Source organism: Rhododendron vialii, chromosome 4a (genome assembly GCF_030253575.1).
Source record: "Rhododendron vialii isolate Sample 1 chromosome 4a, ASM3025357v1".
NCBI lineage: Eukaryota > Viridiplantae > Streptophyta > Magnoliopsida > Ericales > Ericaceae > Rhododendron > Rhododendron vialii.
Genome location: NC_080560.1, coordinates 8,543,603 through 8,686,492, shown reverse-complemented (window position 1 = coordinate 8,686,492; position 142,890 = coordinate 8,543,603). Strand labels below are relative to the sequence as shown.

The 142,890-nt window shown below is 38.3% G+C and overlaps 9 protein-coding genes, 2 long non-coding RNA genes, 1 other non-coding gene and 1 pseudogene across 13 annotated transcripts; 8 read left to right on the top strand and 5 right to left on the bottom strand.

Moving 5' to 3' along the window:
- Positions 1 to 9,781: 9,781 nt before the first annotated feature.
- LOC131323060 (uncharacterized) lies at positions 9,782 to 17,588 on the top strand. The gene is made up of 9 exons (XM_058354680.1): positions 9,782 to 10,483; positions 11,920 to 11,967; positions 12,111 to 12,170; positions 13,545 to 13,628; positions 13,784 to 13,888; positions 15,716 to 15,829; positions 15,948 to 16,048; positions 16,934 to 17,045; positions 17,373 to 17,588. Exons 1-9 carry the CDS (start codon positions 9,950 to 9,952, stop codon positions 17,499 to 17,501), a joined length of 1,287 nt encoding a protein of 428 aa, XP_058210663.1. The 5' UTR covers positions 9,782 to 9,949; the 3' UTR covers positions 17,502 to 17,588.
- Positions 17,589 to 22,057: 4,469 nt separating this feature from the next.
- On the top strand, positions 22,058 to 28,889 carry LOC131323062 (uncharacterized). The gene is made up of 9 exons (XM_058354682.1): positions 22,058 to 22,450; positions 23,502 to 23,549; positions 23,674 to 23,733; positions 25,201 to 25,284; positions 25,438 to 25,548; positions 26,586 to 26,699; positions 26,828 to 26,928; positions 27,865 to 27,976; positions 28,336 to 28,889. The coding sequence occupies exons 1-9, from the start codon at positions 22,076 to 22,078 to the stop codon at positions 28,468 to 28,470; spliced, it is 1,140 nt and encodes a 379-aa protein (XP_058210665.1). The 5' UTR covers positions 22,058 to 22,075; the 3' UTR covers positions 28,471 to 28,889.
- Positions 28,890 to 30,679: 1,790 nt separating this feature from the next.
- LOC131323072 (uncharacterized) lies at positions 30,680 to 33,569 on the bottom strand. Its single transcript, XR_009199071.1, has 3 exons — positions 33,470 to 33,569; positions 32,049 to 32,113; positions 30,680 to 31,240 (listed from the first exon to the last, which is right to left on the bottom strand). It is a non-coding gene; the product is annotated as an uncharacterized LOC131323072 (long non-coding RNA).
- A 10,363-nt stretch (positions 33,570 to 43,932) lies between these two features.
- Positions 43,933 to 45,772, bottom strand: LOC131323058 (protein FAR-RED IMPAIRED RESPONSE 1-like). Of its 2 annotated transcripts, none has more exons than XM_058354677.1 (3): positions 44,563 to 45,772; positions 44,416 to 44,478; positions 43,933 to 44,335 (listed from the first exon to the last, which is right to left on the bottom strand). In XM_058354677.1, the coding sequence occupies exons 1-3, from the start codon at positions 45,658 to 45,660 to the stop codon at positions 43,997 to 43,999; spliced, it is 1,500 nt and encodes a 499-aa protein (XP_058210660.1). In that variant the 5' UTR covers positions 45,661 to 45,772; the 3' UTR covers positions 43,933 to 43,996. The 2 variants fall into 2 exon arrangements, with proteins under 2 accessions (XP_058210660.1, XP_058210661.1); XM_058354678.1 differs by having other exon boundaries at positions 44,416 to 44,475.
- Positions 45,706 to 47,797, bottom strand: LOC131323066 (protein FAR-RED IMPAIRED RESPONSE 1-like). The gene is made up of 3 exons (XM_058354687.1): positions 47,560 to 47,797; positions 46,914 to 47,002; positions 45,706 to 46,799 (listed from the first exon to the last, which is right to left on the bottom strand). The coding sequence occupies exons 2-3, from the start codon at positions 47,000 to 47,002 to the stop codon at positions 45,839 to 45,841; spliced, it is 1,050 nt and encodes a 349-aa protein (XP_058210670.1). The 5' UTR covers positions 47,560 to 47,797; the 3' UTR covers positions 45,706 to 45,838.
- Positions 47,798 to 53,071: 5,274 nt separating this feature from the next.
- LOC131323064 (uncharacterized) lies at positions 53,072 to 59,707 on the top strand. Its single transcript, XM_058354683.1, has 9 exons — positions 53,072 to 53,553; positions 54,503 to 54,550; positions 54,691 to 54,750; positions 56,146 to 56,229; positions 56,384 to 56,494; positions 57,472 to 57,585; positions 57,718 to 57,818; positions 58,729 to 58,840; positions 59,188 to 59,707. Exons 1-9 carry the CDS (start codon positions 53,245 to 53,247, stop codon positions 59,320 to 59,322), a joined length of 1,074 nt encoding a protein of 357 aa, XP_058210666.1. The 5' UTR covers positions 53,072 to 53,244; the 3' UTR covers positions 59,323 to 59,707.
- A 6,548-nt stretch (positions 59,708 to 66,255) lies between these two features.
- On the top strand, positions 66,256 to 76,548 carry LOC131323061 (uncharacterized). The gene is made up of 9 exons (XM_058354681.1): positions 66,256 to 66,655; positions 67,726 to 67,773; positions 67,928 to 67,987; positions 71,695 to 71,778; positions 71,934 to 72,044; positions 73,375 to 73,488; positions 73,622 to 73,722; positions 74,824 to 74,935; positions 75,296 to 76,548. Exons 1-9 carry the CDS (start codon positions 66,257 to 66,259, stop codon positions 75,428 to 75,430), a joined length of 1,164 nt encoding a protein of 387 aa, XP_058210664.1. The 5' UTR covers position 66,256; the 3' UTR covers positions 75,431 to 76,548.
- On the bottom strand, positions 68,435 to 69,973 carry LOC131323073 (uncharacterized). Its single transcript, XR_009199072.1, has 3 exons — positions 69,762 to 69,973; positions 69,034 to 69,096; positions 68,435 to 68,673 (listed from the first exon to the last, which is right to left on the bottom strand). It is a non-coding gene; the product is annotated as an uncharacterized LOC131323073 (long non-coding RNA).
- On the top strand, positions 72,596 to 72,703 carry LOC131324936 (small nucleolar RNA snoR100). The gene has a single exon (XR_009199519.1). It is a non-coding gene; the product is annotated as a small nucleolar RNA snoR100 (small nucleolar RNA).
- A 2,221-nt stretch (positions 76,549 to 78,769) lies between the features above and the next one.
- Positions 78,770 to 91,621, top strand: LOC131323059 (uncharacterized). The gene is made up of 9 exons (XM_058354679.1): positions 78,770 to 79,345; positions 81,222 to 81,269; positions 81,418 to 81,477; positions 87,937 to 88,020; positions 88,165 to 88,269; positions 88,914 to 89,027; positions 89,161 to 89,261; positions 90,962 to 91,073; positions 91,346 to 91,621. The coding sequence occupies exons 1-9, from the start codon at positions 78,806 to 78,808 to the stop codon at positions 91,478 to 91,480; spliced, it is 1,299 nt and encodes a 432-aa protein (XP_058210662.1). The 5' UTR covers positions 78,770 to 78,805; the 3' UTR covers positions 91,481 to 91,621.
- Positions 91,622 to 93,929: 2,308 nt separating this feature from the next.
- On the bottom strand, positions 93,930 to 95,961 carry LOC131323067 (peroxidase 3-like). The gene is made up of 4 exons (XM_058354688.1): positions 95,699 to 95,961; positions 95,236 to 95,433; positions 94,963 to 95,125; positions 93,930 to 94,504 (listed from the first exon to the last, which is right to left on the bottom strand). The coding sequence occupies exons 1-4, from the start codon at positions 95,948 to 95,950 to the stop codon at positions 94,089 to 94,091; spliced, it is 1,029 nt and encodes a 342-aa protein (XP_058210671.1). The 5' UTR covers positions 95,951 to 95,961; the 3' UTR covers positions 93,930 to 94,088.
- Positions 95,962 to 115,187: 19,226 nt separating this feature from the next.
- LOC131323071 (uncharacterized) lies at positions 115,188 to 116,278 on the top strand. Its single transcript, XM_058354691.1, has 2 exons — positions 115,188 to 115,670; positions 116,213 to 116,278. The coding sequence occupies exons 1-2, from the start codon at positions 115,224 to 115,226 to the stop codon at positions 116,228 to 116,230; spliced, it is 465 nt and encodes a 154-aa protein (XP_058210674.1). The 5' UTR covers positions 115,188 to 115,223; the 3' UTR covers positions 116,231 to 116,278.
- Positions 116,279 to 131,104: 14,826 nt separating this feature from the next.
- LOC131323625 (uncharacterized) lies at positions 131,105 to 142,618 on the top strand (annotated as a pseudogene).
- Positions 142,619 to 142,890: the final 272 nt, after the last annotated feature.

Below are 142,890 nucleotides of genomic sequence, written 5' to 3'. Positions count from 1 at the left end.
AACACCTGCAATTCCGCACAAATATCCATTTCACAGCCTCCCAATGTGCCTTTCCTGGACGCCCCATATAACGATTAACGACACTAACTGCATGTGAAATATCAGGACGAGTACATACCATGGCGTACATAAGGCTCCCAACTGCGCACGAATATGGAACCTGAGACATATACTTCTCCTCATCCTCCGACTGTGGTGACAACTCAGCTGAAAGTCGAAAGTGTGCTGCCAAAGGAGTACTGACTGGCTTCGAGTTCTGCATGGCAAAGCGCTCAAGCACTTTAAGAACATAAGACTTCTGATTCAAAAATAGTTTGCCAGCTACTCGATCTCTACAAATCTCCATACCCAAAATACGTTTTGCCGCACCCAAATCTTTCATCTCAAATTCACCACCTAACTGTTGTTTCAACCTGTTGATTTCTGACACACTCTTGGCAGCAATAAGCATATCATCAACATACAACAGTAGATAAACAAATGAACCATCTGGAAGTTTTCGAAAATATACACAACTGTCATACTCACTTCTTGAATATGACTGGCTTATCATAAAAGTATCAAACCGCTTATACCACTGCCTAGGGGATTGCTTGAGGCCATACAAAGATTTACGAAGTAAACAAACGTGATCCTTCTAACCAGAAACAACAAATCCCTCAGGCTGACGCATATAAATCTGTTCCTTAAGCTCGCCATGCAAAAACGCAGTTTTGACATCAAGTTGCTCTAACTCAAGATCATAACATGCAACAATAGTAAGTAAAGTGCGAATGAAACTATGTTTTACAACTGGTGAAAATACCTCATTGTAGTCAACACCCTCCTTTTGGCTGTATCCTTTCGCCACTAGCCGAGCTTTGAACCGAGCATCTTCTACCTCTGGAATACCTGGTTTGCGCTTAAAGACCCACTTGCATCCAACAACCCTCTTCCCTTTCAGCGGTTCTACTAACTCCCATGTCTGATTCTTCTGAAGAGACTCAATCTCCTCATTCATAGCAACAAACCACTGTGCAGACTCAACACTCAAAACAGCTTCCGTATAGCTTGAAGGCTCCTCATACTCAACTGTTTCAGCAACTGATAAAGCATAGGCCACCATCTCAGAATAAGCCGAATATCTTTCAGGAGGCCGAATCTCCCTCATTGGCCTATCTTTAGCAATAGTGCGTGGTTGCTCAACTAACGCATCAACCTCTGTGTCTGAACTCTTGAACTCCTCTTCAATTGGCTGTTCAATATGCTTCTTCCCTGAGTCGGAAGAGTCACTCAAAAACACCACCTGCTTTGGAACACTATGTTCCTGAACTGTATCATCAACCTGCTTAGACCCTTTAATCAGATAATTTTCATCAAAAGTCACATCCCTACTGATCAAAAACTTCAAATCATCAGAGCACCATAACCTGTACCCTTTGACACCTGCTGCATAACCCAAGAAAATACACTTCTTGGCCCGTGGCTCCAATTTACCCTCATTCACATGAGCGTAAGCTGGACACCCAAAAACACGCAACACAGAATAATCAGCCGGATGACCTGACCATACCTCAAACGGAGTCTTACACTCAATAGCAGTCGACGGAGACCTGTTCACCAAATAGCATGTTGTGGAAACGGCTTCAGCCCAAAATTCTTTGCCCAATCCGGAATTGGACAACATACAACGTGCCTTCTCCAAAAGAGTCATGTTCATTCGTTTAGCCACACCATTTTGCTGAGGGGTTTTTCTCACTGTGTGATGCTTCACAATGCTCTCATCACTGCAAAATCTATCAAACTCGCCAAGACAAAACTCCATACCATTATCAGTTCTCAAACGTTTTATTTTCTTACCAGTCTGATTCTCAATCAAAGTTTTAAACTGTTTGAATGTATTAAAGGCGTCACTCTTATGTTTCAACATATACACCCAAACTTTACGAGAGAAATCATCGATAATACTCATAAAATATCGAAAACCACCTTTAGAAGTTACCTCTGCGGGACCCCAAAGATCCGAGTGAATAATCCACCGTGCCTTTGGTGCGATGAACAGCTGTACTGAATTTTACCCTGCACTGCTTGCCGTAGACACAATGCTCACAGAAATCCAGCTTCTCAATTTTCTGGCCGCATAGCAAACCCTGTTTGCTCAAAACTGTCATCCCCCTCTCGCTCATATGCCCAAGGCGCATATGCCACAAACGAGTCAAGTCTGAATCTGAAACTTTGGATGAAACAACCGTTGCTGCAGCACCTATAACTGTACTGCCCTGTTACCACGCTTCTGACCCTTCATCAGTACTAATGCACCCCTTGAGACTTTCAAAACTCCACCTTCACCGAGGAATTTGCAACCATGAGAATCAAGAGCACCCAGGGATATAAGATTTTTCTTCAAATCTGGAACATGTCGAACCTCAGATAAAGTCCTAACAATACCGTCATGCATCCTAAGCTGAATCGTTCCTGAACCAACAGTCTTACAGGCCATGTTGTTGCCCATCAAAACTGTACCACCCTTGACCGCCTCATAAGTAGAAAACCACTCTCTATGCGGACACATATGGTATGAACATCCAGAATCTAGAACCCACACGGTATTAGAGCGAGAATCGCCCTCTGTAACTGATAACACATTATCTGACTCGTCTGAACTTTCAGCAATTCCAGCAATTACTTTACCCCCTTTCTGGTCTTCTTTTTCCTTCTCCTTGAGTTTTAAACAGTCACTTTTCCAATGCCCAGGTTTCTTGCAATAATTGCACTTTCCCTTCTTCTTACCTGATGATCTGGATCTTCCCCTATTACTCGACTCCACCATTTCTGTTGTTCTTCCCCTAATAAACAAACCCTCCGCATGTGCATCACCCTCACCTGACACTTTTTTCCTCAATTCTCTCGAATATAGGCTGGCCTTAACATCTTCCATAGATATCGTGTCTTTGCCATACAATAGGATTGTAACAAAGTGCTCATACGAAAGTGGTAAAGAACATAGCAAAATTAGAGCTTGGTCCTCATCCTCAATTTTACTATCAATATTTTTCAGATCCATAATAATACGATTGAACTCGTCTAAATGATCTTTAACAGGTATACCTTCTCGCATACGAAACGTATAAAGACGTTGTTTGAGATATAACCTGTTGGTGAGCGACTTCGTCATATATATGCCTTCCAACTTCTGCCAAATTCCTGCTGCTGAAGTTTCTTCTTCCACCTCGCGAAGAACATCATCTGTCAGACTCAACTGAATAGAACTCAGAGCTTTGGCATCCGTATCATCCCAATCTTCCTTTTTAATTCCAGAACTAGTCTTGCCTGACAAAACCTTGTGCAATCCTTGTTGGGTTAACAGCGCTTTCATCTTTACTCTCCAAAGACTGAAACTGCTGCTTTGTCCATCAAACTTCGCAATCTCGAATTTAGCCGCCATAGCCACAATCGGAAACGAAACCCTAGTTTTTGCAACCTAAGGCTCTGATACCAGTTTGTTGTAACAAACGCTATGAATGCAAGCTAAGAACGAGAAATTGAAAGCTAAACAAGAAATCACAAAGACACAAGATATACGTGGTTCCCCAAGATGGGTACGTCCACGGGCGAGGAGAGAGATGATTCACTAACCAACGTGAAGAAGAGATATAAAGAGCCGGCCATAATCCGTAACTCTAGAAAGGCCACAATATGAAAGCCCAAAAGATCATTTCTAGAAGTCCCCCAAAAGCCCTATTTATAATAGGCTACAAAAACGGGAACAACATAATTAATTAATGTGGGACTAAAGAATACAAGGCATTCCTAACAACACTGATGCTTTATCTCAAGTCATTTGCCTCCCAAATGCAGGCAACGGTTCAGCCCCTCAATGAGTGATTTCACTGTTTGCCTTGCAACAAACATTCATATGATTCCCCATATAGTCCTGTGTCCCTTCACCTACACCTACTTGATTTTACATGTGCACACAACTATGTGCATCAATTTGTGAGCATGGCTGCATGCAAGTTATGGTTGTGAAGATTGGTGTTACGGGTTACACTCCATTAGCTTTGTGCTGATGGACGCTTAATATATATATCTTAACACTGCAGTTACATAAATGTGTGTTGAAAAAGGGTACTGGGACACTTGCGTAGTTACGTGACAATGTCTGAAGACCATGGGATAGTATTTTCTTCGTTTTAGGAGGAGTATTTCTAGAACAGAAAGAGAAGAGGAGGAAAGTGGACAAGAACATCATCACGTGGGAATGGGGGGACCCACCGTAATTTCGAAGTCCAAATTATGGGCTTTGGACAAAACAAAAGATGTGGCTGATTGCGAAAAAAGATCAATTTGTTCTAAAGTTTTAGTGATTGAATTTGCACTTTTGCACAGACCACCGCGTATTAAAGTATTAGCCTTTCATTTCCCCTTTTCTTCCTCTCACGGCACCTCATCTCCCAGATAGATAAAAAAACGACCCAAGTCTACTGGCCCCACAAAAAGATTCTCTCTCTCTCTCTCTCTCTCTCTCTCAACTCCTTTTGTCGAGATCAATAACCATTGAAAAAGAGTCAAAAGACTTTTGTACTAAATTAATGTGGTCACGAATCTCATCGTGTCCCAGAAGCTAGAGATAGAGGGCTGCTTTTCCCCCCCCTGACACCCCACCCCCCCGGCCCCACACCCCATTTTCCATATTACCCCCTCCCCTCCCCCCATTTTACTTCTCCTGCCCCTCCCTCCTCCCATTTACTTTTTTTTTCTCTCTTCTTCTCCTGCTTCCCCCCTCCGTCCATTTACTTTTCTTTTTCTTTTTCCCTCTTTATTTTCTTTTTGTTTCTTTTCGGCTGGATTTTTTTTTGTCGTTTTTTTTCTCTTTATTTCCTTTTATTCCTTCCACTTTGAATCTTTTTTTTTTTCAATTATTTTCTTTATTTGTTTCTTTTCCCATTTACCTCCCTTCTTTTTTTTTTTTGGTTAACTCAAATTCTATTTTCAATTAAGATTACAATTAGTGTTCGGGAACTAATTACGAAATGTATTTTGCAAACGACATACTAATCCAAAATACAAATGTTATATTTAGGATTACTTTTTTTTAACTATAGTACAATTTAATAAATTTGTTAACTATTATTTAGCATAAATCCTCTTAACTGATTCAGTAGTATGTTGCTTCAAATCACGTCTCTACTCCATAGGATTGCAAATGGCTGGTTTCTATTTTTTTTATAACTAAAACAGAAACGTTTTAGGGGCTTCGTAGGGGCTACTGTGCCAATGAGGGCAGTTGAGCCCCCCGGGTCCCACCTATTTTTTCATTTATTTTTTTATTTAATTACTTATACCTTATTTATTTAATTTCTATAAATACACCATTTGTATATTTAAAAATATAATTCAAGAATTAAGTGTTTTAATTTTCAATTCAGTTAAATCAGAGCAAAGATCGTTTTTATTATTATTTTATTTTAAATGGTCATAATGAATTTTTTGGTTTAAGGCCTTTCAACAAATACCCTAAGACTCATTATTTAGTTTCAAAACTCTCTTAGGGTGTCCATTGAAAGGCCTTGGAGCCAAAAATTTACTAGATCCATTTAGGATGAAATGATCAGAAAAATAACAACTTTGCACCGGTTCAAACGGATTGAAAATTGAAACACTTATTTTAGTAACTATATTTTTTAATCTATAAAGGTCAAAAAAATAAAAATAAAACAGTCGGATAAACATGATCAATTAAAACACTTTTTTTTTCTCTCAATTACTTTACAAAGCCTAGAATTAGACTTGAACCTATTATTAAAGAGAGAAAAAAATTCAAACTGGAAAGAACGAAAAGGAAATAAAATGAAAAAAAAAACGAAACTGAAAATAAAATGAAAAAAAAAAACGAAACTGAAACTGAAAAGAAAAAGAAAAAAAAAAACCAAACGGTAAAGAAAAAAAGAAAGAAAGAAAGAAAAGAGAGAGAGAGAGAGAGAGAGAAGAGAGGGGGGTAGAATGGGAAAAGGGAGGTGGGGCCGGGGGGGGGGGGGTGTGTCAGGGGGGGGGGAATAGCAATTTTCCTAGAGATATTAACATATGTTTATGTTTATGAAACCATGCCGTCACCACGATTGAAAAATACTAGTAGTACAAATTTCCAGACTCAAAATAGTCACAAATCTCATGCCAACCGGATTTGGAAAGATGAAATGTGCTATTCAGAAGTTCAATTAAACTAATAATCTATCCTCGGAATTCTGCTTGATTGGCATGAGCATGGTAATTTTAATGATTCTTGTACACAAAAGCTTTGACTCTAAGGCTTCCATTCTTCTAAACTTTCTGTCTATGACTTATTTGGATAATTTTTTTCTTTTTTTCTTTTTATAAGGGATTAATCATTCGTCTCAACGAGAGGAATTAGAAAAGTATAAAAATATGGGTAGATGTTGAAAAAAGTTCACATAAGACGACACTTCAGACAAAAAAAGTAGTCGTTTGGTTTTTTTCTTCTTTAGTGAACTTCCAATTTAGGGCTGGCCTTGAGATTCTCGGGGCTTAATGTACGAATTTATGAGGGGAAAAAAATATTTATATGAGGAAGAAAAAGAGAGGCTCCTAAGACTTGAATTATATACCTCTTAGGTAGAGGAACTAAGTTTTTCCATTAGGCTAGCTAGCTTATTTGATATATAAGTATCTTGCTATACCTATCTGGGGCCCTAATTTTGATCCAAAATTCGGGGGCTTAAGTCTGCCGCCTCGCTCGTATCGGCTAAGAGCCGGCCCTGGTCCGATTGATTTATGTGATAGATGTGATGTCTGTGTGTTAATGTAAAAACTATAGTTACGGAGGCCAGTTCTATTTGTAAATAGGTGAGCTGGACATTCAAAAATAAACTCTAACGTAGTGGGAGTAATATTTATCTCTCTAAGTCTCTAACTATATCTTATTTAATTTAAGAGGAATATTTATTATTCAATAATTAGCCTGGCCAACTGCTAACTTTAGAAAAATTTTAGTTTTGGTTATGCCTTTGGGAACACCCTAAGAGAAGAACAACCATACAAATGTGGTGAGATTTGAATTTCTGATCTCCTAATGAGATGTATCAATCATGACCAACTGAGTTAGTCCTAAATGGTTCACTTGACAACATTTCATTGACCAATCTCATGATACATATTGTTTTCGTAGGCCTTTTATTTATTTAAGTATAACCGAATGTCCAGGCCAGCTTTGCGCTCACCTCGACTAATTTTGGGGTCCTGAAGGTAACAAATGAGTATAACTCTTAGTGGCCCCAAGGTTTGGAATGTTTGGCTTTTGTGAGAATGGTATGTGTGATCTCATGGAGGAGCACTTATTACTTTCGCACAACCACTTGATGAAATCTTTTGGGATTTTCGTAGACCTATTTTTTTGGTACTTAATTTGAACAGTACGTTATGTCATGCAGTTTCCTAAAATATAAAAAAAGCAAAAATGTTACGCGCATAACCGTTATGTTGGTTGTGTGCGTAATTTTGGCTGTCTAGATGTGTTTGGACGATCTAAATTTTTAAAAAACTCTTCCAGGAAAAAGTTAACTTTTCTGGGGAAAATTTTGAGAAAATTCTGACAATTTATTACAACAATGGACGGATAGAGATTAATTGTGTATTGTGCTTATGCAACGGTTGTGTGTAGCACTTTGGGCCAAATAAATGTTATGCAGCTTCTTACAAATTTTTGTTTCCTAAAATGCTCTGACAAACAACGATTCGATTCGTTTTGACCTTTCTAAAGCCCCGTTTCGAATTTTGTGTTTTTTGTTTTTTGTACACTTTCCCATTTTGTGTTAAGAGGGGCACTACGGACTGGGAGGGGCACTTTCCCAGTTTGTGCTTAATGAATTTAGTTTTGATTATTTTGAGTTTATAGGAACTTTCATTAATTATGTATGATTTTCTTAAATTTATTTATTTTATTGTGACAAGAGAAATTATTATGAAAACATATAAAATCAAGCTTAAAAAATTCAGAAAAAGACAAATTTAATCTAAAAATCTGCCTATTAGGAATTGTGTTTGTCTTTTCTAAATTTTTCATTATAATTTAAAACACTTGATGCAAAATTAATAAGCATTCTAAAAAATAAATGTGAGGTAAAAACAATCTGTAAACATTGGATGACAAATAAATCCAAGACAAAGGGTACTATATTTATTATAAAAAATTTCTACTTCATCCGTCCTACAGAGTAATTTGTTTGTCTATTTTTAACGTTTGTGTCCGTTTTTAATTGTTTATATCTTTCAATATGAATTTCAAAAAATATACGATATGAATCTTGTTTGATTATTCTCGATGAGTTCCGCCATACAAAATTTTTAAAATCATGAGAAAATATTAAGCAATTGAAAAATAACACAAATATCGAAACTGAATAAATAAATTAAGACAGAGTGAGTATTTATTATTGTTTTAAGGCCCCGTTCCAGAAACCTTCTTAAAAAATAAGCAGCTTATTTTACATTTTCAAACTCAAAAATAAAGTAAATGAAAAATAATTTTTCAATTTTTTTTTGCATCGTATAAAAGATCTCATCAAGATCTTTCAAACAAGATCCATATTGCATATTTTTAGATTTTAATAAATTCATAATTTTTGTACTTAAAATTACCTTTTGAAAAAATAATGACTTATTTTTTGTTTGGGAACGGAGCTTAAAGGAATTTCCAAGAAAGTGGAGGATCGGTCTGGACTTTGGACAGACAAGGAGAGGAGGTGGTCCCAGAAAGTAGGACCTGTTTTATTGATTGAATTTTTTTGACAAAAATGTGCGATAAAGAATCTAGGCAAGACAAAGTAGTCATGACAAAACACGCAGTCACGGCAGTGTTGTGACTTTTGAGAGTTTCTTTTTTCAAACGCTGACCGACCGAAATTACGAGTACCTCAATCATTCTCTTCTCCGTTTGCGGTTAAAAGCAAGCTATCGATGTCAGAATTCAGAAACTCGTAAGAGATTTCTATTTTTGGGCTTGATCCGAAGAAGCAAGTCATACTGTTCATTCTGATTGACAATCGAGGGTTGTGTTTTGAGAGTTTCAAGGGATGGGTAACATGTTTATTTTTTTAAACAATATATACTCACATCCAAACAGAATGAGATTATTCTATCTAGGGTCGAATACTAAGAATCAAAACCCAAATAAAATAGTTAGAAATACTTAGGAGGGAGGACCAATAGATGCGTTCTACATAGACTTTCACCTCCTGATTGGCCTATCCGCGAGAATTGAACTCACAACTTCTAAGATGGGAGCAAACCCCTTGCCAGTGGAGACAATCCTCAATTTGGTGGGTAACATGAGTTTGGGGAATAAGTAATCTGGGTTTGGAGAGGGGATTTGGATTGAAATTTTTGGGTGTAAATTGGATATCACGTGGGGTACCCAGTGTCTATCCGAGCGGTCTAAACGTGTTTTGGACGGTCGAGTTTCAAACACCTTCTCTTCTACTCAACCAACTACTCTTTCTCTTCTGAATGGCTTGAATGTGTTGCTGGTATCACGTGTACAACACTATTTGCATCCAAAAATTCCACGGAATTTGGATGCCGAAAAAAGAATGCTGGATCCGCTTTATTGATTGATTTTTTTGGGGAAATTACCAAAAAAGTTCGAAGCAATAAAGAAAGAAAGAAAGAGAGAATCTAGGCCGACAAACGTTGTCAAGTTGATAATAATAGTCGTTGTTTCGCCACGTGTCCCAAACCGAAGCCCAGAGTAGGTTCGCTCTTACTTGCATGCAACCGCTCTGCTCGCAACCCACCAAACACTTTTGAAGAAAAAACACACGCCTTCGCCCCACTCACCACCACCAGTCCACATCTCTCGCCGCCGCCGTCTCATTCCCCTCGATCCAAACAAAACCCCAATTCCGCCGCCGCCTCTCATTCACCACCGTCTCTGCCCGCCGCGTACCGGACGGCCATGGAAGCCCTCTGCGTAACTCTGCCGGAATCCGCCTCTCCCGCCACGGCAGAGCACCTTATCGTCATCGACGACTGCCCTTCCTCTCCTCCGGTGCCCGAAAACACTGGCACCGAAACTCAGAGCATTTCCTCTGCTGCCGATGAAGGCAAAGGCGGAGACGCGGCGGTTGCCGGAGATCGGAGGAAGGTGCTGCTGGAGGAGCTTTGTCGAAACGTGGTGAAGCTTCCGTTCGAGTCGATCGCGGATGGTGGAATTTGCGAGGTATCCGCCTCTCCCGCCATGGCAGAGCACTTTATCAGCATCGACGGCCCTGCCTCTCCTCTGCTACCCGAAAACACTAGCACCAAAATTCAGAGCATTTCTTCTGCTGCGAATGAAGACAGAGGCGGCGACATGGTGGCGGATGCCGGAGATCGGAGGAAGGTGCCGCCGGAGGGGCTTTTTCCAAACGTGGTGAAGCTTTCGTGCGCGTCGACTGCGGAAGGGGGGATTTGCGAGGTTTATTTGATTGGAACGGCTCATGTTTCTGAGGTAAGACTTTTACGTGCTGACTGTCAGCTAAGACTCTAAGCACAAGACGGACGGAGTTAAACCGACTCTGAATGCCGTGATATGGAAGGATTTGGGTTTACTAAATCTAGGTGAACAAGTAGCCTGGATTGAGCTCGATGGAAAAATAGGATTCATATAGCCGATCCCAATTGATTTTGACACAAGCCTCGGTTTGGTTTGGTTATTTTCCAACTCAGAACTAAGCAATTCTAAGTAAGAGGGGGGTGTCTGAAAATTTTATAGAGTCTATTTGCTTTAATTTTCACGAAGGCATCCATATAGACTCTTGTAAATTTAATGTGTTGACTTTTTCAAGCCTTTTCTTATTTTGGTAAAAAAAAAAAAAAAGGCTTGGGAAAGTCAAAACAGTAAATCTACAAGACTTTGTTAAGATAAATTAAGGCACCTTCCATTAGCTTGAGGAGTGGTAGGGGCCTAATTAAAGCAAGAGTTTCACCTGTTTTGGGCATGAGCTGACCCTGGTCTTGTTGTTTGGCTGCCAAGAAAGTTAAGGAAAGTGCAAGCTATGGTTTCAATTTCATTCTTCTCTCTTACTGTTTAGTTTTCCTTTCGGTTTTGATTCTTTTGACACAGTTTTCTTGCTGAGAAAAAGAACAGTTTGCTTCAAGAGTGAGTAGATTCACTTGTATTGCGTATGTATTTTTGGTCTCCTTGTTTGGCTGCCTAGAAAATTGAGGAAAATTTAAGTGGCGGTTTCTTTTTTTGAATCTAATATTGTTTGTGGTTACTTTTCTGTTTCTTATCATTTGACGCGGGTTTCTTGTTGAACAGTTGAGTAGTTTGCATATGATTGTCAAAAGACAAAATGAATGGAGTAATTGTTTGAGTGCATAGTAGCATTTCATGAGCGTTAATTTTTTGATGAGCGTTAATTTTTTGCACTATAAGAAACATGTCCTTGGACTAGGAGGCAACAAAAATTGAAATTGTTGATATATTCATGTGTTGTGGACTGCAATACTGGCGTGCCTTGAAGAGAATCTGTTTGAGGCTTCTTTGTTTCATATTGTTTTTTTTGTTGAGTCTCTGTTTCATATTGTTAGTGGTAGGTGCCTCATTAAAGCAAGAGGTTCCCCTGCAGTTTGTTTTGTTTAGCTGTCAGATGTCCAGAAATTTCACTTTCGCCCATTTCAAAGTTTCCAGATGCTGCTGGCATCTTAGGATCTCAATTCATGCAGGCGTGTTCCTTATCGAGTTACTAACTCCTTTCTTGTTTTAATATTTAACCACCACACACACCCAAACACCCCCTCCTCCCAACAAAAGTCACCTCTTGGTGATTTATCCTGACATTACATTGATTTAGTTCTATTTTGGTCACCAAGTAATGAGAAAGAAAAGGAATAGCAGAGGTAAGTAATTGACCATATGATATTTGTCCCCTGTGGTTGCAGGAATCATGCCGAGAAGTTCAAGCTGTAATCAGGTTTTTACAACCACAGGTGCTTCTATTTTAGGAACTTTGTACCACTTGATTAATGGTCAGACCATTTAACAGGTTGATTGTCTGCTTCATATGGTTTCATGATAGCAGCAATCTTCAATCTGTTTATGAATTTATTAATTACTTGTGCTTTGACTACAGGTTGTTTTCCTGGAACTATGCCGCAGTCGTGAGGCTCTACTTTTTCCTCAGAATTTAAAGGTAAATATTACTTCGTAGTTCATTCCTCGTTTTTCTTGGCTTGCTATTGAATGGATAGTTTGCAGTCTACTTTTGCAGACTTCACCGTATTGCAGTCTACTTTTGTAGGCCTTGTGTGTTAGGATATACTTTTAAAAATTTGATCTTTCCAACAATTATGATAATGTTATGGCATTTGTCTTGAAGAAAACGTACAAGTACATTTTTGAGATTTGATCATCCATTTAGTCGAAGGCAGACGTGATGAACTCTGTGTTACCTCTCTTCGATATGTATGAAGTATTCGTACCGGATACTCGACCTTGAGCAGGGATATGAGAAAAGTTTTCGATATGAAAAAAATAGAAGACACTGTCTCAAGTCCTTTGACATTAAAAATAGTTGATATGATGTCATTGACATGAAAATTAGACGGATATGACATGTAGACGCGTATGACATATCTGTACCCAAGTCCATGAAACATAGGATCCTTTTCTATTTGATCAGATTCTGATCGTCTTGCTACGAGATCAAACTGGACTTTTTGGTAAGTAAGGGATCGGACTGATGTTTTATATGTGATCTACAGAATGGGCCTACAAAAGGAAAGGATCGGATTACCAAAGTGGGACCCCTAGTGGGCCCATGAGACTAAACTACTAGTAGTCTGTCTCTGTCATTTTTCGACGGTACTGGAATAAAATGTTATCTTGAGCAACTCATTGTAGGAAGTTTTGGGAGCTATTCCATTAATAATTTGTAGGCTTATCAGCTTGTTAATTTGTTTGTATTGTTACATCATTCATGAAAGGTAGGTTTTATATGTCTTTTCAAATACCAATCAGTAGATTCCATTACATCTACGTCAGCGGGCAAATGCTTTCCTAGCTTATTGATCTTCTCTGAAACATCCCATTATTGTCTTAGAAGTCCGTATTGCTGCTGATTTCATATATATTTATTACTTGAAGCTCCTGTAACTCTGCAGCCAGCATGGTCCTGTATATTAAATGTGTTTAAGCCTTTAAGGAACTTGTTTCCTCTAGCTTTGTTGTTGTGTCTCTCCTTTGAATGTCTTGAACCTATAGGATCAACCTAGTGGAGTGAGAGACATGATCTGATACTCTTATTGTTACTAGTGAGGGATATGTGGTGGTGGCGTGGTGCCTTCGGGCACGTTAGTAAAACTGCCCAGACTATACCTTGCATTTTCCAAGTAGTTCTTCCCCCAAAGAAGAATGCTCAAGTTAAACATAATCCGGTTGTTTATGTGTAAGTCATGGAGTGTATTGCATCATTTCTTTTTTATTCTTTCTATGGACATGATACTGATTCCCTTTAGTAGCAATTCCCCACATTTCACTTGCCCAAGTAATCGTTTCAGTTTCCCAGGTACCAACCAGGAGAGATATGGTCGATATGTGGAAGGCACAGCACAATATATTTGAAATCCTGTACAGCTGGTTTCTGGCCAAGGCATGAACATTGTTATTTTCCAGATTCTTTGTCAATTGATACAAAAGTGTTACGTTCTCACATATCAAATTCTGCTACAGAGAGTATTTTTTTTGTCCTTGTACTTTTCTCATGCATCTTAATCTTTTCAACGAGTCTATATGTTCTTTTGTTAGGTTGCCAGCAAGCTTGAGGTTTTCCCTGGTTCTGAGTTTCGGGTGGCATATGAAGAAGCATGCAACTATGGTGGCATGGTGAAATTTGGTGATCGCCCGGTACAAGTAAGATACTTTTACCATTAATTTTGTTTGATTGTTGTAACTGGAAGCACTTCTTCCCCAAGAACCTTCAACTCCCACCGACCTATTGCTTCTCCCAATCTTGTCCACCAGTAAGCGAGTTGCTGAGGTACATTTGCAAGTACAACAGTTCTGTGGTTTTACTGACCAAGCATGACTTGCACCTTCTTTTTTAAGAGCATTCCGCTTGAAAGAGATTAAGAGGAAAGGGTTCTGGGCTATGAAACACAGATATTCTATTTTAGCCTACGTATCACGTACCGTACGCATATCGGACACGGATATGCTTGGATACGCTCCAGATACGTGTCCGATATATTTTTTTAGAGTATCCAGATTTTAACATAAATTTTTGGTACCTTGATACGTTTCGGATACATTCGGATACGTTTTGAAGGTTTTGGATACGCACGGGTTAAATTGTTATTACTTAAAATTAAAGGGTGAAAACTGCAATAAGGTGTATATATATTTTTTGACCGTACTGTACGTATTCAAACAAATGGATTACAAAGAAGGAAAAGCAGGAGTCGATCCGCTCACTCGTCTCTCAACTGTAACTGTAAGCTCCTTCTCGCCTGATCCGACGAGCCGATGGCCCAAAACCAACATCAACAGTCTCGCGGCCGAACTCGTCGAAAGTCCATTTGCTAGAGTACCTCGTCACCACAGGCGCCCTCTCTCTCTCTCTCTCTCTCCCTCTCTCACAGTGTCGGCTTCGTTGTTGTCGCCGTCGTTGGCTCCGGCGAGCGGTCGGATTCTGGTGGGGTTTGTTTCAGCAATCCTTGGGGTCGGATCCGGCGAGCTATGGTTGGTAGGATTCCGGCGAGCTGTGATATGTCGGATTTCGGCGAGCTGCGGTTGGTCAGATTCAGATTCCGGTGGGCTGGGGTTGGGATTTTCCGGCGAGGCTGAAATTTGGTCAGAATCGTGTACCTCTGTTGCCTGCGTTGTGTGTGTATATATTGTATATATCATATTGTGTATATATGTGTGTATATTTAATTGATTGAATAGCCTAAAAGCTAGGCTGTTGGGGAGTGAAAAAATTTAGGGGCTGGTTAAAGTAGAAAATGGCACTTTTTCTAGACAAATTGACTAGGATGTGCTTGAGGCTATTGGAGATGCTCTAAGTCTCTCTCTTCCCTCTCTCTCTGGTCTCTCTGTTCTCTCTCGTCTCTGAGTTGAGGTTTGTTTTTTTACCTATACAGTTCTGTGAGTTAGGGTTTTTTTTTATGTCTCTGATCTCTCTCTGGTCTAATTTAGGTTTTTTTTTTTTTTTTTTAACAGTAAAATCTGATGGATTCTGCTAGGGTTTTTTTTTGGGTATATATTCTATTTTTATTTATTTTTGTATTCAACTTATCGTATCCTACTTTTTGAAAAAATCACGTATCCGTATCCCGTATCGTATCCATATCTGTATCCGTGCTTCTTAGGACTTCTGGGGTATGAAACTTGGTCCCTGCTTGGTTCTTGTGTTATCCTGTGTGGCATTGCAAAATTCGAAGGATGAACATCAATAATGTATGCTAACCATATCTTTCAGTCCTCCTCCAGAATTACGCTCTCTTTTTCATTGCCTTCTCTGGGATATGGACCCTTTATGACTATATCTTAAACATACAGAAGTACTCCTTTTCTGCTTTTGAGTGTTCATCAGAGTATAGCTTTCTTTACGTGTACTAAGTATTAGTCTTCCCCATCTCTGCCATCTGATAATCCCTCTCTTCACCATTGCCTATGAATTGCTGTAACTAATTTCTTTGTAACCTAACTTATTCTCGATATTTGGTTTTTACTGAATAGATAACTCTACGAAGGACATGGGAAAAAATGCCACTTTGGCATAAGGCAAAATTGCTTTATTTTTTGGTTTTCCACACATTCTTTTTACCAAGCTCTGAAGTTCTCAATAAAAAGGTATGTTTGCCTTTCTTCACAACTTATTGGCTCCAAATGGCAGTTTTTAACAATTTAAACAAGGGAACCATGATTATGATACTGAATTTCAGTGGTTCTAATTTGGCTTTTGCTTCAGCTGAAGGAAATGGATGATATTGATATGATGACTCTTGAGAATCAAGAAATGAGCAAGCAATTCCCCACCCTGATGGAAACTCTTGTACATGAGCGAGATCAGTAAGTACATATTGCTTTCATATACTGTATTGTAGAACTAGCTATCGCATACTTTTGGGCTACATTTTATTTTAGTATGCTTCTTGAGTTCTGTTCTCTCATTTAGTTTTTTATGCTTTTGTTTTAAGACGAAGTATTCTGTTAAGGTCCCTCTGTAGTCTATTTCGAACGACTTTCCATGGTCAACTTCTCATTCAAATTTGTATGAGAAAGAATAGGATAACACCAATGCAATTATATGTGGTTCCCCTAGATATTTTCCTATCGCATCATTTATTCGAACACTTGTACGAAGGAGAAATTCAACAGAGTTCCATGTGAGCACATCCTTGTCCTGATTTGTGTAGTTTTAGGTGAGTTTTTCTGAGCAATATTCGACAGTATAGCTTGTTTATATAGTGTTCCCAGTGTGAAGGAGAAGTTAGTTTTTATACGCAATATCAGGCCAAAGACAGCGTAGCTTCTTTGATATAAGCTTCCAATTTGCATGAGAGAAAGGGATGCACTTCTATTTTATAGTAAAATCTGTACTCTCGAATGTGGCACCTTATGTAAGGGGTACCAAACACAAATCTAATGGGCTCTGAACAGAAACTCATCTCTCTTCGCCGCTCATCATCCACGTGTTTCATTCTTTTCTGGTCCTTATATTTCTTCTTAAAAAAAGGAAGACACATGAAAGACTTGTAATTGAAAGTGATGCTACTAGCTTTAGAACTTTCTTGAAGAATGATTGCTCTGATACTTATCGCAATATCCATCGCAGCCCTACTGCACGCAAGTATACTGACTTTTTCATTTATATGTGATGCTCCACTACTTTTCTGTAAGTTTCTTAAGATTTTGATTACTATACTCATCTTGAATCCTTGTTTGCATGTTCAGGTACATGTCAGCCACTTTATTAAGAGTTGCTGGTAAGTACAATTCAGTTGTTGCAGTCGTCGGAAAGGGGCACCTGCAGGGGATTAAGAAATACTGGAAGCAACCTGTCGAGGTCACGCCATTTTTGCATGTTTTTTTTTTCATTAGTAAAAGTATGTTTGGAGTGATTTGAATTATGCCGATCCACACCATTATTTAGATTCCAAGACCACTGGATGGTTACTTCTCTTAAAATGTCAAGTTCCTCTTAATTATCTTCAAAGGAAAGGTCGCCTTCCTTTTCTGATTGCTCTTTTTTTGGCCAATACCAAACAAGTTTTTACTGGTCTCATGTTCTTTTCTATCTCGTTCTTTCGAGTCTGGAAGTTATGGAATAGACTTTCTGTATGAACATCTTTTAATATCTGTGTTCCTGAATTCCTTACTGATCATGTTGCAGTTGAAGCACCTTCTGCATGTAGATATGTGTTCACGGAAGCCTGTAATTTCAGCTGTGAAGCTCCTCGCAACTGTTGGAGTTGCAGTTGCTGGCATTTATATATCAACCAAGAAATACTCCTCGGAATGAGGAAGGTGGTAACTCGATTTTGTTTCTGAATGAAAACTGTGCTGATATAAATCTAAGTTTTACAATGGAAAACATCTTAGTGGCCTCCTCGAGATAGTTTACTTACTGTTAACATTCCCTTTATTTCAACTCTCTCTTTGCCATCCGTATTGATAAACAGAGCCGCAACTAAGTACTCCGTACTCATGATATCTGCACAGTTTGGAAGTAACAAAAACCCCATAGATTTGACGAACACAAGTTTTTTCGGAACATTTACCTGACAACACTTAAAACAAATTACTTAAACCAAAAATGAAACCCCGAGAACAAACAACCCCAACACCCGACATCGAAGAAATGTATCCACCGACCCCCTCTCCCTCTCCTAACAGTCTCGTCCCTCAATTTATATTTCCATGTTTTTCAATTTTTGTCCTCCACACCCCAACTGTTTCCTCATCCTCAAGCTGGTGTCCCTTCACAAAACCTGCTCTAAGTGCTGCTGATCAATACCGGCTTCACAGGATAGAGCTTTCTTGTGCTGCTGATACATACCATCTTCACATATACACTTCCCTTGCGCTGCGAGTGATATACCAAAACCAGTTGTTTTCCATTTGCTCTACTGGAGTAGCTTGATTCATGGAAAATGCATGACCACTGTCTAAGAGTTTAACGTGATTTCACCTTGTTGTGTGTAGAAACTGTGTCCATCTCAAAGCCAATTGACAATGAGTGGAGATGTCCTAAATATTATTAAATGATCACTCATTCCACTGACAAGTAATGTGGGATTCTATTCTCTTGACGTTGTGGCTTTTCATAAGTCGAGGCAACTAGTATTGGCTGTAGTGGTTGTGCAAAGATGATAGTCCAACAAGGTCTGGGGTTTGTGACACAATCCATGTTTTTACTTGTGCTGTTTGGCGATAGTAACCACCCGTTTTGGCTTGAGAAGAAAAAATCACGCTCGTCTATCATCTTAATGAACACCAAAAATCCACGTATCTATACATACGTGGATACAAATAGACGTGATTCAACCAAGTAATAGAATGTAGTTATTCTGTGTGGTGAGAAGAATATACACCTTTGATGGTATACTATAGCGTTGTTATATGCAAAATTGTTTGCCATCCTATATTTGCCTCACCAGATATGAATTTTGGGGGCGTACATTTACCGTCACTTCTTTTTTCTTTTTCGCCGACAAACTAGACTAGGGGCAACTTTTACTAGCATAGTACTTGAGGAATACGAAAATGAATGTGAGACGGTACATAAGTCGCTTACTTTCATTCTTAGGACGATTAAGCATGTCCTGCATAATTCATCATGCACCGGTGACAGGATGTGCATTTAACTAGGTAAATTAACAGCGCCTTTCTCTCATATGCTTAGTTTTCCATCTATCCATCGAAATTGCATTCTATCTTCTTTCTTGGACGAGTTTTGAAGATGGCCTCGAAGAAAGGCTTGAGAGAAAAACATATTGGCTAGTGATTGTGAGGCCCCAATTCTTGACTGGAGGGGACACAAAGGCCTTTGCCCTTCCATACCTTGGAGAGAGAGGGAGGGAGGCCAGAGCTTTTGGTTTTTTCATGTTGTCAAGAACAATGGTTTTTTCGTGTTGTCGAAAACTCTGTAAATGAACAGAAAGGTTTAAGGTAGTCTCACTAGGCCCTAATATATTCTGAAGCCATGGTTTAAGGTTAAAGTAGAAGTATCAACTTGAAATATTCCGACCAGTCTCGTGAACTTTGATTCCACGTGTATCTGCATATGTGTATGTATACACGCGCACTTATGAGCTGTGCTATGTGCACAGCAAGCTGTGCACAGATCCCGTTTTCTTCTGCCTCGGGTCGCTCAAAGATGATCGGAGCCGCTCATTTTGTTCAAAATATGTTGTTTAAGGTCTTTGTAAAAAATGAGCTTCGTTCGATATCGTTAGAGGCGTTAACAAAACACCCAAAATCACTTCAGAATTTAGGCCACAAAACACCCAAAATCACTTCAGAAAAATCACTTCAAAATTTAGGCCTAAATTCTGAAGTGATTTTGGGTGTTTTGTTAGCACCTCTAACGATATCGAACGAAACTCATTTTTTACAAAGACCTTAAACAACATATTTTGAACAAAATGAGCGGTTCTGATCATCTTTGTGCAACCCGAGGTGGAAGAAAACGGGATCTGTGCACAGCTTGCTGTGCACGTATCTTTTCTGCGCACTTATCAGAAAGTTTGTTTACATAGACTATTAGTGAACAGATTGTGTACAGATTTTGATGTGGGACCCATTGTGGGTTCCACACATAATCTGAGCCGTTTATTAAATGTAAAATATTTTTTCAAAGGTCTCCGCAAAAAATCAGCATAATCTGATACTTATAGAAGCTTGATTCAATCGTCTAATTTTTCATTATCTTGAAATCATAATGAAAAGTTAGACAATTGAATCGAGCATCAATAGGTATCGAATTGAACTGATTTTTTTGTAGAGACCCCCTGAAAAAATATTTTACATTTAATGAATGACTCAGATTATTTATGTGGGATCCGTGGTAGACTCCACAACGAAATTTGTGTATAATCTGTTCACAGATTATTTGTGTGTAGCAGGGTTCTGCATTTATAGGTAATTGATTTGCACTCATGAATGACTCGGATTATTTATGTGGGATCCGTGGTAGACCCCACAACGAAATCTGTGTACAATCTATGCACAGATTATCTGTGTGTGTAGCAGGGTTCCACATTTATAGGTAATTGATTTGCACTCCCTTCTTTTTTTAGGAGGATTGATTTTCATACTCCCCCTTTATTTAAATGCACTCTTTTTTTTTTTTGTAGTAATGTGAAATTACATGATTACTCTTTTTTCGTGTGAAGGAAAAAATGTACGAAGGGTAGTTTTATAATTCTAAATGAATGAAGACAAAAAATGGAGTGCACTTGGACAAAATAGGAGTGTGAAAATCAATTTCTTTTCGGAAATACAGTTCATTTTTTGTCCTCTTTGAATGTGAATTTACAATGTTGTCCTTCCAAGTGGTCGTAAAACAATCTCCAACCTCTTCATATTTATCTCTCTAATTATTACTTTATTCAATTCTTTTTATTATTATTTAAGGAGTGAGTATGCGTGAAACACACATATAATTTTCATACATTGCCAAGTGCCATATTTTGATGTCCGAACTTGACAAATTAGAACTGAGCCACTTTTATAAGGCTTTGGCTTTTAACTTACGGGCGCTTGACGCTATTTGATTGATCAATTAATTATTGTACCATATTTGTTAGGCCTTGCAACACGTGTCTATTTGCAATAGGCTAGGAATTAAAATGCCTAAAATTCATGCTAATGCTGCACATTGTGTTCGTAGACCTATTTTTGGTGATTATTCTGAACAGTACATTATTAACTTCATATTCTCCTTAAATAGAAAAGATCCGCCCAAAGAAATGTTTACAATCTCTTCCTAAAATGTCCTGACAAACAATGATTAGATTGGTTTTGGCCTGACCCTTTTCTATTTTTTGTGTTTTTCTTTTTGTACATTCACTTTCCCAATTTGTGTTAAGTGGGGGCACTACAGAGTGTGAGAAATTTTGCTTAAAGCATTTATTTTGGATTATTCTTACTTTCTAGGAACTTTGATTAATTGTGGGTTATTTATTAATAATACTCATTTTTTTAGAAGAGATAAATCAGGAAAAAAAATATTAAATCAAACTTAAGATTTTCAAAAAACACAAAATTAATCCGAAATTCTGCCTATTTGGATTTTTTTTTTGGTCTTCTACAGTTCTTATTACGATATCAAACATTTGATGCAAAATTAATAATCATTCTGAAATAAATAAAGTATAAAAATAATTTTAAAATGAATTTGGCAAAAATAAATCTTCTTTCTTATACAGGATATATGGTGGAGGAGGAGGAGGGAGAAAGTTTGGCAAAGAAACTTCCAAGAAAAGAGGTGATGATATACCTCCCCGCCTTCGAATTCACACGGAATTGCCTTCCGTTGGGGGAAAAAAAAAAAAAAAGGAAAAAAAAAAATGGAAAAGAAAAGAAAAGAATTTGATAGTAACATGGGAATTGGGATGATCTCCTCTCCATACCCCATCTTTGTATATATCCTTGTACATTATTATGTTGTGGGCTCATTTTGAGCGTACAATCATGATCCAAATTGTTCATCCTATTGAACACGTAAAAGAAACCATGTATGAAAAATTTGATTCAAGATCTTTTAGACATGTGAATATGTAGCGTTTTGCAATGTAGAACGTAAAATGAACGGACAGATAGTATCTTAAACCTTGCAATTTACGAGAAAAAAATGCAATTTATCCGCATATCGATTGATATCCGGTCAAATTAATTTTCACAGTCGTGTTCTGTTTCGGTTGTTTTTAGGTGAGATGAACGGTTCGGATTGTTATCGTGAGGCTAGAATGAACTTACGAAATGAAGGCCAGTGGACCTCAGTGTGCTCCTAGAGCACTGAATTGGCTCCAAGACCTTTGAGTCGTCACCGGGCCAGCCTTGAATTTGATAGCTCCCACAGAGTTGCCATGCATGAGTTATCTCGCTCTCCGTCTCTACAGTAACCCCCCCGCAGCCGACCAGATCTCTCGCCGCCGCCGATCCCAACGAAACCCCCCAAAACCAGCTCCCGGCGGCCACATGGAAGCCCTCTTCATAATTCCGCTGGGCTCCGACTCTCCCGCCAAGGCGGAGCACTTCGTGATCAGCATCGACGGCCCTGCCTCTCCGGTGCTCGGAGATCCTAGCACCGGCATTGACGCCTCCGCTGTGGCAGATCGGAGGGAGGTGCAGGCTGTGCAGCTGCCCGAGGAGCTTCGGCGAAAGGTGGTGAAGCTCTCGTGCGAGTCGACGGCGGAAGGGGGAAGTTGCGTCGTTTACTTGGTTGGAACCGCTCACGTTTCTCAGGTAACTTGAATTGTGTTTCGTTTTTCATTGGCCTCGCTGTTTCTTTTGATAACTCAGGTGGTGTCCGGGTCGATCGCCGCCCAATACAGGGTCGATTAAACCGGGTTAAACCGGTTTTCTCTGTCTCGACCCTTTGTCAACGAGGTTTGTCCTTGGGGATTTAGTGGTCTTGTTCAAAATTAAGGAAAGCGAAAGAAATGGATTCGTTTTGGTTCTCTCTTGTTGTTTGATTTTCTGAATAAAAAAATTTAAGAAAAGCGAAAGAAATGGACTCTTTTGACGCAGTTTTCTTGAGGAATAGTAGAACAGTTTGCTTCCAGAGTGAGTGGATTTACTTGTATCGACTGTGTTGATCTCCTTGTTTGGCTGCCTAGAAAATTGAGGAAAATTTAAGAGGCGGTTTTTTAATTTTCCTTTCCCGAATCTAATTACTTTTCTGTTTCTTATCTTTTGACACAGTTTTCTTGTCAAGCAATTGATTAGTTTGAATATGATTGTCTATAGACCAAATGAATGGAGTTTTTTCTCAGACTCTCGGTGCATAGTGGCATTACATGAGCTTTAATTTTCTGAATTATATTAAAAATGTCCTTGGACTGACATGAAGAGAATCTATTTGAGGCTTCTCTGTTTCATATTCGCTTTTTGTTTTTTTAACTTTTTGGCTGTGTCTCTGTGTCATATTGATGGATTGAAGTTTTACGATGGGTAATGGAGTTCAGTTGATGTTTCTCCATACAGCGTTGTCAGTATGAGAGCATCATTTGCCAACTGTTGCAGTTTTGTTTATTTAGCTGCCAGATGTCCAGAAATTTCAGTTTCGCCCATTTCAAAGTTACCAGATGCTGCTGGCATCGTAGCATCTCAATTTTGCAGGCGTGCTCCTTATTGACTCCTTTCTTGTTTTAACATCCCCCCAAATAGTCAGCTGTTGGTGATTCATCCTGACATTACATTGATTTAGTTATGTTTTTGTCATCAAGTAATGAAAAAGAAAAGGAACAGCAAAGGTAAGTAATTGACCGTATGATCTTTGTCCCTGTGGTTGCAGGAATCATGCCAAGAAGTTAAAGCTGTAATCGGCTTTTCAAAACCACAGGTGATTCTATTTTAGGAACTTAGTACCACTTGATTAATGGACAGATCATTTAACAGGTTGATTGTAGCAGCAATCTTCAATCTGCGTATCAATTATTAAGTACTTGTGCATGTTTTGACTACAGGTTGTTTTCTTGGAACTATGCCCCAGTCGTAAGGCTGTACTTTTTCCTCAGAATTTAAAGGTAATATTACTTAATTGTTCATTGCTCGTTTGCTTTAGTTTGCTATTAATGGCTTTTATATTAGGGAATGGATAGTTTGCAGTCTACTTTAGCGGACTGCACCGTATCGTTTGGCCCCATGGGTCCACCACGGGAGTCATTCTTGTGATGTGGTCACTCATTTGTTGGCCTTCTGTGTTTATGATAAACTTGAAAATAATTTGGTTGATCCAACAATTGTGATAATGCTATGGCATTTGTCTTGAAAAAAACCAAACAAGTACGGTTGAAATTTGATCATTCATTTTTTCGAAGGCAAATATGATGAACTGTACGTTGTGGCTCTTTGAAATTTATGAAGTAAGCACCCCGGATACTTGACGCTTGTGAAGGGATATGAGAAATTTGTTCTACATAGAAAATTGCAGACACAGGTCCTAGACATTAAAGTTAGATGATGTGATATCCGTGACATGAAAATTAGTGGGGTATGACAATTAAACACACACTTGTTCCAGTGTCCATGCATGAAACATAGGATCCTTTTCTATTTGATCAGAATCATATTATCTTGCTACCGGATCGAACTGGACTTTTTGTGAGTAAGGGATCGGACTGATGCTTTATAAGCCATCTACACAATGGGCCTACAAAATGAAAGATTGGACCACTAAAGAGGGACCCCTAGTGGGCCCACGAGACTAAACTGCATGTGCATCATCTTATGTGTCCGCAAAGGATGCCATAAGCTATACGGTGGAATCCATTTTTGTATACCGGCATTGTGTGCAAGCTGTGTTGCAAAAGGATACCCCTTTCGAGGTTATTAGTCTGTCAATTTTCACTGTTTCCGTAATAAAACCTTATGTTTGGTGCAACTCATTGTAGGACGTTTCGAGAGGTATTCCATTAAGAATTGTAAGGCTTATCAGCTTGTTAATTTGTTCAAATTGTTACATCATCCATGAAAGGTAGGTTCTAATAGGTCTTTTTGAACAACACTCAGCGGATTCCATTATATGTATGTCATGGGGGATATTCTGTCCTAGCTTATTGATCTTATCTGAAGCATCCCATTATTGTCTTAGAAATCCATGTTGCTGCTGATTTTATTTTTATTTATTACTTGAAGGTCCTGTAACTCTGCAGCCAGCATGGTCCTGTATATTGAATATGCGTTTAAGGAACTGGTTTCCTCTTCTTACAATGTCTTGAACCTACAATATTCACCTTGTGGAGTGAGAGGCATGATCTTATATTCTTATGGACACTAGTGAGAGATATGTGGTGGTGGCGTGGAGCCTTCAGGCTCCAAGTATTTTTTCCCCACTGAAGAATGCTCAAGTTAATAACAATAACCTGTTTATTGTATGTGTAGTGATGGTGCATTGCATGTTGTCTTTTTATTCTTTCTATCGTCATAGTACTAGCATTTAGCAGCCATTCCCTAAATTTCACTTGCACAAGTAATAATTTTTGGTTCCCCAGGTACCAACCATGAGAGATATGGTGGAGATGTGGAAGGCACAGCACGATATATTTGGAATCCTGTACAGCTGGTTTCTGGCCAAGGCATGAACATTATTATTCACCAGATTCTTTGTTAATTGACACAGAAGTGTTTCGTTCTTGCATTTTACATATCTGCTACAGTGTGTTTTTTGGTCTTTGTACTTTTCTCATGCATCTTAATCTTTTTAATGAGTCTGTGTGTTCTTTTGTTAGGTTGCCAGCAAGCTTGAGGTATGCCCTGGTTCTGAGTTTCGGGTGGCATGTGAAGAAGCACTCAAGTATGATGACAACGTGCAAGTGAAATTTGGCGATCGCCCGGTACAAGTAAGATACTTTTTGCATTAGATTTTGTTTGATTGTTGAAACAAGAAACACTTCTTTGGCTCCAACCCACCTCCTGCTTTACCCCACCTAGTGTACCAGTAACGTTGGTGAGGTACATTTGAAAGTACATCGAAATTGTGGTTTTACAGGCCAAGCATGACTTGCGCCTTTTTCTCTGTAAGAGCATTCTGCTTGAAAGATATTAAGAGGGAAGGGTCGTGGGGTATGGAATTTGGTCCCTGCTTTATTGCTGGTTGTGGCATTATCCCATGTGTTGTTGAAAAACTCTACAGATGAACGACAATACAGTATGCTAACCTTGTTTTTCTGTCCTCCTCCAGACTTAAGTTCTCGCTTTCTTTGCTTTCTCTGGGATGCAGACCTTTTATGACTATATATCTTGAACATCCAAAAGTAGTCCTTTCTCTGAGTGTTTTAGTTTCAACAGTGGCTCTTTATCGGCAGCTTCAGAAGTTAATATCTTGACTCTTTAGAATATAGCTTCTTTGCGTGTACTAACTATTAGTCTGCAGGACTTGCTCCTTAATCTCCAAGAGCATTCTGCTTGACACAGATAAAGAGAGAGGGTTGTGGGGGGTGGAATTTGGTTCCTGCTTTATTGATGGAGGATGCATTATCCGGCATAGTATTTGCAAAACTCTACAGAGGAACATCAATAATCAATGCTAACCATATCTTTCACTAATCCTCAAAGAATTAAGCACTCTCTCTTTTTTCTCTTGCCTTATCTGGGATATGGACCTTATGTGACTGTATATCTTGAACATCCAAATGTATTCCTTTTCTGCTTGTGAGTGGTTTAGTCTGTAAAATGGCTCTTTTTGGCAGCTTCAGAAATTAATGTCTTCAGCATGCTTCTAGATCGAGAATGTAGTTTCTTAACTTGTGCTAACTACTAGTCTTCCCCCTCTCAGTCATCTTATAAGCAATTCTTCAACATTGTCTATATTTGAATTGTCTGTAACAAAAATTCATTGTAACCTAACTTATTCTTGATATTTGGTTTTAACTGATAGATTACTTTACAAAGGACATGGGCAAAGATGCCACTTTGGCATAAGATAAAATTACTTTATTCCGTGGTTTTCCAAGCATTCTTTTTACCAAGCTCTGAAGATCTCAATAAAATGGTATGTTTGCCTTTCTTCACAACTTATGGCTCCAAACGGCAGTGTTTGCAAATGATATTGATATTTAAACAAGGGTACAATAATTACATTACTGAATTTCAGTGGTTATAATTTGGCTTTTGCTTCAGCTGAAGGAAATGGATGATGTCGATATGTTGACTCGTGTGATTCAACATATGAGCGAGCAATTCCCCACTCTCATGGAAACCCTTGTATATGAGCGAGATCAGTAAGTACATGTTGCTTTCTTATACAGTATTGTACTAGTTGCCACATACTTTTGTGGCAACATTTTGTTCTAGTATTCGTCTTGTTCTCTCGCTTTGTTTTTGATGTTTTAGTATTAAGAGAAAGTATTCTGTCAAGGTCCCTCTGTAGTCCATTTTGATATGTTAGGAAGACTTTACAGGGTAAACTTTGGTAGGTAATACTTCTCATTCATGTTCGTATGAGAAAGAGAGAACAGAAAAACTGTAAGGTAAGTCTACTTGGTTCGCTTAGATATTTTCTCATGCTTCATATAGTTGGATCCCATCATGAATTCCAACACCTCTATGAAAGAGAGATCAACAGAGTTGCATTAAGCCATCCTTGCCGTGATTTGTGTAGTTTTAGTATGTTTTTCTGAGCAATATCCGACTGTATAGCTTGAATGTATAGTGTTCCCAATTTCAAGGAGAAGTTAGTTTTTATAGGCAATATCAGACCAAAGACGGATAGCTTCTTTGATACTCCATAAGTTTCCAATTTGCACTAGAGAAAGGGATGCATTTCTAGTAAAATCTTTACTCTCGGATGTGGCACCTTATGGAAGTGGTTCTAAACACAAATCCAATGGGCCCTGAATATATAGAAACCCATCTCTCTTCGCCACTCAACATCCACTTCTTTCATTATTTTCCGGTCTTTATATTTCTCCTTAAAAGGAAAAGAAATTAATGAAAGAAGAGGATACTTGTAATTGAAAGTGATGCTACTAGCTTTAGAACTTTCTTGAAGAATGATTACTCTGATACTTATTGCAATATCCATCTCAGCCCCAATGAACACAAGTACAGTGACATTTTCTACTTTATGTATTTAGTTTCTTGCTCCACTGTAAGTTTCTTAAGATTTCAAGTAGTATAGTTATCTAGTTAACCTGAATCCTTGTTTGCATGTTCAGGTACATGTCAGCAACTTTATTAGAAGTTGCTCGTACGCACAGTTCAATTGTTGCAGTTGTCGGAAAGGGGCACCTGGAGGGAATAAAGAAGTACTGGAAGCAATCTGTTGAGGTTAGACCATTTTCACATGTTTTGTTTTTTCATTAGCTATACAAGATCAGCATATAGCTCCTAAAAGTTTCTTTGGAGTGATTTAAATCTATGCCAATCCACACCATTACTTGGCTTCCAAGACCACTGGATGGTTAACTTCTCTTAAAATGTGAAGTGTTTAATTATTATCAAAGTAAAGGTCACCCTCCTTTTATGATTGGTTTTTTCTTTTTTTTTGGCTGACACAAAACAAGTTTTGATTGGTCTTCTGTTCTTTGCTATCTCGTTCTTTCGAGTCTGGAAGTTATGGAATAGATTTTTTGCAGCAATATCTTTTAATATCTATGTTCTTGAATTCCTCATTGATCATGTTGCAGCTGGAGCACCTTTGGCATGTAGATAGGACTTCACGGAGGCTGGCTATTTCAGCAGTGAAGCTCCTCACAACTGTAGGAGTGGCAGCTGCTGGTGTGGCCATAATTTCTGGCCTTCGCGTAGGCTGGTTCTTTTAGCGGCAAAGCTCCTCACTCTGTACTCCTTACTCATGATATATCTGCAGTATGGAAGTAACATGAATAGCTCACCACATAAAATGAAAGTGTATGTATGTACACACAGATTGCACAGGGTTATAGCTCCTGACAGGTCTAGCTACCAGGACTTCTGGCTCGATGCTCAAGGTTAAGGGGAGGGAGAGACAAAACTACCGGGTGTTGGTTTAATTTTTAAATACATGATTTTCTCGCTTAATATCTGGGGTTCAAGGTTCCATAGCTTGTTGGCGGGGACTAAAATTACTTTTTAGTGCCCAGAAAATGAGGAGGGGCCTATGTTTCAATGTCGTGATAAGTGCAGTCACCCCTGTAGATGAGTGTGTGTGGTGCTGATGGTAATACCCTGTGGAATCATACATCCATTTTTTCATAACAAAGAGAAGTAACTGATGAAATAGAAATTGATTTGGTATTAATGGAATGGAATGGTGCTTAGTGGAGGGAGATGCAGTTTAGGAGTGAAAAATTGACATAAAAAACGGCAAATTAAACCTTCTCTACTTTTGTGCCAAATTTAATGTCAAACTTTGGCAATCCATTTTTAGCGTCAAATTTGACACTTGCAAAGTATATGAAAAAGGTTATTGCACAGGGGAAGGGGAAGGGCATTGTTATGCTAAAATGACACACACTATAGCCAACCAGAAATTGGCTTTCGCCATACTTATTTTGGTACCAACGATTGGACTTGTTATCAAAAAATTGTAGGTACAATCTGGGCTATCCTCCTCATGGCCACTCTCAGCTTCAGCTTCACTAATTGGTAATTACCCTATAGAGGAAAACAATAATGATGTCAAAAAATGTTTTTCATTATCAGTAAAAATAAATCCAATATGACGAGTTTTTTCAATTCATTTTTCTTTGCCAGATCCCGAATGAAACATACCATTAAATTTAGATTTCTTGGTTTTCATTTGAATAACCCAAAGGTTCAGGACTACATCAATTGAATTTGGATAATTCCACTCATGCACTTATAAAACTACACATATCTGATTGAGCTGAAATTTCATGGGTCCATTCGTTTTTTTTTTTATTTTATTTTAAAATTATTCAACAGCTTGAATCGTTCGTGCGGGGTCGGGAGTGGGCCCTGCAAGCCCGTTGGTACCCCATCGGTGGGATTCCTATCAGTACGTATTATATAGAGGGGTCCTAGAAATTAAAACAACCTTCTTCCAATTCTATGTAGAGAAGCCAAATTCTCGTCACTCGAATCGGTATTTCGGTACCCACGAAGCCTGGGCTGTAAGCGAACCCAGTCCAATGAAGTACCTGTAGGGGTGATAAACAAACAGGTAGTTGATTTACTTGATTAAACTTGATTTGATAACTTAAAGAGCTTCAAAAATATATTCGAACTTAGCTTGTTTATAAGATGAGTCGATTTCAAACGAGGTTCAATAAAGCCAAACACAAACACGAGTCGATCTCAAGTAGCTTGATTTTTTTACACATATTAAGCTGAACGAGTCGAGTAGTAACTTGTCCAAACTTGGCTTGAAATCTTAACGAGCTTCAAAAAAATGTTTAAAGTTTGGTTCGTCCATGTAGCAAACCAATCTTGAACAAGCTTTTAACGAACGAACACGAGCTCAGACTCGAGTAACTGGGTTTGTTTAGCGGCCCTAAGTACTTGGTTTGTCTTACGGCAGTTTTGGAGCAAATTGCACAGTGTGCAATTCTGCACTTTCAGTGCCCTTTTTGGGTCTCGCTTGATGATCGGAATTGTTCATATGATAGAGCTCGACGACTACCTCGACCATACCAAAAATCATGTTCATTGGATTCCAATTGATATCCAATTGAAGCACATTTATCTTCAAACAGAAGGGTTGAAGATGGGTTTATTAATCTAGTGTGCCTGGTACATTTTTTCAAAGAGAAACATGTTTCAATTGGATATTGATCGGAATCCGATCAACATGGTTCACTACAACAAAAAGCACATTCGGTGATATGCAAAAATGTCACCAAAAGTCCAAATTTTGTCACCTATTATCTTTGGTGACACAAGAAGAGGTGTCATTGTATCCATGACACTGAAAGTCAAGGGTGACAAAAGTGTGTAGTTGTCACGGAATGTTGTCAACAGTGACAATAATTTGATATCACCGAAGACAAATTTTCCGTGACACAGTTGTCACCAAAAGTAACAGTGACAACAATATGGTGTCACAAAAGATAGATTTTCTGCGACAAAAGTAATTATGTCACGGAAAGTAACGATGGCAGCACCATGTTGTCACAGAAAAGAGATTTTTCTTTGACAAAGGTTGTCACTAAAAGTACGTACCATGACAACCAATTGTGTGTCACCAATAACCTATCGTAGTAATAGACACACAACAGTGACAACTTCTTTTGTCACCAAAAATAAGACTTTAGCAGCAATACACACTTTATTCCATATATTATTTTCACCTGCTTACAACGTTTCAGATTTTTTTGTATCTTATGATTCAACTTAGTAAAACTTAAATTGCGAAGAAGCAAAATATCATTCAAATCAAATATCCAATAAGTCAACATTCATTATCCAACTTCAAAACCTTTTAAAACATTCATCCTCCAACAATAACCACTTCAAACTTAACAACATTACCGAAACTACAAAACATCCATATCCAAAAAAAACTCAAAACAAGTGTTCCATTTAACTACCAAAAAGTCTTCAACTCCATCTTGGTTAACTGCCAAAAAGCAACTCCATCTCCTTACTTACCTGTACAAATTGCCAAAAAAAAAGAAGCAATTATGTAACATGTCAAACCTACGAAAGATTTTGAAAAAGAAAGAGATTTTGCTCCAAGTTGTTATATAACGAATTATAGCATGACTCATGAGTGACTAAGTGAGCTACCCAATCCAGATTTTGATGTCATTCTACATAATATCGATGATATGCAACCTACGTAGCAACAAAACTACGCTAGAATCGACACATGAACAACATTAATTCAAGCTTTATCACAATTTTAAAACTACTAGTAAAAAAGGACGTGCAGCTTGGCCAAGTAATATCATAGAATCTCAGTATCATTCAACCTTGGTGTGAGAATATAACTCACAAATGCCGACACCAAAGAATACGAAGTAAAAGAATACGAAGTAGATCCAGTCCAGCGATGAATCACAGTGTCCTTAAAGCAGATTTCGCCCTCGCCAAGGTGTCCTTAAAGTAGATCAAGTCCTGCGATGTATGTGTGCTCTCTGAATTTTGGATGCATGAAATGGCTAGATACAATCTATTTAAATAGGCAGACAAGTGACTATCCGAACAGGTATGACTTGGCTCACACCGGGTCACGCTTGAACTGTTGCACTGGTTCAGAAACCGAGTGTTGCAATGGTTCAAAACTCGCATTGGTTCGGTTTGCTTCCGAAAAACCATGTAAAAACCATGCTAGGGGTATTTGTGGAAAGCAAAAAGTAGGAAAAATCTTCATACATTTAAAAGTAGTATAGATCAAAAGATAACAGTTTACAAGAATAAGGTAGGAATAATGTAATTAAGGCATTGATATACTTACAGTGGTTGCTAAAATTTATATGCGTTTCGGCTTGCGAGTAAGCTTTCACGGCCTCAATTCAAGCCCTATGAATTTACCAACATACAAACAACTGTCAATAAGATATATCTAGTAACAAAGTGCTCTACGTGTAAGTTTAACTATCGCTGTTGAACTCAATCGCCCGCCTATATGACATTAGACCCGCTGTAAAAGGTACAACTCAGATTCAGATCTTACTAAATGAGGACTTCCTGTGCCTTCTCCGAAAAGAGTAGGATCCTTTGACTGCTGCCTAAATGACGAGAAAACTACAAAATGAAGCTAATAAGTGAGTCTCGCAGCACTACTCGAAAATCAAGCAGCCCTGTCTGCTTTATATGAAGTAATACAAGAAAAATTAAGTTTTTGAGTGCTGCAAAGCATAGGAACAAGATTTTTTTTATTTTTTTTAAGGAACTCAAACGGAACCAACTTGGCACCATTTCTTCTCAAATGGTGGTTGAATTTGAGCCTTTATGCGCATTTCAACATACCATCCTCCCACTATAATTTTCAATGTCTTTTATATTTTAAGACAAGAAAGATAAGAAATATGCCAAATTGATGCGAAGCAAGATAACTAGAAATGGGCAACACAGATATTGCACAGGTGCACTAGCGACCTTATGAACTCAACCGTATATTTAGAAGTTAGTAGACCTCGGGTTTTGGTAAATTTATGAACACTTGTTTAATTTGTTTAATGGTTGATAATCTGAGTTTGAGTCTTTCTGATCCTAAGTAAACAGTAAGGGTGAATCCCTCCTTCAAAATAGAAATTAAAAGGCATACAGTATACTTTTGTATAGGTTAAATACGGTTTGTTGTTAAGGGAATTTCCCACTAGCTTTATTTATGTTTTTGTTTCATTGTTCTGGATGATCTTGGTATGGGTTTGAGTTTCCAACTTGTATGGGAATTATGATAATTTGTGTTTGGCATTTCTAGTCATTATGATAATTTGTGTCTGGCATTTCTAGTCATCCTCCTCCAGCTGCTTCTTCCCGTTCATCAAAAGCAAACAACCAACTCTACAGCTTCCAAACAAACCCAATTTACCCCCAAAAGCATTGATGGCTGGCATCAAACTCTAACCAAGCCCTGCCTCTAAACATCAAATAAAACTCAAAAAACTGTTTGTTTGATACTTCTACTATCAGGATTCTGAAATTCTAACAAATTGCCTTTTTGGAAACAAATCCAATGGTAGCCCCTCCAACTAATCAGCCCCTCCTATTTTTCCTCTTCCAATTTTAAATGGACTCTTTGATATTTGCAAAATATCCTTTTCATGTCAGGCATTGGACACTTGAATAATTAAGGATACGATCATATGTGTCCAGCATGTCTAGCTGAAAATACGGAAATTATGTCCAACTAAGAAAAGTAACTGCCAATACCTCATACAATGTTTCACCAAGTTGTGGAGCATATGCTTCCCTGTAAGAAACAGCTTTCCTTTGGCGCTTCCCTTTACCTAGAGCAGCTTCCTCCTCAGTCGTTTTTGGTATGGTCGAAGTACTCATCGAGCTCTATTATATGAATGATTCCGATCATCGAGCGAGGCCCAAAAAGGGCACTGAAAATGCAAAACTGCACGCTGTACGTGCAGTTTGCTCCAAAACTGCAGTAAAGCCATCTTCAAAAATGGAAAAAGGAAATTGGGCTTGTGGATGGTTAGATCGATGGTGTTCATACCGAGTCCGGCTCCTCTCCTTTTTTTTTTTTTTTTTTGAAAATGTCAATCCATTACAAAATGGAGAAGCCTGAAAGCAGACAGATTACATCGCAAAATACATGATTGAACCAAAACTAACACAAGCTAGACACGAGTACATGCTAACCAAACACTACTACTCTAGGCACCCCTGCCGAACTAGGCCTGCAACTCGATTGCCGGACTAGGAGCCAATCCATAGGAAATTGGAGGATCCTCCAATTCTAATTCGATGGTCAGGATTATCCTAGTATCTCCAGCCTCAAAGCTCATATAGTATTTTACGGGCACTCAATTACTCCCAAAATATTTCTCAATTACATAAGAGTCTTCTCTCCCCGTTTTTTTTTAAACGGCAATTTTTTTTTAATCTTCAAAATTTAAAAATAATAATTAATCCTCATTAATTTTTTTTGAACGATGTCTTCTCTCCCTGTTAAACCAGTCTTTGAAAAACTTTTTTTATATAGCGCATGAGGATTTTTTTTACTAATATTATATCAATATTTTTTTTTCCTTTTAGCATGGCTTTTTTCGCTGATATTATCTTATTATTATTTTTTACTGATACTAGTGTATTTCCACGTGTGCTTCGCACTGTGTCGTGTGTTCATTGATGTACTTGTTCTTGTTTGTAAAAAGGTTGAAATTAAGATTCAGTTATGGAAATTAGAAAGAAATCGTAAGAGTAAGTAAGTGAACGTAATATAAGTTTTACAGAATTTTTTTTTATAGAAGAAATGCAAAAGGAGTTCTTTGATTAATTGTGTCAATCTGATAGTTTTTTGAACCTGCACATGTTATTAAAGTTACGATATGAAATTTTACTAATGTTTAGAATTTGGTAAATTGGTGCTAGAAATGTGATAATTGGAGAATATTTGGAGAGTAATTGGGTGTCCGTAGAATACCACATGAGCTTTAGGGTCGGAGATACTAGGATAATCCTGACCATTAAATTGGAATTGGAGGATATGAATTGGAGAGGAGCCGAACTCGTTTATACCTTTGTTAATTTGTAACAACTAACAAATGGTGGAGTCCAATATTAAGAACCAATTGAAATGGCAAGGGAATTGATATTCGCGCTTCCTTTTTTGATGTAGGCGCTCCACTTTTAACGTGAAGTTACTAGTAACTTTATGAACAAAATGGAGCATCTGCATCAAGAAAGGGAACACAAATATCAATTTCCAAAGGCAATCGTTGGAGATTCCACGTGCAAGCCTTGGTCAAGAAGTGTGTGTATGTGGATATATAGTTCATGTGCTGTGAGAAAGAGAGAGCCTCAATGGTTAATCCGGTTAATTAATGGGTTTGCTTTCCACACAATCAACCATGGTTGGATCCTCGGGAGTCAATTTAGTGTAATTCAACAAGCGTCGTTTTCGTGTTTCTCTAGAGGTGATTATTGATAGACGCGTAAATGTTCATATACGTGCCTCCTAATTTATCATTGTTAAGTCCAGTTATATTATTACACAAAATTTAATGCTTTATTTTTGTGTTCTAGGTTTTTAGATGGTTTGATGCAAATAAACGCAGAGCTAGAATATTAAACAGTATTCGAAGTTTAGCACTGGCCACGGCATGAGTACTAAGGAAAAGGAGTGAGGCCAATGGTAGGTAATTATTTTGGACTAAATGGTGGGCCATGGAAGTGAAGTCGGCTGGAAAAAAGGGTTTGGCTTGAGATTATTATATAAGCAAGGTTAAAAACATAACGAGGGAGAGGACGCATTACAGGAGCCGAAAAGGAAGAGAAACACGGCCAAAAATCGAGAGCACTGTTCCCCGCATAGTCATTCTTTTCCGATCACGGCTGGACAGAAGATCAGTGCGATGATTTCTCTTCCGATGTCCGGCTAAACTCGTTTCTAGGGCGTAGATGAAGCTCGAATCTGAGTAACGATGTTTATATTTTGATTTAGTGTTTTATTATTCGAATCGTGGTTGTATGACTTGAAGATTTATTTGTGGTATTAATTTTCTCTAGCAAATCTTGTGTATGATTTTCTAGATTTTTATGCACGTTCATACAATAGTTTTTAATTGTTTTGTGATAGCTGGATAAGATGGGTTATACTCTGTAAGACGCGCCGTGCTATTAGACGATTTGTGCTATAGAGACGGATCGTACTAGTAAGACGGTTCGTGCTAGGCGGCGATACCCCATGCTATTTGGTAATTCATAAATATCTTTAGGCGATACCGTGAGGGGTCTGCGAACCCTAACGATATCCGGATTGATTCGAATAATTAACCTTTATCATCGTATAGAAATTGTTACAACGGGTCAAGTGAATTCGAAACCCTAGATCTTTTCTCTCATAAACTCTCACTTTTTATTGCTTATTTTTATTCAGCTTTAAATATTTTAGAAATCAACAATCAAATCTCTTTTCGAATTAAGTTAGAAATCAATTAAAGCAATCGCAATTTAGCCTTCGTAATCCCTGAGGATGATACTCGGAATAGTTACCGCTATCTTTTAGGTAGTAATAATTATTCCGTTTTAATAATTATTTTTGATACGGAAACGACTCGATCAATTATCAAATTGATATAAAAACAAATCTTGAAAGGATAATTAAAAGAATGGGGGGCAAAGAAACGGTGGGAAAAACGGGGGAGGGGAATGTTGCGTTATCGATAGAGGGAAGAATAGGAGGAAAGAGAGAGGAAAATGAGAGGTGGAGGAAAGATCTCAAGTACAGTAGTATTTTGGCCCCCAAATATGAGTGTAGTTCTGGAGATTCACTTATTTACGGAACAGTGTGATCACACCCTTCTGTTTCATCAATCTATTATCACTAGCATATGCACAAAAACCCAAACAAAATATATTAGTGATGAATTTTTTCCTAATGTCCTGTACATTAGGTGGGGTGGATCACCATGAATGGCTTTTTGGAATTTACTCACTTTTCTGGCAAAATAATAAAAACTTTCACAATAATAAAAAAACAAAAGAAATGCAGACAAGAGATAGGTTTCAACGAATATTTGTTACGTTGTTAATTGAACTTAATTTAATTTTCAATCAAAATAACGTATGTATTTTATATTTTTTTAAAAGTGTAAGGTAATGAGTGAAAAAATGAGAAAATTCTATGTAAGAGAGAGAGTTAAGGAGAGAACTTCGTTTTATTTTTGGTCACTAGATTCTTATAGTATATAGTAAGTATAGATGTCAACAACTTTAGATATGAAAATCCAAAAGATTGGTAAATAATATTCTCAAAATCCCAACTTTCTCTCTCTAAACCTCATCCCAACTTTCTCTCTCTAAATAGCCCCTTTTATCGTTTCCAGATCTGGGGGAGGGGGGCCGCCGCCTCCTCCTTCCCCCCTCCCCCTCCCTCTCCCCTCCTCTTCCTTCCCCCTCCTCCTCGTCCTTTCCTCTCCGCTGGTGTATCTTTCACGGTTTGAGAGCAAGAGTTTGCTGAGTTCGTGGTGACCAAGCTTCGGGTTCTCCGACCTCCGGTCGGCGACCTGTGGGCTGTAATCATCATGTCTCCACCTTGTCTTCCCATTTCTGGCGATAAGTGGCTGTCGGCGAGGTAATAATGGTGTGTTGGGGCTAGGATTAGATGGGTTAGGTTTTTTTCCTGTTTCTTTTCTGTTTTTCTTCTTCTGCCGGTTTGTCCGGCTTACCGGCTAGATCCTTCAGTCCGGGTCTGTATTGGTCTGGTTTCCCTAGATCCGATGGCTGGTTTCCGGCTTACCGGCTGGATCCTCTAGTCCGGGTTTGTATCGATCTGGTTTCCCTAGATCCGATGGGTGTTGATGGTGGGAAAATAAGTCTTCATGGTTTGGAGTTTGGTTCGTTGGGTTTCTCGGTGGTGGTTCTCAGTTGCTGTGGTTGCTTCGTCTGTCGCGGTGCTGGTCCACGGCCGTGATGCCGTCCAAATTCCATTTGCGCCTCATCGGGTTTGAGCTAGGGTCCGTTAGGATTCTCTACTACCTGGACCTACATTGGTTGCTCATCTAGGCGTTTCGTCGGTCTTGCGCTTTTGCAAGGGGTGCCTGTGTCGAAGTCTTGGTAGTTTTGGTTCATTCTTGTATTTTTAATGGAGTCTGTATTGCCTTCGGGATTGTTATGAAATGAATTTGACATTTAAAAAAAAAAAACAGTCCATTTTCCATGAGGGGGTCTTCATTTTAAGTAAAATATGAACCTCTCTATTTCTCCCATTTTCCGATCGAATTTCAATGATCCGAGCCGCTCAATATGATCAAAACGTGATTTTAAGAGTACCGGCGAGAAATCGGCAAAAAAAATGACTGGAAAGGGTTTGATTTGAGTAGTTTTTATTTGAACCGTTCAATAAAAAACTGTTTGGATGAAACCCTTTCTGGTCTTTTTTTTTGGCCGATTTTTTCAAGGTATCCTTGAAATTACGTTCTGAACACATTGATCGGCTCGGATCATCAAAATTCGATCGAAAAAGGGAAGTCCATATTTTAATTAAAATGAGGACCTCCTTCTTCATTTGTAACAAATCTTAGATATGAATATCTATATACGATTTAGCCAGCCATTACTTTTTTTTAGACCAAGCTTCCTGTAGTTAAGGAGAGATAAGGCATGCTCCCAATAGGCGTTTCCTTACCCTCACTTGACTAAAAAAATTGAAATGCAAGACAACTGGTTTGACCAAGAGAAAAAGAAGGAATTAGGGACAGTTTCCTTTTTTTCGTTCAAATTCCAAATTATGTTTCCTTTTATCCTTCTTATTGTTATAGAATTTGAAATTCCAAAATTTCAGTAATCAGATAGATTCATTAATTGTTAGGGTGAATTATTCCCCAATTATTATTTTTCTATCTTCAAGCTAATGACAAAATTTGCTTAATTAAAAAAAAGATAATGACAATAGTCAAGTTATTTTCGATAAAAAAAAAAAACCTATCCAAAAAATCATGAAAATATGAACTTTAGTACTAGTAGCTTTAGTAAAAGGAAAACACACTCTTAATCAGAAACTTCCAAGAAAAGACGGGCACAATATCGATCTATCTACCAACCGCCCTCAACAATTTCTATACCTTCCTTTGATATCCCTCCATATTCTTATTTTGTGGGTTCAGGCAAGGCCTACAATCATAATTCAAACTGTTCATCTCATTATACACACCACACGAATGAAAAAACATGTCTCCAAAAAACTTATTTGATTAATGATCATTTGGGATGTAAACATGTAGCGTTTTATAATGTAAAATGAATGTCAAATATACATCACACTTAAACCTTACGATTTACACAAAAACATACAGCCTATTATTATATCTATCTATATCCAGTAAAACTAATTTTCCATAAGAATGTTTGATTTTCTAAACCATTCCATTTTTAATTTACAGTTTTTAACTGATTTGTTTATTTTAGAAAATCAAAACTTGAAATATATATACTTGAATGATATTTTTTAAACTTGGATGATTTTTCAGAGTTACAATAAAGCACTAATAAACGGGGAGCGACTTTTGGTATGGAGGTATGGAGTAAAAAGTGAGACTGGCTTATCTATTACTCCGTACTTTCCTAAATTGAATAAATCAAAATTTAAAAATCAATGCACTTTATCAACCCACCTAAAATCTATTCTAACTTATGAAGGGAGAACAACTTCTGGTAGGGACTCAAAAGTGAGACTGGCTCATATTTTACTTTCCTAAATGAAACAAATCAAATTTAAAAAAAATTTAAGAGATGGTTTTTTTTTTTTTTTTTTTTGAATCTGGTACGTACCTTCCGTGGTTCTTATATTTTGACCAGATTTCTTGTTGAATAATTGAGTACGTACTCCAGTTTGCATTAAGGTGTGCTAGCTAATGATTGTCTAGATATCGAATGAATGGAGTAATTGTCTTTATGCATAGTAGCCTAGTTCGTAATGTTAAATGAGCTTTAATTATTTTCTGCATAATTGTGTTCTTGGACGGGGAGGCAGCCAAAATTTGAAGTTACTGATACTTCATTCATGGGCTGTGGACTACAATACACAAACGAATTGGGGCTTATGAAGCATTTAGTTTAAGATAATTATTGCATCACACAGCAAAAAATATTTAAAAGCTGTTACTATACGAAACTTAATCACTATGGGTAATTTATTATAGAAAAATAGACATTGAATTGTCAAAAATAAAAGAGAAGCTTCTTCTTCTTCTTTTTTGTAGGTTCTTTCTTTTGCAGACTGTAGCATAATCTCATATAGTCCTATATAAAACAAGAACAAAAACAAAATACGAGTTGTAAAATGAGAGAGAGAGAGATGGGGCCGAGTAAACAGAGGATCTTGAGCTTTTTGTCCAACATTTTGTTGGCATTTTTTTTTGGGTCAAACGATGTGTGTGTGTGTGTGTATGTATATATATATATATATATATATATATATATATATATATATATATATAGAGAGAGAGAGAGAGAGAGAGAGAGAGAGAGAGAGAGAGAGAGAGTAATGCTACCCTTAGGCCATCCACAGTGGCATAATCAAAAATGGAAAATCAAAAGTTGACACATCAGCTTTTGATTATCCATTTAAGAGGTTGCTAAGCTTAACAATGTTGAGGTCCACAATAGTCATTTCTAGTCCATAACTAAAATAAGGGATACACTACAATTTCACTCTCTCTCCCTTTGTGTTTTCCACCATTGATCACTTCCCTCCATTACACATTTTTTTTGGCAAAAATATATCGATTTTCTCCTTTAATTTTGGAAAAAAAATTGGTGACTTCCTTCCCTAATATTATGAATTTGGAAAAAAAATCATGTACTCAAAAAAAAAAAAAAGCAGATGTGTTCTTGAATTTGTAAAAAAATGTAAGGTTCTTTATGTACTCAACCACTGGGAGAGAAACGAAAAAATAATAAAATAAAAATGGAAAAAAAAAGTGAAATACCTTAATGCGGCGACAAATGTTTTCCACCATTGATCACTTCCCTCCATTACGGTTTTTTTTTTTGGCAAAAATATATCAATTTTCTCCCTTAATTTTGGAGAAAAAATTGGTGATTTCCTTCCCTCATATTATGAATTTGGAAAAAAAATCATTTACTCAAAAAAAAAAAAAAAACAGATATGTTCTTGAATTTGTAAAAGAATGCAATGTTCTTCATGTACTCAACCACAAGGAGAGGAACGAAAAAGAATAAAATAAAAACGGAAAAAAAAGTAGAATACCTTAATCCGGTGACAATGAGTTGAATTGTAAATGAATGAAAGATATGAGCTTCACTTTTGGAGGGAAAGAAAAAGAAAGAGTTTGTGGTAGAAGAAAATGAGATATAGAGCAGGCGAAGAAAATAAGAAAAAAATATCATTTGAAACACGCGTGTATTTAAATTTTAGAACCAGTTAACTTATGTGGTGTGAGATCCACAAATTTTGATTATTGAAAAATGTTGCTAGTTTTGGTTATCTAAAACCCAAAATTTGATTATTTTTAAGAATGTTGTTAAGTTTGATTATACCATTGTGAGCCATTTTTTACCCCAATATTGTTAACTTTAAAAATAATTTACTTTTAATTATGCCACTGTGGATGGCCTTACAACCTTCTTTTACAACATCTTTACAACATTGCTGACATGGCAATGGAGGGGACCCACTCACCACTTAACCCAGTTAAAAAAAAGAAGAAGAGAAAAGGGACCGAAATCCCTGGAATTCAAAACATGCGATTGTTTTCCCAATTTACACCAGACTTCAACAACTAGGGAGAGAGGGAGAGTGAGGCGACCACCCACCACCGCCGACCGCCACCACTGCCTCCCCACCTCCGGTGACCACCTCCCATCAGCGAGAGACCCCTGTGCCTCCGGCGACCACCACCACCTCACCGACGAGATTCAAAATCACGCAGAGAGAGGACTACGAACCAGATCGACGACCAAGGTCTCTCTCTCTCTCTCTCTCTCTCTCTCTCTCTCCCTCTCTCTCTCTCTCTGTGTGTGTGTGTGTCTGTGGGTGTTCTATATTTGAGCCTTCAACTCAGTTTTTTGGGTTACAAAAGAACCCTAATTCGAAATTTGCCTTGTAATTGGAAAACCCCCAAATTACCCTGCACTTGCACGAGCTTCCATCTGAATTGTATGAGTTCGAAGCCCTAATTTTATTGCTTCGCTGGTATGGATGTGCAAAAAAAAAAAAATACACTAGCCCTGTATATAATATACAACTTGTAGGTTGGCACAAGCTAGGTGCGTGCACCTTATTCTATGTAATATCTATTATTTTGCGTCATTCGGTTAGTTGAGCGGTAGAAAAGTCTTACATGAGCAGTAGAAAAGCCTTACATGAAAAGCAGTTTTATGACTTGTCTGTTGTAGTAGTGAAGTTGAGTTTTCAAATGTTATTCGACAAAGTAACTCGTTCGAGTTACTTTTTCTAAACATCTACTCTATGAACTCCAGACCCCTGCTTCCTTTAACCAACTCCTTTCAACATTCCCTTAGCTGTTGAATATGATTGAACCAGTTGAAGTCCCCTGGGCCAAAAGTTCTTGATTTGTATGTGTGTCATTTTAAGGGACAGTAACGATCCAGGCAAACCAATTCTGCAGATTGACAAAAGGAAAACGGTTGCAGTTATTTGTCATCTTTTCTCACTGGAAAAACATTGCTGATTGCTTGGTAGTTTCTATTGCAGTTATTTGTCATCTTTTCTCACTGGAAAAACATTGCTGATTGCTTGGTAGTTTCTACATGTCCAACTTCAGGAAAAAAAATTCATTTGCTACTACTTTTATGGTGCAGCCTTATTTTTTTTTGTTATGGCACAGACTTGTTTTGATACAATTAATGGCTGAAAGTGGCTTTGTTTGCTACTGTTTTTTCAGCCTTGTTTTGGCTGAAAAAGCCTTCTTTTGATGGTAGTATGTTCATGCTTGTGCAACTGTTATGGCTAGTCATGCCTTGTTTTGGTACTACTTTTTTGGAACCATTCTATTTGTTGTACTGTTGTGGTTTATGGAAGCATAATGCCTTATTTTTATGCTCTTTTTTTGCTACTTTCATGGACTGTTGGTGCATAATGAAAGCATCAACTATAATAGCCACGAAGGTGATGAATAGTGCTTAGTTTTTTTCTCCCTCATGTTTAAATATCCAAGTAATCAACTGGCAGTTCATTTCTCTGCGTCACTAGCTGAAATTCAAAATGAATTTATTGATTCAGGTATCAAGCTCGGCTTCAGCAGAACTTAATCTATTTAGCGGCAATTGTCGATGCCCAACCTCAACATATACTTGTCAGGCACATCCAACAACCTAAGCCCGAAACGGCTCAGCAACAACCTAGTGTTTTATGCCCTTCAGTCTCGAGATCAACATCATCAGCTCCTCCAACAACACGAGTATGATACCCGGAGCAAACACTATCATGCATCAAGCCATGCAACTTGGAATTGGAAATTCAGGATTTTTGGGAGATGGGCGAAGCGGAAGCAAGATCTCTTTGAGACTTGTTCTAGTGAAAGTCAAGGAGGGAACTTTGCCTCTAGGCTTCTCATTGGGGAAAGGGGTTCTCATCTCTAAGATGTATACAGTAGATTTTGGAAACTCTCCAGCATTAAATAGCTAGGAAAATCAAGTTGTATGTATTTTTGGAATATCAATGTATGGCTTAATGATGATTCTCAACTTTGTACCCTCTTTTTAAATGATATTTGAAATGAGAATAGCTCTGTGTCGGCTTATGGATTATATGTGAATTTGGATTGTTGATAAGTAGGACAATAAAAGGCCCGGCGTGGGTTTGTGTGTGAATTTTGATTGTCAATGGTAATTTAGGATGAGATACGCCCGGCATGGGCTCATATAGACTGTTGTTGTTTCTGATGCTTTTTCTTGTTGTTGTTTGTTTGAGACACAAGGCGTCGGACTAAGCTATAAAGCAAGGAAACCCTGTCAATTTTTTTTTTCAATTTGTGTTTTAATTAGCACACATTCACCTGCACTACTCAATTATATTTGCGAAGCCAAAAATTAATATAATTAAACATCTAATCAAAAGTTATCTTCCACACAATATACATGCCAATACCAAGTCTTGCCAAAAAAAACCAAGAGTTTGAGATCCCATTGAGCACTAGCTAGTAAATGGCACGACACGATACAGATATGACACGATACAGACACGATACGACACGACACGATACAAATAGTCAAACACCTATAATCAACTAAACTAAATTACTCTTCAGCATTATCTGATGCATTCAGCATTTCCATAAAACTTTGCGGTGGTCCTCCAACACATTGCTCTTGAGTCTTCAAAAAACTTAATTGCCCTCCTCCCCAAACTTGTCTGCTTGTAATATTTGAGTGCCCTCTCCAATCATGACTATTGAATAAGGATGGCATGTTTGTTTGTGAACTTGGAAACATATACATGAATTGGTTGAAGCCTGTTCCAGTTGGGCATGAACTTGGAGAAAATTGGAAGATGCTTCCACCTTGTGCCATATTCGGTTGCATATTATGGGGCATCAAGTTTGGCCACATTGATTGCCCCATGTAGCTTTGATGACTCTGGCCAACAATAAAAATGAGAATTAACAATAATTTTAACATGATTCATGAAATTGTGCAATAAAACTAAAGTTTCTTACATTTAAATTGACAACACTCTCTTGTGTCCCAAACACATGGTCAACCACAATCTCCTCAACCTCCTGAAATTAGCAAATAAAATAATTATTAAGTATTCATCGAATATTATTATATGTCCATATTAACAAATCATAAAGAACTTATACCTTAGCTTTTTCCCTGGGCAATGTCGTCTTCTTCTTTTCTATTTTCTTCTTAACAGCTTTTTCCACAACACCTTGCATCCTTTTACACGGCGGTCTCCCTTTTCGACGAAGACCTTCGGGGTCAAGTATGTTCGTACTCTGTTTGGTTTTAATAACCTCATCTCCAAGTGAAAATGAATCATTAGGAGTTTTGAAACCCACATTACTTTCACAATTAACCGAAACGTCCATCAACTCTCGTTTTAGTTCGCGTACCCGTGTCATCACCATATCGTACTTCTCTTGAGATGCTTTTGCTAAATCAGCAACCTCATTAAAGAGATTGCACATATTGTCATGCCGATGCGCTTCAATTGACGTTGACAACTTATCGTAACATATCCGAACTTTAGTGTGTACCCTTTTCACATTTTTGCACCATCTTTTCAACACATACTTGTCAGGCACTTTTTGAATTCCCCTTTGAAACCACACCATCAATTGGTGTGTGCACACCATTCCTCTAAAATCAAACAATCGACAATTACAATGTGTTTCATTGGTTTCAGAATTAAAATCGACAGTAAATGACACTTGTTTCCTCTTTTTCTCTTCTTCTTCTCCAAATGTAATCCACTCTTGTACCTCATATTCGGACATAATACCACATTCTTTTGTCTTTGAACACAAACAGTCAAGTTTCCCGAAAAACTGCTTTTGAAACTCCTGAAATTTTGAATTCGTGTAAGCACTTTGAAATTGCTTCTCCAACTCATCTTCAGTTAGTAACGGGATGTAAGTGTGGAGACTTTTCGCATCTAGTTCATTTTTACTCTCTACCTTATTCGCCAAAGCATTTTCATACTTCTCCACAAACTGTTTCAAGGTCGTCTTTTTATGAATGTAACAATTGAAATATGCATTCATACTCTCGCTTCTTTGGGTGGATGACATCCCCGCCCAAAACATATCTTTCAAATAAGCAGGCATCCATCGTTTCCTTTCCAGATACAACCCCTGTAACCATGTATTACTTTGAAGCTCATACTTTTTGATGAATATATCCCAAGTATCTTCAAATTGTTTTATTGTTAGTGAATCATAAACAACCTTACGCATACACACCCTAATTTTCTCGTAGGCGTTGTACCCATTCAATTTCAGGCAACTTTTTCATAATATGCCATATGCACCACCGATGTCGGGTGTTAGGGAATATTTTTTCTATACCATTCTTCATAGCCAAACATTGGTTGGTAATAATTGCTCTCGGAGCACGACCCCACATGCATGTCTTCTAAGTTTGAAATAGCCACGAAAATGACTCTGTATCTTCATGAGAAATTAGCCCACATCCCAATAAAATAGATTGACCATGATGATTCACACCTACAAATGGAGCAAAAGGCATGTTATACCTGTTTACCAAGTACGTTGTGTCAAAGGTCACAACATCACCGAACTCCTTACAAGCTGCCCTACTCCTTGCATCAGCCCAGAAGACATTTCTTAATCGACCATTATCATCCAAATCCATTGCAAAAAAGAAGTCAGAATTGTCGGCTTTCATCTTCATGAAATAATTGTGCATTGCCTCAGCATCTCCTTCCTTAACTAGTGAACGTCGCACTTTATCCACATAATTTCGGCAATCTTTCTGACCATACAGAAGCTTACCAGGTCCCCCAGCCTCAATCTGAAGTGAGTCATAAGTCTTGTTCAGGTTGATCCCGGCTTTATCATTTAGTTCAAGCTTTCTTTTGACATGATCATCAAGTATCCTATTGCACTTGAAATACCGTACCTTTGAAGGGCTCTGTACATGATTGTGCTCCAAAACAATCCGGTTTAACCTCCACTTTCCATCCGGCAGTATAACAACAGTAACGTGAGCTGGACAATCAATTTTGGATTGCGGACGTGGTTTTGCTAGGTTGCTTGTTGTCACCTTTGCCTTTCCACCACGACTGCAAGAAAGAGTTACATAACTCAACTTCACATCTTTTCCCTTTCTCGATGTTCTTTTGCACACAGCAAACCCTTTTTCTTTAGCAAATTGACAGTAATAGAAATAAGCTTTGTCTAATGAGTCGAATGTCATTCCCACTTTTGGTTCCTCAACTCTATCTTCACAATTTTCTATTGCCTCCTTCCCATCCTCAGTAGTATTTATCCCATCACACTCTTTGTTTGAAGGACCTACCTCTTCTTCATTTTCACTATATCCACTCCATAACTCTTCTTCTTCTCCAGTGACTCTGCAAAATTGAAGAAAAAAAACCCCTCTTAATAATGCATGGAATTGACATAAAGATTGTATTATAGGGTACTATCAAAATTGATTGGATTATATTACAAGATGGGAAAAATACCTGCCAAAATCAATTTGGTCATCTTCGTTTGTCCTCCACTTCGGCGATGGAGAGGGCATTGCCGACGGAATAGACTCCGGCGACATCATCTACTTTTTTAGAAACAAAGGAAACATATTAGATACATAGCACATGAGAAGGGGTCTAATTAAAATCAAAAGTCAATTAGAGCACCTAACGACTTTTAGAATAGATTTCTTGTTTACAAATATAAACAAAAGCCATAATCAGTTGTATTGGGATGAATGACTGACCATTAATTGGGAATTCCTAAGTCTAGGTTTCAATATGAAATGAACCATGTAGGAATCAATTTACAAATGCAACAGTGAACACATACAATAGACAATAATGGTTGCACACCCAATTTTAGTAACATAGGCTGGGAAGTGTTTGCTGCAAATTGAGCCTCAAAATACAATCCGAAAAAGAAAATTTCACCATAAACAACAAACTGGATTCCAAAAGATGCTCTTCCAAAAAACATAAAACCAATTCCCTAACTTAATAGTGCTAGTAAAATTAGGGTCACCAAGAAGTTGCTGTCCATGAAGAATAAAAACTGCAGTTCAAATATAAAACGCCCACTGACATACACAGAGAGAGAGAGAGAGAGAGAGAGAGAGAGAGAGAGAGAGAGAGAGACCTTGGTCGAAGTTCGTCGATCTGGTTCGTAGTCCTCTCTCTGCGTGGTTTTGAATCTCGTCGGTGCGGTGGTGGTGGTTGACGGAGGCACAGGGGTCTCTTGCCAATAGGAGGTGGTTGCCGGAGGTGGGGAAGCAGTGGTGGTGGTCGGCAGTGGTGGGTGGTTGCCTCACTCTCCCGCTCTCCCTAGTTTGGTCGATGTTTGGTGTGATTTGGGAAAAACAACCGCGCATTTTGAATTCCAGGGATTTCGGTCCCTTTTCTCTTTCTTTCTTTCTTTTTTTTTAACTGGGTTAAGTGGTGAGTGGGTCCCCTCCATTGCCATGTCAGCAATGTTGTAAAGATGTTGTAAAAGAATGTTGTAAGGGTAGCATTACTGGAGAGAGAACTCCTTTGAACTTTCTAATTGTTTTACTTGTAAAGTAGCATGAGAGAGAGGGGAGAGAGAGGAGGGATGGGACAGGGCAAACAGAGGTCTTAATGATGTATTGTAAGAGAATATTTCGAAAAACGAAAAAAATAAAAATAAATATTTAAACCTTATCGAAACGAGGCCTTAAGAAAATTACAACTCATGCGTCGGGGAATAAAGAAATATCCATGGGCTATTTAGAACTTTCACAGCAGACAAAGACCTACTTGTAGTAACAGATATAAGGAATACCAAAAACATTATGCAGTCTACACTTTAATTGATTTTACAATGTGTACACGAATGTGTCTACATTATAACTTGAGTTTGTCAATTATTTGTGAGCATAGGAGTTATGGTTGTGAAAATTGGAGTTTTTTTTTATGGGGTTTTCAGTTCATTAGCTTTATGCAGATGAAAAAAAAAAAAAAAAAGGAACTCTTCTCCACCACAAGTGTTAGCTTTGAAATTCTGGGGGCCTAAGATAAATTTGTGATCAGGGGAAAAAAAATATTCTTATGGAGGAAGAAAAGAGAGACTCTTAGGATTTAAAGCATGAACATATTGGATGAAAAAATTAAGGTTTTCCACTAGATTAGCTAACTCATTTATTATATGAATGCTAAATTAAATATATATTACATATCTACCTATGTCTATTTAGGACCCTAGTTTCGAGCAAAAATCTGGGGGCTTAAGTTCGCCGTTTTGTCCGCCTTAGTTCAGGACCAGCCACCACATAGCCTTGTGGAGTCCATACATTTAATACTGAAATCATAGAAATATATGATAAAAAAAGATATTAGGGCACTACGTGGCAATGTCAGAAGAATATGGAATGGTTTTTCTTTGGTTTGGTGGAGGGGATGATGAATGAGATTGGTGAGGATGGTTGGAAGGTTTTAGGAGTATTCTAGATAGAAAGAGGAGTAAGGTGGAGAAGAACATATACGACCAGGGAAGAACATCATCACATGGGTGGGAATGGGGGACCCACCACGCTGTTGAAATCCACATATGGTGTGAACAAAACTACTCGTATACGACATGGCTGATGCTAATAGAGGGGATACTTTTAGATTTTTTTCCCGAAAAAGAAAAGACTAATTTGTTGATTTTGTTTTCCATTTTCTCCCCCAAACCCGGTTCAAGCATTAAGAATGGATTTCCACTTTTGCACAAGTGTTTCTTTGGAGGAAGGTCCACTTCAATTATGGACCGTTGTGGCATCTTCTTAGGCCCACGACAATGATCGAAATAATTCATTTCGTAAAACTCATCGACTATGTCGTCCGCACACACAAAAAAAGAAGAAGTTTATTTGAATATCGATAGGCACATAAACCAACAGATTAGGAAAGCCCCTCCTATCCCATTCCCATTACTTTGGAATGGAGGGAAGGTAGCCACCTACCTTCATAAGGTAGGAGCACAGTTAAGGCAGGAGGATCATTTAATTCAACAAACTAACTCACTAAAAGAAGGAAAAGGGACTATTTATTCTTGGAATTCCGCTTGATTGGCATGAGCATGGTAATTTAATGATTCTTGCACACACAACTTTTGAGTCTGAAGAGATGCATTGCTAAGAAAATATGAAATTTCAGCAGAATGCGTGTCAGGCAAAATACTTGGGTTGAGGTGAAAAATATCAACTGTTTTGAGCTTTTCACGTTTTGCATCAGTTAGACGATTAGATTAACTTTGTCTAAGATCTTTGTACAGTTCACTTTTTATAAGGGCGCCTTTATTTTAGTTAAGGTAAGGACATCCCCTTTTCTCCACTTTCCCGACCAAATTTCAATGATCTGAGCCGCTTAATGTGTTCAAAACGTGATTTTAAGGGTACTTGCTGGAAATCGACAAAAAAATGACTGGAAAGGGCTCGATCGAATCAGTTTTTGATAAAAACGCAATTATCGCGTTTTTATCAAAAACTGATTCGATCGGGCCCTTTCCGGACTGTTTTTTTTTTTGCCGATTTCTTGCAAATACCCTTAAAATCACGTTCTGAAGACATTGAGCGGCTTAAATCATCGAATTTCAATTGAGAAAGGGGAGGTCTTTACCTTAACAAGTTAAGAGCGCCCTTATAAGAAGTTTTGTGGATCTTTGTAATGAATTCTGTTTTGTAAGCGTCATTGGCTTGTATCAATATAACTTCTCTCTTGTTTAGACAAAAAAGAAGGAAGAGATATATTGCTTCTTGTGTCTGATTGAAAAAAAGAAGGAAGAGATGTATTGTTTCTTGTGTCTGATTGACTGTTAAGTCATGAGCGATTCTTAAATTTGAATATCTATTTTTGTTTTCCTATAGACGTAAGAAAATACAAATTGATATAGAACTTATCAAAATGGATTCTTTTCAATAAAAAGTCCTTCTCGGTGTGTTAAACTCCTTCTCAGTATTTTAATGTAAAATATTGCGGATTCTATCTATTTATAAAAGTGTGAGATGGACAATTAAAAACAAACTCCAACTTCTTACCGCTCCTATTTATCTCTCTCTAACTATTTTTGAAGTACATGAGACAAAGATTTATAATTTCCACACACCGCCAAGTGGCATATTTTGATGGGCCGAACGTGAGAAATTAAAATTGCATCACTTCCACATTTTTTGATACCATGTAATTGGATCATACATATGGCTTGACTTTTGACCTTATAATTGATTAACCAATTATTGTGTCTTAGTATTTGTTATTATGCCTTGCTCACACATGTCGATTCGCAATTTGCTGAAAATTAACACGCCTTCAAATCTCAATGCTACTCGTGTTCGTAGAACCTTTGTTTTTTTTGTACGTGTTTCGAACGGTGCATTATGTACCTTAACCTCTTACGTAGTATTTTCCTAAAAAAATGCCCTGGCAAGTGACAAACAATGATTTGACCTTCTATAAGCTCCTTTTCGAATCTACTACTATGTTTTTCTTTGGTACACTTTTCCTTTATTAGTGTTATTAAAAGACACTTTTCCAATTTGTGCTTAATGCGTCTATTTTGGATTATTTTGAGTTACAGTAACTTTCATTATTTATGCCATAATTTTTTTTCTAAAATTATTTTTTATTTGGAAGAGAGAAATTAGGGAAAAAATATACTCCTATGAGTCAAAACTTAAAAATTTCAGAAAAATAAAAAATTAATCTAAAAACCTGCCTATTATGAATTATGTTTGTCTTTTCTAAAACCTTCGTTATCATTTAAAGTACTTGATGCGAAATTAATAATCATTCAAAAGTAAATAAAAGATAAAAATAATTTATAAACATTGGATATGACAAATAAATCCGAGACGAGGGAGGGGCGCCATATTTATTGATCGTTCTTGTATTTAATAATAATAATTACTTACTGACTACAAGCAGAGGGAAACTTCCAAGAAAATAGTATTTTGTAATTTGAGTTTATAGGATGGTGTGGAGCTGATCCCAGAAAGTAGGACGCGCTTTAACAATTGGATGTTGGAAAAGTGAGACAGTATAAAAAACGGTCGCCGTGCGATAACAGGCATTCTTTCGAGATTTTTTTTCTTTCCCTTTTTGTTTTGGCGGTTAAAGTTTGGGCCAACTTACGCGTACCTCGGTTATTCCTCTACATGGTCCAGTTAAAAACAGACCATTCACACCACGACCGAGAAATTCATAAGAAATTTCTCTCATATGGCTTGACCAAGAAGTTGTCAAGTTTCGAAACTCAGGGTATCGGAGTTTACTATTAAAGTGTTCAAAATTCCATCCACCTTAGACGGAAAATCCCAAGTTTTCCACCACTACCAATTGTGGAACCTACCATGCGTATATTACAGTAATATAAACCGTTCATTTTATAAGGCTCGCATAGTAGTCTTTTTCAACAAAAATTAGCTTTATCGTACATGAATAGGTTTATAAAAAAATAAAGTTTGGTTTATAAAATTATTGTTAGATAAGTTTGAAGTTAAACTAGTATTTATGACCGTCTAATTTATAGCCTAAATTTAATTTTTGATGTATCTATCGATATTTGATAAACATGATTTTTTTGCGTGAATATACTAATTTGCAGGTCTTACAAGATAAACGGTTCAGATTACTAAAAAAACACACGGTAGAACCTACAATAGGTGGCATGGTTTCACCAAAGGTGAAAAAAATTTAAACTCACCCTTAAAACGATGGACACACCATTTGGTGTACGTACACCAAATTAATCCACAACTTTGTGTGAGACCTACTTAGGGGTTCCATACCAATCATATCCGCTCTTAAATAAGAGTCCATGTTACTATTTCGAACATTTCAAAAAATTATTTATATTTTTCAATTTATAATGCTAAAAATATACAATTTGAATCTTGTTCGATAAATCTTAATTAGTTTTATATGAAAAAAAATTTAAAATCATAAAAACTGTTATAAATTGAAATATTTAAGTAAGATAAAAATAATTAAAAAAATAAAAATAAATTCTCATTTTAAAACGTAAGAAGTAATTCTTTAAGGATGTCTAAAAAAATCAGCCCAGTCTAGTGACTCTAATGCCAGTAATGACTTGATCAAATTTTTTTTTCAATTCCCTGACATAAATTGAAGGAAGAAAGCCATTACTGTTTTTGCAGCCAACAGTACTGTACCCTTGGGTTGGGTGGGGATAGTTTCGAGGGATGGGATTGGAGGGGGCTTTGGATTTGGATGTTTTTTGTGAAAAGAAGGAAGGAAGTGGAACCCACTGTCGGATGAATAAAGAATCTAGACTTCAGAAAATCTTGTCCGAGGAAAAATTTCCAAACAACATTTCGTGAATAATTATTTACAGGGCTGAATTTTGAGCATTTAAAGTATTTTGGATAATTAGATTTTAATGAAATTTTTTTAAAAAAATATAACTCTTATCCGAAAATATTTTACTTAAATTTAAACCGTTTAAAGCCAAAATAAATTGTCAAGATTGTGCGACACTGTGAGGGGTCGTTTTACTCCAACTCCATGATTAAAATCACTCATATGTCATAGGAGTAACAGCCAGCGTCACAAGGGTATATATTGACCCCAGCCGCAGCCACCTTATTCCACTAATTTTTTTATTGCATGAAAACCGACCGCCTCGATACTCAACTACCTAATACTACTATAACAAACACCGTTCAAGATTAACACACGCTTGCGACACCACCGTCCAGGTCTCTCGCCGTCCCGCCAGTGTGACTGTCAGTCGTTCCCCTCGATCCAAGCAAGACCCCAATTCTCGCCGTATACTCATTCTCCGCCAGCCGCATACCCGACGGCCATGGACGCCCTCTCTGTAACTCCGCCGGAATCCGCCTCTCCCGCTTCGGCGGAGCACCTTGTGATCAGCATCCACGGCCCTCCCTCTCCTCTAGTGCCCGGAGACACTGGCACCGACATTAGGAGCATTAATTCTTCTGCTGAGAATGAAGACAGAGGCGGCAGCGCGGCGGCGGCGGAGGATGCCGGAGATCGGTGGAAGGTGCTGCCGGAGGAGCTTTGCCTGAACGTGGTGAAGCTTTTGTGCAAGTCGACCGCGGATGGGGGAATTTGCGAGGTTTATGTGATTGGAACTGCTCATGTTTCTAAGGTACTTGAATTGTGTATTGTGTTTCATTTTAATTGAAGAACAATAATGCTAGGGGACAGTTCACACTCTTATTAGTTATTACCAAAGTAAAGCTCTTGAATTGTGTTTCATTTGGATTGATTCGGGTATAGATCCGGACAGCGAGTTAAACGAAAGGGTGAGTCGACTCAGTAGAGTTTAAGTAAGTTCGAGAGCGAGTTGGGTATCGAGCCGTAGAAGTAGTTTGGAGGTAATTAAGGGAGGTTCCACGAAGAGGAACCGAGTGCCGAGGAGTAACCCGCTGAGTTGAGGGCGAGTTTGGTGACTCGGCTGACGTTGGAGATTACGGCGTCACATCGGAAGCAGGGGTCGAAATTGGAGATTACGAAGCCGCAGGTGAACTTATCGTCGGTGCAGAGGCGGTCGCAGGGATCGAAATTGGAGTCCCATGAGCTCGTATGCGAGCCGGGATTCAGTGAGTAAGCGGTGGATCTGGCTTTAGGGAGAAATTGTGTGAATGTAAAGAACAGAGTGAGACTAGGAGATGGGAATGGAGGCCGAAGGCTATGGAGGAGTAGTGAGGGACGATGGGACTGTGAGACATATGCTGATGAAGTTTTTCGATTTGTTGGTTTTGGGGTTGTGCTGCGGGGAGTGTTTGGGGAGAGAGAGAGATATGCTGGTGAGGTTTTTCGATTTGTTGGTTTTGGGGTTGTGCTGTGGGGAGTGTTTGGAGAGAGAGAGAGAGAGAGAGAGAGAGAATGGGGTAAAAGGAGTGGGCCTCACTGCTGCCAGCTTGGCTGATGTGGTTTCTGTTGTGGTATAGCTGTTGTTATAGTTTTGACCTTCCATTAGCTTGATGAGTAGTGGGAGCCTAATTAAAGCAAGTGCTTCAACTGCTTTGGGTATGAGCCGGCCCCGGTCTTGTTGTTTGGCTGCTGATGTGGTTTCTTTGTCCCTGTGGTTGCAGGAATCATGCCAAGAAGTTAAAGCTGTAATCGGATTTATAAAACCACAGGTGCTTCTATATTAGGAACTTAGTACCACTTGATTAATGGACAGATCATTGGTGATTGTCTGCTTCATATGGTTTCATGATAGCAGCAATCTTCAATCTGCTTATCAATTATTGAGTACTTGTGCATGTTTTGACTACAGGTTGTTTTCTTGGAACTATGCCCCAGTCGTAAGGCTGTACTTTTTCCTCAGAATTTAAAGGTAAATATTACTTCGTTGTTCATTGCTCGTTTGCTATTAAGGGCTTTTATGTCAGGGAATGGATAGTTTGCAGTCTACTTTTGCAGACTGCACCATATTGTTTGGCCCCATAGGTTCACAACGGGAGTCATTCTTGTCATGTGGTCACTGATTTTGTTGGCCTTCTGTGTTTATGATAAATTTCAAAACAATTTGATTGATCCAACAATTATGATAATGCTATGGCATTTGTCCTGAACAAAACGAACAGGTATGGTTGAAATTTGATCATTCATTTTTCCGAATGCATATATGATGAACTGTATGTTGTCGCTCTTTGAAATTTATGAAGCGAGCGCGCTGGATACTTGACGTTTGTGTAAAGATATGAGAAATTTGTTCGACATAGAAAATTGTAGACACAGGTCCTAGACATTAAAGTTAGAGATGATATGATATCCTTGACATGAAAATTAGAGAGGTATGACAATTAGACGCACACCTGTTCCAGTGTCCATGAAACATTGGATCCTTTTCTGTTTGATCAGATTCGGATTATCTTGCTATGGGATCAAACTGGACTTTTTTGTAAGGGATCGGACTGATGCTTTATAAGCCATCTACACAATGGGCCTATGAAATGAAAGATCGGATCACTAAAGAGGGACCCTGAGTGGGCCCACGAGACTAAACTGCATGTGCACCATCTAATTTGTCTTGCAAAGGATGCCATAAACTATGTGGTGGAATCCATTTTTGTATACCAGCATTGTGTGCAAGCTTGTTTTGCAAAAGGATACCCCGTTCGAGGTTAGTAGTCTGTCATTTTTCACTGTTACCATAATAAAACCTTATCTTCGGTGCAACAAATTACAGGACGTTTCGAGAGGTATTCCATTAAGAATTGCAAGGCTTATCAGCTTGTTAATTTGTTCAAATTGTTACATCATTCATGAAAGGTAGCTTCTAATATGTCTTTTCGAACACCACTCAGTGGATTCCATGGTATGTACGTCATGGGGGATATTCTGTCCTAGCTTATTGAACTATCTTATCTGAAGCATCCCATTGTAGTCTTAGAAATCCAAGTTGTCCTGTAACTCTGCAGCCAGCATGGTCCTGTATATTAAATTTGTGTTGAAAGGAACTTGTTTACTTTCTTACACAATGTCTTGAACCTACAAGATTCACCTTGTGTAGTGACAGGCATGATCTTATATTCTTATGGATACTAGTGAGAGATATGTGCTGGTGCGTGGAGCCTTCTGGCTCCAAGTATTCTTTTTTCCTCAAGAGAATGCTCAAGTTAATAACAATAACCAGTTTATTGTATGTGTAGTGATGATGCATTGCATGTTTTCCTTTTATTCTTTCCCTAAATTTCACTTGCACAAGTAGTCATTTTTGGTTCCCCAGGTACCAACCATGAGAGATATGGTGGAGATGTGGAAGACACAGCGCGATATATTTGGAATCCTGTACAGCTGGTTTCTGGCCAAGGCATGAACATTATTATTCACCAGATTCTTTGTCAATTAACACGGAAGTGTTACTTTCTCGCATTTTACATATCTGCTACAGAGTGTATTTTTTGGTCCTTCTACTTTCTCATGCATCACAATCATTTCAGTGAGTCTGTAAGTTCTTTTGTTAGGTTGCCAGCAAGCTTGAGGTTTGCCCTGGTTCTGAGTTTCGGGTGGCATGTGAAGAAGCGCTCAAGTATGATGACAACGTGCAAGTTAAACTTGGTGATCGCCCGGTACAAGTAAGATACTTTTTGCATTAGATTTTGTTTGATTGTTGTAACAAGAAACACTTCTTTGGCTCCAACCCACCTCCTGCTTTACCCCACCTAGTGTACCAGTAACATTGGTGAGGTACATTTGCGAGTACATCGAAATTGTGGTTTTACAGGCCAAGCATGACTTGAACCTTTTTCTCTGTAATGAGCATTCTGCTTGAAAGATATTAAGAGGGTATGGAATTTGGTCCCTGCTTTATTGCTGGTTGTGGCATTATCCCATGTGGATTTGAAAAACTCTATGGATGAATGTCAATACCGTATGCTAACCTTATCTTTCTGTCCTCCTCCAGAATTACGTTCTCTGGGATGCAGACCTTTTATGACTATATATCATGAACATCCAAAAGACTCCTTTCTCTGAGTGTTTTAGTTTCTACAACGGCTCTTTTTTGGCAGTTTCAGAAGTTCATGTCTTGACTCTATAGAATATAGCTTCTTTAAGTTTACTGACTATTAGTCTGCAGGACTTGCTCCTTCTTATCTCCAAGAGCATTCTGCTTGAAACAGATAAAGAGAGAGGTTGTGTGTGTGTGTGTGTGGGGGGGTGGGGGGGTGGGGGTGGGGTTTGCGCGTTTGAATTTGGTTCCTGCTTTATTGATGGAGGATGCATTATCCCGCATAGCATTACAGAGGAACATCTATAAACAATGCGAACCATATCTTTTGTACTCCTCCAGAATTAAGTGCTCTCTTTTATTTTTATTTATTTTTATTTCTGAGTGGTTTAGTCTGTAAAGTGGCTCTTTTTGGCAGCTTCAGAAATTAATGTCTTCAGCATATAGCTTCTAGAGAATGTAGTTTCTTTACTTTACTAACTAGTCTTCCCCATCTCAGTCATCTTATAAGCAATCTCTTCAACATTGTCTATATTTGAATTGTCTGTAACCAAATTTGATTGTAACCTAACTTATTCTTGATAATTGGTTTTAACTGAATAGATTACTTTGCAAAGGACATGGGCAAAGATGCCACTTTGGCATAAGATAAAATTACTTTATTCCGTGGTTTTCCAAGCATTCTTTTTACCAAGCTCTGAAGATCTCAATAAAATGGTATGTTTCCCTTTCTTCACAACTTATGGCTCCAAATGGCAGTTTTCATCTGCAAATGTTATTGAGATTTAAACATGGGGACCATAATTACGTTGCTGAATTTCAGTGGTTATAATTTGGCCTTTGCTTCAGCTGAAGGAAATGGATGATGCTGATATGTTGACTCGTGTGATTCAAGATATGAGCAAGCAATTCCCCACTCTCATGGAAACCCTTGTACATGAGCGAGATCAGTAAGTACATGTTGCTTTCTTATACAGTATTGTACTAGTTGCCACTTACTTTTGAGGCAACATTTTGTTCTAGTATTCGTCTTGTTCTCTCGCTTTCTTTTTGATGTTTTACTTTTAAGAGAAGGTATTCTGTCAAGGTCCCTCTGTAGTCCATTTCGATATGTTTGGAAGACTTTACAGGGTAAAATTTGGTAGGTGATACTTCTCATTCAACTTCATATGAGAAAGAGAGAACAGAAAAACAGGTAAGTTTACTTGGTTTGCTTAGATATTTTCTTATGCTTCATATAGTTGGGTACCATCATGGATTCAAACACGTCTATAAAAGAGAGATCAACAGAGTTGCATCAAGCACATCCTTGCCCTGATTTGTGTAGTTTTAGTATGTTTTTCTGAGCAATGTCCGACAGTATAGCTTGTTTGTGAAGTGTTCCCGATTTCAACGAGAAGTTAGTTTTTATAGGCAATATCAGACCACTGACAGCATAGCTTCTTTGATATAAGTTTCCAAGTCGCACTAGAGAAAGGGATACATTTCTAGTAAAATCTTTACTCTCGGATGTGGCACCTGGTTCTAAACACAAATCCAATGGGCCCTGAATATATAGAAACTCATCTCTCTTTGCCACTCATCATCCACTTCTTTCATTCTTTTCCAGTCCTTATATTTCTCCTTAAACAAGAAAAGAAATTAATGAAAGCAGAGGATACTTGTAATTGAAAGTGATGCTACTAGCTTTAGAACTTTCTTGAAGAATGATTACTCTGATACTTATCATCGCAATATCCTTCTCAGCCCCAATGCACACAAGTACAGTGACATTTTCTATTTTATCTATTCAGTTTCTTGTCTTAAGATTTCGATAAGTAGAGTTATCCAGTTATCCTGAATCCTTGTTTGCATGTTCAGGTACATGTCAGCAACTTTATTAGAAGTTGCTGGTACGCACAGTTCAATTGTTGCAGTTGTCGGAAAGGGGCACCTGGAGGGAATAAAGAAGTACTGGAATCCATCTGTTGAGGTTAGACCATTTTCACATGTTTTGTTTTTCATTAGTTATACAAGATCAGCATATAGCTCCTAAAAGTTTCTTTGGAGTGATTTAAATCTATGCCAATGCACACCATTACTTTGCTTCCAAGACCCTGGATGGTTAACTTCTCTTAAAATGTCAAGTTTTTTTAAAATTATAATCGAAGTAAAGGTCACCCTCCTTTTATGATTGGTTTTTTTTTTGGCCGACACAAAACAAGTTTTGATTGGTCGTCTGTTCTTTTCTATCTCGTTCTTTTGAGTCTGGAAGTTATGATTTGCTGCAGCAATATCTTTTAATATGTGTTCTTGAATTCCTCATTGATCATGTTGCAGCTGGAGCACCTTCAGCATGCAGATATGCCTTCACGGAGGCTGGCTATTTCAGCAGTGAAGCTCCTCACAACTGTAGGGGTGGCAGCTGCTGGTGTGGCCATGATTTCTGGCCTTTGCGTAGGCTGGCTATTTTAGCAGCGAAGCTCCTCACTCTGTACTCCTTACTCATGATATATCCGCAGTATGGAAGTAACATGAATAGCTCACCACATAAAATGAAAGTGTATATATGTACATGCAGATTGCACAAGGTTATAGCTCCCGACAGGTCTAGCTACCTGGACTTCTGGCTCGATGCTCAAAGTTAAGGGGAGGGAAATACAAAACTACCGGGTGTTGGTTTCAATAGTTAGATACTTGATTTTCTCGCTTAATATCTGGGTTCAAGGTTCCATAGCTTGTTGGTGGGACTAAACTTACTCTTTAGCTCTCAGAAAATGAGGAGGGCCCTATGTTTCAACGTCTTTGATAAGTGTAGTCACCCCTGTAGATGAGTGTGTGGTGCTGATGTAATATCCATTTTTTTTTATAGCAAAGAGAAGTAACTAAGGAAATAGAAATTGATTTGGTATTAATGGAATGGATTGGTGCTTAGTGGAAGGAGATGCAGTTTAGGAGCAAGTGAAGAGCGTTAAATGCCATGTCACAATAAAAAATTGACATCAAGAATGCCAAATTAAACCTTCTCTACTTTTTTGCCAAAATTTAATGCCAAACTTTGGCAATCCCATTTTTAGTGTCAAAAAAAGTAAGAACAATTGCCAGCTAGCACTAGTGGTAGGTTCTTGTCCCCTCTCCATGGAGGCCAGTGTTCAAGCTTTATGGGGGGCGAGAATTGAGGTTTCAGGGCTATAGATAGCCTCTGAGCCATCCGTTGACTAACATCCCACTAAACCCCCGCTAACTATACAAATGATTGGACTTGTTCTAACAAAATTGACGGTACAATCCGCGCTATCCTCCTCGTGCCCACTCTCCACTTCAGCTTCACTTCACTGATTGGTAATTACCCTTCAGAGGAAAAAAATAATAATGTCAAAAAAAAGTTTTTAATTATGTATAAAAATAAATCCAATATGACGGGTTATTTCAATTCATTTTTCTTTACCAGATCCTGAATGAAACATACCATTAAATTTAGATTTTCTTGGTTTTCATTTGAATAACCCAAAGGTCCATGGACTACACCAATTGAATTTGGATAATTCCACTCATGTACCTATAAAACTACACATATATATCGGACTGAGCTGAAATTTCACAGCCCCACTCAGTTTTTTTTTTTAAATTATTAAATGGCTCGGATTGTTCGTGTGGGACCCGGAATGGGCCCCGCAAGCCCGTCAATACCCGATCAGTAGGATTCCTAGCGGTACTTATACAGGGGTGCTATAAAATAAAACAACCTTCTTCCAATTCTATGTAGAGAAGTTAAATTCTCGTCACTCGAATCAGTATTTCCGTACCCACGAAACCTAGGCAGTAAGCGAAACCAGTCCAATGAAGTACTTGTAGGGGTGATAAACAAATCAAATGAGCCAAGCTGGTAGTTGATTAAGCTTGGTTTGATAACTTAACTAGCTTCAAAAATATGTTCGAGCTCAGCTTGTTTATGAGACAAGTTGATCTCAAACGAGCTTCAATAAAGCCAAACACAAACACGAACCGATCTCAAATAGCTTGAATTTTATATGTATTAAACTGAACACGTCGAGTAGTAGCTCGTTCAAACTTAGCTTGAAATTTTAACAAGTTTCAAAAAAACGTTCAAGTTTGGTTTATTCATGTAGCAAACCAATTTTGAACAACCTTTTAACGAACAAACACGAGCTCAGACTCGAATAGCTTCGTTCGTTTTACGGCCCTAAGTACTTGGTTTTGTGTTACTGAATGTGTTCATACGCTTGTACAGATATGAATACGAAAAAAATGGAAAGAGAAAATTCGGCTTGTGGATGGTTAGATTAGATTGTGTTTACCTTTGTTAACTTGTACTCCTAACAACTAACAACTAACAAATGGTGGGGTCCAATATACGATCCAATCTGAAAAGGCAATTGTTGGAGATTCCACAGGCAAGCTAACCTTTGGTCAAGAAAGAAGCGTGTGTATGTGGATAATTCATGTGCTGTTAGAAAGACAGAGCCTCGATGAGAATGGAAATGTGCGGTTGTAAAGTGGCTCGGAATATTTTGTAGCGGTACTTCCAAATTATTATATCATTTCACTTGTAACGACCCGAATTTTTGACCTAATTTTTTTTTCTAAATATAATAATATTAGAATTATTTTCCTTAATGCAATTTTTTTTTTAAATATAATTATGCATACAATATATACATGCATTTTTTTTTTAATTTTCCTACACATACATGCGTACATGCACACTCCTTCTCTTCCCTCACCTCAAACTCCTTCCGTCTCTCCGTCTCCTACTCAGTCTCTACTTCCTCCTTAACCCTAAAACCAAGCCAAATTCGTCCATTCCAAATTCCATGAACCCAACCCTATTAAATTCACTCTTATTCTCTTCCACCAAAATTTTCCTATAAATATCCCACCCCCTTGACCCACGAAATTTACACCACAATATTCCCCACGCTCCACCAGTCCAAAAGATAGAGAAAAACCAGAGAAAACCAAGTTTCAATCCATGGAGTTCTGGAGAGAGAAAGAAGAGAGAGAAAAGTGGGTTTCATAGCCCCGACGAACCGAGACCTGAATTGATCATTCCAATCACTTCCCTCAACCCCAAGCATCCCCAAGCATCATTCAATTCGAGCCCAAGGTCCCCCGATCGCCAAAATCGAAGTCTTCTTTCTCAAAATTCAAGATTCGTTTTTGAATCAATTCGATCCGATTAAAGGTACTATAATCATATCCAACCTCTTCTCTAAGTATATTAAGTGTTTATATGCTTAAGCCTATGTCCCGAACGAAAAAAATATAGTTAACCGCGCGTTTTCTGCCGTATTCACCAAATTGATATTAGTTTTGATCCCGACACTTTATTTGTAATTATTTGCGAAGAAGAAGACCTTTATGATATTTAATTTACAATCCGTCTGATATTATTATTATCAAAAACTACTGATCTGATATTATTTTCTTACAATGTAATATCAACTTAGTATAAAACGTATTAATAATATCAGTTTAATTTATCTGATAGATTTAGTTGTTTTTAAATGTTTCGAAACAACTTTTCGACCTTCCGAACATTGTTTTGACCCCCAAACTATTTTTCCTAGACTTTTCACACCTGAAAGATCATAACTTGTTAAAATAATATTTTTTTAATTTAATTTACTATTTATTGTTATTTCTATAGCGTTTTCAATCAAAAATTCTTTACGACCTTATACACGTTATTATAAATGCCCGAATAATTTTATTTAGACTCTTTATATTCTGAAGATGAAATCTTGTTAACAGTAGCATATTTTAATTTGCAAATTATTTATTATCTATTTACTTCACTTTCGGCCACTTTATTTAAACGTTTTTATTTAAATTACTCCCGTGACCTTCCGGACCCAACTTTTGACTCTCGACTAGTTGTATAGGACCTGTAGGACTCTTATTTAGGTCATGATGAATGTTTCAATATTTTTATCCAATTAATGTATTTAATTAGTTTTTTAATTAATCTATTATCTTAGAATTAATTAATGAAAGCCTAGAAAATTTTCCTTTTAAATTCCTTTTAAAACTCTTACTTTATTGTTGACATTATGACTATACAAGATTAAGGGCAACGGCCCGTTCATAATAAGTTGCGTGATTACATTGTTTATTAATTGTTTTAATTATTATTGATTTGTTGTATATTGCATCGATTTGAGTGATAGATTGGACCCTAGAGACATGGGATGGTATGCGAGTAGAATTCACCTAGACGATACTAGATAATGGATGAATTGGAAAGTTTTATTTCTAGATTGCCTGCAGGCGTGATGTTGAGATTTGTGATGAGATTGAAACTGGCGGGTGTCCAGTGATAAATTGATAGACTGGCGGGTGTCCAGTGATGAATTGATATACTGGCGGGTGTCCAGTGGTGATTGTGATGTGGTTTGTGAAGTGGTACATAAGATAAGCGAACCCTAGTCGTGATTCAGGCATGATAAGCTTTCCCCTTGTTGTAGTTATTGGGATGCATACTCGGTACATAACTTAGATGCATCTGCGACAGCAAAGGGAAGTGATCTCATGGGACCGAGCATGGCTAGTGGTTGGGGAGGAAAGATCCCGCGGAGGAGATCTTAGATTACACGACAAGTTAATGGATAGTAATAAACTGGTTTATGTGGAACAAACTTTGTCTTGCTTTTTCGCACTATTATTATCCTGCTGCTTGCTATCTGTAATGTAAGAGGGGTGGTTGGATTGGATTATTCTATTGGGTGATTTATCACTCACGGATACGTCTGTATCCTGGCAAATTGTTTGCTTCAGCGATCAATTTGTTAGAGGGCGCAGGATTCACTGGAGATGATTCGAAGATGTTGCAGTTCAACACGGAGAGAATATCAGGAACGAAGATCGAGTATGTTTCGGATTTGTATTAAGCTTAGAGTCAGCTCTGAAATTAATGTATTTTGAATCAACAAATTTATCTTGTGACTGTAATAGTTAAACTTTATTTTGAAAAATTATATTTATTTAGCAAATTTTTTTAAAATTTTATTTTATTTTACTTCCGAAAAGTCGGGGCGTTACATCACTTCTCAAGTAGTACTATGCTAGTAAAGGACAGTGATACACTCGCCGCGGCTTCCCCACCGCACCGTCTATCGCACGCACGCCTGGCCCACTCCGGCCATCGGACGGCCGATCCGAGCCGTCCAAAAATTCTAGAAAAAAAAACCGAGTGGGCCATCGCGAGAATAAATGGTATTTGACGTGTGTAGGTGCTCGATCTAAACTTCCAAAAATTAGATGATCTGAGACGTTAAAAATGAAAGATTGGTTTGAGCACTTACACACTTCGGATGCCATTTATTCTCGCGGAGGCCCACTCTACACACTTCGGATGCCATTTATTCTCTCTAAGGCCCACTCGGTTTTTTTTTATAGAATTTTTGGATGGCTCGGATCGGCCGTCCGGTAACCGGAGTGGACCCGGCGTGCGTGCGTGCAGTGGGTGTATCATTGTCCTGCTCGTAAAAGTTGTCGCTTTGTGATGGTGAGACTGGGTGTGCCATGGGTAATATTTATGGCCCAATTAATATTCTGGGTGTAAGGTGCACCATGGGGAATTTCTCAAAGTTTTGGAGGAGAGCAAGAAGATAATTCTACGTACCAACTCACTTAAGCAATTGTTGATTAGAGAGAGGCATAATAGACCCTTGTAAACACACACACATAATATCTAAACTACGGCCCAAGAAGCCTGCATCAGATTTCAAGCACCTAAACCACAACGGGTAGATGAGACGTAGTTGCTTTGAAGGAGGGCAAGAGGGTAATTCAAGGAATATTTCTCAAGACTCACTCTTACCCTTGGATAAAATAGAAGTTATAACCTAGTAGTATCTTATTAGGGCAAGATATTACTGCTAACGTTTAACAATTAAAGACAAGAAGAAGATTGTCATCTATAACCTAGAACTAAATTTAACGGGATTGTAAACTCCAATTCCCGACTCTATGTTCAAATTCCACCGCATAGAAACTCTTCCCGCCCCCAAAAAGAACACAGGACTAGACTTGGGGCCCTGACAAACTTTTAATTTGTTTCCAAAAGCATCACAAAAAAGAAATGCGTTTATTTTGGATTATTATTAGTTTATACTACCTTTATTCATGCATGTGATAGCAAATTTTTAAAATTATTATTCATTTCGACAAGAGAGATAAAAAATGAATCAAACTTAAAAATTATAAAAAGACAAAAATAATCAAAAAAAAAAATCTTCCTATTAGGAGTTATGTTTGTCTTTATTAAATTTTATTCAAATAATCCAAAAATCAGCCAATAATCCAAATAATTCAAAAAAGAAGAAGAAGCAAATGACAATAGTCAAATTGTTTCCGCTAAATGGTATTTTAGTTAATATTTATGAGAAGAATAACCCGCTTATAAATCCGTGAACCCACTTATACATCGGTAAAAATATAAACTTTAGTCCTTCTAGTTAAATTAAAGGAAAACCCACCCTTAATTAGAAACTTCCAAGAAGAGAGGGGCACAATATCTATGGACCAGCCACCCAAAACTTCTAAAGCAGAAATCATTGTATGAGCACCTCCTCTCTACAGAATACCCCTTCTCTCTATATCCCTCCGTAGTCTTATTTTGTGGGCTCATACAAGGTCTACAGTCATAATCCGAATTGTTCATCTTGTACAACACAGAGATACAAACATTTCTGCAGAAAATTAATTTGATTAAAAATCATTAGGCCCTTGAACATGTAGTGTTTTATAATGTAAAAATGAATGTCAAATATACATTACACCTTACAATTTACAAGAAACATACACTTTATTATCATATTTATCAATATCCGGTTAAACAAATTTTCTGTATACACATTCTGTTTTTCATTTTGTTCGAGATGACCGGTTCGGATTATTGTCATGAGCCTTGAAAGGATAAGAGTTTTGAGTAGCTTGGGGAGGAGGGAGAGAGAGAGACAGTGCAGAGGAGTTAATCTCAGAAAGCACTGTGCGACAAAGTACAACATACTAGGCGACAAAGTTTAAGGTCACGAATTGCGGCTTTCGACAACTCAGATTGCAGTAATTATTCAGTATTGCGGGAGCACGTTATGTGGTGCTTCAGATTAATCCTGAACTAGAATTAGTCCCGAAACCTAAGATAATGTGTGGTCGAGGAATGGTGGGAACACCACGTGGTGATCTTCCGGAGTACTGCATAATTTCACCCCAATTCCACACACACAAGGTATATAAACCTCCTCTGACCCCGGTCTCTCTCTCTCTCTCTCTACCTCTCTGTGCTATCAGAAAGTTCTCTCTCTGTGATTTTCCTCTCTTTCTCTCGCTCTGATCAATAAGAAAGTTTTCTCTCTCCCTAAGCAATCAGGATTTGGAGGCATAAATGGATAGGTCATTCTTGCTGCCATTTTTGGGTGAAAATGGGTGGAGAAATGGGAGGAACCATTTTTGGCTGAAGAAATGGCACACCTTTGGGCTAGGTGTTTTTGCGATTTTGGCCGTGTTTTGGGAATGGCTCAAGCCATGTTGCCCATGTCTAGCGAAACTCCGACACCTCCACTTCCGCCGCCGCGACTCGTTCTCCGGCCGCCGCAGACCTGATCCAATCCCGACGGACGTGGACGGCCCTGCCTCTCGAGTACTACTCGAAGATGGAGACGAGGTTCGGATGGAGTTTCTGCCGGAGGAGCTTCGGCAAAACGTGGTGAAGCTTTCGTGCGAGTCGACGGCGGAAGGAGGAATTTGCGACGTTTATTTGGTTGGAACGGCTCATGTGTCTCAGGTGTGTTCAATTTTTATTGGTCTTGGTTTTTTTTTTTCACAACATAGGCGTTTGGATAAGCTTACGTGCACCCCAACTAATCTGCTAAAGCTAATTCCATTGCCCACTAATTAAACCGGGTTAAAATCGTTTTTTTTTATTTGATGTCTCAGACTTTGTCCACGAGGTCAATCCTTGGGGTTTTATTGGTCTTGCTGAGGAGAAATTAAGGATAGTGGAAGAAGCGGTTTCTTTTGTGTTCTTATCTCTTGTTGTATCATGTATGGTTTTGATTCTTTTGACGCAGTTTTCTTGTTGAGTAATGGAACAATTCGTGTCAAGATTGAGTGGGAGCTACTTGCATTGCATATCAATTATTAGTTTCCTTTGTTTGGTTGCCTAGAAAATTGAGGAAAATTTAAGACATGGTTTTTTTTTTTGGAATCTCGATATCAAATGAATGGAGTAATTGTCTTTGTGCATCGTAGCCTAGTTTGTAGCATTAATTGAGCTTCAATTTTCTGCATAATTGTGTCCTTGGACGGGGAGGCAGCCAAGATTTGAAGTCACTGATACTTTTTATTCACGTGCTGTGGACAACAATATTGGCGTGCCGTGAAAAGAATCTGTTTGAGGCTTCTCTGTTTCATGTAGTTAGAATGGTGTAGACAACGATTTAACTATTACAATACCTAATGGAGATCAGTTGACGTTTCTCTGGATGCCATTGTCACTGAGAACTGTGAAGTAGTTTGTTTAGTTACATCCAATGCGGGTTGCAGAAGCATAACCCACATCATCTGAGAAAATGAGTTCCTGTTCCCTATTATCAGGTTGTAGTTTCTTTATTTAGCTGTCAAATGTCACAGAATTTCGCTTTTGCTCATTTCAAAGTTTCCAGGGTTGTGGTTAGGATTTTGATTTTTGCAGGGGCGTTCCTTATTGACTCCTTTCTTGGTTTAATGTCAGCTGTTAGTTATTTATCCCAACATTACATTGATTTAGTTCTATTTGTGTCACCCAGTAATGAGAAAGAAAAGGAATAACAGAGGCAAGTTATTGATGTATGTTCTTTGTTGCTGTGGTTGCAGGAATCATGCAAACAAGTTAAAGCAGTAATCAGGATTTCAAAACCACAGGTGCTTCTATTTTTAGGAACTTAGTACCACTTGATTAATGGACAGATCATTGAACAGGTTGATTGCCTACTTCATATGGTTTCATGATAGCAGCAATCTTCAATCTGTTTATGCATTTAATTGTTTTAAGTACTTGTGCATGTTTTGGCTACAGGTCGTTTTCTTGGAACTATGCCCAATTCGTAAGCCTGTACTTCTTACTCAGAATTTAAAGGTAAATATTCTTTCGTGGTTCTTTCATCATTTGGTTTGCTATTAATAGCTTTTATATCAGGGAATGGATAGTTTGCAGTCTACTTTTGCAGACTGCACCATATTGCTTGGCCCCAAGGGTCCACCACGGGAGTCATTCTCATGATGTGGTCTATTCATTTTGTAGGCCTTCTGTATTAATTATGATAAACTTAAAATGTGATAGACTGTACATTGTGTCTCTTCAAAACGTATGAAGTAAGCACACTGGATACTTGACACTTGAGTTGGGATATGAGAAATTTGTTCGACATTTAGAAAATTGAAGACACTGTCTGAGGTCCTAGATATTAAAGTTAGATAATGTGATAGCCTTTGTCACACCCCACCCCGGACCAGCACTCAAATGAGTCCAAACGGACGTGAGGGTGCAACATCAACCACCAACCCATTCCTATAACTCAAGTTCTAGCAACTAAATTAACCAACAACCATTTTATTGATAACGCAAAACTTAAACGTTCTTACAAACACAGTGAAAGTCTTAAGAAGCATTAAACTATACAATAAACCAAATATAAACATAGGTTGCACTACATCCCTATCTACAAAATTTCGCCAAACTAGTCCAGCCTTCCTGACATGCTACCCTAAGCGAGCGTACAACCCCACGACGATCAGCAGTGGATATCTATAACGCCTGCAAAACTGGATTCCAAAATGGAATCCAGGAGTGTTTATGAGACATAAATGCAATTCCATATTAAAGGTACAGCTAAAAGATATATCTCAACCAGTCAAACAGTGAACCAAGCAATTAAAAGCAACACCGGGCACACAGCCAATAATTTAAGGCAAAATGTCTTTTGGCATTAAGCCAATCATCGGGCACACAACCAATAGTTTAAGGCATAAAGTCATATGGCATAAAGCCAATCACCGGGCACACAGCACACAACCAATAATTTAACGCATAAAAGCCTTTTGGCATAACGCCAATCATCGGGCACTAAGCCAACATTCAAGTTTAATTCAATATAGAACAACATCTATGAATCAAACACTCACCTTGTACTCCAAAAGAAAGAACAACTTATGATTTCGGTGCTCCTTGATTCACTGATTCGTCACCTATCCATAAGCCAAACATTTTAGTATAGAAATACTTTTAAGGCTTTAACAAATGCATTAATAACGTTTTGCATCAATTCCACTATATAACGTATGCCGAACAAATGTAAATTCACCAATTCGTACCCAAAACCAAGAATTTCACAAATTCACACATTATCCAACAGAACCACTGATCGATTCCTGACTATAGTATTCTATAGGTTTAGAGTTAGGTTCCGAGACTATAACCATAAGAAAGTACACTCTCAGAACATCAATCTCAATATAAAATTTGTCCTAAACGGAGTCCGAATGACCAAGATACGCTCAAATAAAGTTACACATCTAAAACAGAAAACACAGTTCCAGCAGAACAGTCTGCGATCGAATGCTCATTAAAAATCACACACTCAATCTTTTCCAATACTTCTAATGCCAAAACAACACCAACTGATCAAGGTTTAAGACTCATGAGAACTCATAGTCATTAAACATATTTAACTATGACAAAATTGATGAACAGCACAGCTCCAAAAACTGCCCAGAATTCCAGAATCACCAAAACCTAAACTTTAATTCAAAAACTGCTATAATCTAGAAAGAACCACGACACAACCCATACATATTCAGAAAGATATACGAGTCAAGTTCCATAATCAAGAAACGGTGCTTAAAGCCGATACCCGAGCAAGAAGTTATGCCCGTTTTTCCAACACGTGTCTGTGCTGTCTGCACAGACGCGAATCAGACACCAGTTCAGTCCACGAATTTTGTAGGCCAAACCACTTCGACTTATTTTCTGAAAATTTAACACGATGCAATAGACTCACAGATGAACCTTCAGGATTTTTTTCAAGAATTTAGAAGATTTCTAAGTACCTTGAATAAATTCGTCAAAAACAGAACAGTTTCAATTTGGTTCAACACAGTTATGCATATTCATATCATACCACGAATTTTCTGAAATTAAACCCAATTCCAACCTCAAAAACCCTTCTCCCATGAATTCAATTCAGCTCTAACTAGATGCCAGGTAGGGAATTGAACAACAAAATCATAAATTCAAGTAAAGAAGATCATGAATTACCTTACAAAGTTTCCAATTCAACCTAGCTCTCACTTCCCCTTTCTCTTCTCCTTCTTCCACCGCTTCTCCACGCTGCTCTCTCTCTCTCTCTCTCTAACGTAGAAATCAGAACTTCCTTTGGGTTTGTTCTCTTCTTTTATTTATTTATTAATGAAACACACTCACACACACCTCACAAACAACACACGGCACACATGCACAACTTTTAAAAAAAAAATTGCACTTTAGTCCTTTAAGTTATTAAATATAACTTTAAAGCACCTCAAAGATAAAAGGATGTTACAGCCTTGACATGGAAGTTAGACAGATATGACAATTAGACATATCGCCGTACAAGAGTCCATGAAGCATAGGATTCTATTCTATTTGATCATGTTAGATCTTGTCCCACATTGGTTAAATATAACCTCAAAACCTAGTATATGAGCTTGGGCGGCCTCTTCACTCATTGTCAATTGATTTTGAGTTGGATGCCTTAACATGGTATCAGAGTTAGGTTTTCAGAGGCTTTTGTACAAGACTCTATGTCGTTGATGGTTTGGTCCCCCTTTCTTGTCCCACATCGGTTAAATATAACCTCCAAACCTAATATATGAATCTGGACGGCCTCTCCACTCATTGCCAATTGGTTTTGAGTTGGATGCTTTAACGGATCAAATTCAGATGAATTGGATTATCTTGCTAGGGGATCAAAATGGACTTTTTGGTAAGTAAGGATTGAAGTAATGCTTTATAATAAGCCACTGCATAATGGGCCTACGAAAAGAAAGGATTAGATCACTAAAGTATATTATCTTATATGTCCTGCAAAAGATACCATAAACTATATGGTGGAATCTATTTTCATATACCATCATTGGGGGCAAGCTTGCTTTGCAAAGGATACCCCTTTCGAGTAAGTAGTCTGTCATTTTTCGCCATTACCGTAATAAGATGTTATCTTTGGTGCAACTCATTATAGGAAGTCTCGAGAGGTATTTCATTGCCAATTTTAAGGCTAATCAGCTTGTTAATTTGTTCAATTTGTTACATCATTCTCAGCGGGGATATTCTGGCCTAGCTTATTGATCTTCTCTGAAGCATTCCATTATCGTCTTAGAAATCCGTGTTGCTGATGATTTCATTTTTATTTATTACTTAAAGGTCAAGTAACTCTGCAGCCAGCATGGTCTGTATAAGTATGTGTTTAAGGAACTGGTTTCCTCTTCTTACAACGCCTTGAATCTTCAAGATTCACCTTGTGGAGTGAGAGGCATGATCTTATATTCTCATGGCACTAGTGAGTGATATGTGATGGTGGCGTGGAGCCTTCCAGCACGTTACTAAAACTGGCAGACTATATGTTGCACTTTCCAAGTAGTTTTTTCCCCAAGAAGAATGCTCAACTGAATAACAACAACCAGTTTATTGTATGTGTAGTGATGGTGCATTTCATGTTTTCTTTTTATAATTTCTATTGTCATAATACTAGCCTTTGGTAGCCATTCCCGAAATTTCACTTGCAAGAGTTATCATTTTTGGTTCCCCAGGTACCAACCATGAGAGATATGGTGGAGATGTGGACGACACAGCACGATATATTTGGAATCTTGTACAGCTGGTTTCTGGCCAAGGCATGAACATTATTATTCACCAGATTCTTTTGTCAATGACACAGAAGTGTTACGTTCTCGCATATTAAATATCTGCTACAGAGTGTATTTTTCGGTCCTCGTACTTTTCTCATGCATCTGAATCTTTTCAACGAGTCTGTATGTTCTTTTGTTAGGTTGCCAGCAAGCTTGAGGTTTGCCCTGGTTCTGAGTTTCGGGTGGCATGTGAAGAAGCGTTCAAGTATGATGACAACGTGCAAGTGAAACTTGGTGATCGCCCGGTAGAAGTACGATACTTTTTGGGTTAGATTTTGTTTGATTGTTGTAACAGGAAACACTTCTTTGGCTCCAACCCACCTCCTGCTTTATCCCACGTAGTGTACCAGTAACATTGGCGAGGTACATTTGCAAGTACATCGAAATTGTGGTTTTACAGGCCAAGCATGACTTGCGCCTTCTTCTCTGTAAGAGCATTCTGCTTGAAAGATATTAAGAGGGAAGGTTCGTGGGGTATGGAATTGGGTCCATGCTTTATTGCTGGTTGTGGCATTAACCCGCGTGGCACTGAAAAACTCTACGGATGAACGTCAATACAGTATGCTAACCTTATCTTTCTGTCCTCCACCAGAATTACGTTCTCTCTTTCTTTGCCTTCTCTGGGATGCAGACCTTTTATGACTATGTATCTTGAACATCCAAAAGTACTCCTTTCTCTGAGTGTTTTAGTTTCTACAGCAGCTCTTTATTGGCAGCTTCAGAAGTTAATGTTTTGACTCTATAGAATATAGCTTCTTTACATGTACTAACTATTAATGTGCATACCGATGCTCTAGACTATCAATGAAGGAAGCATGATAATGTGCACATAAATTGAATTGGATCTTTAGGCTTGCCCTCTCTGATGCCATTTGGCTTTGATTTGGGGGCATGGTTCCGTAGCAAAACAGGTATAGGGGGGCCACTGTTTGAGTGGTATTTTGAGAGTAGCCACTTTGTGCATATTGCCAAAGGTTAGGTCTGTCTTCAATCCTTCCCCGCCCATACCTCCAATGATTGGGGACTACATGGGTTCTGTTGTTGTTGTTGTTGTTGTTGTACATGTTCTAACTATTAGTCTGCATGACTTGCTCCTTCTAATCTCCAAGAGCATTCTGCTTGAAACAAATAAAGATAGAGGGTTGTGGGGGGCGGAATTTGGTTCCTGCTTTATTGATGGATGCATTATCCCGCATAGCATTGCAAAACTCTACAGAGGAACATCAATAAAGAATGCTAACCATATCTTTCTGTACTCATCCAGAATTAAGCTCTCCTTTTTTTTTTCTTGCCTTATCTGGGATATGGACCTTTTATGACTGTATATCTTGAACGTCCAAATGCATTCCTTTTCTGCTTCTGAGTGGTTTAGTCTGTAAAATGGCTCTTTTTGGCAGCTTCAGAAACATATAGCTTCTAGAGAATGTAGTTCCTTTACTTGTACTGACTACTAACTAGTCTTCCCCATCTCATTCATCTTATAAGCAATTCTTCAACATTGTCTATATTTGAATTGTCTGTTACAGTACAAAATTTCATTGTATCCTAACTTATTCTTGATATTTGGTTTTAACTGAATAGATTACTTTACAAAGGACATGGGCAAAGATGCCACTTTGGCATAAGACAAAATTACTTTATTCCATGGTTATCCAAGCATTCTTTTTACCAAACTCTGAAGATCTCAATAAAATGGTATGTTTGCCTCTCTTCACAACTTATGGCTCCAAACGGCAGTTTTGCATCTGCAAATGTTAATGAGATTTAAACATGGGGACCATAATTACATTACTGAATTTCAGTGGTTATAATTTGGCCTTTGCTTCAGCTGAAGGAAATGGATGATGTTGATATGTTGACTCGTGTGATTCTAGATATGAGCAAGCAATTCCCCACTCTCATGGAAACCCTTGTACATGAGCGAGATCAGTAAGTACATGTTGCTTTCTTATACAGTATTGTGCTAGTTGCCTCATACTTCTGGGGCAACATTTTGTTTTAGTATTCTTCTTGTTCTCTCGTTTAGTCGTTTATGTTTCGGTTTCAAGACAAAGTATTCTGTTTAGGTCCCTCTATAGTCTGTTTTGATATGTTAGCAACGACTTTGCATGCTAAATTTTGGTAGGTAATACTTCTCATTCAAATTCATTTGAGAAAGAGAGAACATACAAAAAAGAAAAAGAAAAAAAAAAAAAAGAAGGTAAGTGTAAGTCTATGTGGTTCACCTATATATTATCTTATGCTTCATATAGTTGGATCCCATCATGAATTCAAACACTTCCATGAAAGAGAAATCAACAGATTTGCATATGAGCAAGCTGCACAACTTTGTCCTAATTTGTGTAGTTTTAGGTATGTTTTTCTGAGCAATATCTGACAGTATAGCTTGTTTCAATTCAAGGAGAAGTCAGTTTTTATAGTCAATATCATACCAAAGACAGCAAAGCTTCTCTGATAGAAGTTTCAGATTTGCATGAGAGAAAGTGATGCACTTCTTGGAAAATATTTACTCTCGGATGTGGCACCTTATGGTAGTTGCGCTAAACACAAATCTTATGGGCCTTGAATAGAAACTCATCTCTCTTCGCCACTCATCATCCACTTCTTTCATTCTTTTCCGGTCTGACTGTGCTCAGTTTGGGTCTAGAGACCCAACCCTTTCGATGCACAGTCCCCAATAAGTTTTCTCCCCATTTACTACCCTTGTTTCTCAATCTTTCTCTCTCTACTCATTACCCTCAAAACCTCCCTTAAAACTCAAACCAAACAAATTGTTTTCTCCTTAAGAAAGAAGAGAAAGAAGAGGATACTTGTAAATGAAAGTGATGCTAGTATGCTACTAGCTTTAGAACTTTCTTGAAGAATGATTACTCTAATACTTATCGCAATCCATCTCAGCCCTAGTGCACGTAAGTACAGTGACATTTTCTTTTTTATTTGTTTAGTTTCTTGCTCCTCTACTTTTCTGTAAGTTTCTTAAGATTTTGATTAGTATAGTTATCTTGAATCCTTGTTAATTTGCATGTTCAGGTACATGTCAACCACTTTAGAAGAAGTTGCTGGTAAGTACAGTTCTGTTGTTGCAGTTGTCGGAAAGGGGCACCTTCAGGGAATTATGAAGTACTGGAAGCAACCTGTTGAGGTTACACCGTTATCGGATATTTTGTTTTTTCATTTGCTATACAAGATCAGCATACTAGCTCCTAAAAGTATGTTTCGAGTGATTTATATTCATGCCAATCCACACCATTACTTAGATTCCCGCACCACTGGATGGTTAACTTCTCTTAAAATGTCAAGTTCCTTTTAATCATAATCAAAGAAAAAGTCCTTTTCTGATTGGACTTTTCTTCTTTTTTTTTGGCCGACACAAAACGAGTTTTGGTTGGTCTTCTTTTCTTTGGTGTCTCGTTCTTTCAAGTCTGGAAGCTATGGAATTGATTTTCTGCATCAATATCTTTTAATATCTGTGTTCCTGAATTGCTCATCAATCATGTTGCAGCTGGAGCAGCTTCTGCATGTAGATATGCCTTCAAGGAGGCCGGCCATTTCAGCAGTGAAGCTCCTCACAACTGTTGGAGTTGCAGTTGCTGGTGTGGCCATAATTTCTGGCATTTATCTCGCAACCAAGAAATAGTCCTTTGCAACAAGGAATGTGGTTACTCTGTTCCGTCTCTGAATGAATACTGCACCGACATAAAACTATATATAGATTTTACCATGAAAAACGCCTTAGTGGCCTCCTTGAGAAGGTTTACTTGCTGTTAACATTGCCTTTCGACTCTTCCTTAATTTGTCATCCATATTGATAATCAGAGTCGCAACTATGTACTCTCCACAGTTCCGAAGTAAGAAAGACCCCACAGGTTTGAAGGACACAAGTTGTGTTTGAAACATTTCCTGGATGAAGCTTGGAACAGATTACGTAACAAAAAATTAAAACCTAAGAACAAATAGCCCCTACGCCTGACATCTGAGAAACGTATTCACCGACTCCCTCTCCCTTTCCTAGCAGTCTCGTCCGTCCAGTTATGTTTCCATGTTTTTCCATTTTTGTCTTCCACACCGCAACTGTTTCCTCATCCTCAAGCTGGTGTCTCTCAATGCTGCTCATCCATACCATAATCACAGGATACAGCTTTCTTCTGTTGTTGATCCATACAATCGTCTAAATATACTCTTTTTTTGTGCCGCGAGTGATACATCCAGACTCGGTTATTTTCCATATGTTCTACTGATAGAATCAGCCATCAGTAATGGAAAATGCAGGACCATTTTTGAGGGTTTAACATGATTTTCATTCTGCTGTGGCTTGCCATTAGTTGATGCAACCAGTACTGGCTTTAGTGGTTTTATATTAAGATGATAATCAAAGGTCTGGAGGTTTGTGATTCAATCCATGTTTCTTTGGATAATTTAATTCTTCATGCAACGGACCCAAAAAAACAACGAGAAAATCTTTATTACGGAGGTTCCGTAAATAAAGTTTACGGAGGCTAATCTTTGCTTCGGTGCTCCAGAGCTGGATCTTCATCACCCACCCAGTGACGTGGAGGATTTGAGAATTTGATGAGCAATGGGAAACCCAATTTTGTGAGCACCTTAAGAACCAAAAGGAAGATGGTTCAAGAGAATTAAGGTCATAATCATTGTTACCTGCGAGTTTGACAAGTATATAGCACTTTTAGCATAACAGTACCCCGTCCCACACAGAAAGTAAAGTCTATAAGGGTGATCTTGGGACTAGAGTACAAGGCTTACAAAAACAGAGTGAAATGAGAGGCATGGCCTACCAAAAGGCCTATTGTGATAATGGCAAGACACTTCACACTTACACTCGAGCTAAGTGCAAACGAGACCGGATTATAGAAGATAGTTGTCACGACCCTCACGCATTTCGTACTCCATAGCGTTGAGCTATCGGTTGATTATTTTCACCTCTTGTGCTTTTCAATTTGTCTGATTGCAGGTCATATTGATGGTGAACTTTGTTATGGCGACTAATTGTGGTTTGTGTGGTGTCGTGAGAAAGCTTTGGTTTGACTTGTGGAACAGTTGTTGTGTAGAGTTTTGTTATATGTTGGGTCTTTTTGTTTTGCTTTTGGTCTTGTAGTGGATGCTAAGTGAATATAACTGTACTGATTTCATATTATATATACGGGATTTTATTGTTGGTCAAAAAAAAAAAAAAAACGTTCTTCCTCTTCCACGTAGAGTGATTGATTCTCATAGAAGGTCTTATGAGGATTTCTTTCCTTGCACAAAACACGATTCATTTCTATACCAAATGACGTCTTGATCAGACTGATTTCCGAACGCGGATAGTTTTCTTGACGGTTCTACAACATGAACGATTTCGATCATTTTTTTAGTCCCTTTCGGACCAAAAAAAATTGAAAACTTAATGGGGCTGGGTACTTAAAAAAATCTGGAGGGGGAACCCGGCCCATGTAAGTTACTCACATTAGTTCTGAGGACAATTAAGCAATCTTACATAATTCATCATAGCGAAGACTGAAGACACTCACTTAAAACTTGGTTTTTTTGAATGGTTTTAAAACTTGGTAAATGAACAAAAAAATTTAAGATAGAGGTCTCAACAGCGGTCTCAAAAAATTAGAGTAGAGGCCAACACAGTATATATTTGGTGTCAGGTCCAGATGGTGTACTCATAATTTTATAATTGATTTTAGCACTTTATTTTTTTTTATAATCACATTTCAATATTTATCTTTTAGTGTTCAAAATACACATCACATAAACACTAAGAGACAAATAATAGAGTGTGATTATCAATATTTAAAGTGTTAAAATCAATTTTCTAATAAAATTGTTATTTTCCAGCTTTTGTGTAGTACACAAGGTTGGCTTTTTGAGGTGAGGTAAAAAATTTTGGGATTGAATTCGAGGCAGGGATGTAGTATCAACCCATTCCACTAACAACTTATTTCAATTTACCAAAAAAAAAAAAACTCATTTCACTCTTTTGGTTTTGTTCTTATTTGAATTTTTTTCTCGTTTGTTAATTTTGTGTCAAATTTTTTTTTTTGACTTATTGATTTGTCTCGTCGAGACGAATTGAACAAGTAAATTTTTTTTCCTTCTACCCAAATACTTTGAATAAGGATCACTTTTAAGTAAAAAAAATGAATTTTGAATAAGGATCACTTTTAAGTAAAAAAAAACAAAATTTTTTTACTTAAAAGTGGTCATTGTTCAAAATATTTGGATAAAAGTAATTTTTTTTTTACTTTTCTGAAAGTCAAAACAATTTGACGCAAAACAATAAATGCAAAAAAAAATAAAAAAATAAAAACAAAACAAAAAAAGTACTGTGAAAAAAGTTATTAGTAGAACGCCTTTGTTGCGGACATTTCCTTAAAAATGGAGTAACAGACGATTCTAGAAACCTCCAAGTACAAAAAAAAATTATTAGAGCATCTCCAATCCATGCTCTATTCCTCCATTTGAAAGCATGGAATTCCTCCAACCCATCCTCTCAAGCCTCCTCTATTTGAGAGGATGGGATTTTGATCCTCCATATTTAGAGGATGAGAGAAAATATGGAGGATCTCCTCTAAAATCACTTTATGAATAAATAGAGGGTTTATGGTTGGAGTAAATATGACTAGTAATTTTCTCTAAAATCACTTTATGAATAAAATAAAGTATTTTGATACTCTCAAATAGAGTATTGGATTAGAGATGCTCTTACTACCATTTACCACCTTCTTGAACTCGAGTAGAAAAAAACATCCACTAATTCTAGAGACACACCCACTCTCATATCCAAACACACACCCACCACTCACTTGAATGAGTGGTGGGTGTGTGTTTGGATGCGTCCCTAGCACCACTCAAAAACATCGGTAGAAAACACCAACCTTTTCAACTGATTTTGTGGGGCAAAAGCACCCAGCCGACAAAGCTCCAACGTCACAGTCCTCTCAACACGTGTTTCTCCAGGGGTATATAAAGAGAGTACAACATTTCCATCCACCGATCCACGTGCATGAATCGCTCCACTCGCTCCCTATCCTCCCTATCCCCAGTGAACTCGCCCGAGTCACGCCTCTTTGTTCTTCCCCACCACCGCCGTCGCAGATCCCTTCCCGGCATCGCGTTCCCCCCGATCCGAACAACAACACCCCAGCGCCTCCAATTCCGCCGCCGGATCTCACTCACCGCAGCCTCCGCCCGCCGCGGACCAGGCCCGACGGCTATGGACGGCGCCGTCTCCGCGACCCCGCCGTATTCCGACTTTGTCCGCATCGACGGGCCGGGATCTCCGGTGCGGGAAGATCCCGGCGCGGACGACATTGAGGGCCTGGTTCGGAGCGTTTCGACTGTGGATGATGAAGAGGGAGGCGACGAGAGAGGCGGAGGTGATGCTGCGGTGGCGGCGGAGGATTTTGGGGATGGAGATGGGGAGGATCGGAGGGAGGCGGTGCCGGAGGAGGTTTGGCGGAGCGTGGTGAGGCTTTCGTGCGAGTCGACGGCGGAAGGGGGAGTTTGCGAGGTTTATTTGGTTGGAACGTCTCATGTTTCTCAGGTAGTACTTGTATTGCGTTCAGTTTCGTATTGGTATTGTTGTTAAGCTGATAACTTAGTTGTCCCGGTCAGTAGACGCGCATTTCGATCCGCCGTGCAGTAGTGAGACCTAATTGAAGTCGGGGCAAAGCCTCCTATGGGCTGATACAAAAGAGTTGGTAGCACCTACGAGGTGAGAGAATTGACTTGGGTGGAGAGTGGAGTACTTGAGATGAGGTCACCCTACATATATCATCAGTGGCGGAGAAGGGTATTCAGAAATATATATGTACTTGCTCTAGAAACCACAACTATATACATAAAAAAATTATCTATTACTTGGGTTGGATACATTGGATTAACTTGTGGGATGATTTTCGGGTTGGATGTTCAAATATTTTAGGTAGGGTGTTCAAATATTTTTGGAGGGTGTTCAAGAAAGGCTAAACTAAAATCTTACATGTATTCTATAAATTTTTGGGGGTGTTCAAGTGACCACCCTTGGCTAGGGGTGGAGCTGCCACTATATATCATGTTAGATTTCTTGAAGGTTCCAACCGATAAATTAATTGGCAATAGGTGGAGTGGCCTCCAGAAAAAATTTAACCTAAATCGCTTAGGTGAGCGATGTGGGATAAAGTCTAACACTCCCCTCTTGTGCAACTTTGTAGCACGTGGAGGTATGGAATGACAAGGTGAGGGAATTGACGCGGGTGGAGAACTTGAGACCTTAAGAGGGAGCGCTAATCTCTTGTTTTCTTCAAGTTTTGAGCGATGTTTCAGCACCTTAGAGTTGGTATTAGACCCTACCATGTTTGAACCTTCAAAATACATTGTTCATACAAACCCCAAGTCTCGGACTTTGACCAATCCCTTGCAGTTTTACTGGTCTTGTTGTTTGGCTTCCAAGAAAGTCAAGGGAAGAGAAGGAAATGGTTTTGTTTCGATTCCTATCTCTAGTTGTTTGGTTTTGATTCTTGCCATTTGACCCAGTTTTCTTGTTGAATAATGGAACAGTTTGTGTCAAGAGTAAGTGGACTACTTGTATTGTTGGATATGAGTTGTTGGTCTCTTTATTTGGCTGCCTAGAAAATTGAGGGAAATTTAAGAGAGTTTCTTTTTTGGGACCTTATCTCTTCCCTGGGTTTTTTTCTTCTTTTTTATGGTTCTTATCTTTTTCTTCTTTTTGGTTCTTATCTTTTACTTCAGTGAAGGTTTGCGAATGATTGTTTAGAGATCAAATGACGGGAATAATAGTGTCAGTGCATAGTAGCATTGCATGAGCTTTAATATTCTCCATTGTACAAATATGTACTTGGACTGGGGGGCAACCAAAAATTTAAATTACCGATATATTGTTCCTGGACGGGCTGCGTACCCTTTTAGTAACATGCCAAAAAAATATCGTGTTTGAGGGTTTGGCATTTGGTATTGTTAGAATGTTGTGGACAACAATTGGACTTTTATAATTCCTAACAGAGATCAGTTGATGTTCCTCTGTATACCGTAGTCAGTATGAACAGTGAAGTGATTTTTAATACCAAGTAGTAGTTGCACAAGCATTACTACACATCATATGACAGGATGAGTTACTGTTCTCTAGAATCTCGTTTGTGGTTTTCTCTATTTAGCTCTCTGATGTCCAAAAGTTTCCCTTGTCCTCGTTTCGAAGTTACCAGATACTTTTGGCGTCTTAGGATTTTGATTTTGGCAGGTGTTGTTCCTTATCGACCCTTTCCTTGGTTCAATATCCCCAAAAAAAACATCGACCTGTTGGTGGTTCATTGTGATATTACATTGATCTAGTTCTATTCTGTTCACCAAGTTATGAGAAAGAAAAGGTTGAGCCAACATAATGAACAAGTATTGATCTATGATCTTTGTACCTGTGGTTGCAGGAATCATGCCAGGAAGTTGAAGCTGTAATCAGGTTTTTAAAACCACAGGTGCTTGTATTGTAGGAAAATAGTACAAATTGATTAATGGGACCTGTAATTTAGCAGGTTGATTGCCTGCTTCATATGGTTTCGTGATAGCAACAATCTTCAGTCTGTTTATGAAGTTAATAAGTAACTGTGCATGTTTTAACTACAGGTTGTTTTCTTGGAACTATGCTCAAGTCGTATGGCTGTACTTACTCCTCAGAACTTGAAGGTATATATTACTTATTAGTTCATTCCTCATTTGGTTTGTTTCCTATTAATAGTTTTTATGCAAGGGAAGGGATAGTTTACCGTCTACTTTTGCGGACTGCAGTCTGCACCATATTTTTGGGTCCCATGGGTCCACCACGGGAATCACTCTTGTGATTCTGGTCTATTCATATTGTAGGCCTTATGTGATTAAGATAATCTTGAAAACTGTGATAACTTTATGGCATTTATCTTTAGGAAATGGATAAGTATGGTTTTGAAATTTGAACATCCATTTTTTTGAAGGCAAATGCAATGAACTCTACGTTACCTCTCTTCGAAAGGTATGAACTAAGCGTGCCGGATACTCGACACTTGTGTAGGGATATGAGAAACGTGTTTGACATTTAGAAAATAGAAGTACTGTCTCAGGTCCTTGATGTTAACGTTAGATCATATGATGTCCTTGACGTGAAAATGAGACGGAAATGACATTTAGGAGACGTATCACATTCTAGCTTGCAGATCAAATTCGCACACTGATGTAGTCAATATTGCGGATCCCAAATGAATTTTTGTTTTCCTAGGCCAAGTGATCGACATCTATTCATTTTTCCGCTCAAAACGTGAGCTCCCTCTCTCCTAAAAGCTGTGAAGGTTCAAACCTAAGCATAACCTATTAGTAATAGCCACCGAGAGCCATCACATCAACTGACCACTAAACCGAATATAATTCTTTCCCCTCAAAACAAGTTCTGAGCAAATATCATACTCCTAATCTCAAGAGAACGTGTCCCCTGCTATTTTACATGTCTTTAACTTGCTATACATTTTATTTTTTTTGACATATAAAACTAGCTTTTCCTAATTTAAGTCATATTTTATGAATTTCATGTATTGACATGAAATTGTGTGACATATTAGGTGAATGTTTAAAAGAATAATACATGAAGTATACAAATATAATTATTATCTTAGTAAATATAGAAGATGCTTAGAGACGCTCTGGAAGTCAGTTCTTTTAAAACTCGACGCTTTCGTGCTCTCACACCCGCACCGCTCACGCTCAGTGTCATACTGGCTTTTTGGTAAGTAAGGGATCAGATTGATGTCTTATATGTGTCCTACCCAATGGGTCTATGAAATAAAAGGATGGGATCACCCAAGTGGGGCCCCTAGTGGACCCACAAGACTATACTGCATGTGCATCCACTTATGTTTCCTGCAAAGGATGCGATGTATGTCGCAACCTATTTTCGTATACAATCACTGCGGGCAAGCTTCCTTTGCAAGATACCCCTTTCGAGTTAGTAGCCTGTCATCTTCGCCCTAACTGTAGTACAATGATCTTTGGTGCAACTCATTATAGGAAGTTTCTGTTAGAATAGAGTTGGACTTAGTCCCACATTGGTTGCTTATGTTATGTAACTAGTCGCCACATAATATAAATAAAGCTCACATGTGTTAGGGTTAGTTAACACCCTATACACTTTTCCTTTCTTTCTCTCACAACATGGTATCAGAGCGGGATCTTAATCTTAATCCTAAACCACCACAACAATCCTAAACCACCGTAGCCTTTGTACATAATCCCTACAATCTGTACATAAAATCACAATCCTAATCTTAGCCTCTACCTTAACCCTAATCATTAGTTCACAGGACTGTTCACCGTCGGTACTGTTCACCGATTACTGTTCATCGTCGGCACTGTTCACCGATTACTGTTCACCGTCGTACTGTTCATCGCGCACTGTTCATCATTGTTGGGTATTATTCCGTTACTCTTATGCACTGATTGTTCTAGTAATTTTGGATTTTTTGGTCAATCTACAGTTTATCCTCTCCAATAGATGGTAGTTTGGGTATGTTGAAGTCTGATTTCAATTGTTAGATTGTGTTGAGTTATTTGGTCTATGTTGGCATATGAGCTCTTGGTTGTTGCTTGATATTGGGATTATGTTGTTCGGTGGCTACTTTGGTTTTGTTGGATGCATGCGGTGTCGTGCCCTTGGTCGTTAGCCGGTCAATCAGTTCCTTATTTCTTGTTTATTGGCCGTTTGTTAGTGGAGTATTTGGTTGGTTGATCTATCGGTAGTTGACTAGTTGCCTCTCATTGTACGGTGATATGTTTGCAATGAAATCTGGTTCTGATTTTACTTCCGCTGATTCTGGTGATTTTGGTTCTTCATTTAGCCGTGATTATGGGTACAGTGGTCGTTTTGACCGCGTTTCTGGTGGTCATGGTTTTGGTCGTTGTGGATTTAGTCGTACAGGTCACATGTCAATGAGAGGTGGCCATAGTCGAGGCCATGGTTATAGACTTTGTACTTATTGTGGGGGAACTAATCATACGGTGGACCACTGCTATGACCTACATGGTTTTTCTCAGGCTCATCGGGTTACTTCTCCCAAGGATATTAGGCAAGCTGCACGCTCCACTGCTATGGTGACTATTTCTATGGAGGAGTACCAACGCCTTGTGTCACTTCAGACAAGTTCCTCCATTGCTACGCTATCTCAGACAGGTTCTTCTAGTGCTTGTATTGCAACTTCTCATTTTTCTGTTCCTTGGGTTATTGATTCTGGTGCATCTGATCATATGACTGGTAATTCTACTATTCTTTCTGGCCATCAGTCTATTGATAAACCATCTCGTGTTACCTTAGCAGATGGTTCTACCACTGATATTACTGGTTTGGGTTCGGTTTCTGTTACTTCTTCTTTGACTTTGGATTCAGTATTGCACGTTCCTCGTTTTCCATTAAATCTTATGTCTGTTAGTAAACTTACTAAATCTTTAAATTGCTCTGTCACATTTCTTCCTCATGGTTGTGTGTTTCAGGATCTCAAGACGGGGCGAAAAATTGGTGGTGGTACTGAGCGTGGTGGTTTATATTACTTTACTGACAATGTTCACCCTAGTTCTGTTGCCTTTCAGTCTTCTGTGTCACCCTATCAACATCATTGTCGACTTGGTCATCCATCCCTTCAGAATCTTAAACGGCTGGTACCTTCATGTAGCCGTGTTGATGCTTTGCCTTGTGAAGTCTGTGAGTTTAGTAAACATCATAGAGTGTCTTTTTATCCTAGGGTTGAGAGTCGCGTAACCCGTCCTTTTCACTTAGTTCATTCTGATATTTGGGGTCCAATGCGTGTTCCTAATGTTTTTGGCTTTCAGTATTATGCTATTTTTGTCGATGATTATTCTCGTGTTACGTATCTTTATCTCATGAAAGAGCGGTCAGAGTTGTCTTCTATCTTTAAGTCATTTTATATGGAAATCAAAACTCAATTTGATACTTGCATTCGTATATTTCGTTCTGACAATGCAGGTGAATATTTTCATAATTCTCTTTCTAAGTTTTTTGATGACCATGGTATAATTCACCAATCTTCTTGCGCTCGAACTCCACAACAAAATGGAGTTGCCGAACGCAAGATTAGGCATTTATCAGAGGTTATGCGTGCTCTATTATTTCAAATGCAAGTTCCTAAGTCTTACTGGAGTTATGCTATTCTTACAGCATGTTACTTGATCAATCGTATGCCATCTAGCGTTCTAGGTGGTCAGATACCCCATACCGTTTTATTTCCTGGTCGCCCTCTCCACTCATTACCCTTACGAGTGTTCGGGTGCACCTGTTATGTTCATGCTCTGGATCCTGACCGGGACAAACTTGATCCACGGTCAATTCGGTGTATTTTTCTGGGGTACTCACGCACTCAGAAAGGGTATAAATGTTACTCACCATCTCTTCGTCGTCATTTTGTTTGTGCTGATGTCACATTTAATGAGTCATTGCCCTTTTACTCGGGTCACAGTACTCCAGTTGACCTTCCTGAGTCTGAGTCTGTGTTTCCTATTTGTGTACCATCTGGTCCTCCCTTGCAGGTGTATGTTCGTCGGCAACAAGTATTAACAGCCCCACAAGTACCAGCCACCACGCCTCCTCCGTCCCAAGATCCGGTTGCACCTTCACCTCCACCTCCACCCTCACCTCCACCTCCACCTCCACCTCCGCCATCACCTAGTCTTCCTATAGCTCTTCGCAAAGGTATTCGGTCTTGCACATCTCATCCTATTGTTCAGTTTGTTTCCTATGATCATCTGTCTCCGTCCCTTCGTGCTTTTACTACTTCTATTTCGTCCATTTTTGTTCCTAACACTGTTCAGGAGGCCTTATCTGTTTCTGAGTGGCGGACAGCTATGGAGGCTGAGATGTCTGCTCTTCATGACAATGGCACTTGGGAGTTGGTTTCTCTTCCACCAGGAAAGTCTACTGTTGGATGTCGATGGGTATTTACCGTCAAGTATAATCCAGATGGCACAGTAGAACGGTACAAGGCCCGTCTTGTGGCCAAAGGCTATACCCAGACGTATGGCGTTGATTATGCTGAGACTTTCTCTCCGGTGGCCAAGATTAACTCTATTCGCATTCTTATTTCTATGGCTGCCAATCTTGGTTGGCCCTTGTTTCAGTTGGACGTTAAGAATGCATTTCTACATGGTGACCTGCTCGAGGAGGTTTATATGGAGCAACCTCCTGGGTTTGTTGCTCAGGGGGAGCGTTCTCAGGTGTGTCGCCTTCACAAAGCCCTCTATGGTCTTAAGCAGTCCCCTCGAGCTTGGTTTGGCAGGTTTAGTGATGCTGTGTTGCAGTTTGGTATGCGTCGCTCTCATTCTGATCATTCTGTCTTCTCTATTCAGTCAGATCGGGGAAGAGTAGTGTTGATTGTGTATGTGGATGATATCATTATTACTGGGGATGATCAGAAAGGTATTGATGAGCTGAAACAGTTCTTACAGCGTCAGTTTCACACCAAAGATTTGGGTAAGCTACGATATTTCTTGGGTATTGAGGTAGCAAGATCCAAGGAAGGGATCAGTTTATCTCAAAGAAAGTATACGCTAGATATTCTAGAGGAGACTGGTTTATTAGGAGCAAAGCCTGCGGAGACTCCTATGGATCCAAACGTCAAATTGTGTATTGATCAGGGGGAGATATTTCCTCATCCAGACCGTTATCGTCGCTTGGTAGGCAAGCTGAATTATCTCACCAATACACGGCCTGATATCTCATTTGCTGTCAGTATGGTAAGTCAGTTCATGTCAGCTCCTCGTTTTCCACATTGGGACGCTTGTCTTCGTATTGTGAAGTATCTCAAGGCTCATCCTGGACGTGGCTTGTTTTATCGTTCAAATGGTCATTTGCGTGTCGAAGCCTTTACCGACGCTGATTGGGCAGGATCACCATCTGATAGACGGTCCACAACTGGGTACTGTACTTTTGTTGGTGGAAATTTAGTTACCTGGAAGAGCAAGAAACAAACTGTGGTTGCTCGTTCCAGTGCTGAAGCAGAGTATCGGGCCATGGCTCATACTACATGCGAGATTGTATGGTTGAGAGCTTTGCTCGAGGAGTTGGGGCTTGGTGTACAGTTACCTATTCCTATGTATTGTGATAATCAGGCAGCAATACATATCGCTTCGAATCCGGTATTTCATGAGAGAACCAAACACATCGAGGTAGATTGTCATATTGTTCGGGAGAAGATAGATAGTGGCCTGTTGGCTACCCCTTTCGTGTCTACAGGAGCTCAGTTGGCAGATATCTTCACCAAGTCTCTAGTTAAACCACGTTTAGAGTTGTTACGTAACAAGCTGGGATTTTGTGATATTTATTCTCCAGCTTGAGGGGGAGTGTTAGAATAGAGTTGGACTTAGTCCCACATTGGTTGCTTATGTTATGTAACTAGTCGCCACATAATATAAATAAAGCTCACATGTGTTAGGGTTAGTTAACACCCTATACACTTTTCCTTTCTTTCTCTCACAACAGTTTCAAGAGGTATTTCACTAACAATTGCAAGGCTTATCAGCGTGGTAATTTGTTCACATTTTTACATCATTCATTAAAGGTAGGTTTTCCGTTTTGATATGTCTTTTCGAATACCACTCAGTACATTCCGTGATGTATATGTCAGGGGGCATATTGTGTACCAGCTTATTGATCTTCTCTGAAGTGTCCCATCATCATTTTAGAAGTCTGTGTTGCTGCTGATTCTACTTTCATTTATTGCTTTAAGGTCCTGTAACTTTGCAGCTAGCATGGTCCTGTATTTTAAATGAGTGTCTAAGGAACTTGTTTGCTCTAGCTTTGTTGTTGTGCCTCTTCTGACAATTTCTTGAACCTATAAGATTCACCTTGTTGAGTGAGAAACATGATCTTATACTCTTAGAGTTAACTAATGAAGTGAGGGATATGTGGTGGTGGTGTGGTGCCTTCTGGCATGTTACTAAAACTGGCAGACTATATGTTGCATTTTCCAAGTATCTTTTACCGAATGAAGAATGATTAAGTTAATAACCATTACCAGGTTATTTTTTATGCATCTCTTTCTGTCAACATAGTACTGATTACCTTTAGTAGCAATTCCCCAAATTTTACTTGCACAAGTAATCATTGTAGTTCCCCAGGTACCAACCATGGCAGAAATGGTGGATATGTGGAAGAAAAATCACAATATGTTTGGAATCCTCTACAGCTGGTTTCTGGCCAAGGCATGTACATTCTTCTTCTTGTCAGTTGACTAGAAGTGTTACATTCTAGCATTTTAATATTCTGCTACAGATTGTGTTTTCTAGTCCTTGCACTTTTCTCATGCATCTTAATCTTTTCGATGTGTCTATATGTTCTTTTGTTAGGTTTCCAGCAAGCTTGAGGTTTTCCCTGGTTCTGAGTTTCGGGTGGCATTTGAAGAAGCACTCAAGTATGGTGGCAAGGTGATACTTGGTGACCGCCCGGTACAAGTAAGATATTTGTAACATTAGATTTTGTTTGATTGTTGTAACATGAAACACTTCTTCCCAAAGAGCCCTCACCTTGAACCCACCATCATGCTTTACCCAAACCTTATCTACCAGTAAGTGCGTTGGTGAGGTACATTTGCACGTACATCAAAGTTGTGGTTGTACTAGGCAAGGAGGAATTGCTGCGTCTTCTCTCCAAGAGCATGCTGTTGAAAGAGATTAAGAGAGAAGGGTTGTGGGGTGTGGAATTTGGTTCCTGCTTTATTGCTGGTTGTTGCATTATCCTGCGTAGCATTGCAAAACTCTGCAGAGGAACATCAATACATACAGAATGCTAACCATATCTTTCTGTCCTCCTCCATAATCAAGCTCTCTTTTTTTCTTGCCTTCTCCGGGTTATGGACGTTTTATGACTATATATCTTGTACATCCAGCTATATTGCTTATCACTTTTGAGTGATTTAGTTTGTACAATGGCTCTTTGTTGGCAGCTTCAGAAATTAATGTGTTCAGCATATAGCTTCTTGAGAATGTAGCTTCTTGGCATTAGAAGCAATCTCTTCGACTTTGTCTATATTAGAATTGCTGTAACAAAATTTCATTGTAACCTAACTTATTCTTGGTATTTGGTTTTAACTGAATAGATAACTTTACGAAGGACATGGGCAATGATGCCACTTTGGCATAAGACAAAATTATTTTATTCCTTGGTTTTCCAAGCATTCTTTTTACCAAGCCCTGAAGATCTCAATCAAATGGTATGTCTTCCTTTCTTCACAACTTATTGGCTACTGATGGCAGTTTTCATCTGCAAATGTAACTGTTATTTAAACAAGGAAACCACAATTATGTTCCTGAATTTAAGAGAGTCTAGTTTGGCTTCTCCTTCAGCTGAAGGAATTGGGTGATGTTGATATGTTAACTCTTGTCATTCAAGAAATGAGCAAGCAATTCCCCACTCTAATGGAAACCATTGTATATGAGCGCGATCAGTAAGTACATGTTGCTTCCGCTTGCTGTATTGTATTTCTAGTGACTTATTTCGCACTACATTTTGTTTTAATTTATTGTGCTCTCGTTCAGTTTTTGATCTTTGAGTTCTATGACTAAAAGTATTCTGTTTAGGTCCCTCAGTGGGCTATTTCTATATGTTAGCAACGATTTTGCATGTTCAACTTTGGTAGGTAAATGCTCTTCATTCAAATTCATGTGTGAAAGAGAGAACAGGTAAACAGAAAGGAAAGTTCATGTGGTTCACCTAGATATTTTCTTATGCTTCCTATAGTTGGATTCCACCAGAGTTCCATCAGAGCTCATCCTTGTCCTGATATGTGTGCTTTTAGGTGTGTGTTTCCTGAGCAATATCCAACATTGTAGCTTGTGGTGAGGACAACAAAAAATAATAAATTGCTAGATGAGGGTATTTTGGTAGTTGCAGAGCAAGAGCTGCATGGTTCGTACAAAGGTCATTCATGATAGTTGGTAGTTCAAGGGTCATCCATAATAGTTTGGTAGTTAAAGGGTCATCATGAATTTAGTACTTGCATTAATGCATATAGATACATTGAACAAAGTTCAACACATTTTGGTTCTTTGCATATCTAATTGTTAGTAGCTTCAATGTATGCATTTATGTCTAGGTTCATTTTTTTTTTGATCCACTATCGAGGTTCATTCATTGTCTTGTTAATGTGTTCATTAATAATTAGGTTCATGTCACTTCTAGGATTTTGAAAGGCCATTGTTTAGCCTATAAGTATAGATGTAATCTTTCTTTCCAAGACAGAGTTGATTAATGAATTGAGTTTTACAAAGCTGAGGCCATTGTGATTGGGGTTTGGGCTGCGGTCCTTCCTTGCAGAAATCGCCTAACCCTTGCGAGAGTAAAGCACCTCTTTTTCTCTATTCTCCTTCTCATTTTTCCTTTCTTCTTCTTTGTGCATTTTTTCAAGTAGTATTCTTATTTCCCCACCTAAAACCACCACAATCCTATTGTAGGCAGCAATCTCTAAGTTTCCTAAAACCGTCCTTTATTAGCTTGTTTATATAGTTCCCTATTCGTATGAGAATTTAGATATTACGGAAAATAACAGACTGAAGATAGGGTAGCTTCTTTAATATAGTTCCCAATTTGCATGAGAAAAAGGGACGTTAATAGTTTATGGTAGAATGGCATTAATTTCGAGTAAAATCTTTACTGTCGTATGGGATGCTTAAGAAGTGAAACAATCAGGAAAAGTCTCTGAATGTGTACTCATCTGGGTGAGATCTTTTAGAGTGGCTATCAGAGAAGCGTGATATGGTGCACCGGATGATGTGGCACCCCAGGCAGTGGAACTAAGCACAAATCTAATGCTTGGATAGAAACTCATGTCTTCTGACCACTCAACATCCACTTCCGTCATTCTTTTGCCATCCATATATTTCAGTGAAAAAAGTAGAGAAATGAATGAAAGAAGAGGATAAGTGTAATTGAAAGTGATGCTACTAGCTTTAGAACTTTCTTGAAGAATGATTACTCTACGGCCTACGCTTAATGAATTATGCGTCTGGCCTAATGCACACAGTGTGTGCCTTGTATACTCTTGTTTTTATATATATTTTTTCCTCTCAAAATCTCCACTACTTTTCTGTGAGTTTCTTGGGGTTTTTGATTACCATGTTTAGCTTGAATCTTTGATTGCCTGTTCAGGTACATGTCAGCCACTTTATTAAGAACTGCTAGTGAGCACAGTTCAGTTGTTGCAGTAGTTGGAAAGGGGCACCTGCAGGGAATCAAGAAGAACTGGAAGCAACCTGTTGAGGTTTGACACCGTTTTCTCATTTTTTTTAGTTAAACTAGATCAGCATACTAGCCCCTAAAAGTATGCTTGGAGTGATTTGGATTTACGCAAATCCACACATTTTTTAAGATTCCAAGACCCCTAGATGGCTAACTTCTCTAAAATGTCAAGTTCCTTTATATTATCCTTATAGAAAAGGTCACCTTCCTTTTTTGATTGGTCTTATGTTCTTTGCTAACTTATTCTATTGATTGGTCTTAGTGTTCCTGTATTTCTTATCAATCATTTTGCAGATGAAGGATCTTCTGCATGTAGATATGCATTCACGAAAGCCAGCTATTTCAGTAGGGAAGATCCTCACAACTGTAGGAGTTGCAGTTGCTGGTGTGGCCATAGTTTCTGGCATTTATCTCTCAACCAAGAAATAATCATTTGCGACGAGGAAGGTAGTACATTTTCCAAAAAAAAAAAAGGGCGAGGAAGGTGGTAACTTTATTTTTTTTATTTCTTTGAATGAATAATGAGCTGATATAAAACTATGATTTTTGCCATAAGATTGCCTTTCAATTCTTTCTTTGTCATCCGTATTGATAAAGAGAGCCACAACTAAGGTACTCCGATTATATGCTCAGTTTAAACGTAACAAAAAGCCTACAAATTTGAAGAACACAAGTTTTCTTCTGGCGCTTCCCAGATAACCCTGAGAACTACGACAATTTACAAACAGCCCGACACTCCATGTTTGAGTAACTTGTTCATTTACTTCCTCTCCCTTCCCCTCTTCCTCTCCAAGCATTCTTGTCACTTCATGCATGTATGTTTCTGTGTTTTTCCGTTTTTTTTCCTCCACACCCGAACAGTTTCCCGATCCTCAAGCTGGTGTCTCTTTACATCACCTGCTCTCAGTGCAGCTGACTCGTACCATCATCACTGGTTACCACTTTCTTGTGCTTCTGACCACTACCATCTTGCCAATATACACCTTTACTGTTCTGCCAGTGATGTACCAGAACTGATTTGTTTCCATTCGTTCTACTGGTAGCACTGGTCATGGAAAATTCAGGACATTTGTTTAGGGCTTAACGTGATAAAGATGATAATTGAACAAGGTCTGCATGTCTGAGATGTCTCTGACTCAATTCGTATTTTCTACTTGTGCTGTTTGATGATAAAAACCACCCGTATTTTGGTTGGCTTAAGGAAAATTCATGCCCTTCTGTTATTTTACTGAACACCACGTCCACGTATGTATACATACAGTCATGCATACATGGTAGTTATCCTACGGAGATATACAAGGTAGTAATTGCATGTGGTGAGAATGCGCACCTTTGACAGGTTTGGGTGGTTATATGCGAAATTGGCGCTATCCTAGATTTGTCTCGTGATGTGACTGATGGTGGTATCCATTTACATAGGGACAGCTGCCGAATTTTAGCTCTGCGGTGACAAAAATGTGGAAATTTTTTTTGGCATACAAGAGACTAAATTTGGCATAAAAAATTGAATTTATGTACAATTGCAAAACTTGAAGTCAAGTAAAGAAATAAAACAAATTGTAACATTTTGATGTACCTTAACAATAGTTCTAATGCAAATAAACATGATTAACATCTTATGGACCCCTAGTTTTGTTAAATTATCTTTAAATTAAAGTCATTATTTTATCAAGAGAAAAAAATGCATGAGTTTTTTTACCGGCTGGGATTCTAGTAAAAGTTAGGTACGGGTATGCCCGGTTAGCCGATAGAAGTCGCCATTTTGTTGGCTGGTACGAATAACCAAATAAAACTCCAATATTGGAACCCATCGACCCGCTTACAACATCAAGCTGGAGCTTGTATTGTTTGCAGTCATCGTTGCAAGATGCCTACCGATACCGTTGGAGAGCCCAAAAATTTGTTGCCAAAGTTGCCAAAACTCAAATTTGGTTTTCAGTAGTACCAAAATTATGGGGAGAATGGGAGATCTTTCCTCCCTAAAGAAAGAGTCCCAACCATCTCATGATCCATGGAGGTAGGAGAAGAGGAGGAGAGGAGAAGAAGGGGGAGGGGGAAGAGAGGGCTGAACTGCCGAGGGTGGGGAAGAAAGAAACGGGGGTGGCTGCTCTCTCTCTCTACTCCCACGAGAGGAACCGTCTGATCTTTAACAGGAAAACACGTGTTGAAATAGCCTAAAGCACTTCAGAATTAGGCTTTTTATTACGAGGAAACAGAGCATATCACACAACGGAGAAATGTAATGTGCACACAGTTGGGAACAACATATACCTCCAGACAGGTCTAGCGACCTATTCTTCTGGTTCAGGCAAGTGAAACAAATTAACGGCTATGTCACCTGGGAACTATGGCATCGGAAAGCTTTTAGCTAGTCTATAAGTGGTTTAACTCTCACCTATAAATGTCATCAATTTTTGTGTTACGTCAGTTCATATGGGATCTTATTCCGGTTTTAACCGAGTCTCTCACTGCGGTGGGATTGGACCCTGGATTACCCTGTTCATTGCACCGAATACTGAGCCCTAAAAGGAACTAAAACCAAAACTGCAAGAGTGATAGGGAAGGAGCAACTGATGTTCAAGAACAAGAAGGAGAAGTTAGAAATTGATTGATAGGGAGAGGAATGAGGTTGGTCCTCAGTGGAAAGGAGATGTCATTCGACAAAAGTAAGGTACTCAATCGGCACAATCCTCGTCGTGGCCACTCTCAGTTTCAACTCCACCAACCATATATATTACTGGGAAGAAAATGAATATGGTTTCGTATTGTGAGAGAACGATTTATCTCGTAAAACGGAAAATAAGTATTTAAAATTTAAGAACCTTAGCGGAACGGAACCTAAGTATGTAAAAACACTTTTGATATTATCAGTATAACATTAAATGCAAATTTCTTGGTTTTTATTGGAATAACGTACCCAAAGGTCAATGATGGACTACACCACTGTTTCTACTCAATCATTCACTTAAAAATTCCACTCATGATCCAATAAAACACAACATTAATGAATGAATTTGGATAAAAAACCAAGACTCCCTTAACCATTAACCACTGCACAGTGCTTCCTAATCTCTCCTACCGACCCGGTCTTAACTTCAACCCTCCCCATTTTCTCCATGGCCAAAGCAAATTCAGCGTAGAAATCCTTGAGAGATCCCTTGAGGAACTGGGTAATGTAAGCTTTGGTGGTGGAGCTGGTTGTCAAAGCAGCATCAGATTGGAACAGACCCCTTCTCTTGGTTAGGAGGGTGTAGTAGTCAAGATCAAACGTCCTGGAACTCCCCGGATCCATCTCCACAATGGTGGTGGTGTCGTTGGCTGTCTTGCATTTTCTGGCCTTGAGGTTTGCAGCGTATTCGCTGTCTAGAGCTGGATCTTCGTCCCCCACCCCGGTGAAGTTGTATAGGCGGTTTGAGAACGATGAACAGTGGGCAACCCCAATTGTGTGAGCACCTGGTAAAAATAGGAACTCAGTATATCAAGGTCATAATCATACTTACCATACTTGGTCATGAGTTCGAAAGTATTTGGTTGTTTAAGCTTGGTTTGGAAAACTAGAAGAGGTAGCTTGTTGAGCAGCTGTCGGTCAAGTCTTATCTCAGATGCCAAACGGCTTTAATCGAGCTGGGTTCAAGTAGAGTCTTAGTGTACATCTAACTTTACCTGCAGAGTACAACAGTGTGTCGATATCCAACTTCTACAAGTTCTGTCTATTTTATGCTTGTTTAAAAAACGAGCCTCATCTCATACAAGTTTAATTTTAACGAGCTGATCATGAATTGATCAGCTCGAGTAAATTGCCCCATTTGAGGCTAGGAGTGGATACGTACTAGAAGCTGAACCAACCTTTATAAGCCAAAAAGGTTATTAGCAGCGACTAGAAAACATAATGTAAACAGCATTTGGCTTACCGGATAGTAAGACAAGATCCTTAAGATCAAGCCCCTTGTTAGCAAAATCTGTTTGTAAAGTGGAGAAGTTGCTAAAGGGTGCAGGGATATTGTTCAACGCTTCTGTGGCATTTGAGATCAACCCATCTCTTCTACCTGTTGGCACTCTCCAAGAAGGACCTCCCTGCCAAAGTGAAAAAAATAAGGAAACAAGTAAGTCTCTGAAAGAATTTATTAAGTGGGTTCACTGGGTTGGAGTTATTTTTTATGCATTTTTTGAGTAGTACTACTCACAGTGGTAACAATAGAGTCTCTTGCAACCAAGGCAATGATGTCTGCACAAGAGACTGTTCCAGGGCATTCGGCTTCCACTAAGCTCTTCACTCTGTCGATGAAGTCGAACCCTCTGATCGTTAAGTTCGGAGTAGCCGCTTTTTCGGTCTGGTTGCCCGACGCTGTTGTAGAATTTAGAAGAACAGACGCATCACACCCCTGAAAAACAACAAGAGAAAGTTAAAAGAAGAAGAAGAAGAAGAAGAGTTCAAGCAGAGCTTTAAGAATTGGCATTGGATTCTGTCCTTAAAAATCTCAGTACTTTTGAGATTTATCTATCAATCTAAAATCCTCGTTACATCGAGGGATTGAGACTTGGAAGCGCACTTGAAACCATGAATAAAGATTTTGAGGGCAGAGAATTCCTGGTGGTCGAAGGACTCGAGACATTAATAGAGGATAGAGGAAATTATAAGATGCTTACCCTCACAAAGCAGTCATGGAAGTGCATTCTTATCAAGGCAGCTGCAAGTGAAGGGGCATTTGGGATGTGAAGTTTGACAAAGTCCAGCACAATTTCCTCAGCTTTTGGGCAGCTCTTAGCATAGAAATTCGTCACCAAATCAGCATGAGAGGAGCCTAGAAATGCAAGGGCAGCTAAAAGAACAATACCAAAATTGCCCATTGCCCTATGCTTGGAAGAAAACTCTTTCCTTAATTTTCTTGTCCATAGCATGAGAGCTATTTATAGACCCTCAATCATTTGAACAACACCGGTAAATTTTACTCAGAAAATGACTCCATCCGTCTCAAAATTTCTTTATTTAATTTTTTTTGGATGTTTAATAATTTTGTCCATTTTCGACTAGTCAATAAAAAAAATGAACCTTTTCTTTTCTTTTTTTTTTTTTGCCTTTCATCCCATATTAAAATTGCGACACAAAAGTGAAGCTCATACGTTTTGAAGAGTAATAGTGATCATATTTCCTTCAAATGTAAGAATCCCAAATAGAGAACAATTTTGCGACGGTGAAAGTATGTAGAAAGTGAAATGTATGGATCAAATTCATGTTGAGTTATGATCCACATCACACCAACTTTGAATCTACACTATACAATATCTAACTTTTTATGAAAAAAAAGAAGAAGCAAGATTATTATTATTTTTTTGATGTACAAATGTACACTTATAGGCATTATGTTAAAAGAATTCCCCCCTCAGAAAGGCTGTGCTATTTTTTAGCAAGTATCTCACAAACTTTTCGAGAGAAGTGTGGCCAAGTGCATACAAATTTGAGCCGTCGATTGCTCGGTAAAGATCAGAGCCGTCAATTGCCGAGATGAACGCACGGCCGGATCGACCGCTCTTCACTCTCTTTGCAGGGGATGCTTGGCGACATCCCCATTCCAAAAGAGGAGTGAGATTTAATATCGATTGCATTGTTCCCTTGACCGAAAGTTTGTTTAAATTAATCCGCATTTGAGAAAACTCTCTCTGTTTCTTAAACCCGAGTTTGGACGTACTACCTTATTTGGTGCACTTGTTTTATGCTGTTAGCCAAGTGGACACAAGAAAGCAAATAAATCATTCATTAAGTTACATGTTCGAATTTCACAAACGCCAAATATTCCAAACCTTGGGTTACCGAACGGTTTCGGTGGTCTCTAACTTCAAAGTTCAAAATTAGTTGACGTGCGTGCAAACTGGTCCAGACATTCAATTATCTAAAGAAAATGTGTGTGTGTATATATATTGCCAGTAGTAAATATAAAAGGCGAGACAACAATTGTTGAAATAAAGGTGGTCAGGTCACCTGCCCCTAGAACTAAACATCCACCATATGATAAAATAAATAAAAGCAAATTATTAATTGGGCCCCACTTGCCACGCTCGCTACTAGCTAGCCGACTCATATGGAATATCTTGTGCATGTCTTCATGCAATCAGAGAATATGTTTTTTTTTACTTATTTGGTTTTTAGAATGACCAACGTGCCTTACTTTGATTTTTAAAAAAAAAAGAAAAAAAAGAAGAAGAATAAGACCGTTGTGTCCTATGTGAAAGCAAATTAAAGTGGTTTAAAATTCGATTTACACCAAAGTCGTTTAGAAAAAGGAAGAATTATTTTACAAAAAATTAAATTAGCAATAAGGTGTTGGGTGGGGAAGCGTAATTGGCACGAGATTTGAGTTGTTGTATACTTAACGAACTAGTAATTGTGAATGAAAATGAATAGTATATATATGCATATATATAGTTTATGTGATTCACCATTCACCAAAGACGGGACTACCATTTATATAAGTACAATGTATATGTATCGAAAAAGAGTGAGTGTTGTATCGAAAACTTCCACTTTTATTATTTACACTCATGAGAAAAGGCAGGAAAAGAGAATTCTACCATCGGATAGTTGAAAAATGAGAAATAAGAAGAAAATCATGAACGGTGGAGACAAAAACTAACATTTTTAACTGTAAATATTTTACACAAAACTTCTTTTTTTTTTTTTTTTACTCTCTTTCTGACTCCGCCCAATTGTTGGCTGCCCTTCCTCCTTGTCCCTTGGAATAGGATAAAGCTACCCTAGCCTAACTTTTTTGCAAGTCTTGAGCTAATTCTATTTTGGGATTTTTAGATAAGCTATATATGATTATTTCACATATTTGTCTGGGAGTATTTTGTCAATTTCCGAAAACTCCAAATAGTACTTGTTCAACAAAGTAATTATTCATTTGTCGCCATATATATCATATAGAACATGCATGTTTGTGCGGGGGGTGGGGGGCCAACCCGAATTACCATTTACCAATGAGTTGGCTCTTTCACCCGTGTAATTATTAAGCGTTTCCCGAGTATCACGCGACGTTGCTCGCATGGTATTTTCTACCATTTACGTAGCGACAAGTTATGTGATAGAAATATTATCATTCACTTTTAGTGGGTGATTGAGAGACATAAGTGATCCACATTGTGAGGTCGAGATCTTTTTTTTTTTTTTTTTGCGGGGACTAGTACTACCTCATGACAATGCCACGTTGTATTTTGCGATATCTAGTAATGGGCCCTTTCACCCTAGATAAAAAGGTAAAAATGAACGGTAATGACCGAGGCCCACTTGGTTTTGGTACCACAAAAAAGAAAGCCAAAAGGTCTAAAAAGGAGGTAGGGGGAGCTTCGTGTTTGAGAATGGAAATGGTGGTTACTATCAAGTGGCCTACGCCCATTAGGCAAGAATAAGCCCCCTTTTTATAGCTGGAAAAAGTGGCCACAAATAAAAATCAATGGTAAAGCCTGCATTTAGTGGATGGGAAGCAGCAGCCCCCATGAATATATAGTGGAGTACTAAACTTTCATAAAGGAAAGACTCTAGTTTTTTGTTTTTTCTGCAAAGGTTAGGATTGTTCGCTTAGTTTACGCATTCCTCAACTAATCATCTCTCTCGGTTTGGACAAAGAAAGGCTATCCACCCCTCAACTAATCATCTCTCTCGGTTTGGACAAAGAAAGGCTATCCACCCCGAGATTAGAGAATTCACAAAAAAATTGCTTTCTTGCAACTTGACCATAAGAATCAAACACTAGCTAGTCAATTATGTAAGGAGCTAAAGGAAAAACTATCTATATATAATGTTCCTCATGGGGAATTTCCATGAGAGCTATATATATATATATATATATATATATATATATATATATATATTTGAAGTTGAATTTTACGTTGATGTGTGATGGGAAAACCATTGTAGCAATGCTTTACAAATATTGAATACTGTATTTTATTTTATTTTGGGTCTTAAATCTGCTCGCATTGGGACATGTCACATATTAAGTACGAAATACTACATAGAGTATAAAAATAAAATAAAAAAGTAATCTGAATAAAGTATGAGTAAGGGCTAAAACGTTCTTTCAGGTCTGACTGAAATTTTTTGGAGCTAAAAGTAAACCTCAAAGATGGGGCCTTTTTTTTGTTGCATTTTTCACAAACAAAATGTTGAAATAATAATCCAATTTCAAAAAGCAAGAGTACTAATATTCGACGTGATAAAATTCTATCATTATCAAAATTTGAAATTAATCACTCAAAAATCACTCATCTTGCTTAATTTCTTTTTCGAGATTGACTCTTGTTTAACAATTTAAACCAGTTAAATCATGTAAGTCTATTAATTAAACGACTGCTACATAGTATTTTGGGGCTCTTTTTTAAAGCAACAAATTGGGGCTAAAAACAAAAATATTGTTAGCGTTGTGCTCTGTGCCGTTATTGTGCCGTTGCGCTTCGACTTTAATTCCGTTGCCCATTTGTAGGGATAAACCCCATTAAAGTCGAGCAAAGTTTCGTATAGAGTGGTCTCAAAAAAGTTGATAGCACCAAAGATGTTTCGAATTTGAGATCTTAGAAAAGAGCAAACTCCGAACCCTAGGACTTGACCACCAGGGCCATCCCTTGGGTTTTTTTGGTCATTAACGTCATAGATTCATAAGGGTTAATTAGTCATGGGATTAGCTAATCGAGATTAATTGAACAGCATCGATCACATATGCTATATATATTCAATGTTTTGAGCTTTGAACCACATGAATGGACCGGGGGCTGCAATACCTTAGGGACATCAATATTCAGTAGCGTTCAATTTCACCGTCCGTTTCGATAATTAATAGTCCGAATTTTAAAAGAATTCTTCTACGAAAGAGTTAAATTCTTTCCTAGAAGAGTTTTTTTTTAAAAAAGAATGAACTGTTCAAAACACTTTTGGACATTGAGATAGAGTGCTGCCGACATGCTGCCGACCCTAATGAGTAATGAGCAGCAGCCCCCAAGTCCCACATGAATATATATATATATACACACACACGACGTACGCACTTTATTCCTGATATCTTTGTAGATTTCCACGAAAGTTACTCCTAAATTTTCATTATAAGAGGCAGAAAGAATCTGCTTTGAGAAGTCCGAGAACAAAAAATTAGTAAAAGGAAAGGGAAAGAAAATTAAAGGTCATGTTGCATCTGCATGCCCAAAGAATTAAAGAGGCACTTGTAATTAAAGAAGAGCCTATTAATCATTCTTTTGCTTTGGATTAGCTAATAACGGGACAGATCGAGCACATAGGCCGACAGTTGAGCATCAAGATAACTATCCAAGCAATAACATAATAAAAAATGGATAGTCAAATTAAAGTTGCCACATATCCATTTAAGAGATTGCTAAAGTTAATAATGTAGAGGTTCACAATGTCGATCATAAACAAAATTGAATAATCAAAACTTGCACATCACCTTTTTTTTATCAGCAAAAAGAATTTTATTAATCAACGAACCGAAGTTACAAAGATTAAAAGGAAACAGGGAAAGAGGCATAACAACAAACGACCTACATCCCAACTTGCACATTACCTTTTTCAAACTATAAAAAATAAAAAACTGTGAACATAAAAACTATTTTTTCTAAAAATAATTTTGAAACAAATAAAAATTCTTTATTATAAATATAAAATAATTTTTGAATTTTTTTTCAAAGAAACAATTTTTTTCAAAAATGGTTTTAAAAAAACGGTTTTTGCATGTGTACTTACAGTTTTTGAATAAATAGTTTTTATATGAGAAAAGATTTTGAAAAAAAAAAAAACGGATTTAACAACAAACAGTTTTTGAAAGACAGTTTAACGAGGGGGAGATTATTCAAGCATTGAAGGAATGTAGTACTATCAAGGCTCTTGGTCCAGATGGCTTTAATTTCTCTTTTGTAAAGAAAGGATGGGAGTTCATGAAGGGTGTGGTCCTACAATTCTTCTATGAGTTTCATGCAAACGAAAAGCTCACTAATTAAAGGCATCAATTCTACATTCGTATCTTTAATACCTAAGGTGGATTGCCCCTTGTCTTTTAAAGATTATAGACGTATTAGTATTGTGGGATGGTGCTATCTAAAGTGTTGGCTAGTAGAATTAAATTTTTTTTACCTTCAATTATTGGAGAATCGCAAGCTGCTTTTATCGGAGGGAAACAAATTTTGGATGGAGTTCTAATAGCAAATGAGGTCATTCATAGCTGGAAGAATAGTAATCAAGGGGGTTTACTACTTAAAATTGATTTTGAAAGAGCTTATGATTGTGTCAATTGGGGATTTCTACTTGATCTACTTGCAAAAATGGGCTTTGGGGAGAAATGGTGTATCTGGATTAAGGAATGTTGCTTATTAGTTACCATGCCAGTTTTGATCAACGGCTCTGCATCTAAAGAATTTAGAATCCAAAAAGGCCTTAAACAAGGGGATCCTTTGTCCCCCTTTCTTTTCAATATAGTTCTGGAAGCTCTTAACATTTTGTTGGAAAGAGCAAGGGAGTTAAATATAATCAAAGGAGTAAAGATTAGGTCCTCTGGGGTAACTGTATCTCACCTACAATTTACTGATTATACTAATATTTTGCAATAATGACAGAGAGGAGATGACTAACATTAAAAGAATTTTGAGATGTTTTCAACTCATGTCAAGGCTGAAAATTAACTTCTCCAAGAGTTTGTTATGTGGTGTCAATGTCCAACAACAGGATGTGGAATCCCTTACTTAGGTAATGGGGTGTAGAATTGAATCTTTACCAATCAAATACTTGGGACTGTGTCAGATATTTTGGTACTTTCCGGGGTTGTCCAAAACCTCCTTTGGTGTCTTTTTTTTTTTGAACGGCGAAAAATTTATTAAAATGGGGATAGGAGAGAGGAATCCAACCAAAAGTTGAATAAAATAACAAGACAAGGGGCAAAGCCCTAACTCCTGAATGTAATGGGTAGGTTCTTTGTTATATCGATTCCGTTTGATTGTAATGGGTAGGTTCTTATGGGGTAGTTGCTCGCTCGATGCTCCTCCGATTATCTGCGCCAAGTTGACCGCTGCAATTGCGTGAGAGGTAAAAGCATTTTATAGCATTTTATTCCTGCACATTTCCCTTTCGGGTAAATCTCTCCGAAAATTAGTTTTCCATATATATATATATATATATATATATATATATATCTGTGTGTATGTATGAATCCTAAATCAAATTTCTTTGAAAGGTTCCGAAAATTAACTTTCCATTTATGCGTCATTATGAGATTTTTTGTTTGAAGGGAAAATTGGAAATAAAAGGGGCTGTTCACCATATGGAGGCTATCAACCCGAGAAGAGTTTTTTTTTTTGCTTACACATATACATATACATATACATATACATATACATGAAAAAAGGGTGTTTAGATCAAGCACCATGCACACATCGGATGCCGTTGATTCCCGCGTGGGCCCCTCGGTTTTTTTTTTAAAATTTTTGGACGGCTCGATCGGCCGTTTGGTGGCCGGAGACGGCCCGGCGCGGCCGGTCAGTACGGTTTCCCTACAAATGGGTCGGTGCACATAGCATGACTCGTAATATAATAGTCATGCTCGCACATCTGTGGCAAAACCCTTCTTCTGTTTACTCTAATAATATTCCGAAGTAAAACAAAAAAAAAAAAAACAAAAAACAGTCAATCTATGAGATTCTTCAACAGGCAACTACAATACAAAATGATGTTACTAATAAGAGGGTTATGATTTGCTTTGCCTTTTTTCTGAAAATTGGAGCAAATTTTTAGTCTGACCCCTTGCTTCCAACTAATCTCACAGATTACACTATTATCCTTGAAAAGATGCTAATGAGATTATCAAAACAGTCTTTTCTCTGGGTCCGGCTCCTCCCCAGTTCAATGGTTTGTACTAGACGAGAGCAGTCCAAATCGGGACCGTTCAATATTAGATTCAATAGTTCTGATTTTCTCATACACTTTTACCGATAAAAGTGTAAAACTGCATGGAAACCGTTGATTGCATGCAGCAAATGAACGATTCTTATCAGAACTGCCTTCTCCGGTCCAAGACATGGACCGAAAAGAATCCATTTCCTCTCTATGTTATGTAACCTTCAATCTTCCTTTTCTCAAACAATATTGCCCCATTTATGTCCAGCTAGTCTAACCAAACTTAAACCGCAAATTAGAGCTTCAAATCTCAACCTAGCTTATTCAAGTGATTATTCAATGCTCTTCGAGCACCGCCACATGATACTCTAAGGGCCATCTTCACTACACGTCGGTGCAAGGTCTGCACAGAAGATGATGGAAACAACACCAACGTGTGATGAAAAAAGTCTTCGGATCGAGCGCCCCGTGACGTGACGAGCAAATAATAATTTCTCCCCCCTGTTCTGGTGATTTAACCCTACCTTTCCCCTTAGGTAAAGGGCACTTTTGTTGACTGACTTACGACTCCTTAACCTCTCTTTTGTTCATATTAGTGGAAACAAAAGGAAAACATTTCGCACAAGAAAAGCAAATTACGACAGTTTAATGATGATTAAAATGCTGAGCAGCCGGAGGGGATGGAGAAGATCATAATCAAGTATCCCACTGGCCACTAATAATTGGTCGGAAACTATTATAGTATGTGAATAAAAGCAATCCACGTCGCCTGTTAAACATGTGATTAACACGTTGAAGATTATCTTTGGATTCTTCTTATTGAGACTGATTGGTTGCTTAATTAAGCATGTAATTATTACTAGAAGATAATATTTAGTGTACGTTGGGCTTTGATTCGGAGGATGATGATAACTATAATTGTTTTTGGTAAGAAAAAACATAATATTGCTTAAAAAAAGGGCGCCTATCCTTTGTACTTCATGAGCTAGAGACGCCCCATTTTCGTCTGATCAAAAAAAAAAAAAGAAAAAAAAAAGAGTACTTAAACTTGGCAGGAAGAACAAAAACTTAGGCTTAGGGAAGGTGAGGAAAAAGAAAATGGGAAAAATGGGAGGAAAGTTTCACTATTCACAAAATTTAAATATTTTCTCTCCTCTTTCTCTCAAATCCAAACAATCGGAGTGGAAATTTTTTAACTTCCCTTTTTTTCCCTCTCATTTTCCTTAAGTTCCAAACAAAGCCTTAGAATATCTCCGAGGGATTTAGGGGCATTTCCGGATGCTAGACAACTTCTCGTAGTTATTTGTAGTCAAATTATTTCCACTAAACTTGATGGGTGTTTGTGAGAGAAAATGTGTTGAATGTTTTAGTTTTGTGGAAACAAACTTTCAACAAAAAAATTTAGTTTAGTTGGAACAACTTCACAACAGCCAAGAGTTGAGTTTTGTTCACCTTCCACTTAAGAGGATGAACATTACCCTCCTTCCTATTGGTTGAAATGATGTGGACCCTACCAAAAAGTGATGTCATGCTTACCAAAAAGTATATTGCATGATAAAGCATGACATCACTTTGTGGTGGGGTCCACACCATTTCAACCAATGAGAGAGGGGGTAATGTTCACCCTCTTTTAAGGAAGGTGAACAAAATTGCACTCCAACAGCCAATAAGTCATCGTGAAAAATCTTTCCGTATAATTTGACACCAAATTTAGCTTTGATAACACATGTGGTAAGTTGAACAACTATTTGCAACAATGGCACTCCAAGCAATTTAGCTTTAATACTACTTTGCCTTAAATCAATCTTGTGCAAAAATTCAATTAGTTGACCAATCATAAATAATAGAATTGATGAGATGGCAATTTCTCACTTCTTCTAGCGGAAAATATATATAGTTTCACATTGCCTAAGAATGAAATTGGTGATCACGTAATATAGTGTTGAGACCGCTCCACTAATAGTCAATTAGTTTTGAGTTGGATATAAAAAATTTCACATGGTATCAAGTGGGGTCCATTCAACTCTATATTTTTAAAATTCATAATCCACACCCCACAATCATAGACCAGCAAAAAAGTTACATGGTAGTAGACCCAAAAAGATGTTATACTTGACATACCTCAAACGCAACTGCACATGAGGGGAGATACAAATGAAATATTTTCCCACATTGTTTGGAAGTGGTATATATGATCATTTAAAATAGTGTTAGAACCTCTCAACTCATAGCCAATTTATTTTAAGTTTGACCTTGGAGAGAGCTCGAGGAGAGGGAGAGACAAGTGGTGTTGCAAATTTGTTACCTCCAGAATTCCATCGGAGTTCCTTTTGCTTACACAGACCTACCATAGTTTGATTTTCATTTTGCTAGCTCCCTTTGAGATTATCGCAGAATGTGCTCAAAATAAACACTATTAAATTTAAAACGTGGCAAACAGAACGTTGACAAAATTCAATATACAAAGAGCAAAACAGTCTTGATCAATTTATTTCACTGGACTCGACTCCTTCATTTGATTTAGATGTGTTATTTGTCCCCATGTGTATAATAGGTTTTTGTATCAATTGTATTAGTTAAATTCGGTATAGGCTGTAATCATCATATTCCCTCACTAATAAATTTCTAACTTGTTCCAAAAAAAAAATGCAAAACTGTCCTTGTATTTTAAATATTCAATTATTGAACTTCTTTGAACGCGTAAAAATGTATCTCTAAGTTAAAAAGTTCTCTTTTGCTGGACCAGAGCCCGTTTATACCTCCGCCGTTGGAATCAACGGTTTGCATGTTCAACTTTCCTAGACAAATGTGATTCGTTCACTAGGTTATTGTTGTCATATCAACTTATTTTTTTAAAGCTATTCAGGTCCCGTTCAGGAAAGAAAAATAAGTATTTATATTTTAAAAAGACAATTTCAAGCTCAAAAATCATGTGTTTACGCTAATTATTTTCCTATCAATATAGATCTTGTTTTATAGATCTCATTGAGATCTTTAATACGGTGCAAAAAAATTGAAAAATTATTTTTTATTTATATTATTTTTGAGTTTGAAAATGTAAAATAAGTACTTATTTTGTAAGAAGGTGTTCTGAAACGGAGCCTCAATATCCGGAAAGTATCAAGGCATGCAAAGTGAATTTGTCCATATCACATTTTAGGACTCGGGATTAGAGTAATTTGAAAAGCACGACAATCTACTATGTCCTGGGCACATGAGGAATGCAAATGCCAGAATTATTTTTTCTCAGCAAATGTCAGAGGCTTTGTTGGTTTTCAAATTTTACTTTGTTTTAATTTTATTTTTCAATTATTATTTTATGTTTTTCAATAATCATTATTTTATTTTTTTCAATTATTAAGGCCATGTTCCGCTTTCTTTCTAAACCTTCTTTTTCAAAAACAATATAATTTCAAGCTCAAATATAATAAAAATGAGAATTTTTTTTTGCACCGTTTAAAAGATCTCAATGAGATCTATCAAACAAGATCTATATTGATAGGAAAATTATTTGCGTAAACATATGATTTTTGAGTTTGAAATTACCTTTCTTTTTAAAAAGTTCCTCTCTTTTTTTTTTGAGAAAGTGGAACACCTCCTAATTTTATTTCTCTTTCTATCTCTCTCCACTTATTATCCATCTCTCGAATCATTACTCTATTTCTCTCTTCACCCACTACCAAAACTAAAATACCCAAAGTTACCAAACAACAAAGCCAGAATTGTTAGGAGTAAACTAGTTAGATTTGAATCCCTAGCTGTCAAAACCATAGAAATACATGGTGCCTACCACATAGTTAGGTCATGTTCTGCTAATATTCTTATTTTTTAAGTACTTATTTTTCGTTTTATGAGATAGATTATTTTCTTACAATACACCACATTTAATTCACAAAATAAGTACATATTTGAAACACACCCTACTACCCCACTTACAACCTCTAGATTATATATTAACCAAGTTTTGATGGCTTAGGTGAGTAATGCGAGATAAAAACTATAACACTCTCCCTCCCGTGTTGGATGGGTTCATGTGGAGGTATAGATTGACAAGGTGCGGGAATTTACTTGGCGAAGACTACTTGACCACGTGAGGTAAGACCATCACAGTCGACCTACCTCTAAGGCCATCCACAGTGGTATAATTAAAAAAGGATAATCAAAAATTGACACATCAACTTTTGATTATTCACTTAAGAGATTGTTAAGCTTAACAATATTGAGTTTCACAATAGTTACTTCTAGTCCATAACCAAAATAAGGGGTCCCCTATAATATTCACTTAACAATATTATTATTTTATTATTATTTTATTTATTTATTTATTTTTTGGGGGAGGGAGGGGAATAGAAACGGGAAAGAACAGTGAAATACCTTAATCCGTCGACGATGGGTTGAATTGTAGATGATCGAGAGATATGAGTTTCACTTTTGGAGGGAAAGAAAGAGAAATAATTTGTGGGTGAAGTGAATAAGATATAGAGTAGGCGAAGAAGAAAATTCCTGTTGAATCACGCGTGTATTCAAATTTTGAAACTAGTTAACTTATATGGCGTGAGGTCCAAAAATTTTGATTATTGAAAAAGGTTGCTAGTTTTGGTTATCCAAAGTCCAAAATTTGATTATTTCTAAGGATGTTGTTAAGTTTGATTATACCACTGTGAGCCATTTTTTGCACCATCATTGTTAACTTTAAAAAACAATTGGTTTTTTATTATACCACTGTGGATGGCCTAATATGATGTTACAAAGTTCAAACCTAAAATCAATAGGCTAACTAAAATAACCAATTGTTGATGATTTAATAAGGGGAGTGATTTTGGGGGTGTTTCAGATGCGCAGTAAAAAAAACTTTAAAAAAAAAAAGGTTTTTCAAGCTCAAATATAATGAAAATGAAAAATATTTTTTTAATTTTTTTACACTGTTTAAAAGGTCTCGATGAGATCTATCAAACAAGATCCATATTGATAGAAAAATTATTTGTGTAAATACATGATTTTTGAGCTTGAAAAACCTTCTTTTTCAAAAAAGAACTTTAAAAATGAAACTAAAACACCCTCTTTGCCACTCCCCAAAAGTTAATAATTTGGGGAGTAATAAAATCATTGACTTTGGGAGTGCCGTTAACAATTTTTGAAAAATAACAAATTTACTTCCCTTTAATAAGTGAATTGGTAAAGTCTTACGTCACCGATCCAAGGAAAATGAGAAATTTTCAATTGTTATCCCAATTGAGGTGGGAGACAGATGCAAATAAGTTCTTAGCTCCTTTGATATGCCTTAGCAGAGGAATGGTTTGAGCCCCACGAGTGGCAATTTGGGATTCAAGGCTAGAGACGGCCTCTAAATTTTTTATCGACTAATTAATATGTTAAACACTCCGCTAAATCCCACTGATGTATACTTCCTCCGTCTCAATTTACTTGTTCCAGTTCTATTCTAACTGGATAAAAAAACTAGTTATATCTTTAAATTGGTAATGAATTTTATATTAAATATGGATTTTGTTTGATAGATCTCGATTTGTTCTATAATACAATATTTTCAAAATCACCTAAAATATTATAAATTACAAGATATAATCAAGGAGAAAAAACTGAAATGGTCCTTATAGTTAAGTGTTTGTGTCAACTTAACCTTGTAGTTGTAATTGGCTCGATTTACACTCTGTACTTTCCATTTTGCTCTAACTTGGTCCAATTACTAATCGCCGTTAGTCCTTTTAACAGCAAAATCAAATGGCCCCTTTTTGAGGGGTTAAAACAGTAATTCTTTCATTCTCCTCTTGCCCTAATATTAGGGGTGTGCACGGGTCGGGCGGTCGGGTTTGACCCCCCGAACTCGACCCCAACCGGACATGGCTAGTAACACATGTTTTGAAGAGGAATTAGAAAATCTCCATTCTTGATTCAATTGATTACCTCAAAGAGTATACTTATACAACAACCCTAACTTCTTACAACTCAAGCCTTCAATACAACTAGCACTTAGCACTAATCAGTTAGACACTACGCACTACGCACGACTAACTAACCACTAAATAACTAACTCCTAAACTTAGTTTAATGGAGGAAGTGTTTGAGTGTGAGTGAGGTACACGAAGGTCCTGTTACACCTGTTGCTGATGTGGCTAATACTCTTATCATTCCCCCTCAAACGAATGGGAGATGAAATCACCAGAAGTCTGCCCTTAAGAAACTGAAACCGAGCAATGGATAATGCCTTAGTAAACACATCAGCTAATTGATCTGAGGTAGGCATGTAATGCAGGGAAAGAGCTTTGGCAGCAACCCTATCACGTACATAATGACAATCAACCTCTATATGTTTTGATCGGGCATGAAAAACAGGATTGATAGCAAGAGCCAAAGCTGAAGTGTTATCACACCAAAGAACAGGAATAGTAGGAACTGGAATATGTAATTCATGAAGCAACATCTGAAGCCAACTCAGTTCGGCAGCTGTGTGTGCCAAGGAACGATACTTGGCTTTAGTAGATGATCGAGAAACAGTTGTTTGTTTCTTTGCAGACCAGGAAATGAGATTTTCACCAAGAAAAACACAATAACCAGACGTAGATTTTCTGTCTTCACAGTCACCAGCCCAATCTGAATCAGAGATGGCTTGAAGAAGAAAAGAAGATGGTTGAAAGATCAAACCATGATCAAGAGTGCCCTTCAAATAACGAAGTAACCTTTTCACAGTAGCAAAATGACCCACAGTTGGCGCATGCATGTGCTGACAAGCCTGGTTGCCTGAGAATGCTAAGTCAGGTCTGGTAATGGTGAGATATTGCAATGCTCCAACAATGCTTCTATAGAGGGTAGGATAGGCAAAAAGAGTTGAAGCATTGATTGGAGAGATGGGTTTTGCAGCTGAAGGAGACAAGCAAGGCTTACAATCAACTAGCCCAGACTTAGCAAGAATCTCTTGAGCATACTTGGATTGCGACAAAAAATAACCCTTGGCACATGGTTGAACAGAAATGCCTAAAAAGTATGAAATAGAACCAAGCTCTTTCATGGAGAAATCTATGTGCATCTGAGTAATAAGTTGTTGAATATGGGTAGAGGAGTTGCCCGTGAGCAGTATATCATCAACGTAACCAGTAAAATAGTAATAACAGAGGCTGCCTTGTAGATAAACAAAGAGGAGTCACACTTACTATTAGTAAAACCTTAACTGAGAAGAAAACTAGAAAAGGTTGAGTACCATGCCCTGGGAGCCTGCTTTAAACCATACAAAGCCTTTTGTAATTTGCACACATGCTGAGGTTGAGTGGGATTAACAAATCCAGGTGGTTAAAGCATGAACACCTCTTCATCTAGTTTACCATGTAGAAAGGCATTGGAAATATCTAATTGCTTGATTGGCCAATTGAAATGTAAAGCCATACACAATAGAATTCTCACAGTAGGTTGCTTAGCAACAGGGCTAAAAGTATCATGGAAATCTACCCCTTCTTTTTACAAATAACCCTTCGCCACTAATCTGGCCTTATGGGGAGCAATACTACCATCTGAGTTTCGTTTAAGTTTGAAAACCCATTTACAACCAATAGCATTTTTGCCTAATTGTAAAGAAACCAAAGACCAAGTATGTTGAGTTTGAAGAGCTTGAAACTCTTCTTTCATAGCTTGGGCTCAAACAGGAACAGAGAGGGCGTCTTGATAAGTAGTAGGTTCAGTAAAAGCAGTGGACACTGTGACTGCTGTAAGGCATTGTGACGGGGTTTGATTAGACTGGCCTTTAGTTTGAGATCTTCTGACCATAGGATGTGGAAGGGGAGCAGTAGGACAATGAGAAGGTAGAGAAGGAAGACAGACTTCCAAAGATTGAATGGGAATAAGAGTAGGACTAGAATAATCTGAATGCTGAGAAGGAGAGGAGGACATGGATGCAGAGGAGGGAACTGAACCTGATGGAGAAGGTAAAGAAGATGCTAAAGATAGAACAAACAAAAGGGCAGTAGTATCGGAAGTGGTAGAATCAGATGACAATGAATTAGAAGATAATGAACCAGAATTATTAGATGGCTAAAAGAAAGTTTGAAGCTGAGTAAGAGTTGGAGCTGGTGAATCTGTTGTGCAAGACTGAATAAAGGGAAAAACTGTCTCATAGAATAGAACATGTCGAGAGATGTAAATACGACCAGTTGTAGTATCAAAGACACCTATAACCCTTGTAGGAAGGATGATATCCAAGAAATACACAAGGAATAGATCTTGGTTGAAGCTTATGTTTAGTGTAAGGTTTCAACCAAGGAAAGCATTGACAACCAAATACTTTTAGAAAAGCATAGTCAAGTAAGGTGTGAAAAAGAATTTCAAAGGGTGTCTTATTCTTAATCGAAGAGCTAGGCATTCGATTAATAAGAAACACAGCAGCAGCCAAAGCATCAAACCAAAACTTAAGAGGTAAAGAAGACTGATGTAAAAGAGCAATAGTGGTTTCTATTAAATGTCTATGTTTGCGTTCAGCAATCCCATTTTGGGAAGAAGTATGAGGACAAGACATTTGATGAACAACACCATGAGTAGTGAGATAGTCTTCAAAAGGTTTACTAATGTACACACCTCCACCATCGGTTCTGAATATTTTCAAGGAAGTAGAAAATTGATTCTCAGCCTAGGATTTAAAGGCAAGAAGCTTAGAGAAAACTTCATGATTATGAGATAGAGGATACACCCAAGTAAACTTACTGTAATCATCAATGAACAACACATAGTAAGAAAAAACCAGAGGTAGACATTGTAAATGGTCCCCAAACATCACTATGCACAAGAGATAAAGGACTGTTCACAGTAGAATTGGACAAAGTAAAGAGCAACCTATGACTTTTGGACACAGCACAATGTGTACAATTGAGAGAGGTACACTTATGAACAAAAGACAAGTTTAGATGCTTAGCAAGTTGAGTGAACTTTTTAGAGGATGGATGACCAAATCTGCTATGCCAAGTTGCAGCAGAGACAGAAGTGCTGAGATGAGTTGTGGGCTAAGAATGAGTTGAAGCAGAAGAAGGAGAAAACTGATAAAGACCTTGATGATTATGGCCTTTAGACAAAATTCTCTTCATTTCCTTGTCCTTGACAAGAAATGAAGAGTCATCAAAAGTGACAGTACAATTGTTATCTTTAGCAAGTTGTTGGACTGAGATCAAGTTATTGGTTAAAGATGGAACATGATAAACATGATTAAGATGAAAAGAATGAGTCGGTGTAGGTAAGAGTCCTTTACCAGAGTTATGAATAGGCATGGCAGTGCCATTGCCAACCATGACTTGATCATTGCCTTGATAAGATTCATAGAAATTAAGATTGGACAGATCATTTGTAAGATGATGAGTAGAAGCTGAATCAAGATACCAGTCTGATGAAGGAGAAGCCGATGCAGAAGTCACAAAAGCCTTTGTAGAAGTGGATGTTGAAGCAGCAGTAAAGAGTGAAGGCTGGTGAGTAGAGTCCGTACGATACCAACATTTCAAAGCTGTATGCCCTGGTTTGTTACAGATTTGACAAACCACGGAATTATCACCAGTAGAGAAATGAGATCCAGAAGAACTTGTGAAGCCAGACCTTCCAAAATCAGATCTTCCAAAGGTACGACCACCGCTTCGCATACCAAATCTACCTCCACCACTATAACCATACCAAGAAGGATAGCGACCACGAAAGCCAGAGTGATAACCACGAGAGCTAGGGCTAGAAAATGAGTTGTAATGTGGTTTATTGCCAGAAGTAACAGCCGAATATGCAACTGTGAGATCAACATTGTGACTGGAGGATTTAGAATGAGAATCAATATGAATTGATTCTGAACATAACATAGAGGCAATTCATCAACGGTGATAGGAGCAGATCTAATGCGAATTGAAGTCTTGAAAGCATCATAAACACTAAGGAGACCATGCAGAATATGAAACACGAGATCCTCATCATGAATTGGACACGAAGCAATTGCCAATTGATCAGCAATTTCTTTGATCTGTTTCAAATAATCCTCTATAGATTTTGTTCCTTTTTCCACTGTAGTGAGACGATCTTTCAATTGATGAATGTGAGATCGTGAAAGCGTGGTAAAACATTTTTCAAGAGCAATCCAGACCTCGCGACTAGTAGAGAGATCAAGAACCAAGGAAAAAACAGGCGTAGTAAGAGTAGCTGTAAGACAACTCACAAGATAAGAATCAATAATTTTCCATTGCATGAATTCTGGATTCGCGATATCCTCCTTTCCTGTAGCATCTTTGATTATTGGAGCGGGACATGCAATGGAACCATTGAGATAGCCGAAAAGATATGTAGCTTTGCAGAATGTTCTGAACTTGCCTTTTCCAAACGATGTAATTGGAGGGATCAAGCTTCACGGTGATGAGAGAAGCAAGATTAGAGATCAAAAGCTTTAGGTTTTCAGGAATGAGATACGAAGACGATGACAAAGAAGTTTGAGAAGTCATGGCGAAATCGTTGAGATTGTTCAAGACGGATCGATTCTCGTGAGAGATGAGGGCTTTGATACCATGAAGAGGAATTAGAAAATCTCCATTCTTGATTCAATTGATTACCTCAGAGAGTATACTTATACAACAACCCTAACTTCTTACAACTCAAGCCTTTAATACAGCTGGCACTTAGCATTAATCAGTTAGACACTACGCACGACTAACTAACTAACTCCTAAACTCAGTTTAATGGAGGAAGTGTTTGAGCGTGAGTGAGGTACACGAAGGTCCTGTTACACCTGCTGCTGATGTGGTTCAATACTCTTATCATGTTTTAGGCCTGCAAACCGAACCGAAAAGGGGTAAGAATCGTCTGCGAGCTCGATTCTTTACGTTTGGTCGGGTCCAACCAAAAACCAAATTAATCTTTATGAATTGGTCGGGTCGGGTAAGAAACGCACCAACCCAGACCCCGAACCAAAATTTGATTTTTAACAGAAAATGAACTCGTACTCGTCCGAAACACATGTTCGATCCCGCCCAGGACCCTTCGGGTCGGGTCCGCGGGTGGACAAATTTTGCACAGGCCTATCTAATATACTCCTGATCCAAAACACAGCTCATTCTTCCATTCTCCATTGATAAGGAGGCAACTGAGATGAAATTTGGTTATAGTTTTCTGCAAAAAGTTGCCATCTAATTCAACATTTTCATGATCAGCCATGAGGCAACATTACCACTGGTATTGTCTACCTGTTCAACTTGTGGACAAATACTGAGATGCCTTATTTTTCTGCATAGTACTGAAAATGCATATAAAACCATGTCCAAAAGTCACAACATGATATAGATCCAAAAGTCATAACATGAAAAAGAACTATGTCCAAAAGTCAGAATATTACATAAACTCAGGAGTTGTTCGGCTAAATAAGCCAAGTGGCTTATTTTTTTGTTCTTATTTAATTTTTTTCGCATTTGTTAATTTTTTTGTCAAATTTTTCAGGATTATTACTTCGTCATGACGAGAGGAATCTAAAAAGTTAAAAATTACCATCGAAATTCAATTTTTTTGAATAAAGATGAAAAAATTGGCTTATTGGTTTAGTTTTGTCTTTATTTAAAAGGACTAATGACGGACTAACGGCAGTTAGCAATTGGACAAAATTGAAACAAAATGAAAAGTACAGAGTATAAATCGAACTAATTACAACTACAGGGATCAAGTTGACACAAACATTTAACTACATGGACCATTTCGGTTTTTTCCCTATAATCAATTGAAAAGTAACACGAACTCTCAAAAGTGACAATTAAATTTGAACGGAGGTAGTACAATATTGGGGAAAAAAAGGAGGTGGTAGACAGACAAGATAGATACAGTCAATGTATGTAATTGCCTACCACCTCGATCGGGCTAACACGGGGATCTTGGTCAGCTTCTGTTCGGGTGACGGTTTTCCTGAGCTCTCCAATGGCGACGATAAAAGCGTCTTAATGCAGATCCGGTGGCAATCTTGCGACGGGAGTGACGATCTTGTGGCGTCTTAGTACATATCCGGTGGCTATCCTTCACTCACCCACCTCCATAAGCGGAGCTCTAGGTCCGACATCGACACTGAGTAGCTCTTTTGGTTGTGTTTTTGTTTTATTTTTTATTTTTTGTATTTCCGAAATGATACTCCGCTTGGTTTAAATTTTTGAGAGTAACTTTTAACTCTCGGTACAGTTTTCAATAAATCTTTCTTCCTATCTCTCTGTACTCATTACCACTCAACTCTCACAAACTGACTTTTAATGGCAGCTTGGTAAATAAAAATGGGATTTCCAATGGCAAAAATAAAGGATGGCAATTCAGGAAATTCCCGATCGTCTTCCAATCCCCCCTTTTCCAGTCGTACGGTCTTCATTACACAAAGCAAGATTCAAGATCAAATTCAAAAACATCCTCTCTCTCTCTCCTCTTCTGCATCAATTCTCCTCTCCACTCTCTCCGGTACCCACCACAAACAAAAACGCCATGGCCACACCCAGCAGCAAAACCCCTTCCACCAAAACCGAATCGATACTGGTCCGACTCGATTCGACGCCTACAACCGCCTCCAGCGGCCGACTTCGCATTCGTCGAGAACCTCTCCATACCGGAGATTGTCGCCTTCGGCAAGAGATCGCTCCTCGAAGCACTCCTTGGGTTCCGGTTCAACGTCCGAGAAGTCAAGATGGGCACTCGACGGCCTCTCATCTTCCAAATGGTCCACGACCCCACCGCATTAGAGCCCGTTGTCGGTTTCAGGTTCTTTCTTACCTACTCTATTGGTTTTAGGGTTGTTCAAGTGTTTATGGGTTTCTCAATTCTTCCGGTATGACAACGAATTTCTTCCAGTATTGTTTGAGTGGGAGGACGTAAGTACTAATGCGTATTTTTTTTTTGAGGATGACTGCATAAAATGCGTTTGAATGCATCTCCTGGTTCTTGATTCCTAAAACGTGATGTGGAGGATTTAAAGGACTTGAGGCCTATGAATCTAAGTTAGGGGCTTAAATTTGTGCAAGTTGCAAAAGGGGTTATGCAATTTTCAATGTACTCCATACTGAATCACTATGGTTCTACTTATGTGGCTAATGAATGAATAACAAACTGACTGTTCCAGTCTTCAAATTGCTTGGAGGCAAAGGAACCCTTTGTTTGTGGCTTCCGTTTGGTGCTGCTGAATGGATTACCAACTGAGTTAGTCAAAGATTGGCTTGGGGCTTGGCTTTGGAAATTAGAAAGCCAGGGGTGTTTACTAGATTTTATATTTATCGTATTGAATATTTGTGCGGCTGTTAATCTAGGGTTTCAACTCTCAGTGAACAACCGGAGGTGGTTGCCAAGATGGCAAGTGGTGTGGGGGTCCAACCAGATGTATCCAATCTTAAGCTCTCTCTCTCTCTCTCTCTCTCTCTCTCTCTCTCTCTCTCTCTCTCTCTCTCTCTCTCTCTCTCTCTCGATTTTAGGTATTGATTTTCTCGCCAAATTTATTTTCTGTGAAAGTGGGTCTCTCAATTTTGTTGAGAACACCCAAAAATTTGCATGGGGTTTCTTTATTTTTTTCGTTTGAGATGTGAGTCTCTTGATTTTTTTTCTTGATCAGGATTTATATTCATGATTCATCAATAACTTTGGTGCCCTGTTCTTTGTTTGGCTTGGTTTGCAACTAATCTTTTTTTGATAACTCAGGGTTGAAATTAGTAGATAAGCAAACTGGGGATGTGCTGAACGCGAAAATCTACTCCAGGGTCAAGTTTTGTAGACGTAATATCTCTAATTCTCCCCTTTTATTGCTTTTTGGTTATTTATTTCCAGTTCATTTGGTTTAATTTGGTGACATACAAAGCCAAAGTAAAATCGACACGAACGACAACTGGCCATTTTTCAGAATTGGGAGGACACGACACGAGTCACACGACACTTTGGCTCAAGAAAAAGTAGTATTGCCCTAACAAATACGACATGATTCCGTGGGCTACAAATTGGATGTTTCATCTATTATTTGCATAGCATTCAGTTTATAGTTTGAATCTTTTAGATGATTTAGCTCCGATGGGAAATTGCAAACAATGACTTAGGTTCTCTTTTCTTTCCTTTTCCTTTTCCTTTTCTCTTATGAGTGGTACTAAACTAATTAGGCTTCTAATAGGCCATTTGTTCCATGTTTACTATATGAAATTGGTTTTGAGTTTCATGAGCCATATTTCAGTTTCAACAAGGATGTTTTTATTAAGCATATTTTAGTTTCAGCTTATATTTTAGACTCTCAATCCTAATTTTGTTTCATGAGCCATATCCAATTTTTATGAAGAATATTTTGTCTTTTGTCCATTGGTGAACTGTTAATGGTTTGTAGATTCCTGGTTTCATAAATCCTAATTTGTCCATCGGTGAACTGTTAGTTTAGACTGTCAATCCTAATTTTCATGTATCTTTTCATTTTGGCTGAAATAAGTTTGTTTTTTATTTTGGGTTTGTAGAGGGGTTTACGTAGAAAAGAATGGAAATTTAGTTTTCAGATATGGAAGGCCATAATAGCCTCAATTAGTTTTCAGTTAATAGTTTCTGTTTCCATCTTCGTTGCATACCCTTTCTTTTTCTTCCAAGTGCTTATGAACCGAGCAAAACTATGACTTGTACTTTGTGTGAATTACTTTTATCATAGTTTCAAGTTTGGGGTAAAAAGAAAGGATGCGACCTTTCTCAATTGGTGTTGGTGTGTTGCTTACATGAGATTGCCCATCGTGCTAATCCTAATCAGCTGCCTCCTATAGGATGACAATGACTTTTGTCCCAGTTTTAACATCCCAAGCATGTAATTCAAGTGGTCTGATTACCAGGTGTTGTTGAATGCCCTTCTTTTTATGAAGGCTGGTTGTACTTGCTTGAATCAAACATTGCATTATTCTTACCCCAAAATGACTGGGCAGGTTGTACTTGCAAATGTATGTTAGGGGAAAAAAAATAATGCTTGAAGTCATATTCAATACGAAGCTTTTGGGGAAATGAATATGCTTGGTTAGCTTCTGAGTGTGCGGATTCATTTTGCAGGTAAGATTTTGAAAATTTCAAGAAAGTCGAATCTCAAACCTCTCTCCCAACCCCATGACGCTACGCTATGTGAGACTCTCGGTTTCACCAACTGGGTATGCTTTTTTACTATGCATGGACAAAAACCAGAATGACTGAATATATACTCTGTGTCCTGAAGTTTCTTACAGAGTAATGTGCATGTGGAATTGTCCCTAAGGACTGTGATGTAGTTTTCCATTTGCTTAGTCTGGATTGGATTTTTTATTTAAAGTGAATGGATTATGAATTGGTACCTGAAAGAACAACGTTCAGTTGTCCCATAATTCAGATAGTGCACATGCCCATTTGAAGAGTTTAATTGCTACAACACAGAACATTCTTCTTTGCTAATAGTGGACATTTGCCAATGGATTTTTCCTGATTGGTTCAGTAAGATTAGTGAAACCCGCTAGCGGCTCTCAAAGTTCCATAGGAAAACATGGATACTATTACCATTTTTGGTCAAGTATGCAATTGCCACAAAATTTTGTTTTCAAATGATATCAAACTTACTTTATTCCATTTTCCCATATCACAATGTGCTTTTTGAACTTTCAACACATGGACAAAGATTTGACTTATTTTTTAAGGAGACTCTTAGTGTTCTCTTTTTCTATTTTGGCTCCTTTCCATTTTCATATTGTTGAAGTTTAACTACACTTAATTGGAGCTCTTCCTTTCTTTTTCCTTTTTATGTTTCCTTTGGCAAGGTTGGAGTTATTTCACTGGCTGCTTTTGATTGGATGAGACTACTTTGTCAGGTTAAGCACCTGTGACCGAGACCACTGAAAGCCTTAATGTTGGAGCTTTGAAGTTAAAGAAAGCTTTCTGCTGAAGGTGGATGTTTGCATAAAAATGGAGTTAATTGTAGCTATAGGAATTTTTATTCGTGTCGTTTGTAGAATGAAACTGATTCTGCTCCACCAACAAAGACCACAACTGTTGTCATCATAGGTAAGCTCTCTCGACCATCTTCAGATGATTCATATTTGAAATGGACAAATGGTTTTTGTGGGATTTATAGTTGTTTGAAAGAAGACATCTAGCAAGCTGCGAATTTCGTCTTATTATTTTTTTGGATGTTTGTAGGATTTTGGTTCTTACAGCACATGATGAGTCTGTTCACCTATACTCATATGATTAGTGTGTATACGATGTTATTTTGCTAACAAAACCAAGATGGGTCTCCAATCATCGTGACTTTGAATTCCGGCGGGTAGCCTTCTTAGTATTGTCTCCTTTATCCATTGTTCGTAAAGGAAAAAGGAAAATTGATTTAAATTTGGGTTATGTATTAATTTGGTAAAACTCTATCTTACTCTTTTGCTTATTGTTAGTGAATCTCATCAGACTCATTGATACGGGAGCATTGCAGGTAAATTGTATTGTTAGTAATTATTTTTATCGGATTTCGGCGGTAAGTGCCTTCAGGCACGGCCAAGTAAAGAAATGGCATTTGCTTTTACTTTACTTTGTTTTTTAAGTTTTTATGGAGGCTCATTGGTGATTGGTTGTACGGAATGATAATTCAAGTGATCCATTACATATGGATTTTTGGTAAATAGGGTGTTGACTCGCCCTTGCAGGACATGTGTCTTGACTCCTACCTTATGTAAAGAAACAACCTACCAATATTGTTTTTTAGGGAGCTTTTGCTAAATGTAATGCATTCGTTATAAGAAATGCCTTAATGGAATTGGATTGTGTTGGTTTCATTTTGTGTATATAATTGCATTTTTCTTTAATTTGCTTGCGGATGACTATGATTATTAGGGAAGAAATACTTTTTTAGACTAAAATCAAAATATATTGTGTCGTGCCTTCACACACGGGTTGGTTAGAACTAGAGAAGGTTAATTCAATTTAATTATGTTCAAAATGCGTTGCGCTGTGCCTTCAGGCACGGGCACAATTCCTAGTAAGTACCTATGGAAACGTCCAATCCTTTCTCAGAAAAATTCAAATAAAAATACAAAAAAAAAAAAAACCCAAACAAATAGTACTACTAGTACTCCATTAAAGTGGAGCCCAAAGTATGAGGTTAGATCAAGCACCATGCACACATCGGGCTCACGTTGAGGTTCACACATCGGATGCCGGTGGAGGCGAGAGACATTTTGTTTTTAGAAAAGAAAGAATGAGGTTCACGACATTTATGGGGCGATTTTGACAGTCTTTCGTTGTAGCCCTCTTTCTTGTTTTGTTCTTGCGTCGTGCATTTTTTCGAACGTCTTTTGGATTGTGAGATCACGCTTTGCATCATATCATACATTCATTCACTGTTCGTGGTTTGGTGCCGTTTGCTACTGAGGTCGAATCTTTTGGAGATTGATTCGGAGCCGGTTGAATTTGGAGATTGGGCATGAAGTCTGTGGTGCATCTATTGGATCTTGAAGAAGCTCTGGGAGCATCGGAGATTGGCGAGAATAGGTAAAGCTTGGGTAAGGTTTTTACTATTTCGCAATCTGTACTTCTTTTTGATTAATAGAATAAAACAGTAGTGTTAGGCCGTGGTTTTGGCTTAGGGTTATTTAGGATCCTAAGTTTTTCCACGTAAATCGTGCGTCTCTTGTCACAATTTTTATTCTACTGCAGTACTTGAATTTGGGTTTGGATTAATCGAGATAATCAACCCGTTCATATATATATTAATTTTTAAATTTGAAAATTGGTAATTTTATCAAAACTCCTATTCACCTCCACCTCCTCCACCTCTAGGAGTAGATTGAACGCTTCCGCATTATTTCAGACTGCCTCTTGGAGCTAACCCCAGTAGAAGCAAAACTTGGGAACCAGTATTGGACAGGATGGAGAAACGGTTAAATGTGTGGAGAAGGAGAAACAACTCCACTGGTGGCAAGCTTACTCTTTTCAATTCTTCTCTTACTAATCTGCCAACATATTACATGTCTATCTTCAAACTACCAGTGACTGTAGCACAGGCTATGGAGAAATTACAGAGACAATTTTTTTTGGGTGATACAGTGGACAAGAAAAAGCTACATTTGGTGAAGTGGGATACAATTGCAAAAAAGAAGGAGTTTAGGGGGCTCGGAGTGAGAAGATTGATGCAACAAAACCTTGCTATTCTTGCTAAGTGGTGGTGGAGATTATATTCAACAAGGACAAAGATGCGCTTTGGGTCAAGGTTATCAGAGCAAAGTACAATCTGGATTAGGCAGCATGGTTACCTCATTTGCCATTGTCAGGTCGTGTTATGAATATCTGGAGAGATATTTGCTCTGGCGGGGATCCCTCTTCATGTATTGGCTCGATAATTACGGAAGGCTTTAGAATTGAGGTTAACTTTGGGCAGGAAACTTCTTTCTAGATCATTTATGGCTTGGAGATAATACTCTCAAAGAGTCTTTCCCTGGACTATATTTCCTTTCTACTCAAAAAGAGGAAGTGATATTTAATTCAGTGAAGAATGGCTTTGGGAATGAGAGGTGGAATCTACAATTTAGAAGGTTGTTGCGTGATTGGGAGAAACCACAAGAGGAGGAGTTAAAGCAGAGACTGCAGTCTGTGACATTGGATCAATCCAAGAGTGATATTTTACAATGGAAATGGGCGTCGGACAAATGTTTCACAGTAAAATCAGTCTACTACCAATGAGAGCAACAAGGTCATTCTAGAAATCAAGTTTTGGGGTCGATTTGGAAGAACCTTAGCCCCCTAAGGTGGAAATTTTTGCAAGGATGGCAATTCAGAGTAAGGTAGCTACTAGATCAGAGCTTTTCAGCAGGAATGTGATTCAGGAGGAACACCAGTTACTTTGCCCGTTGTGTTCTTTGCATCTGGAAACTCCCCAACATTTGTTTTTACACTGTCGGTTTTCTTGGGATATATGGGATATATGGTCTCTCATTCTAGACTGGTGGCATATAACGTGGGTATGTCCTCCTTCATTGGCAGATTTGGCACTATGGTGGTTCGATAGCAGGTTTGGAAATTTTGAGAAACATATGTGGGAAGCTACCTTTTTTGCTACTCTCTGGTCCTTGTGGTTAGTAAGGAATGACTATATATTTAACAATGCTAAAACAAGTATTGGGGAGGTGGGTGAAATTGTGAAGACTAAAGTGGCTATGTAGATGAAGTCTAAGTTTGAGATTAAAATATATACGGTGGAGTAGTTTAAGGGTTATTTGGATGGAATTCGAAAACTAAGGATTTTGTAGCTGTTTAGGTGGTGTAACGTCCAACTTTTTGTTGGATAGTTTTGTTTTTGTTTTGTCGTGTACTTGTTCTTCAATGTACCTTCTTCGAGTGAATAAAAGTTTCGCTTGCAAAGCAAAAAAAAAAAAACAGTTTTTCAAAAAAAGAACAGTTTTTTTTTGTATAAAAACTCTTTTCAAAAAACAGTTAAGAAATCAATTTTTGGGTTTTTTTTAAAAATAATTTTTTAGTAAAATAATATTTTTTGAAATAATTGTAGAGAGAGAGAGAGAGAGAGAGAGAGAGAGAGAGAGAGAGAGAAGGTTTTTTATTTGTATGATGATGGGTGTATTTGATTGAGAATATGTGAAGTTCACTAAATTTGATTATTGACAAAAGATTGCTAGTTTGGTTATTTAAAATTCAAAATTTGATTATTTCTAAGGCAGTTGTTAAATTTGATCATACCATTATGAGTCATATTTTATACAAACATTGTTAACTTTAAAACTTTTTTTTTTTTTTTACTCTTTCTTTGTGAATAGCCTTAGAAATGGGAATTGATAGTCTAAATTCCTTTGGCATTACATGAACCTCAAGCATTTTTCCAATTGTACTAGCTAGTTTTACCTATTTTTTTCCATCCGAAGTGAATCGACAGAGAAAGCAAACAAAGGCAACAACTAAACAAAAAAAAGGCAATGTGGCTTGTCTCCAAATGCGTGGTTCCTCGCCGTAACTATTTCAACCCTTCATCGGATGTGTCGAATCAAATGCGAAATTGAAAGCAAGAACAAAATCGAAGACTAACGAAAGAAATTCTTCCATTAATCTCCAAAGTGTATCGATGTATAAAGAAAATTGTTGATGTAAGCCATACCAATCTTCAAGAATGAAATTGATACCTCGGATTCTTAAATTACTCTTACTCCTACTCCTAATTATAACCCAATGGTTGGGGTTGTAATGACTGTTTTCTAACAAGGCATAAAAGAAGGATAAAAGAAAAGAATACTACGTACCTGAGGGTAGTTAGCATTTGTCTCTTGAGCCCTCCAAAGTAGTTTAGTATTACCCCCAACACCCTTTTCACAATGAAATGGTATACTGCTCCTCTCAAATGGATCCATCGTTATTTGTTGACTGTCCACTCTAATTACTTTAGATTAAATTTCCATGGTATATATTGTGCACTCACCATGAATTGACCTCTGGAGCAGAGCTAGAATTGACCGTCACCGGGATCAAGTATCTGTAACATACTCCTATAATTTTGTATCCCTATTTGTTTAAGTAGGGAGATACAAAATCATGGAGTCAAATAACGAACCCGGAGACTTGAAAAAAGTTGGGATATTGTTTACACCCGTTTTTGGCACCCAGTCCTGGGCAAGCGTTGGAAGGCCATTTAATTATCTTTTAATTAAATTGGGCCAAAGAATAAAGAGGTATTGGATTAAAATTAATGGGCCAAGACAATATTTATTGGGCCCGGTTAATTTTAATTTAATTCGGCCATGGGCTTAATGTTTCTGGGCTTATTTGCAAAAAGGAATTAGTTGGCCCATAACCCATGGAAGTTAATTAGGTGTTTTTGTGGGATAAACATATAAATAGGCCATTTAATTTAATTAAATGGGCCATTACCCAAGAGTCCCATAAAAAGTGGAAGGTGGATAAATGCTTAATGTTTTGCAATAGTTGCTCCTGTTGATCCACGGAAGAAAAGGAAACAAGTTGGTGGGAATACTTGCCACATGGCCATTTGACTTGTTCAAATGGCCCACTACTCTTTGATACCCACCAAAAGAGGAAAGAGGGTGGCCCAGTACTCTTGTTTAACTTCCAGTAACTTCTCATGGTAAAAGGAAACATGTGGATTTTTCTTTTAAGCCTCCAATAACCACCCATGATCCCACTAAATATATTAATGGGTAGTTATTCTGGACACTTGGCAACATCTAGAGCCAACTCGGGACACATGTCAGTTCATGGCGAAGGCAGGAAACTCGGCCCAGATCTGGACCAGTGCACTATTTGCCCATGATCTTTTGTAACTTCCAATAACTACTCATTACCCCATGATCTCATGAAGGGGAAGTTGCAAAAGACACATGGCGCCATTAGAAGAGGACAACAAACCCTTTACATGCAGAAAATCGAAGACCCTTGGCCTATAAATACTAGAAGACAAGAAGAAAAAAGGGTTCCCACACCAATCAAGCTCAACGCTTAAAACCAAAGCCTTTCCAGCGAAGCAACTATCTCTATTTTCTCACCCTCACTCAATTACTTCACCAAGTAATTCGGGTTTCTATCTCTCTTGTACCCCAACTTTATTATTACGAAACATAATAAAGTTATTCATATCTCTCTTCATCCCATACTTTATTATTACGATATAGTAAAGTAATTCTACGTTGTTACTTTCTTTCCTACACGGTTAGAAAATTATTAAGTCCTCGCACGAAGAGGCAAAACCACGGTCCTTCACAGCAATCCAGCCCTTAGGTTGCAGCACTATCGCCCTCTCAGATCTAGAAGTCAGAAAAGGGACGCTCAGCCCTTTACACTAGACGCGACAAGTCTCGGCACGCTCGCTCAGTCTTTGAGCCATTTCGGAGCCAAACATCTTTTTGGCACGCCCGGTGGGACCCTAATCGTCTAAGGGTTTTATCATGGCCAGGAAGCCGCAGCAACAACCGGATCCACCACAGAGTCCTGAGGGAGTGGCAGTCGACGTGCCATTACTCGAGGAAGCTGGTCCTCAGATCAGCGCCCAAGATCTTAGCGACGCTACCGACAGCGTCAAAAATTATATGTTCATGGCAGGACGTGATATCTCGAACAACGTGACGCAGTCAATCTCGCAATCGTTCACTCAATCCTTGGAACCTCTGACCATAGCAGTCAACAAAATGGTTGCTACGCTTACAGAGAGGCTACCACTCGCTCCTCAGCAACAGGGCTTTCCACAGTTTGGTGTCTTTGGCAACGGTCAAGACCAAGCTGGCCTATTGGGGGTTCCTCCCCCTCCTCAAACATTTTACCATGCCACTTCGTCTAATAGCCCTGCACTCGGGGGGCAGAAAGAGAAGGGAGTCGTGATTGGAGGAGCTTCAACGCCTCCAAATAACGATCAAAGGTTTATTTTGGTCGAGGATTAGAACAAGCCCGACAAGGGTGATAAGACAGACAGAAGGCCTTTGCAAGGAGGCCAGGGCTCTGGAAAGCACAAAGGAGGTACAAATACTCCTCAAAGCTCTGATACTCGGGGGGCAAGTCCTGCCCAGAACCAGCAGGCACAAGAGGCGCACCCACAGCCGCCTCTTAAGCCAGACGTAGTCATGTGAAGGGATCAAGTCTTGAACCTGCTCCAGGAGCAGTTAGGACCTGGTTTCAGACCTTTGGGAAGGCCAATGTATAGGAAGCCTCATACCGAAGAGGTGGACAATACACCTTTCCCAAATGGCCATAGAGTCCCAGAATTTCAGACCTTCAATGGTGAGAGCATGCAGTCAACGGTGGAGCATATTGCCAGGTTTCAAGTTCAATGTGGAGAAGCTGGGACCATCGATGTTCTGAAGTTGAGGCTTTTTCCCAATTCTCTGACTGGGACAGCCTTTACTTGGTACATCAACCTTCCCCCCAACTCCGTGCAGACCTGGGCTCAACTGGAGGAGAAGTTCCACCAGCAGTTCTACCGGGTAGAACCAGAAGTGACGTTGGCAGACCTGTCATGCTATCGTCAAACCCATCTAGAGTCTGTGGAGTCCTACCTCTTACGTTTCAAAACTGCTCGATTCAAGTGCAAGATAGTCCTTCCTGAGGCCGAATACGTGCGTATAGCATTAAACAGCCTAGGCTTTGACATGAAGAAGAAGTTTTATGGAACGAAGTTCAGAGACCTGTTCGAATTATCTTCTAAGGCTTCTCATTATGAAAAGTTCTTAGCAGAAGAGCAGGACAGGAAGACGGCATCCAAAGGGACGTATTATCGCGACCCTAATTACGAGGTTGCTGCAGTGGAAGCAGAGGCAGACCCAGACGTGGCAGTGGCTGAGATTATCAACAAAAAGCCATACTTTGTCAAGATGGAGCCCACAAAGCAGTCAGCCCAGAGCTCTTTCAATAAGTCAACCAGGACCTATACATTCGATGTGGGTAGGGCTGAAGCTATCTTTGATCAACTCTTGGCCGACAAGCTGCTCAAACTGCCCTTTGGTCACAAGATTCCAACTCCGGAAGAACTGAAGGGCAAAGAGTATTGTAAGTATCACAATTCTTGGAGTCATACTACTAACAACTGCATAGTATTTAGAAATGATATCCAGGACAAAATTGAGCGGGGAGAGTTCAAATTCCCTGAGAAAGACAAGCAACCCATGGGGGTGGATGGCAATCCCTTTCCTTCAGGACTGAGTACAAATATGGTCTCCGTCAGCATGAGGGACATGCTTAGGACTGTTCCTAGGCAGAAGATAAGTTTGGGGGCCCCTTCCAGAGCAATCTATAAGTCCAGCCCAGGCAGGTATTGGGATCCTTATTATGATGAGGGTGATGTCAGGACTGAACGGGTTAGAAGGTTCGAAAAGCTAAACTCTTGGTGGTCTAGACCTTCGGGAGTGATGAAACCAGAGAAACCAACTTGTTCCATGGTGTGTACAGAATGTGGACATCATACCCATCCTAGCAAACCAGTCCTAAAAGGCATTATTGTGGGAAGGGCTGAGCCAAGTCCTACGGAGCCACGCAGGTTTAAAGGGAGAAGGGTTGTACGCGAATCTGTGTTCAACCGAATTCAGCCAGGGTTAGTTGAAATTGAAGATGAGCTCGTCAACTTGAGGATATCTGCTCCTTCCAGCGATAAATCAAGGGCTGTGAAACCTCCAGTCACTCCTCAGTGGCATAGGGTTGAACATCCAAAGTTTCCCTCTGAACCTCCACCTTTGTCCAGATCTCAGAAAAGGCGTCGCCAACAATTCAGGCAGGCAGCAAGAAGGGCTGAGGAAGAAGCAGACCTACTGGACGATCCCATGAATGAAGATGACCTCATGAATGGAGATGATCTCAAGGGGAAGATGAAGATGGAAATCCCAGTGGAAGAGCCTATGGTCGAAAAACCTAAGGCTAAAAGAGTACACAAGCCTTTGGAAAGGACTATGGAAGAGGCTATCGTCGAGCATCCTCCAAGGACTTTACCCCAGAAGCAAATCCCGTTCAAGAGGACGTACAAGGAGGTCGTTACCAAATCGCCTCCAAAGCAGGCAATGGTACCCAAGAAATAACCTCTCTTGGAAAGAACTCTCAAGGAGGCTAGGATTCAGCCTCCACCAAGACAAGTCTCTTTGCTCCAGAGGACAGCCCTTGAACCTAGAAAGCCAGACTCGGGGGGCAAGTCAAAGTTGAATCCACAAGCTAAGGTATTTGTGCCTGGACAGGGTCATAACATGCAATGCAATAGGTCGTGTTCTTACCAGCAGATCTGGAAGCCAAGGACAACACTCCAACAGCCATGGAGGGAGATGTTGTAGAGATGGGGCAGACAACAGATATCTTAAATGAGTCCTTCTCTGTAGGACTGGATGGGCCTTTAGTGATCGTGTTGAAGGACGAGACCGAAGAGAAGAATGAAGATTGTGCGGCTAGCGTGATCTTTGAGAGGCCGAGTCCTACGATGAACAAACACATCAAGCCCTTGTACATTGCCGGTTGCCTTGATGGGATGCCAGTGAACCGTATCCTGGTAGACAACGGTTCAGCAGCCAATCTCATTCCTAAGGCCATGATGCAGAGGCTCGGGAAGACTGATCAAGACCTGGTTTCATGCAACACCACCTTGTTTCATGCAACACCACCTTGACTGACTTCACGGGAAATGAGACAGCATGCCAAGGTATTTTGATCATGAATTTAACGATAGGGTCCAAGACCTTAACAACACCTTTCTTTGTTGTCAATTCACACTTTTCCTTCAATGTTCTACTGGGGAGAGATTGGATTCATTCTTGTCTAGCGGTCCCCTCAACCCTTCACCAATGTCTTATTTTTTGGAATCAAGACAATGTGGAAGTAATATGGGCTGAACGTAGACCATTTCAGGCCTCTACCAACCATGCCGAGGCCCACCTATATGATGAAGGGGTTGGTCCAATGAAGGTGGCAGGCCTTGACAAGTATGGCCGCCACAAAATAGCCCCCATTCATAACAAGAAGTCAGCTGAAGAAGTGAAGGCACATTTTCAAGAATTAATCGGTCCAATGATTACAGAGTCAAGTAGGCCGATTGTAGCTTCATCCAAACATCCTTTTCAATGTCAGTAAGCCTGATGCCGTTGTTTTTTCCTTTTTATCTCTATCTCTTTAATCGAGATTGAAGAAGCAACTCAAGGGTTGGACTCTTGATTGACGCAAGAAGTCTTGACGGTTTGAAAAGCTGCATGGCAGCCAATGCACGGCCTGGGGTGATGACACGTGCCCCTCAGGCCTAGAATGGTGATAATTGTTGCTGCCAGAAGGACTCCTTGAGGGGTTGTTTATCTCGGAAATTGTTGAGATTCAAAATGGAGGGATCCAAACTCAATTAAGGAGATATACTTTGGAACTCAAAAAGTTGATAGGCTTGTTATGACCTGATTATCTTTTTGTGTAAATATTTGAACTTTTGAAAAATTCTTAGGCTAAATAAAGCCTGATTATTTTTTCAAATCTAGTGATAAGGACTCGTTTGGTTATGCCAAAAACTGTACTTTGTCCTAATTTACAAGCCTAGATCTTGAACAAGATCAAGGCATGGGGGGGCATTGTTTACACCCGTTTTTGGCACCTAGTCCTGGGCAAGCGTTGGAAGGCCATTTAATTATCTTTTAATTAAATTGGGCCAAAGAATAAAGAGGTATTGGATTAAAATTAATGGGCCAAGACAATATTTATTGGGCCCGGTTAATTTTAATTTAATTCGGCCATGGGCTTAATGTTTCTGGGCTTATTTGCAAAAAGGAATTAGTTGGCCCATAACCCATGGAAGTTAATTAGGTGTTTTTGTGGGATAAACATATAAATAGGCCATTTAATTTAATTAAATAGGCCATTACCCAAGAGTCCCATAAAAAGTGGAAGGTGGATAAATGCTTAATGTTTTGCAATAGTTGCTCCTGTTGATCCACGGAAGAAAAGGAAACAAGTTGGTGGGAATACTTGCCACATGGCCATTTGACTTGGTCAAATAGCCCACTACTCTTTGATACCCACGAAAAGAGGAAAGAGGGTGGCCCAGTACTCTTGTTTAACTTCCAGTAACTTCTCATGGTAAAAGGAAATATGTGGGTTTTTCTTTTAAGCCTCCAATAACTACCCATGATCCCACTAAATATGTTAATGGGTAGTTATTCTTGACACTTGGCAACATCTAGAGCCAACTCGGGACACATGTCAGTTCGTGGCGAAGGCGGAAAACTCGGCCCAGATCTGGACCAGTGCACTATTTGCCCATGATCTTTTGTAACTTCCAATAACTACTCATTACCCCATGATCTCATGAAGGGGAAGTTGCAAAAGACACATGGCGCCATGAGAAGAGGACAACAAACCCTTTACATGCAGAAAATCGAAGACCCTTGGCCTATAAATACTAGAAGACAAGAAGAAAAAAAGGTTCCCACACCAATCAAGCTCAACACTTAAAACCAAAGCCTTCCCAGCGAAGCAACTATCTCTATTTTCTCACCCTCACTCAATTACTTCACCAAGTAATTCGGGTTTCTATCTCTCTTGTACCCCAACTTTATTATTACGAAACATAATAAAGCTATTCATATCTCTCTTCATCCCCTACTTTATTATTACGATATAGTAAAGTAATTCTACGCTGTTACTTTCTTTCCTACACGGTTAGGAAATTATTAAGTCCTCGCACGAAGAGGCAAAACCACGGACCTTCACTGCAATCTAGCCCTTAGGTTGCAGCACTATCGCCCTCTCAGATCTAGAAGTCAGAAAAGGGACGCTCAGCCCTTTACGTTAGACGCAACAAGTCTTGGCACGCCCGCTCAGTCCTTGAGCCATTTCGGAGCCAAACAGATACAAAATTATGAAGTCAAATAACGAAACCAATGATTTTTTTCGACAAATCATGGGGTTCGTTTGTTACTTTCTTTAATGTTTTTGCTACAATTGCTTACCTGATTCCCTTTTAAACTCCTTGTTTAAGCTCTTTTACTCTTTAAGCATCTTGCTTTGGTGGAGAGAGAGAGAGAGAGGATTGCATTGTTCTCAAAAAGTTAACAAAGCCTTCATTCTTTGATTAGATTTTTTGTTGTGAGAGAAAGGGAGCGAGTTAATTAGATTAACATCGATTCCATAAAAAAGGCATGTCTAGAGAGAGAGAGAGAGAGAGAGAGAGAGAGAGAGAGAGAGAGAGAGAGAGAGAGAGAGAGAGAGTGAAAGCGAGAGAGTGAGAGTGAGAGAGAAGTCCACAAAGCTGAACGGTGGGCAAGATGGGGGATGGATTCCTGTGGTTAGAAATCATGGGCTTTGTTGTTGTGTCTCTTTTGACAATTTCTTGAACCTATAAGATCCACCTTGTTGAGTGAGAGACATGATCTTATAATTTTAGAGTTACTAATGAAGTGAGGGATATGTGGTGGTGGTGTGGTGCCTTCTGGCATGTTACTAAAACTGGCAGACTATATGTTGCAATTTCCAACTCCTTTGTAGAAATGTGATAAATGAGATTCACTTAGCTTTGTGCCCTCTCTGTTCTCTGCACCTTGAAACTCACCGGCACTTATTCTTCATTGCCAATTTTCCTGGAGTGTTTGGTCAATAATCCTAGATTGGTGGAATATCAAATGGGTCTGTCCAGTTTTGGTACCAGAATTGGCTAGCTGGTGGTTTGCAAACGGGTTTACCAAGTTGGAGAAACACATTCGGGAAGCTTGTTTCTATGCAATGTTATAGTCCCTATGGTTGGTAAGGATTACATTTTCAACAACTCATCAAAACAGGCTTGGGAGGTGGGAGATGTAGTTAAAACGAGGGTTGCGATGTGGATGAAGGCAAGGTTCGACATCAACGTCTACACCGTGGAGGAGTTTAAGGTCTTTTTAGATGGCATCCGAAAACTGAGACTGTAAGGTAGTTTTTTGGTGTGCCATCCAACTATCGGTTGGATGCGTGTGTAGCTTTTGGTGTATCAAAGCTCTACGAGCTTAGTGTTTTCCCTCGATGTACCCCTTTCGAGTAATTTATAAATGTTTCGTTTTGCTGAGCAAAAAAAAATGTATCTTTTACCAAATGAAGAATGATTAAGTTAATAACCATAACCAGGTTATTTTTTATGCGTTTCATGGTGCATTGCATAGTTTTTTTTTACACTCTTTCTGTCAACATACATAATACTGATTGCCTTTAGTAGCAATTCCCCAAATTTCACTTGCACAAGTAATCATTGTAGTTCCCCAGGTACCAACCATGGCAGAAATGGTGGATATGTGGAAGAAAAATCACAATAATTTGTTTGGAATCCTCTACAGCTAGTTTCTGGCCAAGGCATGTACATTCTTCTTCTTGTCAGTTGACTAGAAGTGTTACATCTTGCATTTTAATATTCTGCTACAGATTGTGTTTTCTAGTCCTTGCACTTTCCTCATGCATCTTAATCTTTTTGATGTGTCTATATGTTCTTTTGTTAGGTTTCCAGCAAGCTTGAGGTTTTCCCTGGGTCTGAGTTTCGGGTGGCATTTGAAGAAGCACTCAAGTATGGTGGCAAGGTGATACTTGGTGACCGATATTTTTAACATTAGATTTTGTTTGATTGTTGTAACATGAAACACTTCTTCCCAAAGAGCCTTCACCTTGAACCCACATCATGCTTTACCCAAACCTTATCTACCAGTAAGTGCTTTGGTGTGGTACATTTGCAAGTACATCAAAGTTGTGGTTGTACTAGGCAAGGAGGAATTGCTCCTTCTTCTCTCCAAGAGCATGCTGCTTGAAAGAGATTAAGAGAGAAGGGTTGTGGGGTGTGGAATTTGGTTCCTGCTTTATTGCTGGTTGTTGCATTATCCTGCGTAGCATTGCAAAACTCTGAAGAAGAACATCAATACATACAGAATGCTAACCATGTTTTTTTGTCCTCCTCCAGAATTAAGCTCTCTTTTTTTCTTGCCTTCTCCAGGTTATGGACCTTTTATGACTATATATCTTGTACATCCAGATGTATTTCTTTTCGCTTCTGAGTGATTTAGTTTGTACAATGGCTCTTTGTTGGCATTTTTAGAAATTAATGTATTCAGCATATAGCTTCTTGAGAATGTAGCTTCTTGGCATTAGAAGCAATCTCTTTAACTTTGTCTATATTAGAATTGCTGTAACAAAATTTCATTGTAACCTAACTTATTCTTGGTATTTGGTTTTAACTGAATAGATAACTTTGCGAAGGACATGGGCAAAGATGCCACTTTGGCATAAGACAAAATTAATTCCTTGGTTTTCCAAGCATTCTTTTTACCAAGACCTGAAGATCTCAATCAAATGGTGTTGAAAAATGTATGCATTATAATTTGTGAAAATTTATATGCATCTCTATTAATTATTTTGATGATTAATTCAATGATATTTTTATTCGGCAAATACAAAATTATCGAAAAGTCGATTCCCGAACTAAATATTTTCGTGACCTTGAAATATAGCATAAAGTCTCTTGGATTCATGATTTATATTTACAAAGACTTTATTGAGCTCAATACATGCTTTAACGGATTTATTTAGATGAAATTGTGAGCCACAGGTTGACGAACCGGCTGACAAGCCGGCTGTCTGAACAGAAAGCTGTGACAACCGGAAACCATCGGATGACCCACCGGATGACCGGCCGGACGACCACCCGGATGACCAATCTGTCAAACGGCTAGTTCCAACGGCTAGTTCTAACGGCTAGTTCCAACGGCTAGTTCCAACGGCTAGTTCTAACGGCTAGTTCCAACGGCTAGTTCCAACGGCTAGGAAGCATATGGATGGCTATATAAGGCATCAAGAACTCATTAATGAGGAGACACACACAAGCTACAACATTCCATATTATTGCAAGAGCAATTTCTCAAAAGATCAAAGCCAAAAATTCTCATTGTTCTTCCACTTTCATATTTTTCTTGAGAGAAAATTTGTACAAGTCGTGAGCGATAATTTTCATACCTTCTTCACATACTTGTAATTCCTAAGCGAGTGTTTGAGTCAAACACTTGAAAGCTTAGAAGACCAAATTCGGGTTGGAATTTGGGTGTTATTGTTTTTGAGCGGTTTTCGGAGAAAACTCTTGCGGTTGTGCTAGCTCCTTGGGAAAGCTAGAGGCGTTCGGTTTTTGTAAGCACCCGCAAGACTTACAAGTTGTAATCTTTTAAAGATTAGTGGAACCTTCAAGTAATTGCTTGAGGAGAAGTGGAGTAGGGCCGGACCGTGGACAAATCCGGACCGAACCACTATAAACGGGTTCTATCTCTCTATCTCTCTATTTTGATTGCATACTTATTGTTTGCATATATTGTTAGAGATAAATTTTTATCGGTGATTATTACTAGCAATCCTATTCACCCCCCCTCTAGGTTGCATAATTTGGGTAACAATTGGTATCAGAGCCTCGGCTCTTGTTTGTAGATTTAACCATCTAAGAGTTAAGATCCATGGCAACCACTAGTAATGTTTCTTGTATCGAAGGTCAATCGTCCAATAGACCTCCCTTGTTCACCGGAGAAAATTACTCTCATTGGAAAAATAGAATGATGATCTTTATTCAATCCACGGATTATGATCTATGGAAAATTATCAAAAATGGTCCCATTATTCCTACTAAGAAAGTTGGGGAAGAGACTATGCCTAAATCAGATAATGAGTGGAGTCATTCGGAAAAGACTTCAATAGAAAAGAACTATAGAGCTATGAACCTTCTTTTTTGTGCTATTACTCCCAATGAATATGATTGTGTTTCCGCATGTGAATCGGCTAAAGAAATATGGGATAAGTTAGAAATGTCACATGAAGGAGATAGTCAAGTTAAGGAGTCCAAAATTGATATTCTTGTGCATAGCTATGAGCTCTTCAAAATGAAACCGGATGAATCTATATCTCAAATGTTTGCTAGATTTGCTAGTATTACTAACGGTTTAAAAGCTCTTGGAAAGATTTACAGTCAATCCGAAATTACAAGGAAGGTGCTCCGTTCCATGCCAACCAATTGGGACACTACCACCTCCATCATCCTACAATCCAAAGATTTCTCAAAATACACGATGGACAAGCTCATGGGATCTCTCATGACGGAGGAAATGCATCACAACCTCAAGGGTGAAAAAGAGAAGAAAGTTAAGGATCTTGCCTTCAAAAGTACAACAAGCAAATCAAAAAGCAAGGAGGATTCAAGCAACGAAAGTGAGGATGATGAAATGGCGCTCATCACAAAAACGTTCAAGAAACTCCTCAAAAATAGAGCATCTCGCAAAGGTAGAGGATTTTCAAGAAAAGATGGAGGCAAAGAAGAAAGTATCAAAAAGGATCCAATCATTTGCTACGAGTGCAAGAAGCCCGGCCACATCAAAAGTGAATGTCCATATGCCAAAAAATATTCAAAGAAGGACAAAAGGAGAGCTATGATGGCCACATGGGACAATAGTGACGATAGTAGCTCCGATGAGGACGATGAGCAACAAGAGGTCGCTAACTTGTGTTTCATGGCCATCGAAGAAAACGAGGTATGCTTCAAAAGTTCTCTCAAGGAAGGAAGTTGGTACCTTGATAGTGGATGTTCAAGACACATGACCGGTGACAAGAGGGCTTTCAATTCTCTTTCGCCTAAAGATGGTGGACATGTCACATTTGGAGACAACAACAAAGGCAAAATCATAGGAATCGGTGATATAGGTAATTCTCCTATTATTGAAGATGTTTTACTTGTTAGTGGTTTAAAACACAATCTTCTTAGCATAAGTCAATTATGTGATAGAGGAAATCGTGTTATCTTTGAAAAATCCAAATGTATCATTGAAAATGTCAAAAGCAACAAGACACTCTTCGTTGGACAAAGACTTGAAAATGTATATGTTTTTAATCTCAATGATTTAAGTAATTGTGATATAAAATGTTTTTCCGCTTTGAGTGAAAATAGTTGGCTTTGGCATAGGCGCCTAGGACATGCAAGTATGGATGCTATTTCAAAACTCTCTAGAAAAAATTTGGTAAAAGGTCTTCCTAAAATCAAATTTGAAAAAGATAGACTTTGTGGTCCTTGCCAACAAGGAAAACAAACCAAGGTTTCTTTTAAGTCCAAAAATGTTGTCTCAACTACTAGACCTTTGCAATTACTTCATATGGATTTGTTTGGACCAACTCGCTCTCCAAGTCTTTGTGGAAACTATTATTGTCTTGTTGTTGTTGATGATTTCTCTAGATATACATGGGTGATGTTCCTAGCTCATAAGAATGAGGCTTATCCTAATTTCACTAAACTTTGTAGAAGAGTTCAAAATGAAAAAGGATTTGTTATTTCTAATATTCGTACGGATCATGGAAAAGAACTTGACAATTCTTTATATGAAAAGTTTTGTGATGAACATGGTATTGGTCATAACTTTTCTGTACCTCGTACTCCTCAACAAAATGGAGTAGTTGAGAGAAAGAATCGTACTTTGGAAGAAATGGCCCGCACTATGCTTTGTGAAAACTCTTTGCCAAAATATTTTTGGGCGGAAGCCGTTAATACCTCATGCTATATTTTGAATCGAGTTTTAATTAGGCCTATCCTCAAGAAAACTCCTTATGAGCTTTGGAATGGTAGAATACACAACATTAATTACTTTCATGCCTTCGGTTGTAAATGTTATGTATTAAACAATGGAAAAGATGACTTGGGTAAATTTGATTCAAAATCGGATGAAGGCATCTTTATTGGTTACTCTCTTACTAGCAAAGCATATAGAATTTATAATAAGCGCACTAATCTTGTTGAAGAATCTATTCACGTTTCCTTTGATGAATCTAATCCTTGTGCTACTAAGGATGTTGTTGATAATGATGACTTAGAAATTACACATGAGATTCATGACTTGAAAATTCAAGAAAAAGTTGATGGTGATACTCAAGTAGAAAGCTCTCAAATCAAAAAAGATGAAGTTATTAATCAACCTCAAGATGCCATGGGAGACAACCAAGATCTTTCCAAAGATTGGAGATTCGTGCAAAACCATCCAAAGGACTTGATTCTTGGAGAAGTTTCGAAAGGGGTAACCACTCGCTCGTCTCATAGAAATTTTTGTGAAAATCAAGCTTTTGTTTCTCAAATTGAGCCTAAAAACTTTCCGGAAGCTCAAGATGATGAAAATTGAATTTTGGCCATGCAAGATGAGTTAAATCAATTTGAAAGGAATAAAGTTTGGGCATTAGTACCTAAGCCTCTTGATCACTCTATTATAGGTACTAAATGGGTTTTTCGTAACAAGCTAGATGAATCCGGAAATATTGTTAGGAATAAAGCTAGACTTGTTGCTCAAGGTTATAATCAAGAAGAAGGTATTGATTTTGAAGAAACTTTTGCACCGGTAGCTAGATTAGAGGCTATTCGCATATTGCTTGCCTTTGCATCTTTCAAAAATTTCAAGCTTTATCAAATGGATGTGAAAAGTGCATTTTTGAATGGGTTCATAAATGAGGAAGTTTATGTCAAACAACCTCCCGGCTTTAAAGATCATGTATACCCCGATCATGTTTTTAAACTCTCAAAAGCTCTATATGGTTTGAAGCAAGCACCACGTGCATGGTATGATAGACTTAGTTCATTCTTGCTTGACAATGGCTTCACTCGTGGAAAAATTGATACTACTCTTTTCATTAAAGCCAAAGGTAAAGATATGCTCATTATTCAAATATATGTTGATGATATTGTCTTTGGTGCCACTAATGATAATATGTGCAAAGAGTTTGCTAAGTGTATGCAAGGTGAGTTTGAAATGAGTATGATGGGGGAGCTTAACTTCTTCCTCGGACTTCAAATCAAGCAAACTAATGAGGGGATCATAATCAACCAAGCCAAGTATGCGAAAGAACTTATTAAGAAGTTTGGCATGGAAGGATCAAAGCCAATGAGCACACCAATGAGCATATCAACTAAGCTAGACAAAGATGAGAATGGTAAGGCCGTCAATGAAAAGATGTATCGAGGTATGATCGGCTCATTACTTTATCTCACGGCAAGTAGACCGGATATAATGTTTAGTGTTTGCATGTGTGCTAGATTCCAATCATGTCCTAAAGAATCGCATTTAAAAGCTATTAAACGTATTTTTAAATATGTTGCCGGTTCTCATGACTTAGGATTGTTTTATCCACGTGGAGTTGCATTTGATTTAATTGGTTATTCAGATGCGGATTTTGGAGGTTTCAAAGTTGATCGTAAAAGTACAAGTGGGACTTGCCAATTTCTAGGGCACTCTCTAGTGTCTTGGCATAGCAAGAAACAAAATTCCGTAGCTCTATCTACCGCCGAGGCGGAATATGTAGCGGCCGGAAGTTGTTGTGCCCAAATATTGTGGATCAAACAACAAATGGAGGATTTCAATTTGCAATATGATCATATTCCTATTAAATGTGATAATACTAGTGCAATTAGCTTAACCAAGAATCCGATTCAACATTCTCGAACAAAACATATTGAGATTAGACATCATTTTATAAGAGATCATGTTCAAAAAGGGGATATTGAACTTAACTTTATTAGTACCGACAAGCAATTGGCGGACATTTTCACAAAACCCCTTGGTGAAGAACAATTTTGTTTCATTCGACGAGAACTCGGCATGTCTAATCATTTATGAAAAAGTTTTGTGTTCTTGATGTCAAAAGTTTTTTTTTGGATTCAATGTTGAGTTGATTGAATTCGTAAATATCATACTTGATGGAGAGTACAAATGATCTTGATAAAGAAATCACCCTCCAAACATTTTATCATATGTTTCATTTTTCTGTGTTTGGTATGCAGAAAATCAGTTTTATGGTCTTTAATGCTACTCCTCTTAAACGTTTTCTGGACTTAACCTGCATTTGTCAGTCGGATGTCCAAGCGGATGTCCAACCGGACGACCGTGAGGTTGAGACTTATTCAAGCTTTTGCGTTGCTAACTCTGATTTATTAAGTCTGTTACACTTAGTTTGTATGAACTTCATGGCTTAGTGCTTAAATTGTCTCTTATATACTTCGCCGATATGAATTTCTTGTCTCTAAGCTTGCAGGGATAATCATTCTCGATAATACCCCTCGCATTCTTTAAAAAACTCTCTTTTAGGGGGAGCATGTATTAAGGGGACACAACAATAAACACCCGAACACAATTTTCTTCCCCTATTCTTATCTCTTTCGGCGCCGCATCTCTACCGCATCCCCTATCCTATCTCTATCTCTTCATCTATCTCTCTTTCGGCGCAGCATTTCAAACAATTCGGCAATCTCATACTCTATAAATTCAACAACACAATCTCTATCTCTTCATCTATCTATCTCTCCTTCTCTCTCGGCCTAAATCTCTCCAAATCTCTATCCTTCCAAATCGAGCAATGGCAAACTTACCGCAAGGGTTACCGTTTGAGTTTTACGAAAGAGATGCCGAACGAGCAGAGTTCAGGTTGTTTATCCAAACCATTTGGATGCAACTCTTTATCTTCATTCTGCTGTGTGCGTTACTTACAATAAGAATACCACCATGGTTCGGGTGGAATGTAAATGTGGATACTCTGTGGTATTGGATTGGCATTGTAGCTGCCGCTGTAGCAGCCATTATTCGAGAATACGAAAATCAAAGACGCCAAGCTCTCAATGAACGAAGATAGAGTGCTACAGGGCAAGAGCGGCATGGTGCTGGAACCATGGCCCTATTGTTTTTCTCTTTTTAGTTTTTTTTTGATGATGTCACAGGGGGAGAAAAAGCCAAGTTTTAATTGATCTATCTTGCCATTTTTAATATTTTTAACCGTTGTAGGCTAATTTAAAAAAATTGCTCGCTATGATCTGTTGATTTAAAAAATTGCTTGCTATGATCTGTTGATTATTGCTATTACTCGTTGATCATAGATAACTGCTTTGGTGCATGTATTAAGGGGGAGATTGGCATAACTCCTACTTGCATAAAAACTATCATTTTGTGTCATCATCAAAAAGGGGGAGATTGTTGAAAAATGTATGCATTATAATTTGTGAAAATTTATATGCATCTCTATTAATTATTTTGATGATTAATTCAATGATATTTTTATTCGGCAAATACAAAATTATCGAAAAGTCGATTCCCGAACTAAATATTTTCGTGACCTTGAAATATAGCATAAAGTCTCTTGGATTCATGATTTATATTTACAAAGACTTTATTGAGCTCAATACATGCTTTAACGGATTTATTTAGATGAAATTGTGAGCCACAGGTTGACGAACCGGCTGACAAGCCGGCTGTCTGAACAGAAAGCTGTGACAACCGGAAACCATCGGATGACCCACCGGATGACCGGCCGGACGACCACCCGGATGACCAATCTGTCAAACGGCTAGTTCCAACGGCTAGTTCCAACGGCTAGTTCTAACGGCTAGTTCTAACGGCTAGTTCCAACGGCTAGTTCCAACGGCTAGTTCCAAGGGCTAGTTCCAACGGCTAGTTCTAACGGCTAGTTCCAACGGCTAGTTCCAACGGCTAGGAAGCATATGGATGGCTATATAAGGCATCAAGAACTCATTAATGAGGAGACACACACAAGCTACAACATTCCATATTATTGCAAGAGCAATTTCTCAAAAGATCAAAGCCAAAAATTCTCATTGTTCTTCCACTTTCATATTTTTCTTGAGAGAAAATTTGTACAAGTCGTGAGCGATAATTTTCATACCTTCTTCACATACTTGTAATTCCTAAGCGAGTGTTTGAGTCAAACACTTGAAAGCTTAGAAGACCAAATTCGGGTTGGAATTTGGGTGTTATTGTTTTTGAGCGGTTTTCGGAGAAAACTCTTGCGGTTGTGCTAGCTCCTTGGGAAAGCTAGAGGCGTTCGGTTTTTGTAAGCACCCGCAAGACTTACAAGTTGTAATCTTTTAAAGATTAGTGGAACCTTCAAGTAATTGCTTGAGGAGAAGTGGAGTAGGGCCGGACCGTGGACAAATCCGGACCGAACCACTATAAACGGGTTCTATCTCTCTATCTCTCTATTTTGATTGCATACTTATTGTTTGCATATATTGTTAGAGATAAATTTTTATCGGTGATTATTACTAGCAATCCTATTCACCCCCCCTCTAGGTTGCATAATTTGGGTAACAAATGGTATGTCTTCCTTTCTTCACAACTTATTGGGCTACTGATGGCAGTTTTTATCTGCAAATGTAACTGTTATTTAAACAAGGAAACCACGATTATGTTCCTGAATTTAAGAGGGTCTAGTTTGGCTTCTGCTTCTGCTTCAGCTGAAGGAATTGGGTGATGTTGATATGTTAACTCTTGTCATTCAAGAAATGAGCAAGCAATTCCCCACTCTAATGGAAACCATTGTATATGAGCGAGATCAGTAAGTACATGTTGCTTCCGTATGCTGTATTGTATTACTAGTGAGTTATTCCGCACAACATTTTGTTTTAATTTCTTGTGCTCTCGTTCAGTTTTTGATCTTTGAGTTCTATGACTAAAAGTATTCTGTTTAGGTCCCTCAGTGGGCTATTTCTATAAGTTAGCATCGATTTTGCATGTTCAACTTTGGTAGGTAATGCTCTTCATTCAAATTCATGTGTGAAAGAGAAAACAGGCAAACAGAAAGGAAACATCATGTGGTTCACCTAGCTATTTTCTTATGCTTCCTATAGTTGGATTCCACCAGAGTTCCATCAGAGCACATCCTTGTCCTGATATGTGTGCTTTAGGTGTGTGTTTCCTGAGCAATATCCGACATTATAGCTTGTGATGAGGACAACAAAAAATAATAAATTGCTAGATGAGGGTATTTTGGTAGTTGCAGAGACTCTAAGCAAGAGCTGCATGGTTCGTACAAAGGTCATTCATGGTGGTTGGTAGTTCAAGGGTCATCTATAATAGTTTGGTAGTTAAAGGGTCATCATGAATTTAGTACTTGAATTAATTCATATAGATAGATTAAACAAAGTTCAATGTATGCATTAAACACATTTTGTTCTTTGCATCTAATTGTTAGTAGGTTCGATGTATGCATTTATATCTAGGTTCTTTTTTTTTTTTTGATCTGCTATCTAGGTTCATTCATTGTCTTGTTAATGTGTTCATTAATTAGGTCATGTCACTTAGACTTCTAGGATTTCAAAAGGCCATTGTTTAGCCTATAAGTATGGATGTAATCTTTCTTTCCAAGACAGAGTTGATTAATGAATTGAGTTTTACAAAGCTGAGGCCATTGTAATTGGGGTTTGGGCTGCGGTCCTTCCTTGCAGAAATCGCCTAACCCTTGCGAGGGTGAAGCTCTTTTATCTCTCTTTCTCTCTCTTCTCCTTCTCCTTCTCCTTTCTTCTTCTTTGCACATTTTTTCAAGTAGTATTCTTATTTCCCCACCCAAAACCACCACGATCCAATTGTAGGCAGCAATCTCTAAGTTTCCTAAAACTATCGTACATCAACTTGTTTATATAGTTCGCTATTGGTATGAGAATTTAGTTATTACGGAAAATATCAGACTGAAGATAGGATATAGCTTATTTGCATGAGAAAAAGGGACGTTAATAGTTTATATGGTAGAATGGCATTAATTTCGAGTAAAATCTTTACTGTCGTATGGGATGCTTAAGAAATGAAACAATCAGGAAAAGTCTGTAAATGTGTACTCATCTGGGTGAGATCTTTAAGAGTGGCTATTATAGAAGCTTGATATGGTGACCACATTGGGATACAACATTTTAAGCACTGGATGATGTTGCACCTTATGGCAGTGGAACTAAGCACAAATCTAATGCTTGGATAGAAACTCATGTCTTCTGACCACTAAACATCCACTTTGTCATTCTTTTGCCATCCATATATTTCAGTGAAAAAAGTAGAGAAATGAATGAAAGAAGAGGATAAGTGCAATTGAAATTGATGCTACTAGCTTTAGAACTTTCTTGAAGAATGATTACTCTACAGCCTACGCTTAACGAATTTTGCGTCTGGCCTAGTGGACACAGTATGTGCCTTGTATACTCTTGTTTTTTTTTTTATATATATATTTTCCTCTCAAAATCTCCACTACTTTTCTGTGAGTTTATTGAGGTTTTTGATTACCATGTTTAGCTTGAATCTTTGATTGCCTGTTCAGGTACATGTCAGCCACTTTATTAAGAACTGCTAGTAAGCACAGTTCAGTTGTTGCAGTAGTTGGAAAGGGGCACCTGCAGGGAATCAAGAAGAACTGGAAGCAACCCGTTGAGGTTTGACACCGTTTTCTCATTTTTTTCAGTTAAAAAAAACTAGATCAGCATACTAGCCCCTAAAAGTATGCTTGGAGTGATTTGGATTTACGCCAATCCACACATTTTTTAAGATTCCAAGACCCCTAGATGGCTAACTTCTCTAAAATGTCAAGTTCCTTTATACCACTTTCTTGTGCTTCTGACCACTACCATCTTGCCCATATACACCTTTACTGTTCTGCCAGTGATGTACCGGAACTGATTTGTTTCCATTTGTTCTACTGGTAGCACCAGTCACGGAAAATTCAGGACATTTATTTAGGGCTT

Coding starts and splice junctions, on each gene's coding strand:
- LOC131323062 (XM_058354682.1), top strand. CDS start 22,076: ATGAGTTATCTCGCTCTCCGTCTCTACAGTAACCCCCCCGCAGCCGAC. Junction 25,549..26,585: donor TTGGCGATCGCCCGGTACAA/GTAAGATACTTT, acceptor TTTAACTGATAG/ATTACTTTACAAAGGACATG. Junction 26,929..27,864: donor CTTGTATATGAGCGAGATCA/GTAAGTACATGT, acceptor TTGCATGTTCAG/GTACATGTCAGCAACTTTAT.
- LOC131323066 (XM_058354687.1), bottom strand. CDS start 47,002: ATGATGTCGCCGGAGTCTATTCCGTCGGCAATGCCCTCTCCATCGCCG. Junction 46,800..46,913: donor GACCAAATTGATTTTGGCAG/GTATTTTTCCCA, acceptor TCAATTTTGCAG/AGTCACTGGAGAAGAAGAAG.
- LOC131323058 (XM_058354677.1), bottom strand. CDS start 45,660: ATGCGTAAGGTTGTTTATGATTCACTAACAATAAAACAATTTGAAGAT. Junction 44,479..44,562: donor TGCCCAGGGAAAAAGCTAAG/GTATAAGTTCTT, acceptor TGCTAATTTCAG/GAGGTTGAGGAGATTGTGGT. Junction 44,336..44,415: donor AGAGTGTTGTCAATTTAAAT/GTAAGAAACTTT, acceptor ATTGTTGGCCAG/AGTCATCAAAGCTACATGGG.
- LOC131323059 (XM_058354679.1), top strand. CDS start 78,806: ATGAATCGCTCCACTCGCTCCCTATCCTCCCTATCCCCAGTGAACTCG. Junction 88,270..88,913: donor TTGGTGACCGCCCGGTACAA/GTAAGATATTTG, acceptor TTAACTGAATAG/ATAACTTTACGAAGGACATG. Junction 91,074..91,345: donor ACTGGAAGCAACCTGTTGAG/GTTTGACACCGT, acceptor ATCATTTTGCAG/ATGAAGGATCTTCTGCATGT.
- LOC131323067 (XM_058354688.1), bottom strand. CDS start 95,950: ATGCTATGGACAAGAAAATTAAGGAAAGAGTTTTCTTCCAAGCATAGG. Junction 95,126..95,235: donor GAGACTCTATTGTTACCACT/GTGAGTAGTACT, acceptor TCACTTTGGCAG/GGAGGTCCTTCTTGGAGAGT. Junction 94,505..94,962: donor GGATCTTGTCTTACTATCCG/GTAAGCCAAATG, acceptor TATTTTTACCAG/GTGCTCACACAATTGGGGTT.
- LOC131323060 (XM_058354680.1), top strand. CDS start 9,950: ATGGAAGCCCTCTGCGTAACTCTGCCGGAATCCGCCTCTCCCGCCACG. Junction 12,171..13,544: donor TTTTTCCTCAGAATTTAAAG/GTAAATATTACT, acceptor TCAGTTTCCCAG/GTACCAACCAGGAGAGATAT. Junction 13,629..13,783: donor ACAGCTGGTTTCTGGCCAAG/GCATGAACATTG, acceptor TTCTTTTGTTAG/GTTGCCAGCAAGCTTGAGGT.
- LOC131323071 (XM_058354691.1), top strand. CDS start 115,224: ATGGCAATTCAGGAAATTCCCGATCGTCTTCCAATCCCCCCTTTTCCA.
- LOC131323061 (XM_058354681.1), top strand. CDS start 66,257: ATGGATAGGTCATTCTTGCTGCCATTTTTGGGTGAAAATGGGTGGAGA. Junction 67,988..71,694: donor TTCTTACTCAGAATTTAAAG/GTAAATATTCTT, acceptor TTGGTTCCCCAG/GTACCAACCATGAGAGATAT. Junction 73,723..74,823: donor CTTGTACATGAGCGAGATCA/GTAAGTACATGT, acceptor TTGCATGTTCAG/GTACATGTCAACCACTTTAG.
- LOC131323064 (XM_058354683.1), top strand. CDS start 53,245: ATGGACGCCCTCTCTGTAACTCCGCCGGAATCCGCCTCTCCCGCTTCG. Junction 56,230..56,383: donor ACAGCTGGTTTCTGGCCAAG/GCATGAACATTA, acceptor TTCTTTTGTTAG/GTTGCCAGCAAGCTTGAGGT. Junction 58,841..59,187: donor ACTGGAATCCATCTGTTGAG/GTTAGACCATTT, acceptor ATCATGTTGCAG/CTGGAGCACCTTCAGCATGC.